This window comes from Salmo salar, chromosome ssa12 (genome assembly GCF_905237065.1).
Source record: "Salmo salar chromosome ssa12, Ssal_v3.1, whole genome shotgun sequence".
NCBI classification, from domain to species: Eukaryota; Metazoa; Chordata; class Actinopteri; order Salmoniformes; family Salmonidae; genus Salmo; species Salmo salar.
The window spans coordinates 14,884,054-15,025,434 of record NC_059453.1 but is presented as its reverse complement, the minus strand read 5'-3'; the positions used below and the strand labels follow the sequence as shown (position 1 = coordinate 15,025,434).

The following is a 141,381-nucleotide window of genomic DNA, read 5'->3' as shown; positions in this document are numbered from 1 at the left end:
AGAGACCACAAGACTATATAAAGAGAGACACCACTACATAAAGAGCGACAACACTACATAAGGAGAGACACCACTACATAAAGAGAGACACCACAACACTACATAAAGAGAGACAACACTACATAAAGAGAGACACCACTACATAAAGAGAGACAACACTACATAAAGAGAGACAACACTACATAAAGAGAGACAACACTACATAAAGAGCGACAACACTACATAAGGAGAGACACCACTACATAAAGAGAGACACCAAAACACTACATAAAGAGAGACAACACTACATAAAGAGAGACAACACTACATAAAGAGAGACACCACTACATAAAGAGAGACACCACTACATAAAGAGAGACAACACAACACTACATAAAGAGAGACACCACTACATAAAGAGAAACACCACAACACTACATAAAGAGAGACAACACTACATAAAGAGAGACACCACTACATAAAGAGAGACACCACAACACTACATAAAGAGAGACACCACTACATAAAGAGAGACACCACTACATAAAGACAGACACCACTACATAAAGAGAGACACCACACCACTACATAAAGAGACACCACTACATAAAGAGACACCACTACATAAAGAGAGACAACACTACAGTACATATAGAGAGACACCACTACATAAAGAGAGAGACCACAACACTATATAAAGAGAGACCACAACACTACATAAAGAGAGACAACACTACATAAAGAGCGACAACACTACATAAGGAGAGACACCACTACATAAAGAGAGACACCACAACACTACATAAAGAGAGACAACACAACACTACATAAAGAGAGACACCACTACATAAAGAGAGACACCACTACATAAAGAGAGACACCACTACATAAAGAGAAACACCACTACATAAAGAGAGACACCCCTACATAAAGAGAGACACCGCTACATAAAGAGAGACACCGCTACATAAAGAGACACCACTACAAAAATAGAGACACCACTACACAAAGAGAGACACCACTACATAAAGAGAGAGAACACAACACTACATAAAGAGAGACACCACTACATAAAGAGAGAGAACACAACACTACATAAAGAGAGACACCACTACATAAAGAGAGACACCACTACATAAAGAGAGACACCACTATATAAAGAGAGACACCACTACATAAAGAGAGACACCACACCACTACATAAAGAGAGACACCACTACATAAAGAGAGACACCACACCACTACATAAAGAGAGACACCACTACATAAAGAGAGACACCACAACACTACATAAAGAGAGACACCACACCACTACATAAAGAAAAACAACACTACATAAAGAGAGACACCACTACATAAAGAGAGACAACACTACATAAAGAGAGACACCACAATACTACATAAAGAGAGACACCACTACATAAAGAGAGACACCACTACATAGAGAGAGACAACACTACATAAAGAGAGACACCACAACACTACATAAAGAGAGACAACACTACATAAGGAGAGACACCACTACATAGAGACACCACAACACTACATAAAGAGAGACAACACTACATAAAGAGAGACACCACTACATAAAGAGAGACAACACTACATAAAGAGAGACACCACTACATAAAGAGAGACACCACTACATAAAGAGAGACAACACAACACTACATAAAGAGAGACACCACTACATAAAGAGAAACACCACAACACTACATAAAGAGAGACAACACTACATAAAGAGAGACACCACTACATAAAGAGAGACACCACAACACTACATAAAGAGAGACACCACTACATAAAGAGAGACACCACACCACTACATAAAGAAAGACAACACTACATAAAGAGAGACACCACTACATAAAGAGAGACACCACAACACTACATAAAGAGAGACACCACTACATAAAGAGAGACACCACTACATAAAGAGAGACACCACAACACTACATAAAGAGACACCACTACATAAAGAGAGACAACACTACAGTACATATAGAGAGACACCACTACATAAAGAGAGAGACCACAACACTATATAAAGAGAGACCACAACACTACATAAAGAGAGACAACACTACATAAAGAGCGACAACACTACATAAGGAGAGACACCACTACATAAAGAGAGACAACACAACACTACATAAAGAGAGACAACACTACATAAAGAGAGACACCACAACACTACATAAAGAGAGACAACACTACATAAAGATAGAAACCACTACATAGAGACACCAGTACATAAAGAGACACCACTACATAAAGAGAGACACCCCACCACTACATAAAGAGAGACACCACTACATAAAGAGAGACACCACTACATAGAGAGAGACAACACTACATAAAGAGAGACACCACAACACTACATAAAGAGAGACAACACTACATAAAGAGAGACACCACAACACTACATAAAGAGAGACAACACTACATAAAGATAGAAACCACTACATAGAGACACCAGTACATAAAGAGAGACACCACTACATAAAGAGAGACACCCCACCACTACATAAAGAGAGACACCACTACATAAAGAGAGACACCACTACATAAAGAGAGACACCACTACATAAAGAGACACCACTACATAAAGAGAGACAACACTACATAAAGAGAGACACCACACCACTACATAAAGAGAGACACCACTACATAGAGACACCACTACATAAAGAGACACCACTACATAAAGAGAGACACCACTACATAAAGAGAGACACCACTACATAAAGAGACACCACTACATAAAGAGAGACAACACTACATAAAGAGAGACACCACTACATAAAGAGAGACACCACTACATAAAGAGAGACAACACTACATAAAGAGAGACACCACACCACTACATAAAGAGAGACACCACTACATAAAGAGAGACACCACTACATAAAGAGACACCACTACATAAAGAGAGACACCACTACATAAAGAGACACCACTACATAAAGAGAGACAACACTACATAAAGAGAGACAACACTACATAAAGAGAGACACCACTACATAAAGAGAGACACCACTACATAAAAGAGAGACACCACTACATAAAGAGAGACACCACTACATAAAGAGAGACACCACTACATAAAGAGAGACACCACTACATAAAGAGAGACACCACTACATAAAGAGACACCACTACATAAAGAGAGACACCACTACATAAAGAGAGAGACCACTACATAAAGAGAGACGTAAGACAACATATGCAGTACAGTAGTAGGCCAGGCCTATACTGTCTGTGTCCCAAATGGAACCCTATATTACCTATGTATAAGGAATAAGGTTCTATTTGGGACACAGTCTTTACTGTGAGCAGTGTTTGACTTGGGCAGGAGCTTACTGGAGCTGAAGACCGGCACCTCAGGCTTTTATACTGCTTGTCACGTCCTGACCAGTAAAGGGGTTATTTGTTATTGTAGTTTGGTCAGGACATGGCAGGGGGTGTTTGTTTTATGTGGTTCGGGGTTTGTTGGGCTATGGTATTATGTAAGAGGGGTGTTTGTTTAGAGTGTTCCGGGGTTTTTGGTCTATGCTCTAGGTTAGTGTTTTTCTATGTTCAGTCTAGTTTTCTACTTCTATGTTTAGGGTTTGTTGATTGACCTTCAATTGGAGGCAGCTGTTCCTCGTTGCCTCTGATTGAAGGTCCTATGTACAGGGGTGTTTTTGTAATGGGATTTGTGGGTAGTTGTTTCCTGTTTTGTGTCTGTGCACCTGACAGGACTGTTTTAGTGGTGTTCGTTGTTTTGTATAAGTGATTTGTTTGTTTTTCCTTCTTTTGATTTAATAAAGAAGATGAGTATACACGTTCCCGCTGCACCTTGGTCCAATCCTTACGACGCCCGTTACACTGCTTGAGTTCATGCACCTCTCTTACCTATAATAGCCTATATACAAATATATTAGCTGAGAAATATAGTGGAGTTCCTGCATCTACTAAACTAACATGGACTTTAAGAAAAAGTCATACCAAGGATAATTTTGCTACTTGATTTAGAATTTTAAGACCCCTTGTAGTATCAAAATAATATATATATATATTTTTTTTTATGAAACATACAAACGCATTGAATAACAGATTCACTACATGGAACAACAGATAGTCCTACCCAAAAAGTCCTAAGGAAGTTTGTTATGAAGTATCAGTCCTATATCTGAGAGATATATGGCCAAACCAGTCAGACGCTACAGACAATTCTGTGAGAAGACCAATTTTGGGGATGTCTCATATTCTGACCAACACCGCTCAATCTCTGCCACTTTTCACAGCAGATGTGGAAGTGCGTCACTGGCAGATGCAGTGGATTGCATCCAATGCAAAAAAAACTGACAGATTTTGATGGGGTCTTAAACAGACCATTGTTTTTCAACAGTAAACAGCCTGAGTGAACTATCTTCATCTATCCACCATCTTTGTCTATAGACCTACATCCCATCGCAGTCAGAGTTCAGAGTTCAGATGTAGTTGCTTCACATTCCAATTCATCAATAATGGTGATCATTGATCAGTCATTGATCTGTTCAGTGAGATGAGTCAGCTCAGGAGGTTACCTATCTATCTTCATATAGCCTGGTGGTCCCAGGAGGTTACCTATCTATCTTCATATAGCCTGGTGGTCCCAGGAGGTTACCTATCTATCTTCATATAGCCTGGTGGTCCCAGGAGGTTACCTATCTATCTTCATATAGCCTGGTGGTCCCAGGAGGTTACCTATCTATCTTCATATAGCCTGGTGGTCCCAGGAGGTTACCTATCTATCTTCATATAGCCTGGTGGTCCCAGGAGGTTACCTATCTATCTTCATATAGCCTGGTGGTCCCAGGAGGTTACCTATCTATCTTCATATAGCCTGGTGGTCTCAGGAGGTTACCTATCTATCTTCATATAGCCTGGTGGTCCCAGGAGGTTACCTATCTATCTTCATATAGCCTGGTGGTCCCAGGAGGTTACCTATCTATCTTCATATAGCCTGGTGGTCCCAGGAGGTTACCTATCTATCTTCATATAGCCTGGTGGTCCCAGGAGGTTACCTATCTATCTTCATATAGCCTGGTGGTCCCAGGAGGTTACCTATCTATCTTCATATAGCCTGGTGGTCCCAGGAGGTTACCTATCTATCTTCATATAGCCTGGTGGTCTCAGGAGGTTACCTATCTATCTTCATATAGCCTGGTGGTCCCAGGAGGTTACCTATCTATCTTCATATAGCCTGGTGGTCCCAGGAGGTTACCTATCTATCTTCATATAGCCTGGTGGTCCCAGGAGGTTACCTATCTATCTTCATATAGCCTGGTGGTCCCAGGAGGTTACCTATCTATCTTCATATAGCCTGGTGGTCCCAGGAGTTTACCTATCTATCTTCATATAGCCTGGTGGTCCCAGGAGGTTACCTATCTATCTTCATATAGCCTGGTGGTCCCAGGAGGTTACCTATCTATCTTCATATAGCCTGGTGGTCCCAGGAGGTTACCTATCTATCTTCATATAGCCTGGTGGTCCCAGGAGGTTACCTATCTATCTTCATATAGCCTGGTGGTCTCAGGAGGTTACCTATCTATCTTCATATAGCCTGGTGGTCCCAGGAGGTTACCTAGCTATCTTCATATAGCCTGGTGGTCCCAGGAGGTTACCTAGCTATCTTCATATAGCCTGGTGGTCCCAGGAGGTTACCTATCTATCTTCATATAGCCTGGTGGTCCCAGGAGGTTACCTATCTATCTTCATATAGCCTGGTGGTCTCAGTAGGTTACCTATCTATCTTCATATAGCCTGGTGGTCCCAGGAGGTTACCTATCTATCTTCATATAGCCTGGTGGTCTCAGGAGGTTACCTATCTATCTTCATATAGCCTGGTGGTCCCAGGAGGTTACCTATCTATCTTCATATAGCCTGGTGGTCCCAGGAGGTTACCTATCTATCTTCATATAGCCTGGTGGTCTCAGGAGGTTACCTATCTATCTTCATATAGCCTGGTGGTCCCAGGAGGTTACCTATCTATCTTCATATAGCCTGGTGGTCCCAGGAGGTTACCTATCTATCTTCATATAGCCTGGTGGTCCCAGGAGGTTACCTATCTATCTTCATATAGCCTGGTGGTCCCAGGAGGTTACCTATCTATCTTCATATAGCCTGGTGGTCCCAGGAGGTTACCTATCTATCTTCATATAGCCTGGTGGTCCCAGGAGGTTACCTATCTATCTTCATATAGCCTGGTGGTCTCAGGAGGTTACCTATCTATCTTCATATAGCCTGGTGGTCCCAGGAGGTTACCTATCTATCTTCATATAGCCTGGTGGTCTCAGGAGGTTACCTATCTATCTTCATATAGCCTGGTGGTCCCAGGAGGTTACCTATCTATCTTCATATAGCCTGGTGGTCCCAGGAGGTTACCTATCTATCTTCATATAGCCTGGTGGTCCCAGGAGGTTACCTATCTATCTTCATATAGCCTGGTGGTCCCAGGAGGTTACCTATCTATCTTCATATAGCCTGGTGGTCCCAGGAGTTTACCTATCTATCTTCATATAGCCTGGTGGTCCCAGGAGGTTACCTATCTATCTTCATATAGCCTGGTGGTCCCAGGAGGTTACCTATCTATCTTCATATAGCCTGGTGGTCCCAGGAGGTTACCTATCTATCTTCATATAGCCTGGTGGTCCCAGGAGGTTACCTATCTATCTTCATATAGCCTGGTGGTCCCAGGAGGTTACCTATCTATCTTCATATAGCCTGGTGGTCCCAGGAGGTTACCTATCTATCTTCATATAGCCTGGTGGTCCCAGGAGGTTACCTATCTATCTTCATATAGCCTGGTGGTCCCAGGAGGTTACCTATCTATCTTCATATAGCCTGGTGGTCTCAGGAGGTTACCTATCTATCTTCATATAGCCTGGTGGTCCCAGGAGGTTACCTATCTATCTTCATATAGCCTGGTGGTCCCAGGAGGTTACCTATCTATCTTCATATAGCCTGGTGGTCCCAGGAGGTTACCTATCTATCTTCATATAGCCTGGTGGTCCCAGGAGGTTACCTATCTATCTTCATATAGCCTGGTGGTCCCAGGAGGTTACCTATCTATCTTCATATAGCCTGGTGGTCCCAGGAGGTTACCTATCTATCTTCATATAGCCTGGTGGTCCCAGGAGGTTACCTATCTATCTTCATATAGCCTGGTGGTCCCAGGAGGTTACCTATCTATCTTCATATAGCCTGGTGGTCCCAGGAGGTTACCTATCTATCTTCATATAGCCTGGTGGTCCCAGGAGGTTACCTATCTATCTTCATATAGCCTGGTGGTCTCAGGAGGTTACCTATCTATCTTCATATAGCCTGGTGGTCCCAGGAGGTTACCTATCTATCTTCATATAGCCTGGTGGTCCCAGGAGGTTACCTATCTATCTTCATATAGCCTGGTGGTCTCAGGAGGTTACCTATCTATCTTCATATAGCCTGGTGGTCCCAGGAGGTTACCTATCTATCTTCATATAGCCTGGTGGTCTCAGGAGGTTACCTATCTATCTTCATATAGCCTGGTGGTCCCAGGAGGTTACCTATCTATCGTCATATAGCCTGGTGGTCCCAGGAGGTTACCTATCTATCGTCATATAGCCTGGTGGTCTCAGGAGGTTACCTATCTATCTTCATATAGCCTGGTGGTCCCAGGAGGTTACCTATCTATCTTCATATAGCCTGGTGGTCCCAGGAGGTTACCTATCTATCTTCATATAGCCTGGTGGTCCCAGGAGGTTACCTATCTATCTTCATATAGCCTGGTGGTCCCAGGAGGTTACCTATCTATCTTCATATAGCCTGGTGGTCCCAGGAGGTTACCTATCTATCTTCATATAGCCTGGTGGTCCCAGGAGGTTACCTATCTATCTTCATATAGCCTGGTGGTCCCAGGAGGTTACCTATCTATCTTCATATAGCCTGGTGGTCCCAGGAGGTTACCTATCTATCTTCATATAGCCTGGTGGTCCCAGGAGGTTACCTATCTATCTTCATATAGCCTGGTGGTCCCAGGAGGTTACCTATCTATCTTCATATAGCCTGGTGGTCCCAGGAGGTTACCTATCTATCTTCATATAGCCTGGTGGTCCCAGGAGGTTACCTATCTATCTTCATATAGCCTGGTGGTCCCAGGAGGTTACCTATCTATCGTCATATAGCCTGGTGGTCTCAGGAGGTTACCTATCTATCTTCATATAGCCTGGTGGTCTCAGGAGGTTACCTATCTATCTTCATATAGCCTGGTGGTCCCAGGAGGTTACCTATCTATCTTCATATAGCCTGGTGGTCTCAGGAGGTTACCTATCTATCTTCATATAGCCTGGTGGTCCCAGGAGGTTACCTATCTATCTTCATATAGCCTGGTGGTCCCAGGAGGTTACCTATCTATCTTCATATAGCCTGGTGGTCCCAGGAGGTTACCTATATATCTTCATATAGCCTGGTGGTCTCAGGAGGTTACCTATCTATCTTCATATAGCCTGGTGGTCCCAGGAGGTTACCTATCTATCTTCATATAGCCTGGTGGTCCCAGGAGGTTACCTATCTATCTTCATATAGCCTGGTGGTCCCAGGAGGTTACCTATCTATCTTCATATAGCCTGGTGGTCCCAGGAGGTTACCGATCTATCTTCATATAGCCTGGTGGTCCCAGGAGGTTACCTATCTATCTTCATATAGCCTGGTGGTCCCAGGAGGTTACCTATCTATCTTCATATAGCCTGGTGGTCCCAGGAGGTTACCGATCTATCTTCATATAGCCTGGTGGTCCCAGGAGGTTACCTATCTATCTTCATATAGCCTGGTGGTCCCAGGAGGTTACCTATCTATCTTCATATAGCCTGGTGGTCCCAGGAGGTTACCTATCTATCTTCATATAGCCTGGTGGTCCCAGGAGGTTACCTATCTATCTTCATATAGCCTGGTGGTCCCAGGAGGTTACCTATCTATCTTCATATAGCCTGGTGGTCCCAGGAGGTTACCTATCTATCTTCATATAGCCTGGTGGTCCCAGGAGGTTACCTATCTATCTTCATATAGCCTGGTGGTCCCAGGAGGTTACCTATCTATCTTCATATAGCCTGGTGGTCCCAGGAGGTTACCTATCTATCTTCATATAGCCTGGTGGTCTAAAAAAGAATAAAAAGTAACACAATAACATAACAATAACGGTACCGAGTCAGTACGCAGGGGTACAATAACATAACAATAACGGTACCGAGTCAGTACGCAGGGGTACAATAACATAACAATAACGGTACCGAGTCAGTACGCAGGGGTACAATAACATAACAATAACGGTACCGAGTCAGTATGCAGGGGTACAATAACATAACAATAACGGTACCGAGTCAGTACGCAGGGGTACAATAACATAACAATAACGGTACCGAGTCAGTACGCAGGGGTACAATAACATAACAATAACGGTACCGAGTCAGTACGCAGGGGTACAATAACATAACAATAACGGTACCGAGTCAGTACGCAGGGGTACAGATCATGATCTTCAGTTTAAATTGTCATTAGTTTAACCAGCTGTGTTTGCTAGGGATGGGGGAATAGTGTGACACCACTCAGCCCCAGAGGACTGGAGTTGCCCACCCCTGGTCTATACTGTGGAATTCATCACCCTGTTCTTGTCTGAGCCTAATACTGTCAAATACACATCCAATCTACCCACAGCACAGACTACTGTCTGACCTGTAGAGGAGTCTAATAGAGTAGAATAGAACAGAGTAGGATAGAACAGAGTAGGATAGAACACAGTAGGATAGAACAGAGTAGGATAGAACAGAGTAGGATAGAACAGAGTAGAATAGAACAGAGTAGGATAGAACAGAGTAGGATAGAACAGAGTAGGATAGAACAGAGTAGGATAGAACACAGTAGGATAGAACAGAGTAGAATAGAACAGAGTAGGATAGAACAGAGTAGGATAGAACAGAGTAGGATAGAACAGAGTAGGATAAAACACAGTAGGATAGAACACAGTAGGATAGAACAGAGTAGGATAGAACAGAGTAGGATAGAACAGAGTAGAATAGAACAGAGTAGGATAGAACAGAGTAGGATAGAACAGAGTAGGATAGAACAGAGTAGGATAGAACACAGTAGGATAGAACAGAGTAGGATAGAACACAGTAGGATAGAACAGAGTAGGATAGAACAGAGTAGGATAGAACAGAGTAGGATAGAACAGAGTAGGATAGAACACAGTAGGATAGAACAGAGTAGGATAGAACACAGTAGGATAGAACAGAGTAGGATAGAACAGAGTAGGATAGAACACAGTAGGATAGAACAGAGTAGAATAGAACAGAGTAGAATAGAACACAGTAGGATAGAACATGGAAGATGTGAAAAAAGTATGGGTGATGCAGATACACGGGGGAATCCTCATCAGTGACATCACACACACACACACACACACGCAACTAGTGGCTGGTGATGGCTAGGGGGAACCCCACCGTGTGAGTTTAGGCTATAGCCAAACGTTTCACGTAAAAAACGTAAGTCGTGATCATCATCAAGGTATACCGAATGACAGCCGAGTTGCTGCCCGGGCTCGTTGGCTGCTTACCCGGTCCACGGCGCGGCGGGAGAGCCCACGTTTCGCCAACCCCACCCGGAGCTCGTGGATATCGATGACTCCATCACTGTTCAAGTCCAGTTCGTCGAACAGTTCCACCCATTGCTTCTCCCTCTCCGGGTCGACATCCTTCTGGCAGCGGGCCTGGGTCCTCCAGCCCCGGGGGATCCGAGCCCCCGGCTGACCCATGCGTGGTGACGATTGTCTGCGTCGGTTAGATCCCGGTGGAATAGCCTATAGAGTCATCGACGTCCGGATGTCCAAATCAGGATAGATGTTTTGTTGTTGTAATATTCAGGCTACTCAGTCAGTCAGTAAATCTCTCGGGAGAAGGACAGAAACAGATGTGCAGATTAAAAACAATCAAACGGTGGACCTCACGACGCGCTCCCATTCGCGGTCATGCTATACATCATCTCAGTTTTAACATCCGTTTTTATTCCGTAATTGGTTGTAAATAGTTGTTCATTTATCCGTCAAGAAACCAGGAAGCGACGGTAACCTAACATAGTAGTAAAGACAGAAAGCCCTTCCTTCTTTCGGTGCTTTAGAACGGAGCGCGGCAAACTGCCACAACCGAAACCTTAATCCAGTGTCAAATTCATCTCGGTAACGGATATGCCCGAGACGTTCAAAGATTAGGCCTGTACATGTCGTCCTCTTGTTTTTTTGGGACGCACAGCACACCAACCCCGGGGGTTTGTAATGCACCGTTCTGACGTTATGATCCGTCCGAATGTGACAGCAAATGCGCACTTTGCAGCGTTGCAAATAGTTGGTCTGTGTCGGGTCGCAGTCATGCGAAGAAGATATAATCTAGACCAAAACTGCTAATGTATCCTTGCTTCACGTCAGAAACCGTCGCCGTCGCGTCAACTGAGAAAGTGAAGCGTCGAAGGAATGTGTTGTCTTGAGTCTGCGCCGTAGCCTAGCCCTCTGTAGACTACCAGGGACAAGCATTTAGTTCAGTCCCCACACACAAACACCCAAGGTGAATTGAAAAACACTGTTGAAACGGTCTCGTAGTCAATGGTGGGACTCGCTCTCATAATACAATCCTGAAATCTCGTAGTAAGAGTTCTTGAGTCTATGACAGCTGATTGACATTGTACATTTTCTATACCACATGTTGTAGAAGTATATGATGTTTTATTTCAGTACATTATGAATCACTCTGTGTTGGACTGATGCCAGGAATGGCCCTTGATAAACCATGTTTGCAACAATAACAAGGTCCTGTGTTGCAGTAACACTCACAGATATGGGCGCACACACACACTCAGATAAAGTCTGAGTGGCCTTCTCAAACAAATGTCCACACACACACCCAACCATCTGGCTTATCAACTAGTCACACCTGTTACAACTACTCACACCTGTTACAACTACTCACACCTGTTACAACTACTCACACCTGTTACAACTACTCACACCTGTTACAACTAGTCACACCTGTTACAACTACTCACACCTGTTACAACTACTCACACCTGTTACAACTACTCACACCTGTTACAACTACTCACACCTGTTACAACTAGTCACACTTGTTACAACTAGTCACACCTGTTACAACTACTCACACCTGTTACAACTAATCACACCTGTTACAACTACTCAGTCCTGTTACAACTAGTCACACCTGTTACAACTACTCACACCTGTTACAACTAATCACACCTGTTACAACTAGTCACACCTGTTACAACTAGTCACACCTGTTACAACTAATCACACCTGTTACAACTAATCACACCTGTTACAACTAATCACACCTGTTACAACTACTCATACCTGTTACAACTACTCACACCTGTTACAACTAGTCACACCTGTTACAACTAGTCACACCTGTTACAACTAGTCACACCTGTTACAACTAATCAACCTGTTACAACTAGTCACACCTGTTACAACTAGTCACACCTGTTACAACTAATCACACCTGTTACAACTAATCAACCTGTTACAACTAGTCACACCTCTTACAACTAGTCACACCTGTTACAACTAATCACACCTGTTACAACTAGTCACACCTGTTACAACTAATCACACCTGTTACAACTAATCACACCTGTTACAACTAGTCACACCTGTTACAACTAGTCACACCTGTTACAACTACTCACACCTGATACAACTAGTCACACCTGTTACAACTACTCACACCTGTTACAACTACTCACACCTGTTACAACTAGTCACACATGGCACTCTCTCTCTCTCTCTCTCTCTTTTTCTGTCTCTTTCTTTCTCTCTCTTGTTTTCACACACATATGTTATGTTCTATCCTCATGGGGACCTAAAATATATTTCCATTCAAAATCCAATTTTCCTCTCCTAACCCCTAACCCCTTACCCTAATTCTAACCCCTAACCCAAAACCCTAAACCTAACTCCTAACCACTAACCACTTACCCTAATTCTAACCCTAACCCAAAACCCTAAACCTAACTCCTAACCCCTTACCCTAATTCTAACCCCTAACCCAAAACCCTAAACCTAACTCCTAACCCCTTACCCTAATTCTAACCCGTAACCCAAACCTAACCCTACCCCACCAACCCCTTGCCCTAATTCTAATTCGCACGCACACACACACACACACACACACACACACACTTTCCATAGTTGGAGTGGTGAGGCCAGTGTATCACCTGTTCATCTGTCATCACCCCTCTCTCTGGTGAATGGACTTTTCCCATCACACTGATTGGTTGGCTGAGGAGTGAGAACACACATGCTGACAGACTGGCCATTCGATCTCTGACACACACACACACTGTCTCCTGATTACCTCATTGTGTGTGCTGGCCCGTCTTTCTTTTCCCGGTGCTAACGGTTCCGGTACATTAACGGCCAGGTGTTGTCGGAGCACACATACAGCTCCTCTCTTACATTACCCTCCATCTCTCCCCCATCCCTCCATCTCTCCCCCATCCCTCCATCTCTCCCCCATCCCTCCATCTCTCCCCCATCCCTCCATCTCTCCCCCATCCCTCTATCTCTCCCCCATCCCTCTATCACTCCCCCATCCCTCCATCTCTCCCCATCCCTCCATCTCTACCCCATCCCTCCCCCATCCCTCTATCTCTCCCCCATCCCTCTATCACTCCCCCATCCCTCCATCTCTCCCCCATCCCTCCATCTCTCCCCATCGCTCCATCTCTCCCCCATCCCTCCATCTCTCTCCATCTCTCCCCCATCCCTCCATCTCTCCCCCATCCCTCCATCTCTCCCCCATCCCTCTATCTCTCCCCCATCCCTCCATCTCTCCCCCATCCCTCCATCTCTCCCCATCCCTCCATCTCTCCCCCATCCCTCTATCTCTCCCCCATCCCTCTATCTCTCCCCCATCCCTCCATCTGTCCTCCATCCCTCCATCTCTCCCCCATCCCTCCCCCATCCCTCTATCTCTCCCCCATCCCTCCATCTCTCCCCCATCCCTCTATCTCTCCCCCATCCCTCTATCTCTCCCCATCCCTCCATCTCTCCCCCATCCCTCCCCCATCCCTCCATTTCTCCCCCATCCCTCTATCTCTCCCCATCCCTCCATCTCTCCCCCATCCCTCCATCTCTCCCCATCCATCCATCCATCTCTCCCCCATCCATCCATCTCTCCCCCATCCATCCATCCTCCTCCCTCATTCTGTTCTCTGATGTGTGGTAGATTAACATGTGTGATAAGCAGGTATATTAAAGGGACTGATACACTGTAGGGAGTTAGTTTGTGCACAGACACAGAACAGGAAGGAGCACACAACAGGACAGGAAGGAGCACACAACAGGACAGGAAGGAGCACACAACAGGACAGGAAGGAGCACACAACAGGACAGGAAGGAGCACACAACAGGACAGGAAGGAGCACACAACAGGACAGGAAGGAGCACACAACAGGACAGGAAGGAGCACACAACAGGACAGGAAGAGCACACAACAGGACAGGAAGGAGCACACAACAGGACAGGAAGGAGCACACAACAGGACAGGAAGGAGCACACAACAGGACAGGAAGGAGCACACAACAGGACAGGAAGAGCACACATCAGAATACAACAGCTGGTTTCACATTTTTTGTTTGTTTCATTCATTTTCTTCCCACGTTCTAAAATGTGTAAAGGACTGTCCTCCCTTCCCTCGTCATGCTTGGAGAAGTGAGTATGGAAGTATGTAGTACTGTATGTAGTGTGTAGTATGAAATGTGTACCACAGGAGGTTGGTGGCACCTTAGTTGGGGAGGACAGGGCTCGTGGTAATGGCTGAAGTGGAACTAGTGGAATGGTATCAAATGTATGAAATGAAATGTACTGTAAGTCACTCTGGATAAGAGCGTCTGCTAAAATGTGTAGTATGTATTGTCTAGTGTGTGAGGATGCGTCATAGTTTCTAAAGAGAGACCGGTGTGTTTTGTCGAAGCAGAAGGTTTTTAAATGTTTTATTTAACTAGGCAAGTCAGTTAAGAACAAATTCTTATTTTCAATGACAGCCTAGGAACAGTGGGTTAACTGCCTGTTCAGGGGCAGAACGACAGATTGTCGAATCAGAAGGTTGATGTGATTGTCGAAGCAGAAGGTTGATGTGATTGTCGAAGCAGAAGGTTGATGTGATTGTCGAAGCAGAAGGTTGATGTGATTGTCGAAGCAGAAGGTTGATGTGATTGTCGAAGCAGAAGGTTGATGTGATTGTCGAAGCAGAAGGTTGATGTGATTGTCGAAGCAGAAGGTTGATGTGATTGTCGAAGCAGAAGGTTGATGTGATTGTTGAAGCAGAAGGTTGATGTGATTGTCGAAGCAGAAGGTTGATGTGATTGTCGAAGCAGAAGGTTGATGTGATTGTTGAAGCAGAAGGTTGATGTAATTGTCAAATCAGAAGGTTGATGTGATTAGACCTCTAGATATAGAGCACAAACTAAATGTGTGTGTGTGTGTGTGTGTTCCAGAGCAAAGGGGATGCGGGTGAAGTTGAGTCACCTGGCTGACAAACAGGAGTGGACACATCACAAACACAGGTAACCTGCCTGCCTGCCTGCCTGCCTGCCTGTCTGTCTGTCTGTCTGTCTGTCTGTCTGTCTGTCTGTCTGTCTGTCTGTCTGTCTGTCTGTCTGTCTGTCTGTCTGTCTGTCTGTCTGTCTGTCTGCCTGCCTGTCTGTCTGTCTGTCTGTCTGTCTACCTATCCACCATTCTACACCAGTGAGCTACTGCAGTCTTGAGTCACGTCAGGAACTGTAGGTTGTTTAACTGAGAAAAGTGATACTTTTCATCAGAGCTTCTCCCTAATCTCTATCTTTCTCTCCATAACCTCATGACTCTTCTAAAAGGGTCCATGAGGACAGGACTCTTCAGGATCTGGAGTCTCTACTCAACAGCAAGAGTAAGATCTAGTCCATCTCTCCTTCTCTTCTCTATCCTCTCTCTCTCTAATTACACTGATACGTTTCCGTGGCAATGTATAGTTTGACTTGTTGAAATGCCCCCCCTCCTCCTCCTCCCAGTTGGCCAGAAAGCTTTCCTCTGGTTCCTGCAGTCTGAGTTCAGTGAGGAGAACCTGCAGTTCTGGTTGGCCTGTGAGGAGTACAGGGTTACCCCCCCATGGCAGCAGGGGGCCAAGGCCCAGTCTATGTACTGCCAGTACATCAACCCTGGTTCACCACAGGAGGTAGGTGGAGTGTTGTGTAGATGCTGTCTAAATGTTGTATATACATTTTGCAGACATTGTATAGATGTTGTTGGAAGGTTGTATAGACATTGCTTGAATGTTGTAGAAGTAAGTAAGCCTTGTCTGATCCAGAACAGTCCAGAGGGGCAAGAGCCCCCAATTTCTCATATTTCTGTAGCTTAAGGAAGCTTGATGTAAAGTACACCCCCTGGACAGGATGCTAGTAAACGTTGTACAGGCGTTGTCTGAACATTGTGTGTGTTGTTGCCACGTGAACCTGGATGCTGAGACAAGGGAGGCTCTACTGAGAGTGATGGAGGAGCCTGCAGGCGACACATTCCACGAGGCCCAACATCACGTCTACCACCTGATGGCCAAAGACTCTTATCCTCGCTTCCTGCGCTCCCCACACTGCCTGGAGGCCCTTAGGGTTCCTTAGATGTTCCACAGCACCACCTGCTGCCCCGGTGGACCACACAACATAATAACAAGCTGTGTTTTATAACTACATTAGAATTTATATCATTTATATTTATACTCAAGTCTTAGTTGACACTCATATGTGAGTTGTAAGATGTTTGTGTTTATCATAAATATGGTATAACTATGGTATATGTCCCTGTAGTTCTTAATCAAGTGTTTTGACAGGAAATTAGATCATGATTATTCTAGTCAAATCGGTCACATACACATATTTAGCAGGTGTTATTGGTCCATACACATATTTAGCAGGTGTTATTGGTCCATACACATATTTAGCAGATGTTATTGGTCCATACACATATTTAGCAGATGTTATTGGTCACATACACATATTTAGCAGATGTTATTGGTCCATACACATATTTAGCAGATGATATTGGTCCAAACACATATTTAGCAGGTGTTATTGGTCCATACACATATTTAGCAGGTGTTATTGGTCCATACACATATTTAGCAGATGTTATTGGTCCATACACATATTTAGCAGATGATATTGGTCCAAACACATATTTAGCAGGTGTTATTGGTCCATACACATATTTAACAGATGTTATTGGTCACATTCACATATTTAGCAGATGTTATTGGTCCATACACATATTTAGCAGATGTTATTGGTCACATACACATATTTAGCAGATGTTATCGCATACACATGGTTAGCAGATGTTATTGTGGGTGTAGGGAAAGACTTGTGTTCCTAGCTCTAACAGTGCGGTAGTATCTAACGTTTCACTGAGCAACTAGTCTTACTAGATGCTCTTATGTAGAGGGAGTTATAACTGTGTTACTATTAGCAACGTGTATGTGCAGAGTTCATTGGATCGCATGCTGAAGTAGAGTGAAATGTAGCCGTTAACAGGAAACCTGTTTACTTTATGTTCTGGTGAGGTTAGGGCTGTACATTTCCACTAACTTTCCAGAAATCCTACTGGGAAGATTCCCTGTCATTTGAATGGAGCTCCTCTGATCTTTCCGGTCTTCTCTCTACTGTTCTCTATCTGTCCAATAAAACCAGCAAAAACACAGCTGAAAAAGCAAGGCGTTACCTGAGCAGCATGTGCTTGACTGAGGTAAATACACACCTGGTGGAATTTCACACCGAGAGCAAAGCATCATGGGAGTGTAAACATAGTGTGGGAGGAGAAAGAGAGACCTGCACTAAACAGCAGCTCTGAGGTAAAGAGGAAAGTGTATGCACACAAAACACCTGACACAGCCATACACAGGTCTGGATAGGCCTACACACACCCATACAAGACAAAAGAACTCTGTTGCATTACATAACGTCCACAGCTTTTTATTCACGCCCTTTGCATTGGAATACAGTATATGGGAGAAACGTGTGTCTCAGTTCTGAAGACAGTGCAACACATGACAAGAATCACCCCCCAAAAAATACTCGATGGCCCCTTCAACATACATGACAGAGATCACAAATGTAGACCGTTGACTATCTAGGGTGCATCTCAATATTCTTCTGTGGCATCCTCACGCTCCTCGTCTCCTTTCCTTGAACCCTCGAGGCGATAGCAAGCAGCCAAGTCTACCAGTAAACTCACCAAAACTGACTACTATAGCACCATCTATTGGCGACTTGGATATTACACTCCTCAGCCGTCAATAGAGGTATATGACTTCATGTCAGTCCATTCAGCCTAGCAGCAGTGCCAAACACATTGTATATACGTTCCAAATGCCACCCTACTCACTATACAGTGCACTACTTTAGACAGAGCCCTATGGGCCCCTGTTCAAAAAGTATAACACTACATAGGGAATAGGGCGCCATTTGGGAGACATAATGAACTTCTATCTAGCACAGCGAAACCAGTCAGAGCAGACAGAATAACAGAGTGTTTATTTGGAGGTGCTGGGTGCAGGGTGGTTGGGATGGTTGTTTCCTTTAGAAGGGGTTGGTTTCACCTCCGCTCCCTTCACAACACTCAGCCTCTTGTGGAGTTTAGTACTGGCTCGGTGAGTCACCTCTTCCTCTATCTTGTTCCTGATCGCCACCTCCAGGCCCTGGGGGGGAACAGCAGGGGACATGGGATTAGGGTACAGACACACAGATTCATTCATATATGACGTACATCATTGCCTAAAGAAAAGCATTCCTCACCTCGGGACATTTCAACGGGGGACTATCCAGGAAAATAAAGAAAAATAAGCACGCCACGTCTAAATAAATACATCTGCATTGATGCTCGTTTTTGTCCGTCAAAGTACAACGCACATCTACTTTTTCGGATGAGTCGCACGCGCAATAAGATGGACAATTTCTGGGTTCTGTCAGGGTCCAGGTTCTCTGAGAGGATTCCCTCTGCAGACAGTGCTGACTGTAGTGCATGTTGCCTCAGATGGTATGTCCCACAGAGACAGACAGACCGGAGTGGATTCTCCTCAGATGGTATGTCCCACAGAGACAGACAGACCGTAGTGGATTCTCCGCAGATGGTATGTCCCACAGAGACAGACAGACCGTAGTGGATTCTCCTCAGATGGTATGTCCCACAGAGACAGACAGACCGTAGTGGATTCTCCTCAGATGGTATGTCCCACAGAGACAGACAGACCGGAGTGGATTCTCCTCAGATGGTATGTCCCACAGAGACAGACAGACCGTAGTGGATTCTCCTCAGATGGTATGTCCCACAGAGACAGACAGACCGGAGTGGATTCTCCTCAGATGGTATGTCCCACAGAGACAGACAGACCGTAGTGGATTCTCCTCAGATGTTATGTCCCACAGAGACAGACAGACCGGAGTGGATTCTCCTCAGATGGTATGTCCCACAGAGACAGACAGACCGGAGTGGATTCTCCTCAGATGGTATGTCCCACAGAGTCAGACCATAGCGGATTCTCTAACCTTCCCCAAAGTGTTCCCATCATGGAGTTGACTTTGGTAGAGCTCGTTGGGAGAGGTTCCGGGTGTGGGTAAAAAAAATAAAAGCATAGAGTTGGTGTAGGCGGTGGTTGGAGGGCGTTTCCACCGTCCCCCCCGAGGAGAGAAGGGTGCAGATTCAGAATTGGGATGTAGCCAGCTGGAAGAAGTAGAAGTGCCCATAAACCCAGGAGAGGGCTGAGACGAGAACACCATGCGGAAACGGTGACCACCTCCATTTCACCCTTTTACATTTTATGAGCTTTACACGCCAAACACACAAAAACCATATGGAAAATCTTCATTATCAAAAGGCATCTTAAATGACTGAAGTCCATTCATAACCAGTATGGGACTGGATCTTGGAAGTACGGTGAAATGAGCGGTCACTTCCCCATTGTATACAAGTGGTAGCCCCCAGCCTGAACAGATAGAGTTTAAACCCTCTCATTATTCTGTAACGGACAGTATGGGCTGTCCTATCGCTGCTGTCTTACCTTCTTCAACTGCTGTTGCTGTACCACTTTAACCTTCTTTGGTGCAATCGTCCTCCCTGTGAAACAAGTGAGGGTGAGATTTGGGGCCAACAATAAAACCTCGGTGTAGATATTTATTAACCCCTTTACAAAAACACACTGTGGTTAAAGGGGCCAACAATAACAAAGCCAACACCCCGCCTCTGTTTTGGTAAAATGGTTGAGGGATGGTTCTGATGGGTTGAACTATGCTCATCATGAGCCATTTATAAAAGTTATATTCTCCAAGAATCGATGGCTATAACCTTACTTTAAAAGTCAAACAATGTATGTAGCAATTGCAGATTGTACCCTTCTGCCAAACAGATTCGTAACAAGTACTGTAGAAGTTAAGTAAAGTTTCCATTTGGAACAGCCCATAAGGGAATCAAGGAGGTTAGCTAGTTGGCAAGGGAATAGAAGGCTGTGTAATCTTTGTGTGACTGATAATGCTATTACAAATCTCCCTATAAATAGCTCTAAGCTGCCCTACAGCTCTCCTTCACAAGTTGGCAGCAGGGCAAGTAAGTAGGCCTAAACATTGTGACAACTTTCGAATGTGTCTTGTTATGCACGTGCAATGGTATGCGATGCAATTCAAATAATTGTGTTATGATGCGTTACATTTGAGGGGGCGCCCTTGATAGTCTAGGTCCCACGCTGTTTTTCAATAGAAACTGTCTCCTCACTGAACCGTGTTTGAGCCAGCATGTCCGCTGCCACACGTCGCAAATACTTTTTGAGTATATATACGAAGTCCAGGCGAAATCGCTAGAATACAAGACATCAACCATATCACTCTGTACGTACCTCCTTTTCTGGGCCCTTTCTTTTTTTGAGGTTTCTTGGCTCCACCGGGCTGCGCTTTGAACTTCTGTTTACCTTGCGCCATCTTGCCTCGAAGCCGTTTTCACCGTCTTGTTCCAGACCGGATGCAGATGGGCGTTACAACATGGCATTCTGGGATACTGGAGGACTGAGGTGTGGAAAATACGAAAATGAAGTCTCTGGAAGATATTTTGAACTGAATCAATAAAATGTTTGAATTGTGACAATTTAGATGAATGACTTATTTAACATGTACCTTGACATGAAATGAATGTATACATTCGATAGGCTATCATTGTATGTACTAAGAAAAGTCCCACGACCTAAAATATACAGCACAGACAGCTGTGATGTTTTTGTTCACTCTTTATTGTACTGTCGTGAAAGAGAAATCTCTTCTTAATTCAGGTATGCAGTTTACAGCATTATATTCATATACATATAAAAAAACATCAATTTTTGAACTATTTCCACATGATACAAAACTAAACCCCAGTTATGAATATAAACAATAACATAACTACACGTAGAAAGAGGCCTTCTAATCGACTACACCCCCACCCACACTAATATCACCAGCCATGCTTCCTATTGGCTTATTCAAACACCCTGTCATCAGGACATTCTCCCGTTGGTTGAAATCTCAGAGGGAGGAGAAGTGACGATAGCGTTGTATTTGGCACTTAATTTGGCATCTTCCTCTCCCAAGACAAGACTCATTAGGCCATGTCCCGAAGTATCCACCCTTGCATACTACTTAGTATGAAGCAATTCTGCCCGTGCATACTAGTTAGTATGTTAGTGTGGTTATTGGGGACAGAGAATAAGAGGGAGGACAGATGGTTTCCTACAAGTACACTGGAGATTTACTGCATCTTAAGATACCCTCAGTAAAGAGAGTAGGAGATATTTTACACTATTCAATATGGTGCCCTCTGTCTAGATCTAGTATGTGTTCAAATGTAACCTTATTCCCTATATCGTGCACTACTTTTGACCAGAACCCTATAGGGCCCAGGTTAAAAGTAGTGCACTATAAAAGAAATAGGGTGCCATTTGGGACGCATCCCTGAGCCTGCTAAATAAACATATAACCTTTGGGTGACTAACTGGCAGCTAATTCCGATTAAACATAGTCTATCCTGACATTTTATCAGTGTGTGTGTGTGATAGTGCGCGTGGTCGAGGAGGCCTCTCAGTGTAGTCTAATTAACAACAGTTTTATCACTAAGAATCACGATAATAACAAAACAACTGATCACAGCCAAACAAGAGTAGCCTGGGTACCAGTCTGTCCGTGCCATCATTCCACTCTTTGTTATGCCAAACAATGCCCCGGAGTACAAGGGGTGAAATGTTAACACAGAACAGCATCTGGTTTCCAGTCAACAACAAAAAAAAGTCTTCATGATAAGAGACAAACGGATTCTCGTACCCTTTTAAAAAAGTTTTCAACGTAACAATCTACGGACGGCGACAAAGTTGCTACATTGTTCTCGACCGTTAAAACTCTCCCCTCTGATTTCTTCCAGTTCAGTTTCTCAAAATAAAAGACAAAGAAAGGAACCCAAAAACACAACAGTGGTGTTTGATCCTAGACCCTTGTGTGATTTGACAGCCATCAGCATCGTTGTGAGAGGAAGGGAGAGAGAGGGGTCAGTTTGACAGGGAGAGGTTGAGGATGGAGGGGTCCCTGCTCTACTGCGATTCTAGAATGTGGAACAGTTATGACACTACAGATTCTAGAATTCAAAATAATGTATTCTTTTTTGACAGGAAAGTTCTAGATAAGAATGCCTGGTATGGACCAGAAACAGTCCAAGGGACGAGGAGGAGGTGTGTTTAGAGATCAGAGGTTTCTGAATGAGGGATGATGGAGTAGTATAGTGGATGGGGGTGTTTCACCTTTGACCTTTCAGACTTGCCTGACAACTCAAACTTCTGTACATTTTCCCCTGCTCTATGTTGGCTACATACTTCAGTCAGACTGCCATCGTTGAAGTCGTTTGGATCATCTCTAACCAATCAGAGTATCAAAGCCAATGATGAATTTTCAAAATGCAGCTTGTCTGGCTCAGGCCCAACCTATCGGTTTGTGGGACCAATCGGGGGGGGTATTCAGATCCAGTCTCATTGCGGAGAAGAAACTAATGTCCGTGGGCGTGGCCTAGCGTTTCATTAGAGTAAGGCGTTTGGGTAGCCAGGCCACTTTCAGACCTCCTCTTACATTTTGAGGGGGGGGGGGGGTTGAAGGGCTACGTTCCTCCCTGTTAGCCTGCTGTCCTGGGACCAGTCCCAAATAACAACCTATTACTCCCTCTATTGTGCACTACTTACGACCAAAGCTCTGGTCAAAAGCAGTGCTCCATATAGGTAATAGGATGCTATTCGGGAAGCACGCCTGTCCTGTCCTGTCCTGTCCTGTCGTGTGTGTGTGTGTGTAAGCGGTGGTGCTGGTGGTGTAAGGCATTAAGCAGTGCAGGCCCCTGTGACATTCAGTACATCATAGAAATACAATCTTTAGAACAAACATCACCATTCCGCATTCCGTTCAATTGTTGTTTAAAGCCGAGACTTCCATCTCGGCCAAGAGACGAGGGGAAAAAGGTTTTATTTTGCTTGCTTTGTTGTCCAGGCCTAATAACATGGAGATTGGTGTTGAGTGTATATATAGTGTTTCTGTGTATTCCGTGTAGTTCGATATGGTACACAGTAGGACGGTGGTTTTTAAACCTCTCCTCAGGGACCCAGGCCCACAGCTAGCTCACCTGATTCACCTTGTCAACTAATTATCAAGCCCTCCACCAGGTGAATCAGGCGACCTAGTTCAGGGCTACAACAGAATTGTGAAAGGTCTGAGGAGAGGTTTGCTAACCCTGTCAGTAGGGGACGATACGGTCCAGATTGGAACAGCGAGGTACAGACATTGTGTGAGGTATAGGGAGGTAGCCACAAGTTATACGCATAGGCTGACTAAAGAGGTTTCTATTGATAATGTAATATCAATTTGATTTGTTTTGGTTTGAATAGTTCTAATTTCAGTTGCTTTGGTAATGGTTGTGTCTCAAATGACCCCCTATTCCCTATATAGTGTACTACTTTTGGCACAGAGCCCTATTCCTTATATAGTGCTCTACTTATGGCTAGAGCCGATGGGCTATAGTCAAATAGTGCACTATATAGGGAATAAGGTGCTATTTGAGACTCACCCAATGTATTTTCAGCAATCAAGTGTCATCATGGGCTATCAATTTTCTTAAACTCACAATTCTATAAAAAAATATTTTCCAGAGAAAACTACATGTTAATATATCATATTTTGATTGGGTTTAACTGTTCCATTTTTCCTTCCAAACGTTGTTTGGAGAACTCTGTAGGTGTGTTCCCTGCTTGTATGGTCCTACTTATTGACATCTCACCTTCAGCACCACAAAGTGCTCAAACAACTTCCAATAGACAAATGTGTTCACTAGTATGAACCCTGGGAGGGAAAACACACAGGCCAATGTTCTCTTCCTGGTTGAACACGTTTTGTTTTTGAAACAGAGGTCAGAATTTTTGTCACGCTACTCATTAACCAATCATTGTTACTGGTCTGATTTAAGGGCAGAGTCAAGCTGAGCGTTGACTGTGACTGCGGAAGCGAATTTTGTAGGAGGGAGAGAGAGAAAGAGAGGAGGGAAGAGAGAGAAGGAGCACAAGAGCTTCACACAGCGACAGGGATGTAGATCACTGGACAAGAGATGAACACAGGAGAGACCAGAGAGAGGAGAAACCAGAGAGAGGAGAGACCAGAGAGAGAGGGAGGGACAGGAGATAAACACAGGAGAGACCAGAGAGAGGAGAGACCAGAGAGAGGAGAGAGAGGGGAGGGACAGGAGATAAACACAGGAGAGACCAGAGAGAGAGAGAGAGAGGGAGGGACAGGAGATAAACACAGGAGAGACCAGAGAGAGGAGAGACCAGAGAGAGGAGAGAGAGGGAGGGACAGGAGATAAACACAGGAGAGACCAGAGAGAGGAGAGAGAGGGAGGGACAGGAGATGAACACAGGAGAGACCAGAGAGAGGAGAGACCAGAGAGAGGAGAGAGAGAGGGAGGGACAGGAGATAAACACAGGAGAGACCAGAGAGAGAGAGAGAGAGACGAGAGAGAGGAGAGAGAGGGAGGGACGGGAGATGAACACAGGAGAGACCAGAGAGAGGAGAGACCAGAGAGAGGAGAGAGAGAGGGAGGGACAGGAGATGAACACAGGAGAGACCAGAGAGAGGAGCAGAGAGAGGAGAGAGGAGGGACAGGAGATAAATAAAAGACCAGAGAGAGGAGAGACCAGAGAGAAGAGAGAGGAGAGACCAGAGAGAGGAGAGAGAGGGAGGGACAGGAGATAAACACAGGAGAGACCAGAGAGAGGAGAGAGAGGGAGGGACAGGAGATAAACACAGGAGAGACCAGAGAGAGGAGAGAGGACAAAAAACACAGGAGAGACCAGAGAGAGGAGAGAGAGGGAGGGACAGGAGATGAACACAGGAGAGACCAGAGAGAGGAGAGAGAGGGAGGGACAGGAGATAAACACAGGAGAGACCAGAGAGAGGAGAGAGAGGGAGGGACAGGAGATAAACACAGGAGAGACCAGAGAGAGGAGAGCAGAGAGAGGAGAGAGAGGGAGGGACAGGAGATGAACACAGGAGAGACCAGAGAGAGGAGAGACCAGAGAGAGGAGAGACCAGAGAGAGGAGAGAGAGGGAGGGACAGGAGTGGGAGGGGGTGGATGTGTGTGTCTGAGTTCCTGCATAATGTGTGTGTGAGACTGTAAAACGTGTGAGTTTGTATAACACTGACTCTGTGTGTGTGAATGTAACAAACTGGACTTCCACCTGATCTGTGTGTGTGAGGACGTATAAGTCATATGAGAGAGTGAGAGCAGGAATATTAAGGTGCAGTAGCGCACGGCGGCCAGCGGGTGGTGATAGTGCCGTCTACAGGGCAGTGAGACGGCCGGTGAGTGCTGCCTGCAGCTCCGAGGGCAGAAACACCCCCAGCTCTGTGATGATGCCCCCAGTTATCAGCTGGTGGGGGGTCACGTCAAACGCCGGGTTCCACACATCAATACCTGGAGAGGGAGAGAGGGGGAGAGAGATTTGAGAGAGGGGGACAGTAGAGAGCGACAGAGGAAGAGGGGGGAGAAAGAAGGGAAGGTGAATAAGGGAGGGAAGAGGAGGGGAGGGAGGGAGGAGGAGGAACACCCCAGGGAACAGCGTCTCCATTACAGGAGTGGATAATATAATTACTGTGATGTCACAGAGCCCCTCTTCTAGTTCTTTAATTAGAGACACGTGTCACAAGTCAATCAGCTCTGGAACATTCTCCAGAGAATACACTGTACTGTTCCCTCTGTCTGTCTGTCTGTCTACCAGGGACTATACTGTTATATCTCTACCACTACACTGTTCCGTCCGTCCGTCCGTCTGTCTACCAGGGACTATACTGTTATATCTCTACCACTACACTGTTCCGTCCGTCCGTCTGTCTACCAGGGACTATACTGTTCTACCACTCTCCCCAGCTCTATCACTATCTTTCTATCAGTCTGTCTGTTTCTCCCTCTGCCATTTTCTCCCACTCTCTGTCCATCACCATCTAGCTTCTTCACACCTCATTAACTCACGGTCTGTCATCACACACCCCCCCCCAACTCCACCCCTACACACCCCCAACTCCACCCCTACACACACACCCCAACTCCACCCCTACACACACACACACCCCAACTCCACCCCTACACACACACTCCCCCCCCAACTCCACCCCTACACACACCCACCCCCCAACTCCACCCCTACACCCACCCCCCAACTCCACCCCTACACACACACTCCCCCCCAACTCCACCCCTACACACACCCACCCCCAACTCCACCCCTACACACACCCACCCACCCCCCAACTCCACCCCTACACACACACACACACACACACACACCCCCCAACTCCACCCCTACACACACACACCCACCCCCCAACTCCACCCCTACACACACACCCACCCCCCAACTCCACCCCTACACACACACACCCCCCAACTCCACCCCACACACACACACCCACCCCCAACTCCACCCCCACACACACACACCCCCCACTCGTACCCGGGGCAGCTATGGGAACTCCGTTGATGCTGGTGAGTTCCTCGGCGGGGCGCTCCTCGATGACAATGTGCCGGCCGCTCTCCAGACTCAGGTCACATGACGTGCTGGGTGCCGCCACGTAGAACGGGATCCCATGGTGCTTTGCGGCGATGGCCAGCTGGTACGTGCCGATTTTGTTGGCCGTGTCGCCGTTAGCAACCACCCTGTCCGCCCCTACGACAACAGCTGAGACAGGGAGAGAGAGAGAGAGGGGGAGAGAGAGAGAGAGAGAGAGAGAGGGGGAGAGAGAGAGAGAGAGAGAGAGAGAGAGAGAGAGAGAGGGAGAGAGAGAGAGAGAGAGAGAGAGGGGAGAGAGAGAGAGAGAGAGAGAGAGGGGAGAGAGAGAGAGAGAGAGAGGGGGAGAGAGGGGGGAGAGAGAGAGAGGGGGAGAGAGGGAGAGGGGGAGAGAGGGGGAGAGAGAGAGTGGGGGAGAGAGGGGGGAGAGAGAGAGTGGGGGGAGAGAGAGGGGAGAGAGAGAGTGGGGGAGAGAGAGAGAGAGGGGGAGAGAGGGGGGGAGAGAGAGAGAGAGAGAGGGGGAGAGAGAGAGAGAGAGAGAGGGGGAGAGAGGGGGGGAGAGAGAGAGAGGGGGAGAGAGGGGGGAGAGAGAGAGTGGGGGAGAGAGAGATAAAATTACAGTATAGTGATAAGAGATGGATAGAACATCAAACCAGACCAGTTATTGGAGGAGGAAGAAGAGAGAGGAAAGACAGGAAGAGAAGGAAACAAAAGACAGACAGGCAGGCAGACAGGCAGTCAGACACAGTCAGGCAGACAGTCAGGCAGACAGACAGTCAGACAGACAGTTAGACAGACAGTCAGACAGATAGGCAGTCAGTCAGACAGGCAGTCAGACAAGCAGTCAGACAGACAGACAGTCAGGCAGACAGACAGTCAGGCAGTCAGACTGGGTATACCTGTGATGCTCTTCTCTCTCATGGTGAGTGCAGCCATGCTGTCTGTGATGAGAGTAGCAGGGAACCCTTCAGCCACGGCCTCATAGGCTGTCAGTCTGGCCCCTTGGTTATAGGGTCTGGTCTCTGTACAATACATCCGCTTCAGTCTGCCTAGAGCATGGAGGGAACGTACCACACCTGGAGATACACACACTGGTTATAGACTAGTACTAGAGCACAGAGACACACTGGTTATAGACTAGTACTAGAGCACAGAGACACACTGGTTATAGACTAGTACTAGAGCACACACTGGTTATAGACTAGTACTAGAGCACAGAGACACACTGGTTATAGACTAGTACTAGAGCACAGAGACACACTGGTTATAGACTAGTACTAGAGCACACACTGGTTATAGACTAGTACTAGAGCACAGAGACACACTGGTTATAGACTAGTACTAGAGCACACACTGGTTATAGACTAGTACTAGAGCACACACTGGTTATAGACTAGTACTAGAGCACACACTGGTTATAGACTAGTACTAGAGCACACACTGGTTATAGACTAGTACTAGAGCACACACTGGTTATAGACTAGTACTAGAGCACACACTGGTTATAGACTAGTACTAGAGCACAGAGACACACTGGTTATAGACTAGTACTAGAGCACACACTGGTTATAGACTAGTACTAGAGCACACACTGGTTATAGACTAGTACTAGAGCACACACTGGTTATAGACTAGTACTAGAGCACACACTGGTTATAGACTAGTACTAGAGCACAGAACACACTGGTTATAGACTAGTACTAGAGCACAACACACTGGTTATAGACTAGTACTAGAGCACACACTGGTTATAGACTAGTACTAGAGCACACACTGGTTATAGACTAGTACTAGAGCACACACTGGTTATAGACTAGTACTAGAGCACACACTGGTTATAGACTAGTACTAGAGCACACACTGGTTATAGACTAGTACTAGAGCACACACTGGTTATAGACTAGTACTAGAGCACACACTGGTTATAGACTAGTACTAGAGCACACACTGGTTATAGACTAGTACTAGAGCACACACTGGTTATAGACTAGTACTAGAGCACACACTGGTTATAGACTAGTACTAGAGCACACACTGGTTATAGACTAGTACTAGAGCACACACTGGTTATAGACTAGTACTAGAGCACACACTGGTTATAGACTAGTACTAGAGCACACACTGGTTATAGACTAGTACTAGAGCACACACTGGTTATAGACTAGTACTAGAGCACACACTGGTTATAGACTAGTACTAGAGCATGGAGACTCTCTGTCTGTCTGTCTTACCCAGTGCAGTGCCGTATCCTGCCGTGGCCAGTGACCCTGTGTTGCAGTGAGTTAAGATAGTGACAGAGTCTCGGGGAACACCAGACAGGATGTGTTGAGCTCCGTAGTTACCAATCTTCTTGTTGTCATTGACATCACGCTCCAGCATCTCCTCGATCCAGCCAATCACACTGCAGGATGGGCGGGGATTAGAGGAGAGGGAGTGTGTCTGTCAAAGCAGTTTTCACTATCATCTTCCCTTTAACTTCTGATCTACTCTTTAGTTTAGTCCACTTTCATGTTCTCTCTCTCTCTCTGGTCTCCCTCCCTCCCTCTCTGGTCTCCCTCCCTCCCTCCCTCTCTGGTCTCCCTCCCTCCCTCCCTCTCTGGTCTCCCTCCCTCCCTCCCTCTCTGGTCTCCCTCCCTCCCTCTCTGGTCTCCCTCCCTCCCTCTCTGGTCTCCCTCCCTCCCTCTCTCTCTCTCTCTCTCTCTCTGGTCTCCCTCTCCATCTGGTCTCTCTCCCCATCTGGTCTCTCCCTACACCCATCCCCCTCTCTCTGCCTACACCCATCCCTCCCTCTCTCTCTCCCTACACCCATCCATCCATCCATACACCCATCCCTCTCTGCCCTAACCCATCCCTCTCTCTCCCTCTCCCTACACCCCTCCCTCTCTCTCCCTACACCCATCCCTCTCTCTCCCTCTCCATACACCCATCCCTCTCTCTCCCTCTCCCTACACCCATCCCTCCCTCTCTCCCTACACCCATCCCTCCCTCTCTCTCTCCCTACACCCATCCATCCATACACCCATCCCTCTCTGCCCTAACCCATCCCTCTCTCTCCCTCTCCATACACCCATCCCTCTCTCTCCCTCTCCCTACACCCATCCCTCCCTCTCTCCCTCCCTACACCCATCCTGCCCTCTCCCCCCTACACCCATCCCTCTCCCCCTACACCCATCCCTCCCGCTCTCTCTCTCTCCCTACACCCATCCCTCTCTCTCTCTCCCTACACCCATCCCTCTCTCTCTCCCTACACCCATCCCTCCCTCTCTCCCTCCCTACACCCATCCCTCTCTCCCTCCCTACACCCATCCCTCCCTCTCTCTCTCCCTCCCTACACCCATCCCTCCCTCTCTACACCCATCCCTCCCTCTACACCCATCCCTCCCTCTCTCTCTACATCCCTCCCTCTCCCCCTACACCCATCCCTCTCTCTCTCTCCCTACACCCATCCCTCTCCCCCTACACCCATCCCTCTCTCTCTCTCCCTACACCCATCCCTCTCTCTCTCCCTACACCCATCCCTCTCTCTCTCTCCCTACACCCATCCCTCTCTCCCCCTACACCCATCCCTCTCTCTCTCCCTACACCCATCCCTCTCTCTCTCTCCCTACACCCATCCCTCTCTCTCCCCCTACACCCATCCCTCTCTCTCCCCTACACCCATCCCTCCCTCTCCCCCTACACCCATCCCTCCCTACACCCATGCCTCCCTCTCTCTCCCTCCCTCCCTACATCCATCCATCCCTCTCTCCCTCTCCCCCTACACCCATCCCTCCCTCTCCCCTCCCTACACCCATGCCTCCCTCTCTCTCCCTCCCTCCCTACATCCATCCATCCCTCTCTCTCTCTCTCCCTACATCCATCCATCCCTCTCTCTACATCCATCCATCCCTCCCGCTCTCTCCCTCCCTCCCTACATCCATCCCTCCCTCTCTCTCCCTCTCTCCCTACACCCATCCCTCCCTCTTCCCCTACACCCATCCCTCTCTCCCTACACCCATCCCTCCCTCTCTACATCCATCCATCCCTCCCGCTCTCTCCCTCCCTCCCTACATCCATCCCTCCCTCTCTCTCCCTCTCTCCCTACACCCATCCCTCCCTCTTCCCCTACACCCATCCCTCCCTCTCTACACCCATCCCTCCCTCTCTACACCCATCCCTCCCTCTCTCTCCCTCCTCCCTACATCCCTCCCTCTCTCTCTCTCTCCCTACATCCATCCATCCCTCTCTCTACATCCATCCATCCCTCCCGCTCTCTCCCTCCCTCCCTACATCCATCCCTCCCTCTCTCCCTCCCTCCCTACATCCATCCCTCTCTCTCTCTCTACATCCATCACTCCCTCTCTCTATTCATCCCCCTCTCCCTCTATTCATCCATCTCTCTCTCCCTCTATTCATCCCTCTCTCCCTCTATTCATCCATCTCTCTCTCCCTCTATTCATCCCTCTCTCCATCTCTCTATTCATCCCTCTCTCCATACCTCTCTGTGAGTTGTTCTGGGTTTTTCTCCATGCTCTCGTTCTCGGCAAACTCCATCAGTTCCCGGGCGGCCCGGCCCATATTGACGGCCGTGGGTCTTGCCGAAGTCAGGTGACACAGAGACTCCCGGATGAAGGTCACGGGGTCGTTGCCCCCGGCACCTGCGCGCAGCTCCACTGCCAGGCTCAGACAGCCTACGATGGCGATGGCAGGAGCCCCCCGCACCTGGAGGGATGGAGAAGGAATGGAGGGATGGAGAAGGAATGGAGAGATGGAGAAGGAATGGAGAGGGAGAAGGAATGGAGAGGGAGAAGGAATGGAGGGATGGAGAAGGAATAGAGGGATGGAGAAGGAATGGAGGGATGGAGAAGGAATGGAGGGATGGAGAAGGAATGGAGGGATGGAGAAGGAATGGAGGGAGGGAGAAGGAATAGAGGGAGGGAGAAGGAATGGAGGGATGGAGAAGGAATGGAGGGATGGAGAAGGAATGGAGGGATGGAGAAGGAATGGAGGGATGGAGAAGGAATGGAGGGATGGAGAAGGAATAGAGGGAGGGAGAAGGAATGGAGGGATGGAGAACGAATGGAGGGATGGAGAAGGAATGGAGGGATGGAGAAGGAATGGAGGGGGAGAAGGAATGGAGGGATGGAGAAGGAATAGAGGGATGGAGAAGGAATAGAGGGATGGAGAAGGAATGGAGGGGGAGAAGGAATGGAGGGGGAGAAGGAATGGAAGGATGGAGAAGGAATGGAGGGGGAGAAGGAATGGAAGGATGGAGAAGGAATGGAGGGGGAGAAGGAATGGAAGGATGGAGAAGGAATGGAAGGATGGAGAAGGAATGGAGGGGGAGAAGGAATGGAAGGATGGAGAAGGAATGGAAGGATGGAGAAGGAATGGAAGGATGGAGAAGGAATGGAGGGGAGAAGGAATGGAGGGGGAGAAGGAATGGAAGGATGGAGAAGGAATGGAAGGATGGAGAAGGAATGGAAGGATGGAGAAGGAATGGAGGGGGAGAAGGAATGGAGAGGGAATGGAGGGGGAAAGGAATGGAGGGATGGAGAAGGAATGGAAGGATGGAGAAGGAATAGAGGGATGGAGAAGGAATGGAAGGATGGAGAAGGAATGGAGGGGGAGAAGGAATGGAAGGATGGAGAAGGAATGGAAGGATGGAGAAGGAATGGAGGGATGGAGAAGGAATGGAAGGATGGAGAAGGAATGGAAGGATGGAGAAGGAATGGAGGGGGAGAAGGAATGGAAGGATGGAGAAGGAATGGAAGGATGGAGAAGGAATGGAGGGGGAGAAGGAATGGAAGGATGGAGAAGGAATGGAAGGATGGAGAAGGAATGGAAGGATGGAGAAGGAATGGAAGGATGGAGAAGGAATGGAGGGGGAGAAGGAATGGAAGGATGGAGAAGGAATGGAGGGATGGAGAAGGAATGGAAGGATGGAGAAGGAATGGAGGGGGAGAAGGAATGGAGGGGGAGAAGGAATGGAAGGATGGAGAAGGAATGGAAGGGGGAGAAGGAATGGAAGGATGGAGAAGGAATGGAGGGGGAGAAGGAATGGAAGGATGGAGAAGGAATGGAAGGATGGAGAAGGAATGGAGGGGGAGAAGGAATGGAGGGATGGAGAAGGAATGGAAGGATGGAGAAGGAATGGAGGGATGGAGAAGGAATGGAAGGATGGAGAAGGAATGGAAGGATGGAGAAGGAATGGAAGGATGGAGAAGGAATGGAAGGATGGAGAAGGAATGGAGGGGAGAAGGAATGGAGGGGGAGAAGGAATGGAAGGATGGAGAAGGAATGGAAGGATGGAGAAGGAATGGAGGGGGAACCAGACATCATGTTGGAATTGAGCCTTTGAACATTTCTTGTAATCCTCCAGGTAAACCAGAGGGGGAGGACCTGTGTGTCTATCAAACTCTCTCATTGGTCTTTATCATACACCTGTCTCCTCCCATCTCTCCTGGCCTGCTGGAACCCCCACACTCCTCTAGAACTCTCCTGTCCAGAAGACCTTGTCTTGCAGTTAGCTGGATGACTGAAACTATGCAGTACGAGGCAATACCAGACAGGACCATATGCAGGCAATACCAGACAGGACCGTATGCAGGCAATACCAGACAGGACCGTATGCAGGCAATACCAGACAGGACCGTATTCAGGCAATACCAGACAGGACCGTATGCAGGCAATACCAGACAGGACCGTATGCAGGCAACACCAGACAGGACCGTATGCAGGCAATACCAGACAGGACCGTATGCAGGCAATCCCTGACAGGACCGTATGCAGGCAATCCCTGACAGGACCGTATGCAGGCAATCCCTGACAGGACCGTATGCAGGCAATACCAGACAGGACCATATGCAGACAATCCCTGACATGATGTACACACACGCCCAGCCCTCTAACCACTAGCTACCTGCCTGCCGACACAAAGCAGGGGATAGTCAGGACACACAGACAGCAGGACAGTGAGTGGTGGTGTATGACGTCACCAGTGTGTGAGATCAGCGGCAGATCGGTATCATCCATCCCCAGGGACACTACTATTACTATCACCATGACGACATCCTACTGTTTAAGAGGCATTTCATCACAGGTCTGAAGCTCAGATGTATTGCATCTCAGTGTGTGTGTGTGTGTGTGTGTGTGAGTGAGAGAGAGAGAGACAAAGAGGGAGATGAAGAGAGGGTGTCTGTATCAATGGAAACAGGTTTATAATGAAGAATAAAAAGAAAAGAGAAGCAGTCTGTGTGACGATCAACAACCGCTCTGATAAAAGCCGTCGCCAAATACTAATAAATTGTCAACAAGCCGCAGAACACCGACTGCAGGCGCGAACAAAACCCCGGGAATCGGTCATTAATAATGCATAGACAATCTTTACCGTGACAGCAAGAGAAAGGGAGCGAGGGTGGTGGGCGTTTTCATGGTTGGGTGCGGATACCTGGCACGGTGGTTTTGTCGGTGGCACGGGTTAACGTTAAACGGTAAATAAATAATTGGATCCATTGTCGCTTAGGATCACGTTAAATTGACAAACCGGGCCGGTGGCTGGTAAAAACGAACGAGTGACACACTGTGTATGTGATCCAACCCCGACCTTCCACACCAGGGCCGCTATTCCATGCAATACGGCGCTGCGGACGGTAGTAATCGGTGGAAATAGCAGGGACGGTCAAAACACACACAGGCCCTGGACTTCAACAAAGAGCCAATCACAGGCCACAAGCCCGTCGCACAACACCGTCCAGATATGCGCTGTGACAGAATCGGGAGCAGGGTGCCCAGATCACACTAAATATACACCCTGTTTGACACAAAGACACCCGCAGCCAGCATAGCTACACACACTCTGGTGGAAACACTGCTAGCTAGAAACACACACGGGGAGGTGATACGTAGTGAGGGTGGAATAGGAAAGGAAACGAAAGAGGAAGAAGACAGAGTGAGTGATATTTCTTGCCTTCATGGACTTGATCGCTTCATAGCCGTCCTGCACTGTGCGGACCTCGTCGAACACAGTTTCCTGCGGTAGGAGCAGCTGGTTAAGAATCTGCAGAGATCCGGCCCGGTAACGGATCGCCTCGAGCGTCATGACCCGCGAACGAGATGGATCGGATGGCACAACACACACACGCTCCCGGTTGCCGTTTCGAATCGTCGTGGGTTGGTAGAGGATAAAAGTGCTGGAAAATGAATATTAACTGTCTGGGGAAAAAAGACAGGGGGAGCTCAGAAAACCTCTGTCTGACACACATACGGAACCACGTGCTTACCCCGGCAGGAAACCGACCCTGCCTTTCCCAGCTCTGTCCACGCCCACCTCTCGCGCTCTTTTTCGGCGGTGACAGGCCTTCACTCTTCTCCCCCTCCTCTCTCTTCTCCCCCTCCGTGTTGTTTGTAGAAATGTAGCGTTCAGATCAATTGTATTAGCATAACTGGAGGAGTTGAGCCGGTGCTCTTTCTTACCCTTCAACAATGGAGCAGACTGCAGCCTCATCTCATCTCGGGGTTTATGGAGAACGAAGGAACAAATACTGAAGCCATTGTCTATAGTCCTCTCTCTGCAGCTATAGAGCTACACAGATTATGCTGTACAGACGAGACTAGCGCTATAGTGTCTGAGCTATATACAACATCATAAACCTCTCTGTATAGATTGTACTATAGTCATCTCTGCAGCTATAGACTGTACTATAGTCCTCACTGTATAGATTGTACTATAGTCCTCTCTGTATAGACTTTACTATAGTCATCTCTGCAGCTATAGACTGTACTATAGTCCTCTCTGTATAGACTGTACTATAGTCCTCACTGTATAGACTGTACTATAGTCCTCTCTGTATAGACTGTACTATAGTCCTCACTGTATAGATTGTACTATAGTCCACTCTGTATAGACTTTACTATAGTCATCTCTGCAGCTATAGACTGTACTATAGTCCTCTCTGTATAGACTGTACTATAGTCCTCACTGTATAGACTGTACTATAGTCCTCTCTGTATAGACTGTACTATAGTCCTCACTGTATAGATTGTACTATAGTCCTCTGTATAGACTTAACTATAGTCCTCTCTGTATAGACTGTACTATAGACCTCTCTGCAGCTATAGACTGTACTATAGTCCTCTCTGTATAGACTGTACTATAGTCCTCACTCTATAGATTGTACTATAGTCCTCTCTGTATAGACTTTATTATAGTCATCTCTGCAGCTATAGACTGTACTATAGTCCACTCTGTATAGACTGTACTATAGTCCTCACTGTATAGACTGTACTATAGTCCTCTCTGTATAGACTGTACTATAATCCTCTCTGTATAGACTGCACTATAGTCCTCTCTGTATAGACTGTACTATAGTCTTCTCTGTATAGACTGTACTATAGTCCTCTCTGTATAGACTGTACTATAGTCCTCTCTGTATAGACTGTACTATAGTCCTCACTGTATAGATTGTACTATAGTCCTCTCTGTATAGACTGTACTATAGACCTCTCTGCAGCTATAGACTGTACTATAGTCCTCTCTGTATAGACTGTACTATAGTCCTCTCTGTATAGACTGTACTATAGTCCTCTCTGTATAGACTGTACTATAGACCTCTCTGCAGCTATAGACTGTACTATAGTCCTCTCTGTATAGACTGTACTATAGTCCTCACTGTATAGATTGTACTATAGTCCTCTCTGTATAGACTGTACTATAGACCTCTCTGCAGCTATAGACTGTACTATAGTCCTCTCTGTATAGAGTGTACTATAATCCTCTCTATATAGACTGTACTATAGTCTTCACTGTATAGACTGTACTATAGTCCTCTGTATATATTCCTCTCTGTGTAGACTGTACTATAGTCCTCACTGTATTGACTGTACTATAGCCCTCTCTGTATAGACTGTTCTATAGACCTCCCTGTATAGACTGTACTATAGTCCTCTTTGTAAAGACTGTACTATAATCCTCTCTATATAGACTGTACTATAGTCCTCACTGTATAGACTGTACTATAGTCCTCTGTATATAGTCCTCTCTGTATAGACTGTACTATAATCCTCTCTGTATAGACCGTACTAGTGTCCTCTCTGTATAGACTGTACTATAATCCTCTCTGTATAGACTGTACTATAGTCCTCTCTGTATAGACTGTACTATAGTCCTCTCTGTATAGACTGTACCATACTCCTGTTTAGATAGTCATCACTATATAGACTGTGCTATAGTCCTCTCTGTATAGACTGTACTATAGTCCTCTCTGTATAGACTGTACTATAGTCCTCTCTGTATAGACTGCACTATAGTCCTCTCTGTATAGACTGTACTATAATCCTCTCTGTATAGACTGTACTATAGTCCTCACTGTATAGACTGTACTATAGTCCTCTCTGTATAGACTGTACTATAGACCTCTCTGCAGCTATAGACTGTACTATAGTCCTCTCTGTATAGACTGTACTATAGTCCTCTCTGTATAGACTGTACTATAGTCCTCTCTGTATAGACTGTACTATAGACCTCTCTGCAGCTATAGACTGTACTATAGTCCTCTCTGTATAGACTGTACTATAGTCCTCACTGTATAGATTGTACTATAGTCCTCTCTGTATAGACTGTACTATAGACCTCTCTGCAGCTATAGACTGTACTATAGTCCTCTCTGTATAGAGTGTACTATAATCCTCTCTATATAGACTGTACTATAGTCTTCACTGTATAGACTGTACTATAGTCCTCTGTATATATTCCTCTCTGTGTAGACTGTACTATAGTCCTCACTGTATTGACTGTACTATAGCCCTCTCTGTATAGACTGTTCTATAGACCTCCCTGTATAGACTGTACTATAGTCCTCTTTGTAAAGACTGTACTATAATCCTCTCTATATAGACTGTACTATAGTCCTCACTGTATAGACTGTACTATAGTCCTCTGTATATAGTCCTCTCTGTATAGACTGTACTATAATCCTCTCTGTATAGACCGTACTAGTGTCCTCTCTGTATAGACTGTACTATAATCCTCTCTGTATAGACTGTACTATAGTCCTCTCTGTATAGACTGTACTATAGTCCTCTCTGTATAGACTGTACCATACTCCTGTTTAGATAGTCATCACTATATAGACTGTGCTATAGTCCTCTCTGTATAGACTGTACTATAGTCCTCTCTGTATAGACTGTACTATAGTCCTCTCTGTATAGACTGCACTATAGTCCTCTCTGTATAGACTGTACTATAATCCTCTCTGTATAGACTGTACTATAGTCCTCACTGTATAGACTGTACTATAGTCCTCTGTATATAGTCCTCTCTGTATAGACTGTACTATAGTCCTCTTTGTAAAGACTGTACTATAATCCTCTCTGTATAGACTGTGCTATAGTCCTCTCTGTATAGACTGTAATATAGTCCTCTCTGTATAGACTGTACTATAGTCCTCTCTGTATAGACTGTATTATAGTCCTCTCTGTATAGACTGCACTATAGTCCTCTCTGTATAGACTGTACTATAATCCCCTCTGTATAGACTGCACTATAGTCCTCTCTGTATAGACTCCACTATAGTCCTCTCTGTATAGACTGCACTATAGTCCTCTCTGTATAGACTGCACTATAGTCCTCTCTGTATAGACTGTACTATAGTCCTCTCTGTATAGACTGTACTATAGTCCTCTCTGTATAGACTGTACTATAGTCCTCTCTGTATAGACTGCACTATAGTCCTCTCTGTATAGACTGCACTATAGTCCTCTCTGTATAGACTGCACTATAGTCCTCTCTGTATAGACTGTACTATAATCCTCTCTGTATAGACTGTACTATAGTCCTCTCTGTATAGACTGTACTATAGTCCTCTCTGTATAGACTGTACTATAGTCCTCCCTGGAGCGCTATACTGATTTATAGACTTTAGTCTATAGAATGTACTATAGAGACTTGACTAGCTGTATACTGAGCTATATACTATAGTCAGTCTAGAGAGATGATGTAGACAATACTGGTGTCTGGAGATGTCATCTGGAACCACCACTGGTATTTCAACTCACTCACTCACTCACTCACTCACTCACTCACTCACTCACTCACTCACCAAACACAATATACAGGTTTAATTCATTCTGATATTTTAATCCAACCATGATTCCCCTCCCAAGACATTTGACAACATCATTATAATGCCAGTTAATAGTTCATTATCCATCACCTTTGGACACACACACACTTTCTTCATTTAAAAATAGAGCCATAGTCAATGCTGTATATATAATATATTAACAGGTCTATACTGACTGATTGCCAACAATGGGTACATTTTTAACATAAAAAACTGGGTCTATAGAGGGGTAGAGGAGGAGACCTTAGTGTGTCTGGGTTTATAGAGGGGTAGAGGAGGAGATCTCAGGGTGTCTGGGTCTATAGAGGGGTAGAGGAGGAGATCTCAGGGTGTCTGGGTCTATAGAGGGGTAGAGGAGGAGACCTTAGTGTGTCTGGGTTTATAGAGGGGTAGAGGAGGAGACCTTAGTGTGTCTGGGTTTATAGAGGGGTAGAGGAGGAGACCTTAGTGTGTCTGGGTCTATAGAGGGGTAGAGGAGGAGACCTTAGTGTGTCTGGGTTTATAGAGGGGTAGAGGAGGAGACCTTAGTGTGTCTGGGTTTATAGAGGGGTAGAGGAGGAGACCTTAGTGTGTCTGGGTTTATAGAGGGGTAGAGGAGGAGACCTTAGTGTGTCTGGGTTTATAGAGGGGTAGAGGAGGAGAGGAGGAGACCTTAGTGTGTCTGGGTTTATAGAGGGGTAGAGGAGGAGAGGGGGTTTATAGAGGGGTAGAGGAGGAGACCTTAGTGTGTCTGGGTTTATAGAGGGGTAGAGGAGGAGACCTTAGTGTGTCTGGGTCTATAGAGGGGTAGAGGAGGAGACCTTAGTGTGTCTGGGTCTATAGAGGGGTAGAGGAGGAGACCTTTCTCTACCCAAAATCTGAGAAAAGGGGCTGACCTCAACACTATAGGCAGCTGTGGTCCCCGGCCCGCCATGACCTAACCACACTCACTAAACAAACAGTCTCTCTCTGTCTGTCTGTCTGTCTGTCTAAGTCAGTAAGAAGTATATTGCGCATTTCCTGCCCATCACATTCGGAATGAGGAACAGGAAGTGCACTGAAGCCTCTTCTTCTCATTCTTAGAGGATCACTGTAGGATTTGGGGCCGACATCAGGCCAGTTTGGACACGGATTAAGTCACATACTGTATCTGCCGCTGGGGACTGACTGGGGGGATTACACACCAAACTAACTGCACATGAGCGCATCCCAAATGGAACACTATAGTGCACTAGATAGGGAACAGGGTGTCCATTTGGGACACATCCCATGACTTTCTGCCATCCAATCTGACCCAGAAACCACACAAAGGCCTCTCTTGAAACCACAATTAACCCTCTCTGTTCTGTACCCCCTCCCAGCCCCCATCACCCTGACTGAAGTCTGTTCTGTACCCTCCCAGCCCCCATCACCCTGACTGAAGTCTGTTCTGTACCCTCCCAGCCCCCATCACCCTGACTGAAGTCTGTTCTGTACCCTCCCAGCCCCCATCACCCTGACTGAAGTCTGTTCTGTATCCTCCCAGCCCCCATCACCCTGACTGAAGTCTGTTCTGTACCCCTCCCAGCCCCCATCACCCTGACTGAAGTCTGTTCTGTACCCCCTCCCAGCCCCATCACCCTGACTGAAGTCTGTTCTGTACCCCCTCCCAGCCCCATCACCCTGACTGAAGTCTGTTCTGTACCCTCCCAGCCCCCATCACCCTGACTGAAGTCTGTTCTGTACCCCCTCCCAGCCCCCATCACCCTGACTGAAGCCTGTTCTGTACCCTCCCAGCCCCCATCACCCTGACTGAAGCCTGTTCTGTACCCCTCCCAGCCCCCATCACCCTGACTGAAGTCTGTTCTGTACCCTCCCAGCCCCCATCACCCTGACTGAAGTCTGTTCTGTACCCCTCCCAGCCCCCATCACCCTGACTGAAGTCTGTTCTCTACCCCTCCCAGCCCCCATCACCCTGACTGAAGTCTGTTCTGTACCCTCCCAGCCCCCATCACCCTGACTGAAGTCTGTTCTGTACCCTCCCAGCCCCCATCACCCTGACTGAAGTCTGTTCTGTACCCTCCCAGCCCCCATCACCCTGACTGAAGTCTGTTCTGTACCCTCCCAGCCCCCATCACCCTGACTGAAGTCTGTTCTGTACCCTCCCAGCCCCCATCACCCTGACTGAAGTCTGTTCTGTACCCTCCCAGCCCCCATCACCCTGACTGAAGTCTGTTCTGTACTAGCCCCCATCACCCTGACTGAAGTCTGTTCTGTACCCTCCCAGCCCCCATCACCCTGACTGAAGTCTGTTCTGTACCCTCCCAGCCCCCATCACCCTGACTGAAGTCTGTTCTGTACCCTCCCAGCCCCCATCACCCTGACTGAAGTCTGTTCTGTACCCTCCCAGCCCCCATCACCCTGACTGAAGTCTGTTCTGTACCCCCTCCCAGCCCCCATCACCCTGACTGAAGTCTGTTCTGTAACCTCCCAGCCCCCATCACCCTGACTGAAGTCTGTTCTGTACCCTCCCAGCCCCCATCACCCTGACTGAAGTCTGTTCTCTACCCTCCCAGCCCCCATCACCCTGAGTGAAGTCTGTTCTGTACCCTCCCAGCCCCCATCACCCTGACTGAAGTCTGTTCTGTACCCTCCCAGCCCCCATCACCCTGACTGAAGTCTGTTCTGTACCCTCCCAGCCCCCATCACCCTGACTGAAGTCTGTTCTGTACCCCCTCCCAGCCCCCATCACCCTGACTGAAGCCTGTTCTGTACCCCCTCCCAGCCCCCATCACCCTGACTGAAGTCTGTTCTGTACCCTCCCAGCCCCCATCACCCTGACTGAAGTCTGTTCTGTACCCTCCCAGCCCCCATCACCCTGACTGAAGTCTGTTCTGTACCCTCCCAGCCCCCATCACCCTGACTGAAGTCTGTTCTGTACCCTCCCAGCCCCCATCACCCTGACTGAAGCCTGTTCTGTACCCTCCCAGCCCCCATCACCCTGACTGAAGTCTGTTCTGTACCCTCCCAGCCCCCATCACCCTGACTGAAGTCTGTTCTGTACCCTCCCAGCCCCCATCACCCTGAGTGAAGTCTGTTCTGTACCCTCCCAGCCCCCATCACCCTGACTGAAGTCTGTTCTGTACCCTCCCAGCCCCCATCACCCTGACTGAAGTCTGTTCTGTACCCCTCCCAGCCCCCATCACCCTGACTGAAGTCTGTTCTGTACCCCCTCCCAGCCCCCATCACCCTGACTGAAGTCTGTTCTGTACCCCTCCCAGCCCCCATCACCCTGACTGAAGTCTGTTCTGTACCCTCCCAGCCCCCATCACCCTGACTGAAGTCTGTTCTGTACCCTCCCAGCCCCCATCACCCTGACTGAAGTCTGTTCTGTACCCTCCCAGCCCCCATCACCCTGAGTGAAGTCTGTTCTGTACCCTCCCAGCCCCCATCACCCTGAGTGAAGTCTGTTCTGTACCCTCCCAGCCCCCATCACCCTGACTGAAGTCTGTTCTGTACCCTCCCAGCCCCCATCACCCTGAGTGAAGTCTGTTCTGTACCCTCCCAGCCCCCATCACCCTGACTGAAGTCTGTTCTGTACCCTCCCAGCCCCCATCACCCTGACTGAAGTCTGTTCTGTACCCTCCCAGCCCCCATCACCCTGAGTGAAGTCTGTTCTGTACCCTCCCAGCCCCCATCACCCTGACTGAAGTCTGTTCTGTATCCTCCCAGCCCCCATCACCCTGACTGAAGCCTGTTCTGTAACCTCACAGCCCCCATCACCCTGACTGAAGTCTGTTCTGTACCCTCCCAGCCCCCATCACCCTGACTGAAGTCTGTTCTGTACCCCCATCACCCTGACTGAAGTCTGTTCTGTAACCTAACAGCCCCCATCACCCTGACTGAAGTCTGTTCTGTACCCTCCCAGCCCCCATCACCCTGACTGAAGTCTGTTCTGTACCCTCCCAGCCCCCATCACCCTGACTGAAGTCTGTTCTGTACCCTCCCAGCCCCCATCACCCTGACTGAAGTCTGTTCTCTACCCCTCCCAGCCCCCATCACCCTGACTGAAGTCTGTTCTGTAACCTCACAGCCCCCATCACCCTGAGTGAAGTCTGTTCTGTACCCTCCCAGCCCCCATCACCCTGACTGAAGCCTGTTCTCTACACTCCCAGCCCCCATCACCCTGACTGAAGTCTGTTCTGTACCCTCCCAGCCCCCATCACCCTGAGTGAAGTCTGTTCTGTACCCTCCCAGCCCCCATCACCCTGAGTGAAGTCTGTTCTGTACCCTCCCAGCCCCCATCACCCTGACTGAAGTCTGTTCTGTACCCTCCCAGCCCACATCACCCTGACTGAAGTCTGTTCTGTACCCTCCCAGCCCCCATCACCCTGACTGAAGTCTGTTCTCTACCCTCCCAGCCCCCATCACCCTGACTGAAGTCTGTTCTGTACCCTCCCAGCCCCCATCACCCTGACTGAAGTCTGTTCTGTACCCTCCCAGCCCCCATCACCCTGACTGAAGTCTGTTCTGTACCCTCCCAGCCCCCATCACCCTGACTGAAGTCTGTTCTGTACCCTCCCAGCCCCCATCACCCTGACTGAAGTCTGTTCTGTACCCCCTCCCAGCCCCATCACCCTGACTGAAGTCTGTTCTCTACCCTCCCAGCCCCCATCACCCTGACTGAAGTCTGTTCTCTACCCTCCCAGCCCCCATCACCCTGACTGAAGTCTGTTCTGTACCCTCCCAGCCCCCATCACCCTGACTGAAGCCTGTTCTCTACCCTCCCAGCCCCCATCACCCTTACTGAAGTCTCTGACAGTCCCAGGCTCATTATGTCATCAATGAAGTTTGATGATGTCATAATTGGATGTAGCCCTTTGTAGAACATTCCAACTGATGGCAGCACAACCAGATGAAGCGATCCTTTGTTAAACATTCTGGTTGCCTCTCTGCTCAGACGTCACATGCATCAACCACTGGTTGCTGCCACGTCATCAACTGTGCACCAGATTGCTTTAACATGTGATGTGGTTAGCTGATATGTAAAATACCTATCCAGGCGTTGTAAGATCTGGCGTCAGCAACGTCTGAACAGAGGAACACACCCTCTAACTGATGACATCACAATGTGGTGATGACGCAATCCTTTGAACATTCTAACTGATGAGGTCATAGTGACATGACGCAGGCCTAAACGGGCTCCCAGACTCCGTACCATAGAATTACAATGAATAGAGAACCTATATCCCAATTCAAAGATAATCCAGTGGGTTTTACAGCTATAGGTCTGTTCTACACGAATTCTAACCCTGTCCTCTTCAATTTAACCCCTGGGGTACCTCCTCTCCTCACTTCCCTGAATGATGCGTCTCCATGGTGACACCAGTGTTAGCTAATCCCTCATTATGGGATGTAGTTCCCGTTTCCGTGTAGTTCCCATATCACACGGCACCAAACGGGTCAGATTACAGTAATCCGGGAATAGTGGAGCAGACAGATTAGATTAAGCTCATTAACATCGCACGCACGCACACACAATGTGGAGACCAGGAGTTACACACACCACTCTCTGAACAGAGAGAAAGAGAGAGAGCCCTTGTAGGACTTTAAACAATATAGTGAAGGCGGCAGGGTTTTGGTAATAATTGGTAGTGTTTTTGTTTTCAAGTGCAAATAAGCCTTTCTCTGTCCTGCCCTGCATTCTGTCTTCATGTCACTATCAATCTCACAGGATTCCATTCTGCTGTGTATCTCAAATGGTGCCCTATTCCCTATATAGTCCCTATGGGCCCTGGTCTAAAGTAGTGCACTATATAGGGAATAGGGTGCCATTTGGGAGGCAGAACTGTTATTATTCAAACTGGTTCTTCTTCCTAACTGATTGAATTAATGACAATACAAAGTAAAGAACAGAGTAAAAGGGAGAGCATTAGTGGAGGAGGCAGAGAGGAACAGAGGAGTGGCATTAAGATGTTGAAGGTGATTGGTTGTGTGTGTCAGTAACATAACAGTCCTCCAGCCAACTCTCTAGTCCCTCTGTCCTCGTCTTCTCAGACCAGGCGTTTCCTCTTGAGAGATTCCAACTGACGAATGGAGAGAGAGAGAGAGAGAGAGAGGAGGAAAAAAATGAGATGGGGAGAGAGAGGAGAAGGGGAGTGAGAAGAGATGGGGAGAGAAGGAGTGGAGGAGAGAGGGAGGGAAGGAGTGGAGGTGATGGAGGAAGGAGTGGAGGTGAGGGAGGAAAGGAAAGGAGTGGAGATGAGGGAGGAAAGGAGTGGAGGTGAGGGAGGAAAGGAGTGGAGGTGACGAGGAAAGGAGAGGAGGTGACGAGGAAAGGAGTGGAGGTGACGAGGAAAGGAGTGGAGGTGAAGAAGGATAGGAGAGGAGGTGAAGGAGGAAAGGAGAGGAGGTGACGAGGAAAGGAGTGGAGGTGACGAGGGAGAAAAGGAGTGGAGGAAAGGAGTGGAAGTGCGGAAGGAAAGGAGTGGAGTGGAGGTGACGAGGAAAGGAGTGGAGGTGACGAGGAAAGGAGAGGAGGTGACGAGGAAAGGAGAGGAGGTGACGGAGGAAAGGAGTGGAGGTGAAGGAGGATAGGAGAGGAGGTGAAGGAGGAAAGGAGGTGAGGGAGGAAAGGAGAGGAGGTGAGGGAGGAAAGGAGTGGAGGTGAGGGAGGAAAGGAGTGGAGGTGAGGGAGGAAAGGAGAGGAGGTGAGGGAGGAAAGGAGTGGAGGTGAGGGAGGATAGGAGAGGAGGTGAGGGTGGAAAGGAGTGGAGGTGAGGGCGGAAAGGAGAGGAGGTGAGGGAGGAAAGGAGTGGAGGATAGGAATGGAGGTGAGGGAGGGAGGGAGTGGAGATGAGGGAGGGAAGGAGTGGAGATGGGGGAGGGAAGGAGTGGAGATGGGGGAGGGAAGGAGTGGAGATGGGGAGAGAGGAGGGCAAGAGGTAGTTGTCAGATACAATTCAAACTAAATGATATTACACATCACATAGTGCTCTTATACACGATGAATACAGCCTGTTTAAACAGTCCAGTTCTGATCTTTCGACACTAATTGGTCTTTTTTGTATTTTTATTTTGACCAGTCAGATCAGATCTTTTGCCAATAATTGGTCAAAAGATCAGAGTTGGGCTGCCTGTGTAAACTCAGACATGGAGTCATATATACACTCATATGTACAGATTATTAGGTATATCCATCTAGTACCAGGTCAGACCCCCCTTTGCCTCCAGAACAGCCTAAATTCTTTGGGGCATCGAATCGTTGCTAACGTGTGTCAGGAAAATATTCCCCACACCATTACACCACCGCCCCCAGTCTGTACCGTTGACACCAGGCAGGATGGGGCCATGGACTCATGCTGCTTACGCCAAATCCTGACGCAACAGGAATCTGGATTTGTTTTTCCACTCCTCAGTGTTGGCGACGGCCTGCCCACTGGAGCCACTTCTTCTTGTTTATAGCTGATAGGAGTGGAACCCAGTGTGGTCGTCTGCTGTAGTAGCCCATCAGTGACAAGGAGGGGCGAGCTGTGTGTTCTGAGATGCCGTTCTGCACACCACTGTTGTACTGCTCCGTTATTTGCCTGGCCGCCTGTTAGCTTGCGCCAGTCTTCCGTTTTCGACCCACAGGACTGCCGCTGACTGGATGTTTTGTGTTCGTCTCATCATTCTCAGTAAACCCTAGACACTGTAGTGTGTGAAAAGCCCAGGAGGGCGGCCGTTTCTGAGATACTGGATCCGGCGTGCCTGGCACCAACGATCATACCACTGCACCACGCTCACAGTCTCTTAGGTCACTTGTCTTGGCCATTTTAACGTTCAACGGAACAGTAACTGAATGCCTCGATGCCTGTCTGCCTGCTTTATATAGCAAGCCCTGGACACGTGACTCACTGTCTGTAGGAGCTAACCATGTCGGTGTACGAGGTGGTCTACCTAACACTGTCTGTAGGAGCTAACCATGTCGGTGTACGAGGTGGTCTACCTAACACTGTCTGTAGGAGCTAACCATGTCGGTGTACGAGGTGGTCTACCTAACACTGTCTGTAGGAGCTAACCATGTCGGTGTACGAGGTGGTCTACCTAACACTGTCTGTAGGAGCTAACCATGTCGGTGTACGAGGTGGTCTACCTAACACTGTCTGTAGGAGCTAACCATGTCGGTGTACGAGGTGGTCTACCTAACACTGTCTGTAGGAGCTAACCATGTCGGTGTACGAGGTGGTCTACCTAACACTGTCTGTAGGAGCTAACCATGTCGGTGTACGAGGTGGTCTACCTAACACTGTCTGTAGGAGCTAACCATGTCGGTGTACGAGGTGGTCTACCTAACACTGTCTGTAGGAGCTAACCATGTCGGTGTACGAGGTGGTCTACCTAACACTGTCTGTAGGAGCTAACCATGTCGGTGTACGAGGTGGTCTACCTAACACTGTCTGTAGGAGCTAACCATGTCGGTGTACGAGGTGGTCTACCTAACACTGTCTGTAGGAGCTAACCATGTCGGTGTACGAGGTGGTGTACCTAACACTGTCTGTAGGAGCTAACCATGTCGGTGTACGAGGTGGTGTACCTAACACTGTCTGTAGGAGCTAACCATGTCGGTGTACGAGGTGGTCTACCTAACACTGTCTGTAGGAGCTAACCATGTCGGTGTACGAGGTGGTCTACCTAACACTGTCTGTAGGAGCTAACCATGTCGGTGTACGAGGTGGTCTACCTAACACTGTCTGTAGGAGCTAACCATGTCGGTGTACGAGGTGGTCTACCTAACACTGTCTGTAGGAGCTAACTATGTCGGTGTACGAGGTGGTCTACCTAACACTGTCTGTATATAACAGTGTTTACCTCAGTCTCCACCATCTTCAGCCGTCCTAGAGCGTCCTTAGCAGCATCCTGAATAGGCAGAGGGACAGACACGTTACACACAAACATGCACACACACAGACAAAACATGCACACACACAGACAAAACATGCACACACACAGACAAAACATGCACACACACAGACAAAACATGCACACACACAGACAAAACATGCACACACACAGACAAAACATGCGATAACACAAACACACACACAACCCTGACCCTTTGCTCACCCTGTTGCCTTGGCTGGAAAACTTCTTCACTGACTCAGCAAGTCCCTGGGCGAAACGCTGCAAAATATTCTCATACTCTACAGAGAGACAGAGACAGAGAGACAGAGAGACAGAGAGACAGAGAGAGAGAGAGAGAGAGAGAGAGATGGATGGAGGGAGATCGAGGGAGAGGGATGGAGAGAGAGAGAGATGGAGGGAGGGAGAGAGAGAGATGGATGGAGGGAGATAGAGAGAGGGATGGGGAGAGAGAGAGAGAGATGGATGGAGGGAGAGAGGGAGAGGGACGGCGAGAGAGATGGATGGAGGGAGAGAGAGAGATGGATGGAGGGAGAGAGAGATGGATGGAGGGAGATAGAGAGAGGGATGGGGAGAGAGAGAGAGAGATGGATGGAGGGAGATAGAGAGAGGGATGGGGAGAGAGAGAGAGATGGATGGAGGGAGATAGAGAGAGGGATGGAGAGAGAGAGAGAGAGAGATGGATGGAGGGAGATCGAGGGAGAGGGATGGAGAGAGAGAGAGATGGATGGAGGGAGATAGAGAGAGGGATGAGAGAGAGATGGATGGAGGGAGATAGAGAGAGGGATGGAGAGAGAGAGAGAGATGGATGGAGGGAGATAGAGAGAGAGATGGATGGAGGGAGAGAGGGAGAGGGACGGCGAGAGAGATGGATGGAGGGAGAGAAATACACAGATGAGTGTGTTGGTGTTCATATTTCTCTGTGTATGAATATGCTTCTGTATTGTGTCACCTGACAGTAGAGTAGCTGTCCTTTCTGCCACTGCAGCCTGTGTGTGTGTGTGTGTGTGTGTGTGTGTGTTACCTGACAGTAGTGTAGGGGAGCCTCTCTCTAGCTGGGCTTTCTGCCACTGCAGCCTGTGTGTGTGTGTGTGTGTGTGTGTGTGTGTGTGTGTGTGTGTGTGTGTGTGTGTGTGTGTGTGTGTGTTACCTGACAGTAGTGTAGGGGAGCCTCTCTCTAGCTGGGCTTTCTGCCACTGCAGCCTGTGTGTGTGTGTGTGTGTGTGTGTGTGTGTGTGTGTGTGTGTGTGTGTGTGTGTGTGTGTGTGTGTGTGTGTGTGTTACCTGACAGTAGTGTAGGGGAGCCTCTCTCTAGCTGGGCTTTCTGCCACTGCAGCCTGTGTGTGACCTCCTTGTGTTGCTGTACCAGGTCAGACGGAGGATCCCGCCTACTCTTCCTGTAATCACCAATCTGACGGACACACAGGGGGATTGACATCATCTTAGACCAATCACAGCATAGATTGGCTTACCTCCAATTGTGAACAGATCCAGATGAAACGTTCCCATGGAGACGAGGAGAGGAAAATGAAAGGAAGATAGATAGAGAAGTAGGGAGAATGAAAACACACCTGTCTCTCCAGTCTCTCCTTATCGTAGTGCAGTAGACTGAAACTGTGGAGTTTATACTGGGGAGGAGAGTGGCTGGACTGGTTAGACTGCTTGTTCCTCCCATTGTCACTCTTTGGTTTGGAGCGAGGAGAGGGGGCCTGGGGCGAGAGAGAGACTTCAGTTAGACTGGTACTAATATAACATGTTAACTCTGACAGACACTTCAGTTAGACTGGTATTAATATAACATGTTAACTCTGACAGAGACTTCAGTTAGACTGGTATTAATATAACATGTTAACTCTGACAGAGACTTCAGTTAGACTGGTATTAATATAACATGTTAACTCTGACAGAGACTTCAGTTAGACTGGTACTAATATAACATGTTAACTCTGTCAGAGACTTCAGTTAGACTGGTACTAATATAACATGTTAACTCTGACAGAGACTTCAGTTAGACTGGTATTAATATAACATGTTAACTCTGACAGAGACTTCAGTTAGACTGGTATTAATATAACATGTTAACTCTGACAGAGACTTCAGTTAGACTGGTATTAATATAACATGTTAACTCTGACAGAGACTTCAGTTAGACTGGTATTAATATAACATGTTAACTCTGACAGAGACTTCAGTTAGACTGGTATTAATATAACATGTTAACTCTGACAGAGACTTCAGTTAGACTGGTATTAATATCACATGTTAACTCTGACAGAGACTATACCCCTACTAGTCCTATACACTCCAAAAGGTAGGTCTCTCTCTCCTTACCTGTCGTTCTCTCTCTCTGTCGGGGCTGGTGATTGGTACAGGGTCTAGGACCAGCCATTTCTCTGTGGTGATCTGAAGCTGTGCTCCTCCCAGCGGCTCCCGAATCTTTACCCTCACCTCCAGCTTACCCCCCGTAGCCTTACGACCATCCAACACCTAGCACAACAACACAGTTAGACAGAGAGACAGAGACACAGGGGGGGAGAAAGAGAGAGAGACAGGCAGGCAGGCAGACAGAGAGATATATGAGCATGTCTAAGTGAAAACATGTGCGTATCTGTGTACAGTATCTCTCTGTGTGTGTGTGTGTGTGTGTGTGTGTGTGTGTGTGTGTATATATGTGTGTGTTAAAATTGTGTGTTTACCTCTATAATCTGTCTGATGTCACATTGGTTCTCCAGTGAGTCCAGCTTCAGCTGAGCGTTCCCCAACACTCTGTCCCCCTTGAACAGACCCCTACACACACACACACACACACACACACACACACAGAAACATTAAAATCCCCAAAGGTCTATTGATGCACCGGTGCGTCAAACTAAGTGACATAATAATAAAACCCCATCATAATCTGTCAGAGAGATCTATTTTCTATTTAATTGGATGCGTCTCAATCCACCAATGGCAGCCTTTCGAATCTGTGGTGGGAGGTGGCCGAGCTACAGCGGTGTTTGTCGGCAGGGGCGGCAGGTAGCCTAGTGGTTAGAGCGTTGGACTAGTAACCGAAGGTCGCAAGATCAAATCCCCAAGCTGACAAGGTACAAATGTGTCGTTCTGCCCCTGAACAGGCAGTTAACCCACTTCCTAAGCCGTCATTGAAAATAAGAATTTGTTCAACTGACTTGCCTAGTTAAATAAAGGTCAAATAAATAAATAAAATTGTCAGACCATAAGACATCCCGAAAAATCAGTCTTCTCACAAAAAAAACGTCTGTAGCATCCAAACGGTTTGGCCTACAAACTAATATGACCCCTCTAGGGAATGATGAGACTAATGAACGCGACTGCTCTTCGACCCCCAGTGTCACACAACTCATCTGAATGTAACCCGTACCGGAAGTATGGAGGTAGTTTAGGGCCTACCAAGAAAAACAGAAAATATGTGTAAAAATAATAATAATAATAAATATATATATATATATTTAGTCATTTACAACATTAACAATGTCTACACTGTATTTCTGATGTTATTTTATTGGACAAAACATATCCTTTTCTTTCAAAAATATTCACACATACATACACACACACACACACACACTACCGTTCAAAAGTTTGGGGTCATTTAGACATTTCCTTGTTTTTGAAAGAAAAGCACATTTTCTGTCCATTAAAATAACATCAAATTGATCAGAAATACAGTGTAGACATTGTTAATGTTATAAATGACTATTGTAGCTGGAAACGGCTGATTTTTTATGGAATATCTACATAGGCGTACAGAGACCCATTATCAGCAACCATCACTCCTGTGTTCCAATGGCACGTTGTGTTAGCCAATCCAAGTTCATCATTTTAAAAGGCTAATTGATCATTAGAAAACCCTTTTGCATCATGTTAGCACAGCTGAAAACTATTGTTCTGATTAAAGAGGCATTAAACCTGGCCTTCTTTAGACTAGTTGAGTATCTGGAGAATCAGCATTTGTGGGTTCAATTACAGGCTCAAAATGGCCAGAAACAAAGACCTTTCTTTTGAAACTCGTCAGTCTATTCTTGTTCTGAGAAATGAAGGCTATTCAATGCGACAAATTGCCAAGAAACTGAAGATCTCGTACAACGCTGTGTACTACTCCCTTCACAGAACAGCGCAAACTGGCTCTAACCAGAATAGAAAGAGGAGTGGGAGGCCCCGGTGCACAACTGAGCAAGAGGACAAGTACATTAGACTGTCTAGTTTGATAAACAGACGCCTCACAAGTCCCCAACTGGCAGCTTCATTAAATAGTACCCACAAAACACCAGTCTCAATATCAACAGTGTAGAGGTGATTCCGGAATAGTGGCCTTCTAGGCAGAGTTGCAAGGAAAAGGTATTTCTCAGACTGGCCAATAAAAATAAAATATTAAGATGGGCAAAAGAACACAGACACTGGACAGAGGAGTGGCCAGCACAGTCACCGGATCTCAACCCTATTGAGCTGTTGTGGGAGCAGCTTGACTGTATGATACGTAAGAAGTGCCCATCAAGCCAATCCAACTTGTGGGAGGTGCTTCAGGAAGCATGGGGTGAAATCGCTTCAGATTACCTCAACAAATTGACAACAAACTAGAATGCCAAAGGGCTGCAAGGCTGTAATTGCTGCAAATGGAGGATTCTTTGATGAAAGCAAAGTTTGAAGGACACAATTATTATTGTTTATGGCCAGTGACTGTTGGAATGTAGGAGACAGATACAGGGACAGACAGACAGAAGGGACCAGGTGGGATCCATAACCTCCTCACCAACAGGTATGGGACAGATACAGGGACAGACAGAAGGGACCAGGTGGGATCCATAACCCCTTCACCAACAGGTATGGGACAGATTCAGACAGACAGACAGACAGACAGACAGACAGATTCAGACAGCCAGACGAGACCAGGTGGGATCATAACCTCCTCACCAACAGGTATGAGACAGACAGACAGACAGACAGACAGACAGACAGACAGACAGGACCAGGTGGGATCATAACCTCCTCACCAACAGGTATGTGTGTTCCAGTGTCTGTAGTGTTAAACCACTAGACCAGACTCACCCACATGATGTTTCTGTGTTAATATTCTATGTTACAACAATCTGCATGTATTAACCAGGCCTGGTGTGTTTCTGTGTTAATATTCTATGTTACAACAATCTGCATGTATTAACCAGGTCTGGTGTGTTTCTGTGTTAATATTCTATGTTACTTCAATCTGTATGTATTAACCAGGTCTGGTGTATTTCTGTGTTAATATTCTATGTTACAACAATCTGCATGTATTAACCAGGTCTGGTGTGTTTCTGTGTTAATATTCTATGTTACTTCAATCTGTATGTATTAACCAGGTCTGGTGTATTTCTGTGTTAATATTCTATGTTACAACAATCTGTATGTATTAACCAGGTCTGGTGTATTTCTGTGTTAATATTCTATGTTACAACAATCTGCATGTATTAACCAGGTCTGGTGTATTTCTGTGTTAATATTCTATGTTACAACAATCTGCATGTATTAACCAGGTCTGGTGTGTTTCTGTGTTAATATTCTATGTTACTACAATCTGTATGTATTAACCAGGTCTGGTGTATTTCTGTGTTAATATTCTGTTACTACAATCTGCATGTATTAACCAGGTCTGGTGTATTTCTGTGTTAATATTCTATGTTACAACAATCTGCATGTATTAACCAGGTCTGGTGTATTTCTGTGTTAATATTCTATGTTACTACAATCTGTATGTATTAACCAAGTCTGGTGTATTTCTGTGTTAATATTCTGTTACTACAATCTGCATGTATTAACCAGGTCTGGTGTATTTCTGTGTTCATATTCTATGTTACTACAATCTGCATGTATTAACCAGGTCTGGTGTATTTCTGTGTTCATATTCTACGTTACTACAATCTGCATGTATTAACCAGGTCTGGTGTATTTCTGTGTTCATATTCTACGTTACTACAATCTGCATGTATTAACCAGGTCTGGTGTATTTCTGTGTTCATATTCTATGTTACTACAATCTGTATGTATTAACCAAGTCTGGTGTATTTCTGTGTTAATATTCTGTTACTACAATCTGCATGTATTAACCAGGTCTGGTGTATTTCTGTGTTCATATTCTATGTTACTACAATCTGCATGTATTAACCAGGTCTGGTGTATTTCTGTGTTCATATTCTACGTTACTACAATCTGCATGTATTAACCAGGTCTGGTGTATTTCTGTGTTCATATTCTACGTTACTACAATCTGCATGTATTAACCAGGTCTGGTGTATTTCTGTGTTCATATTCTATGTTACTACAATCTGTATGTATTAACCAGGTCTGGTGTATTTCTGTGTTAATATTCTATGTTACTACAATCTGCATGTATTAACCAGGTCTGGTGTATTTCTGTGTTAATATTCTATGTTACTACAATCTGTATGTATTAACCAGGTCTGGTGTATTTCTGTGTTCATATTCTATGTTACTACAATCTGCATGTATTAACCAGGTCTGGTGTGTTTCTGTGTTAATATTCTATGTTACTTCAATCTGTATGTATTAACCAGGTCTGGTGTATTTCTGTGTTAATATTCTATGTTACAACAATCTGCATGTATTAACCAGGTCTGGTGTATTTCTGTGTTAATATTCTATGTTACTACAATCTGCATGTATTAACCAGGTCTGGTGTATTTCTGTGTTCATATTCTATGTTACTACAATCTGTATGTATTAACCAGGTCTGGTGTATTTCTGTGTTAATATTCTATGTTACTACAATCTGCATGTATTAACCAGGTCTGGTGTATTTCTGTGTTAATATTCTATGTTACTACAATCTGCATGTATTAACCAGGTCTGGTGTATTTCTGTGTTCATATTCTATGTTACTACAATCTGCATGTATTAACCAGGTCTGGTGTATTTCTGTGTTCATATTCTATGTTACTACAATCTGTATGTATTAACCAGGTCTGGTGTATTTCTGTGTTAATATTCTATGTTACTACAATCTGCATGTATTAACCAGGTCTGGTGTATTTCTGTGTTAATATTCTATGTTACAAAAATCTGCATGTATTAACCAGGTCTGGTGTATTTCTGTGTTAATATTCTATGTTACTACAATGTGCATGTATTAACCAGGTCTGGTGTATTTCTGTGTTAATATTCTATGTTACTACAATCTGCATGTATTAACCAGGTCTGGTGTATTTCTGTGTTCATATTCTATGTTACTACAATCTGCATGTATTAACCAGGTCTGGTGTATTTCTGTGTTCATATTCTATGTTACAACAATCTGCATGTATTAACCAAGTCTGGTGTATTTCTGTGGATCTCACCCCTTGTGGATGACGTCAAACTTGATGCCTTTGGCCTGGATGACCCTCTTGAAGCCTCTGTGTTGACGGTTGATGTTCAGGTTAAACTGCTCTTTAAACTCTGGACTGTTGCTGTTCTTCACTGTACTGGTCTTATCCCTCTGGGCCTCCTCCTGCACACACACACACAAAGACAGAGAGAGAATATTTGAGTGGATCTAAGTGGAAATGAGTGCATGTGTGTGTGTATGTATATGTGCATGCCTGTGTGTGTGTGTGTATGCCTGTGTGTGTGTGTGTGTGTGTGTGTATGCCTGTGTGTGTGTGTGTGTATGCCTGTGTGTGTGTATGCCTGTGTATGCCTGTGTCTGTGCCTGTGTGTGTGTGAGAGAGTGAGTCTTACCGCACTAGGAAAAGGAAACTCAAAGCGCACACTGGTGTCCAGATCACTGGCAGAGACTCCTGAGAAGAGAGAGGGATGAGAAGAGAGGGGTGAGAATCAAATCAAAGTATATTTATTTATTTGTCACGTGCGCCGAATACAACAGGTGTAGACCTTAGTGAAATGCTTACTTACAGGCTCTGTAAGCGAGAGAGAGGTCAGGAGAGAGAGGTCAGGAGAGAGAGGGGTCAGGAAAGAGAGGGGTCAGGAAAGAGAGGGGTCAGGAGAGAGAGGGGTCAGGAGAGAGAGGGGTCAGGAGAGAGAGGGGTCAGGAGAGAGAGGTCAGGAGAGAGGGGTCAGGAGAGAGAGGGGTCAGGAGAGAGGGGTCAGGAGAGAGAGGGGTCAGGAGAGAGAGGGGTCAGGAGAAAGGAATGAGAAGAGAGGGGTCAGGAGAGAGGGGTCAGAAGAGAGGGGTCAGAAGAGAGGGGTCAGAGGAGAGGGGTCAGGAGAGAGGGGTCAGAGGAGAGGGGTCAGGAGAGAGGAATGAGAAGAGAGCGGTCAGGAGAGAGGGGTCAGAAGAGAGGGGTCAGAAGAGAGGGGTCAGGAGAGAGGAATGAGAAGAGAGTGGTCAGGAGAGAGGGGTCACGAGAGAGGGGTCACGAGAGAGGGGTCAGGAGAAAGGAATGAGGAGAGAGGGGTCAGGAGAAAGGAATGAGGAGAGAGGGGTCAGGAGAGAGGGGTCAGGAGAAAGGAATGAGGAGAGAGGGGTTAGGAGAGAGGGGTCAGAAGAGAGGGGTCAGAAGAAAGGAATGAGGAGAGAGGGGTCAGGAGAGAGGGGTCAGGAGAAAGGAATGAGAAGAGGGGTCAGGAGAGAGGGGTCAGGAGAAAGGAATGAGAAGAGGGGTCAGGAGGGAGGGGTCAGAATAGAGGGGTCAGGAGAGAGGGGTCAGGAGTGAGGGGTCAGGAGAGAGGGGTCAGGAGAGAGGCATATAAAGTTGAAAACAACACACCTGAGGGAGCAGGCAGATTGATGCCCTTCACGATGTACAGCGTCATCTCATTGGCTGTCAGGTCAGGATACATTCTACAACAGACAGAGAAGACTGATTACTTTCCTCCTGCTTTGTATATATGTGTGTATGTAAGAGATGTATTTTTATATGAAATGTTAATTGTATGGCATTGTGGTATTAATATGGTAGTAACAGTATAGTACTTGACAGTGTTGAAGGTCCTCAGTGTGGTATTAATATGGTAGTAACAGTATAGTACTTGACAGTGTTGAAGGTCCTCAGTGTGGTATTAATATGGTAGTAACAGTATAGTACTTGACAGTGTTGAAGGTCCTCAGTGTGGTATTAATATGGTAGTAACAGTATAGTACTTGACAGTGTTGAAGGTCCTCAGTGTGGTATTAATATGGTAGTAACAGTATAGTACTTGACAGTGTTGAAGGTCCTCAGTGTGGTATTAATATGGTAGTAACAGTATAGTACTTGACAGTGTTGAAGGTCCTCAGTGTGGTATTAATATGGTAGTAACAGTATAGTACTTGACAGTGTTGAAGGTCTTCAGTGTGGTATTAATATTGTAGTAACAGTATAGTACTTGACAGTGTTGAAGGTCCTCAGTGTGGTATTAATATGGTAGTAACAGTATAGTACTTGACAGTGTTGAAGGTCCTCAGTGTGGTATTAATATGGTAGTAACAGTATAGTACTTGACAGTGTTGAAGGTCTTCAGTGTGGTATTAATACGGTAGTAACAGTATAGTACTTGACAGTGTTGAAGGTCCTCTCCTCAGTGTGGTATTTGGGGACAGGTTGGCCCTTGGCATGGGCCATCTTCAGCACCTCAATGTTCTGCATACACTCCTCTGCCAGCTTCTCAAACCTGACAACAGCAACACACACACACACACACACACATTATACACACACACACACATTACACACACACGCCAAATGGGGGTAGATGTTGTCATTGGCGGGGTTGAATGTCTGTTTGACCAGCCACGTTGGCAGTTGGTCACACAGAGAATTTGGGAACTATTTTTTTTATCCAAAACCCACATGTAGAAGTTGGTGGAATTTACAAGGCTGCTGACATGTGACTTTGTCCTCGTGTTTCTTGGCCAGTTACATCGTTATGTTCACACGCTAGGTTGTTTTTCAATGTTGGTTTGAGTTTGCAGCAACTGTCCGCTGCTAGGAAGACGTCGCAGTCTGACAAGCAAGTGCCCCGGTAACCATGGTAATGGCCCGTCCCTTAAAGGGCCAGCTGACCATTTTTGTCTCGCCTAATGATTGTGCTTGATTGAGCATGGATCACTCCAAAAAACGTATTCATCAGCTTTCTTGTCACTTTCTTATCATTAAAACACTCAAATAGTTTAAATTGTTGTCCTAGATTTATTTGTGTTCTTCTACATTTCTACTTAGAAGCAGATCATGTACTCCTTGTAAAACACATCAGTGTAGAGCCCTGAACTACAATATTAAATAAGTCGTATGACTCAGCATTTTGTGGCAGGGCAGGTTCATTTGTAGAACGGTTTATCTGTTTTTACTATAGTATCTAAATTATTTATTTTAGCATACATTGGTTAAAAGACGCAGGTTACAAAAATGGAATTAAGCAATATACCGCATTACTTTTTACTAGTGATTAATTTCTTGTTTTAGAAACATTACAAAACATGCTCATCCGTTACTATCTTTGGGGTGTAATTATGGCACAAAAAATATTATGGCTGAGAAAAAAACTCTGAGTGGCTGGTGGAATAAAAAGTTACATTTCCCACCCTGATTCACACGGTACACACACACTGTGAAGATTCCATTTCCTTAAATTCAATGCATCTTCACTTATATTTGTTAAATGTGTTTACTTGTTAAATGTGTGTTACAGTAGTTGGGACCAAATTGTATCTTACTATTCAAACATTGCCATACAGTGAGGGAAAAAAAGTATTTGATCCCCTGCTGATTTTGTACGTTTGCACACTGACAAAGAAATGATCAGTCTATAATTTTAATAGTAGGTTTATTTGAACAGTGAGACACAGAATAACAAAAGAATCCAGAAAAACGCATGTCAAAAATGTTATAAAATGATTTACATTTTAATGAGGGAAATAAGTATTTGACCCCTCTGCAAAACATGACTTAGTACCTGGTGGCAAAACCCTTGTTGGCAATCACAGAGGTCAGAAATTTCTTGTAGTTGGCCACCAGGTTTGCACACATCTCAGGAGGGATTTTGTCCCACTCCTCTTTGCAGATCTTCTCCAAGTCATTAAGGTTTCGAGGCTGACGTTTGGCAACTCGAACCTTCAGCTCCCTCCACAGATTTTCTATGGGATTAAGGTCTGGAGACTGGCTAGGCCACTCCAGGACCTTAATGTGCTTCTTCTTGAGCCACTCCTTTGTTGCCTTGGCCGTGTGTTTTGGGTCATTGTCATGCTGGAATACCCATCCACGACCCATTTCCAATGCCCTGGCTGAGGGAAGGAGGTTCTCACCCAAGATTTGACGGTACATGGCCCCGTCAAATGATGTGGTGAAGTTGTTCTGTCCCCTTAGCAGAAAAACACCCTTAAAGCATAATGTTTCCACCTCCATGTTTGACGGTGGGGATGGTGCTCTTGGGGTCATAGGCAGCATTCCTCCTCCTCCAAACACGGCGAGTTGAGTTGATGCCAAAGAACTCAATTTTGGTCTCATCTGACCACAACACTTTCACCAGTTGTCCTCTGAATCATTCAGATGTTCATTGGCAAAGTTCAGAAGGGCATGTATATGTGCTTTCTTGAGCAGGGGGACCTTGCGGGTGCTGCAGGATTTCAGTCCTTCACGGCGTAGTGTGTTACCAATTGTTTTCATTGAGATCATTGACAAGATCCTCTCGTGTAGTTCTGGGCTGATTCCTCACCATTCTCATGATCATTGCAACTCCACGAGGTGAGATCTTGCATGGAGCCCCAGGCCGAGGGAGATTGACAGTTATTTTGTGCTTCTTCCATTTGCGAATAATCGCACCAACTGTTGTCACCTTCTCACCAAGCTGCTTGGCGATGGTCTTGTAGCTCATTCCAGCCTTGTGTAGGTCTACAATGTTGTTCCTGACATCCTTGGAGAGCTCTTTGGTCTTGGCCATGGTGGAGAGTTTGGAATCTGATTGATTGGTTGCTTCTGTGGACAGGTGTCTTTTATACAGGTAACAAGCTGAGATTAGGAGCACTCCCTTTAAGAGTATGCTCCTTATCTCAGCTCGTTACCTGTATAAAAGACACCTGGGAGCCAGAAATCTTTCTGATTGAGAGGGGGTCAAATACTTATTTCCCTCATTAAAATGCAAATCAATGTATAACATTTTTGACATGCGTTTTTCTGGATTTTTTTGTTGTTATTCTGTCTCTCACTGTTCAAATAACCTACCATTAAAATTATAGACTGATCATTTCTTTGTCAGTGGGCAAACGTACAAAATCAGCAGGGGATTTTTCCCACACTGTAGGTGTATGAGTATCATCAACTTCACACTCAACAGTTTCAAGTGTTTGTCGTGTCAATTTGAGTGTGTTCAGGTGTGTTGGCCATGCCTCCTAATTGACCACACCTACTAATTGACCACGCCTCCTAATTGGCCACACACCCGAAACGGCCACGCCTACGAAACGGCCACACCTGATCCTAATTATTGTGTCTCTCTTTAAAAGTATTTCTGAACAGTGTGGGAGGAGCGAGGTAGACCTCCTATACATACAGTGTGGGAGGAGCGAGGTAGACCTCCTATACATACTGTGTGGGAGGAACTAGGTAGACCTCCTATTCATACTGTGTGGGAGGAACGAGGTAGACCTCCTATACATACTGTGTGGGAGGAGGAGGTAGACCTCCTATACATACTGTGTGGGAGGAACGAGGTAGACCTCCTATACATACTGTGTGGGAGGAGCGAGGTAGACCTCCTATACATACAGTGTGGGAGGAGAGAGGTAGACCTCCTATACATACAGTGTGGGAGGAACGAGGTAGACCTCCTATACATACAGTGTGGGAGGAACGAGGTAGACCTCCTATACATACTGTGTGGGAGGAACGAGGTAGACCTCCTATTCATACTGTGTGGGAGGAACGAGGTAGACCTCCTATTCATACTGTGTGGGAGGAACGAGGTAGACCTCCTATTCATACTGTGTGGGAGGAACGAGGTAGACCTCCTATTCATACTGTGTGGGAGGAACGAGGTAGACCTCCTATTCATACTGTGTGGGAGGAACGAGGTAGACCTCCTATTCATACTGTGTGGGAGGAACAAGGTAGACCTCCTATTCATACTGTGTGGGAGGAACGAGGTAGACCTCCTATTCATACTGTGTGGGAGGAACGAGGTAGACCTCCTATTCATACTGTGTGGGAGGAACGAGGTAGACCTCCTATACATACTGTGTGGGAGGAACGAGGTAGACCTCCTATTCATACTGTGTGGGAGGAACGAGGTAGACCTCCTATACATACTGTGTGGGAGGAACGAGGTAGACCTCCTATTCATACTGTGTGGGAGGAACGAGGTAGACCTCCTATACATACTGTGTGGGAGGAACGAGGTAGACCTCCTATACATACTGTGTGGGAGGAACGAGGTAGACCTCCTATACATACTGTGTGGGAGGAACGAGGTAGACCTCCTATTCATACTGTGTGGGAGTAACGAGGTAGACCTCCTATTCATACTGTGTGGGAGGAACGAGGTAGACCTCCTATACATACTGTGTGGGAGGAACGAGGTAGACCTCCTATTCATACTGTGTGGGAGCAACGAGGTAGACCTCCTATACATACTGTGTGGGAGTAACGAGGTAGACCTCCTATTCATACTGTGTGGGAGGAACGAGGTAGACCTCCTATTCATACTGTGTGGGAGGAACGAGGTAGACCTCCTATACATACTGTGTGGGAGGAACGAGGTAGACCTCCTATACATACTGTGTGGGAGGAACGAGGTAGACCTCCTATACATACTGTGTGGGAGGAACGAGGTAGACCTCCTATACATACTGTGTGGGAGGAACGAGGTAGACCTCCTATACATACTGTGTGGGAGGAACGAGGTAGACCTCCTATACATACTGTGTGGGAGTAACGAGGTAGACCTCCTATTCATACTGTGTGGGAGGAACGAGGTAGACCTCCTATACATACTGTGTGGGAGGAACGAGGTAGACCTCCTATACATACTGTGTGGGAGGAACGAGGTAGACCTCCTATACATACTGTGTGGGAGGAACGAGGTAGACCTCCTATACATACTGTGTGGGAGGAACGAGGTAGACCTCCTATACATACTGTGTGGGAGGCACGAGGTAGACCTCCTATTCATACTGTGTGGGAGGAACGAGGTAGACCTCCTATACATACTGTGTGGGAGGAACGAGGTAGACCTCCTATTCATACTGTGTGGGAGGAACGAGGTAGACCTCCTATTCATACTGTGTGGGAGGAACGAGGTAGACCTCCTATTCATACTGTGTGGGAGGAACGAGGTAGACCTCCTATACATACTGTGTGGGAGGAACGAGGTAGACCTCCTATTCATACTGTGTGGGAGGAACGAGGTAGACCTCCTATTCATACTGTGTGGGAGCAACGAGGTAGACCTCCTATTCATACTGTGTGGTGTGCAGGTCCTGGTTGTTTTAAGGACCTTTCAACACGGTCTGTTTTTGAACCTCTTTTTAAACACATCTGTTTCATAATAAATATGTACTGAACTGACTTTTATCAGTCCGGTAATTCTTTGAACCTCTTGATGTGCTCGGTGTACTAACGTACGCTCGTGCACGCTCACGCTCACACTCAATTGTTGCCACTAACCTGGAGGTCTCGGCCACGCTTCCCATGTGAGTGAACTGCTGGGAGTAACCCAGACATTTCTGTAGAGAGAAACAGATCATGTGTTATTAATGTACTATCAAATGTTCTGAGTTTATTATAACGTGTTGTACTGACACATACACATACAAACATATATACACACACACATACACAGTACCAGTCAAAAGTTTGGACACACCTACTCATTCCAGGTTTTTTCTTTATTTTTACCATTTAGAATAATAGTGAAGACATCAAAACTATGAAATACAACATATTGAATCATGCAGTAACCAAAAAAGTGTTAAACAAATCAAAATATATTTTATATATGATGACAGCTTGGAATGAGTAGCTGTCCAAACTTTTGACTGGTACTGTACATGTATGTATGTATGTATGTATGTATGTATGTATGTATGTATGTATGTATGTATGTATGTATGTATGTATGTATGCATAAGGGTTCAATGAGGCATTTATTGTTGGTGAGGTGCTATATAAATATATTGTTTTAAATATATGCTGTTTAATAAGTTGTCATAAGAGTTGTAATAACCTGGTGCTGCTGTCGGAGGAGCTCCATGAGGCTGCTGTATTGCTCTGAGGAGCGAGGAGAGGAACGAGTCCGAGCCAGAGAGTAGTCCTCCTCACTGACTGGAGCACTGGGGACCTGTGGCAGGAAACGAAAAGGGGATACCTAGTCAGTTGTACAACGGAACGCTTTCAACCAAAAATGTGTCTTCCGTATTTAACCCCTCTGAGTCAGAGAGGAGATGGGGAGATGAGAGGGGAGAGGAGACAGGGGAGAGAGAGACGGATGGATAAATCAATGAGAGAGACAGGAAGAGAGGATGAGGAAGAGAGAGAGAGAGGAGGAGAGATGGAGGAAGATGAATGTGTGTGTGTGGCGGGGGGGGTAAGTGTGTGTGAAATGGTTAATATCAAGGGATGAATTTAACGCATAACAAATATGTAGACACACCGACACACACACCGACACACACACACCGACACAAAAAGAGAGTGAGAAAGAGAGAGGTGTGTAGTAGAGGAGAAGAAAATGAAGTGGAAATAGAGAGGTAAAGAGAGAGGTGTGAAAAGTCAACAGCAGGAGATTATATATAGATCTCACACACACACACACACACACACACACACACACACACACACACACACACACACACACACACACACACACACACACACACACACACACACACACACACACACACACAGGTGTCTTGGTCTCCCCCTGTCCTCTCCATCTGTTCCTGGCTCCTCTCCTGCAGTCTCAATGTTCCTCCTTTCCCTCCCTCCCTCCCTCCTTCCTTAACCTTGAAACACACAGTCCTCCTCGTGTTGCAAAATGAAAAACCTTCCCCAAAATTCTGGTTGAAGATTTCCTGCTTTATTATTTCCTGCAGATTCTTGGACTTCTGGAAAAGCTGTGAATTTGTGAAAAGTAACCCTCCACCAGCCCAAACACACACCTTGGTGATGTCTACAGGTAACCCTCCACCAGCCCAAACACACACCTTGGTGATGTCTACAGGTAACCCTCCACCAGCCCAAACACACACCTTGGTGATGTCTACAGGTAACCCTCCACCAGCCCAAACACACACCTTGGTGATGTCTACAGGTAACCCTCCACCAGCCCAAACACACACCTTGGTGATGTCTACAGGTAACCCTCCACCAGCCCAAACACACACCTTGGTGATGTCTACAGGTAACCCTCCACCAGCCCAAACACACACCTTGGTGATGTCTACAGGTAACCCTCCACCAGCCCAAACACACACCTTGGTGATGTCTACAGGTAACCCTCCACCAGCCCAAACACACACCTTGGTGATGTCTACAGGTAACCCTCCACCAGCCCAAACACACACCTTGGTGATGTCTACAGGTAACCCTCCACCAGCCCAAACACACACCTTGGTGATGTCTACAGGTAACCCTCCACCAGCCCAAACACACACCTTGGTGATGTCTACAGGTAACCCTCCACCAGCCCAAACACACACCTTGGTGATGTCTACAGGTAACCCTCCACCAGCCCAAACACACACCTTGGTGATGTCTACAGGTAACCCTCCACCAGCCCAAACACACACCTTGGTGATGTCTACAGGTAACCCTCCACCAGCCCAAACACACACCTTGGTGATGTCTACAGGTAACCCTCCACCAGCCCAAACACACACCTTGGTGATGTCTACAGGTAACCCTCCACCAGCCCAAACACACACCTTGGTGATGTCTACAGGTAACCCTCCACCAGCCCAAACACACACCTTGGTGATGTCTACAGGTAACCCTCCACCAGCCCAAACACACACCGTGGTGATGTCTACAGGTAACCCTCCACCAGCCCAAACACACACCTTGGTGATGTCTACAGGTAACCCTCCACCAGCCCAAACACACACCTTGGTGATGTCTACAGGTAACCCTCCACCAGCCCAAACACACACCTTGGTGATGTCTACAGGTAACCCTCCACCAGCCCAAACACACACCTTGGTGATGTCTACAGGTAACCCTCCACCAGCCCAAACACACACCTTGGTGATGTCTACAGGTAACCCTCCACCAGCCCAAACACACACCTTGGTGATGTCTACAGGTAACCCTCCACCAGCCCAAACACACACCTTGGTGATGTCTACAGGTAACCCTCCACCAGCCCAAACACACACCTTGGTGATGTCTACAGGTAACCCTCCACCAGCCCAAACACACACCTTGGTGATGTCTACAGGTAACCCTCCACCAGCCCAAACACACACCTTGGTGATGTCTACAGGTAACCCTCCACCAGCCCAAACACACACCTTGGTGATGTCTACAGGTAACCCTCCACCAGCCCAAACACACACCTTGGTGATGTCTACAGGTAACCCTCCATCAGCCCAAACACACACCTTGGTGATGTCTACAGGTAACCCTCCACCAGCCCAAACACACACCTTGGTGATGTCTACAGGTAACCCTCCACCAGCCCAAACACACACCTTGGTGATGTCTACAGGCAGACCTCCCTTGGTGGCGCTGATCATCTGGTCCAGTCCTTTAGCGTGTCGGAGATGGACCGCCGCTCCCTGCATGTCCTTCATCTGTTTGGAACGCAGCGCCGCCCGGACGAACGCCTGCCGTCGCAGCAACAGGAAGTCCAACTGCTGCTGGGCTGCACCACAGGAAGGGACGTCACAGGGGGGAGGGAGGGAGGGAGTCAGGATGGGGATGTATGTGTGAGTGTGGGGGAGGGGGAGAGGGAAATGTGTGTGTGTGTGTGTGTGTGTGTGTGTGTGTGTGTGTGTGTGTGTGTGTGTGTGTGTGTAGGGAGACATCAGAGTGGCTAATGAAGAGGTGTCAATGGGAGAATGAATTTGTTCATGTCAAGGGATGAATTTAACACGTCTATGAATATGTGCATACACACGTACCGACACACTGACATACAAACTGACACCAACATACACACACCTTTAAGCCCCAGTCTGGAGCCCTGTGTTGTGTTGCCTCCAGAACCTGGTGTGGGAGGGGTTGGGGATTTGCCTTTCTGGACTGGAGCTCCCACTGCAGGCTGGGGGGGTTAAGTGAACAGAAGTTAAATATTGTAAACATGACCATAGTATCCATATTTCCCCACTTTCCAGAACAATCTTGAGCGTCAAGAAATGTCATGACATTACGTGTGTCAGGGTCATAGGTCATGGTGGTTACCTTGGCCAATGTCCCTGTTCCGTCCTCGTCCTCTGCGTCTGCGTCCTGATTGGCTAGTTTCATGGCCGTCTCCAGGACGCCCATGAAGTTCTGCTGGCTGCTCTCTGAGCCCTGCAGCGGAGGACAGCCTGGGCCACAACAACACAGTACATAGTAAACACAAAGAACAAAAACACGCTACGGCGTACACGCTAAAAACACGCTACGGCGTACACGCTAAAAACACGCTACGGCGTACACGCTAAAAACACGCTACGGCGTACACGCTAAAAGCACGCTACGGGGTACACGCTAACAAGACCCTACGGCGTACATGCTAAAAACACGCTACGGCGTACACGCTAAAAACACGCTACGGCGTACACGCTAAAAACACGCTACGGCGTACACGCTAAAAACACGCTACGGCGTACACGCTAAAAGCACGCTACGGGGTACACGCTAACAAGACCCTACGGCGTACATGCTAAAAACATGCTACGGGGTACACGCTAAAAACACGCTACGGCGTACACGCTAAAAACACTCTACGGCGTACATGCTAAAAACACGCTACAGAATACACGCTAAAAACATGCTACGGCATACATGCTACGACGTACACGCTAAGAACACGCTACGGCGTACACGCAAAACCACGCTACGGGGTACATGCAAAAAACATGCTACGGAGTACATGCAAAAAACATGCTAAGGCGTACACGCTAAAAACACGCTAATAAAACATGATGCTAGCAAGGGCCAGCCTGAGAGTAACAAAGTATATAAATTAAAAACTCTCATACAATGAATCCATCATATAAACAAACACGGTACAGACTGAACACACACTGCACTCAAACACCTATTATAGAGGTCATGTGTGGCTCAGTGGGTAGAGCACGGCACCTGCAACGCCTGGGTTGGATTCCCACGGGGAATAAGAGCATCTGCTTAATGACAGAAATGTACATGATAAAAGCTGCAGCTAAATGCAGGTTACCTGGTGGTACAGGAAGATCAGCCAGGTTGACTGGTCGTCCAGCCTTATGAGACTTGATGGCATCCTGGTATTGCTGTTACACACACACACACACACACACACACACACACACACACACACACACACACTAGTACGATATATCCGAGCAGGTATACATTACAGTGTGTGTGTGAGACGTTTCTGCTGTCAAAAGCATGGAACTTTTGGAGTTCTTTCTCATTCTTTGATGTGTGTGTGTGTGTGTGTGTGTGTGTGTGTGTGTGTGCGTGAACCACCAGTCATTTCTTTGATGTACCTTGACGATGCGCTGGTGCATGCGTGCCTTGCGGTCGTCTCCTTTGCTCCTGGCCCCCTCTGCTGCAGCTTTGTATCTGTCCATCCTCTGTTGTAACGCTTCCCCTACACTGCCTGGGGCTGGGAGGGCTGTCACACACACACACACACACACACACGTCTCCACTGAGCGACCTGGCACAAAATGGCTGCCGTGCATCAACCCGATGGGTGCTACACATTGGTGATGGAGGAGGTGATTTCCCCTTTGGAAAGGCCCTTTATACATCCAATCCATCATTATTATTATTAATATTATTAATATGACGTGTGTTACCGGAGTCGGCCACCGGGGGAGCTGCAGGGGGAGCAGCAGGGGAGGGTCTGGAGGAAGACTGGGGAGGAGGAGGAGCTGAACGCTCTACCACTGCATCTCCTGAGGAGAGAGAGAGAGAGAGGGATGAGAAGAGGAGTTAGGCCGTATGGGGGGGTTGAGATCAGATGTTTAGGGGTCAGGGTGGAATGTACAAAGCGTCTCAGAGTAGGAGTCCTGATCTAGGATCAGGTTCCCCATGTCATCTTTTTCATTGTGATCTAAAAAGGGAAAACTGATCCCAGATCAGCAGCACTCTCTTAGAGACTGAGACACTATGAATACAGACCCTGGTCTTCTAGTCTCTAGCAGGTCTTTAGGGATGAGACCCTGGTCTTCTAGTCTCTAGCAGGTCTTTAGGGATGAGACCCTGGTCTTCTAGTCTCTAGCAGGTCTTTAGGGATGAGACCCTGGTCTTCTAGTCTCTAGCAGGTCTTTAGGGATGAGACCCTGGTCTTCTAGTCTCTAGCAGGTCTTTAGGGATGAGACCCTGGTCTTCTAGTCTGTAGTAGGTCTTTAGGGATGAGACCCTGGTCTTCTAGTCTCTAGCAGGTCTTTAGGGATGAGACCCTGGTCTTCTAGTCTCTAGCAGGTCTTTAGGGATGAGACCCTGGTCTTCTAGTCTCTAGCAGGTCTTTAGGGATGAGACCCTGGTCTTCTAGTCTCTAGCAGGTCTTTAGGGATGAGACCCTGGTCTTCTAGTCTCTAGCAGGTCTTTAGGGATGAGACCCTGGTCTTCTAGTCTCTAGCAGGTCTTTAGGGATGAGACCCTGGTCTTCTAGTCTCTAGCAGGTCTTTAGGGATGAGACCCTGGTCTTCTAGTCTCTAGCAGGTCTTTAGGGATGAGACCCTGGTCTTCTAGTCTCTAGCAGGTCTTTAGGGATGAGACCCTGGTCTTCTAGTCTCTAGTAGGTCTTTAGGGATGAGACCCTGGTCTTCTAGTCTCTAGCAGGTCTTTAGGGATGAGACCCTGGTCTTCTAGTCTCTAGTAGGTCTTTAGGGATGAGACCCTGGTCTTCTAGTCTCTAGCAGGTCTTTAGGGATGGGACCCTGGTCTTCTAGTCTCTAGTAGGTCTTTAGGGATGAGACCCTGGTCTTCTAGTCTCTAGCAGGTCTTTAGGGATGAGACCCTGGTCTTCTAGTCTCTAGCATGTCTTTAGGGATGAGACCCTGGTCTTCTAGTCTCTAGCAGGTCTTTAGGGATGAGACCCTGGTCTTCTAGTCTCTAGCAGGTCTTTAGGGATGAGACCCTGGTCTTCTAGTCTCTAGCAGGTCTTTAGGGATGAGACCCTGGTCTTCTAGTCTCTAGCAGGTCTTTAGGGATGAGACCCTGGTCTTCTAGTCTCTAGCAGGTCTTTAGGGATGAGACCCTGGTCTTCTAGTCTCTAGCAGGTCTTTAGGGATGAGACCCTGGTCTTCTAGTCTCTAGCAGGTCTTTAGGGATGAGACCCTGGTCTTCTAGTCTCTAGCAGGTCTTTAGGGATGAGACCCTGGTCTTCTAGTCTCTAGCAGGTCTTTAGGGATGAGACCCTGGTCTTCTAGCCTCTAGCAGGTCTTTAGGGATGAGACCCTGGTCTTCTAGTCTCTAGCAGGTCTTTAGGGATGAGTTCCAAATGGAACCCTATAGGCCCTGGTCAAAAGTAGTGCACTATATAGGGAGTCGGGTAACATTGAGACTCATATCTCCCTCACTAGCTTTAAGCACCAGCTGTCATCTGTAATCTGTAAATAGCCCATCCAACTACCTCATCACTATTTGTTACTTATTTTATTTATTTTACTCCTTTGCACACCAGTATCGCTACTCATCTTCTGCACATCTATCCCCAGTGTTTAATTTGACATACTGTAATAATTTCGACACTATGGCCTATTTATTGCCTCACCCCTCTTATCCTACCTCATTTGCACACACTGTATATAGACTTTCTCTATTGTATTATTGACTGTATGTTTTGTTTATTCCATGTGTAACTCAGTGTTGTTGTTTGTGTCGCACTGCTTTGCTTTATCTTGGCCAGGTCGCAGTTGTAAATCAGAACTTGTTCTCAACTGGCCTACCTGGTTAAATAAAGGTGAAATAAAAAAATAAAATTGATTTAGGACTCAGGTGTAGTAAGCCAAGCGCACCTGGAGGGGGAGGTAGAGAGCTGAGGTCCACTGGTTCTCCTCTGTCCAACGCCTCTACTACTGGGTCTAGTTTCTGTACAAGGAGAGGAGAGGAGGTGAAGAGGGAGAGGAGAAGGGAGGAGGGTGGGTAAATAAAGGGGGAGGAGGTGAAGGGGTGGTGGAGAGGGAGAGGAGGTGAAGAGGGAGAGGTGGTGAAGAGGGAGAGGTGGTGAAGGGGTGTCGTCAGGTGGGTGTGTTCCTGTACATTGCCGACATGCCAGATCTCACAATGGCTGGATAGGTCACAGGAGGTTGGTGGCACCTTAATTGGGGAGGATGGGCTCGTGGTAATGGCTGGAGCTGAACTAGTGGAATGGTATCAAATACATCAGACACATGGTTTATAGGTGTTCCATGCCATTCCATGAGATCCGTTCCGGTCATTATTATGAGCCGTCCTCCCCTCACCAGCCTCCACTGGGATAGGTGTTGAACATATCAGCTAACCACATCATGTGATACAGCAACTTGATGTCAGAATGAGCAGTTGATGACGTGGCACGCAGCTATTGGTTGATGCAATGCAACAGCCGGCATCTAGTCATTCATTCCTAAAGACAATAATGGACTTTTTACTCCATACATTTTCCCTGACTCCTAAAAGTACTTGTTACACTTTGAATGCTTAGCAGGACAGGAAAATGGTCCAATTCACACACTTATCAAGAGAACATCTCATCCCTACAGCCTCTGATCTGGCGGACTCACTAAACACACATGCTTTGTTCTCTGATCTGGCGGACTCCACTAAACACACATGCTTTGTTCTCTGATCTGGCGGACTCACTAAAACACACATGCTTTGTTCTCTGATCTGGCGGACTCACTAAACACACATGCTTTGTTCTCTGATCTGGCGGACTCACTAAACACACATGCTTTGTTCTCTGATCTGGCGGACTCACTAAACACACATGCTTTGTTCTCTGATCTGGCGGACTCACTAAACACACATGCTTTGTTCTCTGATCTGGCGGACTCACTAAACACACATGCTTTGTTCTCTGATCTGGCGGACTCACTAAACACACATGCTTTGTTCTCTGATCTGGCGGACTCACTAAACACACATGCTTTGTTCTCTGATCTGGCGGACTCACTAAACACACATGCTTTGTTCTCTGATCTGGCGGACTCACTAAACACACATGCTTTGTTCTCTGATCTGGCGGACTCACTAAACACACATGCTTTGTTCTCTGATCTGGCGGACTCACTAAACACACATGCATCTTTTGTAAATTATGTCAGAGTGTGCCCCTGGCCATCTGTACATTTAAAAAATATGACTAAATATAAGGAATTTTAAATGATTTATATGTTTACTTTTGATAGTACTCAAGTAGTATTTTGCCGAGTGACTTGAGTTATTTTCAATGAAGGTATCTTTACTTTTACTCAAGTATGACATTTGGGTACTTTTTCCACAACTGCCATTACTGTACATCAATTCCACCTGGAAAGGTGTGCATGTCGCTTCTCATTTAACTTCTGGAAGTTTTGCCATACAGGACTTCACTGCTGTCTCGTCTTTCTCTGCCATTTTTGACACTGTTAACGATGTGGAGAGTAGACTTCAAAATAATTGATTCCTCGACTCCTTGCGTGGCGACTCCCGGTGTCAACTTCCATTTCTGAGTGTCACGATTCGATTTCGCTAGGAATCAACTGCTAAGATTCAGTATTTTTAGACAGGAGGAGAATGATTAGTTGCCGTACACAAACACTCAAATCTTTCATAGCGAGCTAGCAAGGGATGGAGAGAGAGAGGGACGGGGCACAGTATAGGCAGGTCAGCCACCAGGCTGACAGAACCGTGCACTAGGTCTATCTATCAGTATAGGCAGGTCAGCCACCAGGCAGACAGAACCGTGCACTAGGCCTATCTATCAGTATAGGCAGGTCAGCCACCAGGCAGACAGTCAGAACCGTGCACTAGGCCCATCTATCAGTATAGGCAGGTCAGCCACCAGGCAGGCAGTCAGAACCGTGCACTAGGCCTATCTATCAGTATAGGCAGGTCAGCCACCAGGCAGGCAGTCAGAACCGTGCACTAGGTCTATCAGTATAGGCAGGTCAGCCACCAGGCAGACAGTCAGAACCGTGCACTAGGCCTATCTATCAGTATAGGCAGGTCAGCCACCAGGCAGGCAGTCAGAACCGTGCACTAGGCCTATCTATCAGTATAGGCAGGTCAGCCACCAGGCAGACAGTCAGAACCGTGCACTAGGCCTATCTATCAGTATAGGCAGGTCAGCCACCAGGCAGACAGTCAGAACCGTGCACTAGGCCCATCTATCAGTATAGGCAGGTCAGCCACCAGGCAGGCAGTCAGAACCGTGCACTAGGCCTATCTATCAGTATAGGCAGGTCAGCCACCAGGCAGACAGTCAGAACCGTGCACTAGGCCTATCTATCAGTATAGGCAGGTCAGCCACCAGGCAGGCAGTCAGAACCGTGCACTAGGCCTATCTATCAGTATAGGCAGGTCAGCCACCAGGCAGGCAGTCAGAACCGTGCACTAGGTCTATCAGTATAGGCAGGTCAGCCACCAGGCAGGCAGTCAGAACCGTGCACTAGGCCTATCTATCAGTATAGGCAGGTCAGCCACCAGGCAGGCAGTCAGAACCGTGCACTAGGCCTATCTATCAGTATAGGCAGGTCAGCCACCAGACAGACAGTCAGAACCGTGCACTAGGTCTATCAGTATAGCCAGGTCAGCCACCAGTCAGGCAGTCAGAACCGTGCACTAGGTCTATCTATCGGCAATCAAAAGCTGTATCTCGCAACTTCTTGGATTGCAATGTCTCACAACTTCAGTAATGCAAGGCTCTAGACTAGGATATTGACATGAGCAAGATGCAACACTTGGCTCTCACACAGTATCTGCGCATGTGCACTGGTTCGCTTCACAGCGTGGTAGACAGGGCACCAAAATAGCGGAGAAGTTGAACCTCGCACTTCAACGGCCTTAGTTGTTGCGGAAATTGACCCACTATACCGTTTACTCTCTGCATCTACTTCATATCGCTGAGCAACCTTTAAAATGACACTACTTTCCCCAAGCCTTTATAGCCTATCGTCTTGTTAGGATATAAATAATATATATTTTGAGATAACTGCACTTAGACTTTAATTATGTGCGAAAAATGTTTAGCAATTTTTCTTAACGTTAAGGATCCCAATTTGAAGCGACCTCCATGGAGGTCCTTTAACCCCTAGTGGAGGTCCTTTAACCCCTAGTGGAGGTCCATGGAGGTCCTTTAACCCCTAGTGGAGGTCCTTTAACCCCTAGTGGAGGTCCTTTAACCCCTAGTGGAGGTCCTTTAACCCCTAGTGGAGGTCCTTTAACCCCTAGTGGAGGTCCTTTAACCCCTAGTGGAGGTCCATGGAGGTCCTTTAACCCCTAGTGGAGGTCCTTTAACCCCTAGTGGAGGTCCTTTAACCCCTAGTGGAGGTCCTTTAACCCCTTGTGGAGATCCATTAACCCCTAGTGGAGGTCCATGGAGGTCCTTTAACCCCTAGTGGAGGTCCTTTAACCCCTAGTGGAGGTCCTTTAACCCCTAGTGGAGGTCCTTTAACCCCTAGTGGAGGTCCTTTAACCCCTAGTGGAGGTCCATGGAGGTCCTTTAACCCCTAGTGGAGGTCCTTTAACCCCTAGTGGAGGTCCATGGAGGTCCTTTAACCCCTAGTGGAGGTCCTTTACCCCCTAGTGGAGGTCCTTTAACCCCTAGTGGAGGTCCTTTAACCCCTAGTGGAGGTCCATGGAGGTCCTTTAACCCCTAGTGGAGGTCCTTTAACCCCTAGTGGAGGTCCTTTAACCCCTAGTGGAGGTCCATGGAGGTCCTTTAACCCCTAGTGGAGGTCCTTTAACCCCTAGTGGAGGTCCTTTAACCCCTAGTGGAGGTCCTTTAACCCCTAGTGGAGGTCCATGGAGGTCCTTTACCCCCTACGGGAGGTCCTTTAACCCCTAGTGGAGGTCCATGGAGGTCCTTTAACCCCTAGTGGAGGTCCTTTAACCCCTAGTGGAGGTCCTTTAACCCCTAGTGGAGGTCCATGGAGGTCCTTTAACCCCTAGTGGAGGTCCTTTAAATAACCCCTAGTGGAGGTCCTTTAACCCCTAGTGGAGGTCCTTTAACCCCTAGTGGAGGTCCTTTAACTCCTAGTGGAGGTCCATGGAGGTCCTTTAACCCCTAGTGGAGGTCCTTTAACCCCTAGTGAAGGTCCTTTAACCCCTAGTGAAGGTCCTTTAACCCCTAGTGGAGGTCCTTTAACCCCTAGTGGAGGTCCATGGAGGTCCTTTAACCCCTAGTGGAGGTCCTTTAACCCCTAGTGGAGGTCCTTTAACCCCTAGTGGAGGTCCTTTAACCCATAGTGGAGGTCCATGGAGGTCCTTTAACCCCTAGTGGAGGTCCTTTAACCCCTAGCGGAGGTCCTTTAACCCCTAGCGGAGGTCCTTTAACCCCTAGTGGAGAACCATGGAGGTCCTTTAACCCCTAGTGGAGGTCCATGGAGGTCCTTTAACCTGTTAAGGCTAGGTGGCAGTATTGACACGGCCGGATAAAAAAACGTACCCGATTTAATCTGGTTACTACTCCTGCCCAGTAACTAGAATATGCATATAATTATTGGCTTTGGATAGAAAACACCCTAAAGTTTCTAAAACTGTTTGAATGGTGTCTGTGAGTATAACAGAACTCATGTGGCAGGCCAAAACCTGAGAAGATTCCATGCAGGAAGTGGCCTGTCTGACAAGTTGTTGTTCATCTTGGCTCTTTTTATTGAAGACTGAGGATCTTTGCTATAACGTGACACTTCCTACGGCTCCCATAGGCTCTCAGAGCCCGGGAAAAAGCGGAATGATATCGAGGCAGCCTCTGGCTGAAACACATTATCGCGTTTGGCAAGTGGCCGATCAGAGTACTATGGGCTTAGGCGCGTGCCCGAGTCGACCCCATGCTTTATTTTCTTTCGTCTGTTTACCTAAACGCAGATTCCCGGTCGGAATATTATCGCTTTTTTACGAGAAAAATGGCATAAAAATTGATTTTAAACAGCGGTTGACATGCTTCGAAGTACTGTAATGGAATATTTAGGATTTTTTTGTGACGAAATGCGCCATGCTCGTCACCCTTATTTACCCTTTCGGATAGTGTCTTGAACGCACGAACAAAACGCCGCTATTTAGATATAACAATGGATTATTTGGGACCAAACCAACATTTGTTATTGAAGTAGAAGTCCTGGGAGTGCATTCTGACGAAGAACAGCAAAGGTAATAACATTTTTCTTATAGTAAATCTGACTTTGGTGAGTGCTAAACTTGCTGGGTGTCTAAATAGCTAGACCTGTGATGCCGGGCTATCTACTGAGAATATTGCAAAATGTGCTTTCACCGAAAAGCTATTTTAAAATCGGACATATCGAGTGCATAGAGGAGTTCTGTATCTATAATTCTTAAAATAATTGTTATGTTTTTTGTGAACGTTTATCGTGAGTAATTTAGTAAATTCACCGGCAGTGTTCGGTGGGAATGCTAGTCACATGCTAGTCACATGCTAATGTAAAAAGCTGTTTTTTGATATAAATATGAACTTGATTGAACAAAACATGCATGTATTGTATAACATAATGTCCTAGGGTTGTCATCTGATGAAGATCATCAAAGGTTAGTGCTGCATTTAGCTGTGGTTTGGGTTTATGTGACATTATATGCTAGCTTGAAAAATGGGTGTCTGATTATTTCTGGCCTTTTTGAAATCGGACAGTGTGGTTAGATTAACGAGAGTCTTGTCTTTAAAATGGTGTAAAATAGTCATATGTCTGAAAAATTGAAGTTTTTGCATTTTTGAGGTATTTGAATAACGCGCCACGGGATTACACTGGCTGTTGAGTAGGTGGGACGCAAGCGTCCCACCTAGCCCATAGAGGTTAAGCCCTAGTGTGTGGGGTACCTTGGCGATGTGGTAGTGTTGTCTGGCCAGCTCTGACTCTCCTCCCTGCTTGGCGTGGAGGGCTGCCAGCTTATACTCCCTCTGTCTGTTTAGAACACACTGCTTCAACTCTACAGAGAGAGAGGGGAGGAGGGAGAGAGAGAGAGAATGATATAACAACCAGAATGTTCCAGTGCTTAGGGGACGGCGGTGACATTTACAGGTTGGTGTCTCTTCAAGCTGGCATCTGTCTTCAAAAATGTGTGTGATCTACCTGAGTGCCGTGCGTCTGGTTGAATAGGGGTGAGTGGGGAGATAGCAGGCGTATCCGGGGTAACAGCAGTGTGTTTCTGAGGGGGGACCAGGAGGCGGGGCTTAGGAGGCGGAGCAACAGGCGGAGCCTCCCTCAGAGGCTTCTGATTGGTGAACGGGGAGGGCGTCAGCACTGGGGTTGGCGGCCCCCGCTCTTTGATTGGTTCAGGCTGCTGCACGGGGGCTGGGGCAGGCTTTCCACCTGTAGCGACAGGAGGCGGGATTTCCTCTTCGTTGATGGGTTTTCCTTTCTTGGCTGACGTCATCATGGACTGCAACGTCTAGGGGGAGACGACAAGCAAACAAACATACAATTCAGCTGACTGGAAAAGTAGACCTTCACATGTCCAATCACAGGTTTACATATGGCTAGATGAATCTGGGATAATTCATGTTCCTGGAGCCGTATGTATCAAGCGTCTCATGGGATTGCTGATCTAGGATCAGGTCCATCCTGTCCAGTAATCTTGTTCGTTATAATCTTAAGGGAAAAACTGGTCATAGATCAGTACTGCTACTCGGAGACACATCATCATATACAACCAGCCCATAGTCTCTGGCTCACCTTCAATCCGCGGTCGTATCTGCGAGCCTTGCTGGTCTCCCCCTCTGCATTAGCATTGGAGATGGCTGTCTGGTACATGTCAATGCGTTCAGCCAGGCAGGCCTCCAGCCCGGTTGTACCACTAGGAGTGCTGGGGGTGGAGCGGGGGGTGGAGTTAGAGCTGGGAGGTTTCTGAACCTCTTCAACATCATCATCGTCCTCCAAAACCTCATTCAGCTCAGCCTGGGGATGGATAAAGACACATAAACACACACACATAAACACACACAATTTAGGAAAAGTGTTGCCATTGGGAATGAAACAACAACAGATAGGAGGAAGATAAAGGACAAGAGAAGTGTGAAGAGGAGTGTAAACATGGTGGATACCAGGAGATCATCATCATCCTCCAGATCATCATCCCCAACATCATCATAATCAAGGTCCTTCATACACAGAGCCGCCATACGCTCGATGTCAGCCATGGGAACTGGAGCTGTGGAGAGAGGCAGGCACACACACACACACACACACACACACACACACACACACACACACACACACACACACACACACACACACACACACACACACACACACACACACACACACACACCGGTTCTAGTGGTAGGGTCTGTGGAAGTTATTTCATACAAGATTGGGAGAAGATAATGGGTGAGGATGATGATTAGGATGATCCTCACCTTTTCCTCTCTTGCCCTGGGACCCGCCCCCGCCCATCAGAGCCAGTAGCTCCGCCTCCAGCTCTTTTTCATTTCCTCCTCCATCCATCCCTCCATCCGGAGACAGATCCAGGAGCAGCCCCATCTTAGAGAGACAAAGAGAGGGAGAAAGAAAGAGAATTGAAAACACAAATGACTAGTGTTATCAATGACAACTTGACTTACAGTTATCAATGATAATTCATTATCAAATCAATGATCAAAATGACGTTACCTGTTTGGCTCGCGCTGCCCCCTGTCCCCTGGGCGGGGGGTTCCGACTGTGACTCATGGAGAGAACCTTGTCAACTGACCTGTGTCACAACTACAACAACACAGTAGAACCAAAGAGACATATTGTAACATCTGGCAAATAGTTCCAGTAGTTAGCTATATTCAGCTTTTATCGTACACGTATTGACAGACAAAAATGGACAGCTAGCTACAGGACTTTGTTAAATTTACACTGCATTTAGCTAGTTGGATATATTTCATTGATATCATGGCTGGTAATAACACATTCGTTGACGGCTCACGTTTTGTGTGAGTCTCTGACAACGCTTAGCAACAAATTAGTACAGTGACGTTAGCAGTTAGCTAGCTATCAACAGCAAATTCATAGCATCACCCATGGCAAAAATGTTGTTTATCCTTATTCGATGATGAGCAGCTCTGACTTGCAGTAGTTAGCTTGTTAACTAGCTAAAGTTAGCTTGCTAGAAGCTGTCATGTCATTTGTAAACATTGCCACTAAAAGCTTTGTTTTACCTTGTCATACGTTATCCACGGACCATATGTTGAGCGCTTTCTTAGTTCATACGACGACTGATCATTTCGAAAGCATATGAGAGAACGCTAGTCACGTATAAATTACTGTTAGTTAGAGAGCTATTTAAACACGAAAAGGTGTATACATTGGCTACTTCCTACTTCCTGCATTGGGTAACCATTGGCAACGCGACTACCTTGCTTTACGGCGTTTGAAGGACACGCCCAGAAATCGCTGAAAAATATTCAAACAAGTGTCTAGCTGTGAGGTCAGGTCGAAGATTTGTGTAAAAATCTCATATTCGTCACTGAACATTAGATGTGTTTTAATCTTAGCAAGCCAGTTGTGCTTGGTATGCACTGTAGCTATATGTTTCAGTGAGAGTGCCAAAAGTTTGATAGCTAGCTAGCAAGAGAGACCACTCACAATCCTTGATCTGCACTGCCAGGTAGGCTAGCTAGCTACAGTTGTGACCAGACCAAGAGCTTGAGGAGAAACTAAAATCTACCATCAAAATTCAAAAGTATTAGCTAGATAGATGTTATTGGCTAGTTGTCTTTGTTTTGAATGAGATGTTTTGCCAGTGTCATGATATCTGATATAATTGGCAAATCATTGGAGCTAACTTAGCCAACTGACACTTTGTCTCTGTTTTGGTTTTGCATGGCATTTGAAGAGCTATTTTGGGAGGATGACCAAAAAACGAAAGCAAACCACAAGTAAGGCTGAAATAGCCCCCATTAAATTCACATCAACTGTATATTGGGGCTTAAATGATCTCCAATGCTTTCATTGGTCGAAATCATTCATTCCTAAAGTGAATACCTGGACATAACTTTCATCCAACATAGTTGAATTTATTAGAGATTTTTATTTAACCAGGTAAGTCGACTGAGAACACATTCTCAGTTTCAGGGAAATAGTTACAGGGATGAATGAGCCAATTGGAAGCTAGGGATGGTTAGGTGACCATGATGGTATGAGGGCCAGATGGGGAATTTACCTCAGACACCTTTGTTAACACCTCTACTCTTACAATAAGTGCCATGGGATCTTTTAGTGACCACAGAGAGTCAGGACACCCATTTAACATCCCATCCAAAAGACAGCACCCTACACAGGGCAATGTCCCTAATCACTGCCCAATATTTTTTTAGACAAGAGGAAAGAGTGCCTCCTACTGGCCCTCCAACAGCATCTGGTCTCCCATCCAGGACCAAACCTGCTTAGCTTCAGAAGTAAGCTAGCAGTGGGATGCTAGCAAGATATTGAAAAACAAAGTTGAAGGTTGCCAGTCCACCTGTTTGCTAATGTATGTGTGAAAGAAAGGACATTTCCTTAGCATAACGTTGACATTTTCTCTCCAGGTTTCACACCTCCCCAGCCTAGCTCACTCAGATCAAGGAAGAGAAAGTGCTGGGATGAGTCAGAGGAGATCGCCCCCTCTGGAGAGGCAGTGGAAGCACAGCCCTCACACCTAGAACAGGTAGGCAACAGAAGTTCCATTTGCTGGTTGAGCGTTTGTCAGTTACAATTCAAATGTTGCTGTGTTCTAACTGATTCCTCCTCCTCTGCTTGTGCAGCAGGACACTGAGGGAAGAGTGTTAAACACCACCTCTCCTCCTAAAGATCCCCACCACCCTCTGACGGCCTGTACTACTCATCCATCTCAGCAGGCTAACAAAGCGGGAGATACCACTGCACCCAAGCAAGAGGGTGATCCAGTGGAGGAAAGTCCTGTTGTGACTGGCTTCGAGGGAGAACAGGCCATTGGAGGGGCTATGGAGCGGGCGGGCACAGAGGAGGCAGTTCCAACCAATCAGGATGGTGGAGATAGTCCACAGGAAGACCATAGTGTGGAGTCCTCCGTTAAAGAGGACGAGGATAGAGAAGAAGAAGACATCAAGACACAGAGTTTCCTCAGCTTCCCCCCACACCCACTGACTGCAGCACAGCCCCAGCCCACCCTGCCTCCTTCCAAGGAGGTCAACGTTGGGGACGGGGACAGTCAAACCGACAATGAAGAGGAGCAGTGTGGAGAGAAGAACCCGAAGCCCAAAATGGAGGAGCTCGACAGTGAACCGCAGGAGGCTATAGATGACAGAGGTGTTTGTCTGGGTGGTGGGAGGGAGGGGCCTCCAGTGGAGGAGGACAGGTCTGTGGAAGCACCAGTGAAGAAGAGGAGAAGGAGAATGGGGATGTGTGGTCTGGGAGAGAGGGAGAGGAGGAGAGGAAGAGAGGAGGAGCGGCAGAAGGAAAGAAAGAGTGTGACGGAAGGAGGGAGGGAGGGAGAAGAGATGGTTCTGGCGAGGAAAGCGGAGGAGGAGAAAGTGGAGAAAGAGAGAGAGGAGGACATCGAGCAGAGTGGTGATAGTGGTGGTGGTGATGCCAACCTGGTGGCTGTAGAGGGAACTGCAGCAACATCATCCTCTGATCCGTCCCTCCTTTCATCGATCCCTCCATCCGTTCCTCTGGGGAGTACCACTGAGCAGACGAAGAAAGAGAAAGAAGAGGAGGAGAAGTTAGATGAGGAGCAGCTTCAGTCAGTGGGAGAGGCAAGCCATGCAGGCCCCAGCGAAGTGGCTTATTCTGGGCCAGAGCAGGTCACAGGAGAGGGTCTCCGGACCGGCCTGGAGGTGGACGCACTGGGCAGTGAGCAGCCTGTGGTGTTGGGGGAAGAAGAGCTAGACACAGAGGGGGTTGTGGAGAAGAACCAGGAGGGGGCTGTGGGTCTAATGAGCCAGAGGAGAGCCCCCCTAGGGCCCCTACACCATCCTCCACCACCACCCCTTCCTCTATCCCTCTGGAGGCTGGGACAGAGAGGGAGCACCACGGAGAGGTTCAGAGCTCACCTACCCAGAGAGAGAAGGGGGCTGAAGATGGGGCAGGGGCTGGGACTGTGGCCAACCCCCGGGCACTCAGTCTGGCCCCGGTTGACAGAGTAGAGTCCACCATGCCTCCCCCCACAAAGCCAAGTCCTGGAAGGGTGGGGAACAACCATGCTGCAGTGACACCTGGTGGCTCGGAGGAGAACAACCAGGCTGCAGTGACACCTGGTGGCTCGGAGGAGAACAACCAGGCTGCAGTGACACCTGGTGGCTCGGAGGAGAACAACCAGGCTGCAGTGACACCTGGTGGCTCGGAGGAGAACAACCAGGCTGCAGTGACACCTGGTGGCTCGGAGGAGAACAACCAGGCTGCAGTGACACCTGGTGGCTCGGAGGAGAACAACCAGGCTGCAATGACACCTGGTGGCTCGGAGGAGAACAACCAGGCTGCAGTGACACCTGGTGGCTCGGAGGAGAACAACCAGGCTGCAGTGACACCTGGTGGCTCGGAGGAGAACAACCAGGCTGCAATGACACCTGGTGGCTCGGAGGAGAACAACCAGGCTGCATTGACACCTGGTGGCTCGGAGGAGAACAACCATGTGAGTGTTTTTGTTGACGTCTTTGTTTGTTACTTTGTTTGTTTGTTTGTTTGAGTCCTGATTGTTTGTGTATTTTAGTCCACCACCCCAGACCTGACCAGAGCCGATGATGATGCTACTGTCATTGACCCGTTTGGAGCGCTGGCTCTGAACTATGTGTCTGACTCTCAACTCAACACCATCACTCTGACGTGAGAGAGGGGGGAGGAAGGAGGGGGGGGTATAGGAGGTAGATGCAGGCATGAGGGGAGGAGAGAAGTGCTGTTATGCAGATGAGGGGGCAGGTAGATAAGGAAATGAGAAAGGAAGAGTGAGAAAGAGAGGGACGAGAAGGAGGGATGATAAAGGAAGAGTGGGAGAGAGATGAGAGTAGATGAGCGATATCTCTATCTCTCCTCCATCTTTACCTCTGGGTCTGGAGACAGAGATGAGAGTAGATGAGGGATATCTCCATCTCCTCCATCTTTACCTCTGGGTCTGGAGACAGAGATGAGAGTAGATGAGGGATATCTCCATCTCCTCCATCTTTACCTCTGGGTCTGGAGACAGAGATGAGAGTAGATGAGGGATATCTCCATCTCCTCCATCTTTACCTCTGGGTCTGGAGACAGAGATGAGAGTAGATGAAGGGATATCTCCATCTCTCCTCCATTTTTACCTCTGGGTCTGGAGACAGAGATGAGAGTAGATGAAGGGATATCTCCATCTCTCCTCCATCTTTACCTCTGGGTCTGGAGACAGAGATGAGAGTAGATGAGGGATATCTCCATCTCCTCCATCTTTACCTCTGGGTCTGGAGACAGAGATGAGAGTAGATGAAGGGATATCTCTATCTCTCCTCCATCTTTACCTCTGGGTCTGGAGACAGACAGTAGTTGTGTTTTCTCACCGTTCTAAACTAACATCAGAGAAGTGACCCTGCCGGGTCACTGCTTCTACATCATCTGCTGGAGGCCTCTCAAATGGCACACTATTCCCTACATAGTGCACTACTTTAGACCAGGGCCCATAGTCAAAATTAGTGCACTATAAAGGGAAAAGGGTGCCATTTGGGACATATAGTGAGCTCCAAAAGTATTATTATTTCTGTCTCTGTACTCTAGCACTTTGGGAGGTTGACATTTTTGGGGGGGTTATGATATTTGTGCGTCTGTACATTTCTTGATGTAGTCATTGCGTGCTATGAATATGGGACCAAATACTTCACTTTTTACTACTTTAGTACAGGCACTGCATTACCAAAAGTATGTGGACACTTGCTCGTCAAACATCTCATTCCACATTCATGGACATTAATATGGAGTTGGTCCCCCCTTTGCTGCTATAACAGCCTCCTCTCTTCTGGGAAGGATTTCCACTAGATGTTGGAACATTGCTACAGGGATTTGCTTCCATTCAGCAACAAGGGCATTAGTGAGGTTGGGCACTGATGTTGGGCGATTAGGCCTGGCTCGCAGTCGGCGTTCCAATTCATCCCAAAGGTGTTCGATGGGGTTGAGGTCAGGGCTCTGTGCAGGCTAGTCAAGTTCTTCCACACCGATCTCGGCAAACCATTTCTGTAGCCGAATCCACTAATCTGAAGGGGTGTCCAGATACTTTTGTATATGTAGTGTATATAAGTGAATTTGGCCCAATACTTTTGTTCCCCTAAAATGGGGGGACTGTGTAGAAAAAGTGCTGTAATTTATAAACAGTTCACCTGATATGTATGAAAATACCCTAAAATTAAAGCTGACCGTCTGCACTTTAACCTCATAGTCATTGTATCATATCAAATCCCAAAGTGCTGGAGTACAGAGCCAAAAATTGTCACTGTCAGCAGATGAAAGAGATGTAATGATAAACCAATCAGATAGCTAGAAAAAAAGTGTTTGCCAAAGGTGAACAGTTGTGAACGATTGTCTTGAGCACAATTCATTGTTTCTATCAATAACAGGGGCTCCCAAACTTTTCTGTTCCGGGGAGCAAATCAGTCAAAAGCTTTTGAGGACCATCTTTCACAGAGTCGCATTTTTTTTAACATAAACTATCTTGGCTGTCAAATGTAGTACATTTTAGCAGTGAACGTAATAAATGAAAGGCCTATTATAAACTATTAGCATTGTGAAAAGTCATGTAACATGGCTTATAACACCATTAGTAACCTCAACTGTTATTATTTTTGGAAGATTGTTTTTTTTTTATCCCCCCAAACATTGGGGACCACCTGCAGTACCCACGATAACCACTGATCTAGATATTTCATCTTGTTTCAGTAACATTACTGGTCAGTTACAGTTGAAGTGGGAAGTTTACATACACTTAGATTGGAGTCATTAAAACTTGTTTTTCAACCACTCCACAAATTTCTTGTTAACAAATGATAGTTTTGGCATGTCGGTTAGGACATCTACTTTGTACATGACACAAGTCATTTTTCCAACAATTGTTTACAGACAGATTATTTAACTTATAATTCACTGTATCACAATTCCAGTGGGTCAGAAGTTTACATACACTAAGTTGACTGTGCCTTTAAACAGCTTGGAAAATTCCAGAAAATGATGTCATGGCTTTAGAAGCTTCTGATAGGCTAATTGACATCATTTGAGTCAATTGGAGGTGTACCTCTGGATGTATTTCAAGGCCTACCCTCAAACTCAGTGCCTCTTTGCTTGACATCATGGGAAAATCAAAGGAAATCAGCCAAGACCTCAGAAAGAAAATTGTAGACCTCCACAAGCCTGGTTCATCCAGGCTTGCAATTTCCAAACGCCTGAAGGTACCACGTTCATCTGTACAAACAATAGTACGCAAGTATAAACACCATGGGACCACGCAGCCGTCATACCGCTCAGGAAGGAGACGCGTTCTGTCTCCTAGAGATGAATGTACTTTGGTGAGAAAAGTGCAAATCAATCCCAGAACAACAGCAAAGGACCTTGTGAAGATGCTGGAGGAAACAGGCACAAAAGTATCTATATCCACAGTAAAACGAGTCCTATATCGACATAACCTGAAAGGCCGCTCAGCAAGGAAGAAGCCACGGCTCCAAAACCACCATAAAAAAAGCCAGACTACGGTTTGCCACTGTACATGGGGACAAAGATCGTACTTTTTGGAGAAATGCCCTCTGGTCTGATTAAACAAAAATGGAACTGTTTGGCCATAATGACCATCATTATGTTTGGAGGAAAAATGGGGAGGCTTGCAAGCCAAAGAACACCATCCCAACCGTGAAGCATGGGGGTGGCAGCGTCATGTTGTGGGGGTGCTTTGCTGCAGGAGGGACTGGTGCATTTCACAAAATAGATGGCTTCATGAGGAAGGGAAATTATCTGGATATATTGAAGCAACATCTCAAGACATCAGTCAGGAAGTTAAAGCTTGGTCACAAATGGGTCTTCCAAATGGACAATGACCCCAAGCATACTTCCAAAGTTGTGGCAAAATGGATTAAGGACAACAAAGTCAAGGTATTGGCGTGGCCGTCAAAGAGCCCTGACCTCAATCCCATAGAAAATTTGTGGGCAGAACTGAAAAAGTGTGTGCGAGCAAGGAGGCCTACAAACCTGACTCAGTTACACCAGCTCTGTCAGGAGGAATGGGCCAAAATTCACCCAATTTATTGTGGGAAGCTTGTGGAAGGCTACCCGAAACGTTTGACCAAAGTTAAACAATTTAAAGGCAATGCTACCAAATACTAATTGAATGTATGTAAACTTCTGACCCACTGGGAATGTGATGAAAGAAATTAAAGCTGAAATAAATCATTCTCTCTACTATTATTCTGACATTTCACATTCTTAAAATAAAGTGGTGATCCTAACTAACCTAAGACAGGGAATTTTTACTAGGATTAAATGTCAGGAATTGTGAAAAACAGAGTTTACATGTATTTGGCTAAGGTGTACTGTATATAAACTTCCGACTTCAACTGTACATTTATCCATCTTCCTAGAACCAGTACACTATTTCAGAAGTTTGTATTCGCTTGTTGTAAAGCCTACGATGAACCATTATTCCCCATATAGCGCACATGTGGCCCTGGTCAAATGTAGTGCATTATATAGGGAATGGTGCCATTCTCCGTCTCTCTCTTCCCCTTAACTAGTGAGAAAGACGAAGAGGAGAAAGAGGAAGGGCATGAAGACGCTACAGAACTGGTCTGTGGCCTAATCAGAGAACTCTCCTACCTAAAGTGAGTCTTCCTCTCTTTTCCCTCCTCTCCCTCTGTCCTTCTACTTCTTCACCACTTTCTCCTAGTGATGACCTTTGACCTAATGAACTTTAGAAGTCAGTCTGATCCGCCCCACAGATCTCTGATCTCCGATTGGCTAGATGGCTGTCTGCTCAGATGGACACATAGATTAGGATCTCTCCTCAGTTAACACAGGAGAGGAGGAGAACAGGGGATGAGGTTCTAGACACTGCTGTTAGCTGTACCACGTGTTCCTCTCCCTCCTTCTTCATTGCTGTTAGCTGTACCACGTGTTCCTCTCCCTCCTCCTTCACTACTGTTAGCTGTACCACGTGTTCCTCTCCCTCCTTCACTGCTGTTAGCTGTACCACATGTTCCTCTCCCTCCTTCACTACTGTTAGCTGTACCACGTGTCCCTCTCCCTCCTTCTTCACTACTGTTAGCTGTACCACGTGTTCCTCTCCCTCCTCCTTCACTGCTGTTAGCTGTACCACGTGTGCCTCTCCCTCCTCCTTCACTACTGTTAGCTGTACCACGTGTGCCTCTCCCTCCTTCACTGCTGTTAGCTGTACCACGTGATCCTCTCCCTCCTCCTTCACTGCTGTTAGCGGTACCATGTGTCCCTCTCCCTCCTTCTTCACTACTGTTAGATGTACCACGTGTTACTCTCCCTCCTCCTTCAGTACTGTTAGCTGTACCACGTGTTCCTCTCCCTCCTCCTTCACTACTGTTAGCTGTACGACGTGTTCCTCTCTTTCCTTCACTGCTGTTAGCTGTACCATGTGTTCCTCTCCCTCCTCCTTCACTACTGTTAGCTGTACCACGTGTCCCCCTCCCTCCTCCTTCACTGCTGTTAGCGGTACCATGTGTCCCTCTCCCTCCTTCTTCACTACTGTTAGATGTACCACGTGTTCCTCTCCCTCCTCCTTCAGTACTGTTAGCTGTACCACGTGTTCCTCTCCCTCCTCCTTCACTACTGTTAGCTGTACCACGTGTTCCTCTCCCTCCTTCACTGCTGTTAGCTGTACCATGTGTCCTCTCCCTCCTTCTTCACTACTGTTAGCTGTACCACGTGTCCCTCTCCCTCCTCCTTCACTACTGTTAGCTGTACCACGTGTTCCTCCCACTCCTCCTTCACTACTGTTAGCTGTACCACGTGTTCCTCTCCCTCCTTCTTCATTGCTGTTAGCTGTACCACGTGTTCCTCTCCCTCCTCCTTCACTACTGTTAGCTGTACCACGTGTCCCTCTCCCTCCTCCTTCACTGCTGTTAGGTGTACCACATGTTCCTCTCCCTCCTTCAGTACTGTTAGGTGTACCACGTGATCCTCTCCCTCCTTCTTCACTACTGTTAGCTGTACCACGTGTTCCTCTCCCTCCTTCACTACTGTTAGCTGTACCACGTGTGCCTCTCCCTCCTTGTTCACTACTGTTAGCTGTACCATGTGTTCCTCTCCCTCCTCCTTCACTGCTGTTAGCTGTACCACGTGTTCCTCTCCCTCCTCCTTCACTACTGTTAGCTGTACCATGTGTGCCTCTCCCTCCTTCACTGCTGTTAGCTGTACCACGTCTACCTCTCCCTCCTTCTTCACTGCTGTTAGCTGTACCACGTGTCCCTCTCCCTCCTCCTTCACTGCTGTTAGCGGTACCATGTGTCCCTCTCCCTCCTTCTTCACTACTGTTAGATGTACCACGTGTTCCTCTCCCTCCTCCTTCAGTACTGTTAGCTGTACCACGTGTGCCTCTCCCTCCTCCTTCACTACTGTTAGCTGTACGACGTGTTCCTCTCCCTCCTTCACTGCTGTTAGCTGTACCATGTGTTCCTCTCCCTCCTTCTTCACTACTGTTAGCTGTACCACGTGTCTCTCTCCCTCATTCTTCACTACTGTTAGCTGTACCACGTGTTCCTCTCCCTCCTCCTTCACTGCTGTTAGCGGTACCATGTGTCCCTCTCCCTCCTTCTTCACTACTGTTAGATGTACCACGTGTTCCTCTCCCTCCTCCTTCAGTACTGTTAGCTGTACCACGTGTCCCTCTCCCTCCTCCTTCACTACTGTTAGCTGTACGACGTGTTCCTCTCCCTCCTTCACTGCTGTTAGCTGTACCATGTGTTCCTCTCCCTCCTTCTTCACTACTGTTAGCTGTACCACGTGTCCCTCTCCCTCCTTCTTCACTACTGTTAGCTGTACCACGTTTTCCTCTCCCTCCTCCTTCACTACTGTTAGCTGTACCACGTGTTCCTCTCCCTCCTTCACTACTGTTAGCTGTACCACGTGTTCCTCTCCCTCCTTCACTGCTGTTAGCTGTACCATGTGTTCCTCTCCCTCCTTCTTCACTACTGTTAGCTGTACAACGTGTTCCTCTCCCTCCTTCTTCACTACTGTTAGCTGTACGACGTGTTCCTCTCTTTCCTTCACTGCTGTTAGCTGTACCATGTGTTCCTCTCCCTCCTCCTTCACTACTGTTAGCTGTACCACGTGTCCCTCTCCCTCCTCCTTCACTGCTGTTAGCGGTACCATGTGTCCCTCTCCCTCCTTCTTCACTACTGTTAGATGTACCACGTGTTCCTCTCCCTCCTCCTTCAGTACTGTTAGCTGTACCACGTGTTCCTCTCCCTCCTCCTTCACTACTGTTAGCTGTACCACGGTTTTCCTACACGTGTTCCTCTCCCTACTTCACTGCTGTTAGCTGTACCACGTGTTCCTCTCCCTCCTCCTTCACTGCTGTTAGCTGTACCACGTGTCCCTCTCCCTCCTCCTTCACTACTGTTAGCTGTACCACGTGTTCCTCCCACTCCTCCTTCACTACTGTTAGCTGTACCACGTGTTCCTCTCCCTCCTTCTTCATTGCTGTTAGCTGTACCACGTGTGCCTCTCCCTCCTCCTTCACTACTGTTAGCTGTACCACGTGTCCCTCTCCCTCCTTCACTGCTGTTAGGTGTACCACATGTTCCTCTCCCTCCTTCACTACTGTTAGCTGTACCACGTGTGCCTCTCCCTCCTTCTTCACTACTGTTAGCTGTACCACGTGTCCCTCTCCCTCCTTCACTACTGTTAGCTGTACCACGTGTGCCTCTCCCTCCTTCTTCACTACTGTTAGCTGTACCATGTGTTCCTCTCCCTCCTCCTTCACTGCTGTTAGCTGTACCACGTGTTCCTCTCCCTCCTCCTTCACTACTGTTAGCTGTACCATGTGTGCCTCTCCCTCCTTCACTGCTGTTAGCTGTACCACGTCTACCTCTCCCTCCTTCTTCACTGCTGTTAGCTGTACCACGTGTCCCTCTCCCTCCTCCTTCACTGCTGTTAGCGGTACCATGTGTCCCTCTCCCTCCTTCTTCACTACTGTTAGATGTACCACGTGTTCCTCTCCCTCCTCCTTCAGTACTGTTAGCTGTACCACGTGTGCCTCTCCCTCCTCCTTCACTACTGTTAGCTGTACGACGTGTTCCTCTCCCTCCTTCTTCACTACTGTTAGCTGTACCATGTGTTCCTCTCCCTCCTTCTTCACTACTGTTAGCTGTACCACGTGTGCCTCTCCCTCCTCCTTCACTGCTATTAGCTGTACCACGTGTTCCTCTCCCTCCTTCTTCACTACTGTTAGCTGTACCACGTGTTCCTCTCCCTCCTCCTTCAGTACTGTTAGCTGTACCACGTGATCCTCTCCCTCCTTTACTGCTGTTTGCTGTACCACGTGTGCCTCTCCCTCCTTCTTCACTGCTGTTAGCTGTACCATGTGTTCCTCTCCCTCCTCCTTCACTGCTGTTAGCGGTACCATGTGTACCTCTCCCTCCTTCTTCACTACTGTTAGCTGTACCACGTGTTCCTCTCCCTCCTTCACTGCTGTTAGCTGTACCACATGTGCCTCTCCCTCCTCCTTCACTGCTGTTAGCTGTACCACGTGTTGCTCTCCCTCCTTCTTCACTACTGTTAGCTGTACCACGTGTTCCTCTCCCTCCTCCTTCAGTACTGTTAGCTGTACCACGTGACCCTCTCCCTCCTTTACTGCTGTTAGCTGTACCACGTGGTCCTCTCCCTCCTTCTTCACTGCTGTTAGCTGTACCATGTGTTCCTCTCCCTCCTCCTTCACTGCTGTTAGCGGTACCATGTGTTCCTCTCCCTCCTTCTTCACTACTGTTAGCTGTACCAAGTGTTCCTCTCCCTCCTTCACTGCTGTTAGCTGTACCACGTGTGCCTCTCCCTCCTCCTTCACTGCTGTTAGCTGTACCACGTGTTCCTCTCCCTCCTTCACTGCTGTTTGCTGTACCACGTGTACCTCTCCCTCCTTCACTGCTGTTAGCTGTACCACGTGTTCCTCTCCCTCCTTCACTGCTGTTAGCTGTACCACGTGTGCCTCTCCCTCCTTCTTCACTGCTGTTAGCTGTACCACGTGTTCCTCTCCCTCCTCCTTCACTGCTGTTAGCGGTACCATGTGTCCCTCTCCCTCCTTCTTCACTACTGTTAGCTGTACCACGTGTGCCTCTCCCTCCTCCTTCACTGCTGTTAGCTGTACCACGTGTTCCTCTCCCTCCTTCTTCACTACTGTTAGCTGTACCACGTGTTCCTCTCCCTCCTCCTTCAGTACTGTTAGGTGTACCACGTGATCCTCTCCCTCCTTTACTGCTGTTTGCTGTACCACGTGTGCCTCTCCCTCCTTCTTCACTGCTGTTAGCTGTACCATGTGTTCCTCTCCCTCCTCCTTCACTGCTGTTAGCGGTACCATGTGTACCTCTCCCTCCTTCTTCACTACTGTTAGCTGTACCACGTGTTCCTCTCCCTCCTTCACTGCTGTTAGCTGTACCACGTGTTCCTCTCCCTCCTCCTTCACTGCTGTTAGCTGTACCACGTGTTCCTCTCCCTCCTTCTTCACTACTGTTAGCTGTACCACGTGTTCCTCTCCCTCCTCCTTCAGTACTGTTAGCTGTACCACGTGACCCTCTCCCTCCTTTACTGCTGTTTGCTGTACCACGTATGCTTCTCCCTCCTCCTTCACTGCTGTTAGCTGTACCACGTGATCCTCTCCCTCCTTCACTGCTGTTTGCTGTACCACGTGTTCCTCTCCCTCCTTCACTGCTGTTAGCTGTACCATGTGTTCCTCTCCCTCCTTCTTCACTGCTGTTAGCTGTACCATGTGTTCCTCTCCCTCCTCCTTCACTGCTGTTAGCGGTACCATGTGTTCCTCTCCCTCCTTCTTCACTACTGTTAGCTGTACCACGTGTTCCTCTCCCTCCTTCACTGCTGTTAGCTGTACCACGTGTGCCTCTCCCTCCTCCTTCACTGCTGTTAGCTGTACCACGTGTTCCTCTCCCTCCTTCACTGCTGTTTGCTGTACCACGTGTTCCTCTCCCTCCTTCACTGCTGTTAGCTGTACCACGTGTTCCTCTCCCTCCTCCTTCACTGCTGTTAGCTGTACCACGTGTGCCTCTCCCTCCTTCTTCACTGCTGTTAGCTGTACCACGTGTTCCTCTCCCTCCTTCTTCACTGCTGTTAGCGGTACCATGTGTCCCTCTCCCTCCTTCTTCACTACTGTTAGCTGTACCACATGTTCCTCTCCCTTCTTCTTCACTACTGTTAGCTGTACCACGTGTTCCTCTCCCTCATTCTTCACTACTGTTAGCTGTACCACGTGTCCCTCTCCCTCCTCCTTCACTACTGTTAGCTGTACCACGTGTTTCTCCCTCCTCCTTCACTACTGTTAGCTGTACCACGTGTTCCTCTCCCTCCTTCTTCACTACTGTTAGCTGTACCACGTGTACCTCTCCCTCCTTAACTACTGTTAGCTGTACCATGTGTGCCTCTCCCTCCTTCACTGCTGTTAGCTGTACCACATGTTCCTCTCCCTCCTTCTTCACTGCTGTTAGCTGTACCACGTGTGCCTCTCCCACCTCCTTCAGTACTGTTAGCTGTACCACGTGTTCCTCTCCCTCCTCCTTCACTGCTGTTAGCTGTACCACGTTTTCTCTCCCTCCTTCTTCACTACTGTTAGCTGTACTACTTGTGCCTCTCCCTCCTTCACTGCTGTTAGCTGTACCACGTGTTCCTCTCCCTCCTTCACTGCTGTTAGCTGTACCATGTGTTCCTCTCCCTCCTTCTTCACTACTGTTAGCTGTACCACGTGTTCCTCTCCTTCCTCCTTCACTACTGTTAGCTGTACCACGTGTTCCTCTCCCTCCTTCTTCACTGCTGTTAGCTGTACCACGTGTTCCTCTCCCTCCTCCTTCACTACTGTTAGCTGTACCACGTGTTTGTCTCCCTCCTCCTTCACTACTGTTAGCTGTACCACGTGTTCCTCTCCTTCCTCCTTCACTACTGTTAGCTGTACCACGTGTTCCTCTCCCTCCTTCACTGCTGTTAGCTGTACCACATGTACCTCTCCCTCCTTCACTACTGTTAGCTGTACCACGTGTCCCTCTCCCTCCTTCTTCACTACTGTTAGCTGTACCACGTATTCCTCTCCCTCCTTCACTACTGTTAGCTGTACCACGTGTGCCTCCCCCTCCTTCTTCACTACTGTTAGCTGTACCACGTGTTCCTCTCCCTCCTCCTTCACTACTGTTAGCTGTACCACGTGTTCCTCTCCCTCCTCCTTCACTGCTGTTAGCTGTACCATGTGTACCTCTCCCTCCTTCTTCACTACTGTTAGCTGTACCACGTGTACCTCTCCCTCCTTCTTCACTACTGTTAGCTGTACCACGTGTTCCTCTCCCTCCTCCTTCACTGCTGTTAGCTGTACCACATGTTCCTCTCCCTCCTTCTTCACTACTGTTAGCTGTACCACGTGTTCCTCTCCCTACTTCACTGCTGTTAGCTGTACCACGTGTTCCTCTCCCTCCTCCTTCACTGCTGTTAGCTGTACCACGTTGCCCTCTCCCTCCTTCACTGCTGTTTGCTGTACCACGTGTGCCTCTCCCTCCTTCACTGCTGTTAGCTGTACCACGTGTTCCTCTCCCTCCTTCACTGCTGTTAGCTGTACCATGTGTGCCTCTCCCTCCTTCACTGCTGTTAGCTGTACCACATGTTCCTCTCCCTCCTTCTTCACTGCTGTTAGCTGTACCACGTGTTCCTCTCCCACCTCCTTCAGTACTGTTAGCTGTACCACGTGTTCCTCTCCCTCCTCCTTCACTGCTGTTAGCTGTACCACGTTTTCCTCTCCCTCCTTCTTCACTACTGTTAGCTGTACTACTTGTGCCTCTCCCTCCTTCACTGCTGTTAGCTGTACCACGTGTTCCTCTCCCTCCTTCACTGCTGTTAGCTGTACCATGTGTTCCTCTCCCTCCTTCTTCACTACTGTTAGCTGTACCACGTGTTCCTCTCCTTCCTCCTTCACTACTGTTAGCTGTACCACGTGTTCCTCTCCCTCCTTCTTCACTGCTGTTAGCTGTACCACGTGTTCCTCTCCCTCCTCCTTCACTACTGTTAGCTGTACCACGTGTTTGTCTCCCTCCTCCTTCACTACTGTTAGCTGTACCACGTGTTCCTCTCCCTCCTCCTTCACTACTGTTAGCTGTACCACGTGTTCCTCTCCCTCCTTCACTGCTGTTAGCTGTACCACATGTACCTCTCCCTCCTTCACTACTGTTAGCTGTACCACGTGTCCCTCTCCCTCCTTCTTCACTACTGTTAGCTGTACCACGTATTCCTCTCCCTCCTTCACTACTGTTAGCTGTACCACGTGTGCCTCCCCCTCCTTCTTCACTACTGTTAGCTGTACCACGTGTTCCTCTCCCTCCTCCTTCACTACTGTTAGCTGTACCACGTGTCCCTCTCCCTCCTCCTTCACTGCTGTTAGCTGTACCATGTGTACCTCTCCCTCCTTCTTCACTACTGTTAGCTGTACCACGTGTACCTCTCCCTCCTTCTTCACTACTGTTAGCTGTACCACGTGTTCCTCTCCCTCCTCCTTCACTGCTGTTAGCTGTACCACATGTTCCTCTCCCTCCTTCTTCACTACTGTTAGCTGTACCACGTGTTCCTCTCCCTACTTCACTGCTGTTAGCTGTACCACGTGTTCCTCTCCCTCCTCCTTCACTGCTGTTAGCTGTACCACGTTGCCCTCTCCCTCCTTCACTGCTGTTTGCTGTACCACGTGTGCCTCTCCCTCCTTCACTGCTGTTAGCTGTACCACGTGTTCCTCTCCCTCCTTCACTGCTGTTAGCTGTACCACGTGTTCCTCTCCCTCCTTCACTGCTGTTAGCTGTACCACGTGTGCCTCTCCCTCCTTCTTCACTGCTGTTAGCTGTACCACGTGTTCCTCTCCCTCCTCCTTCACTGCTGTTAGCGGTACCATGTGTCCCTCTCCCTCCTCCTTCACTACTGTTAGATGTACCACGTGTTCCTCTCCCTTCTCCTTCAGTACTGTTAGCTGTACCACGTCTACCTCTCCCTCCTCCTTCACTACTGTTAGCTGTACCACGTGTTCCTCTCCCTCCTTCACTGCTGTTAGCTGTACCACATGTTCCTCTCCCTCCTTCTTCACTACTGTTAGCTGTACCACGTGTACCTCTCCCTTCTTCTTCACTACTGTTAGCTGTACCACGTGTTCCTCTCCCTCCTTCACTACTGTTAGCTGTACCACGTGTTCCTCTCCCTCCTCCTTCACTACTGTTAGCTGTACCACGTGTTTGTCTCCCTCCTCCTTCAATACTGTTAGCTGTACCACGTGTACCTCTCCCTCCTTCTTCACTACTGTTAGCTGTACCACGTGTCCCTCTCCCTTCTTCTTCACTGCTGTTAGCTGTACCACGTGTGCCTCTCCCTCCTTCACTGCTGTTAGCTGTACCACGTGTTCCTCTCCCTCCTTCACTGCTGTTAGCTGTACCACATGTACCTCTCCCTCCTTCTTCACTACTGTTAGCTGTACCACGTGTCCCTCTCCCTCCTTCTTCACTACTGTTAGCTGTACCACGTGTTCCTCTCCCTCCTCCTTCACTACTGTTAGCTGTACCACGTGTTCCTCTCCCTCCTTCACTACTGTTAGCTGTACCACGTGTTCCTCTCCCTCCTTCTTCACTGCTGTTAGCTGTACCACGTGTCCTCTCCCTCCTTCTTCACTGCTGTTAGCTGTACCACGTGTCCTCTCCCTCCTTCTTCACTACTGTTAGCTGTACCACGTGTGCCTCTCCCTCCTCCTTCACTACTGTTAGCTGTACCACGTGTTCCTCTCCCTCCTCCTTCACTACTGTTAGCTGTACCATGTGTACCTCTCCCTCCTTCACTACTGTTAGCTGTACCATGTGTACCTCTCCCTCCTTCACTACTGTTAGCTGTACCACGTGTCCTCTCCCTCCTTCTTCACTGCTGTTAGCTGTACCACGTGTCCTCTCCCTCCTTCTTCACTACTGTTAGCTGTACCACGTGTGCCTCTCCCTCCTCCTTCACTACTGTTAGCTGTACCACGTGTTCCTCTCCCTCCTCCTTCACTACTGTTAGCTGTACCATGTGTACCTCTCCCTCCTTCACTACTGTTAGCTGTACCATGTGTTCCTCTCCCTCCTTCACTACTGTTAGCTGTACCACGTGTGCCTCTCCCTCCTTCTTCACTACTGTTAGCTGTACCATGTGTACCTCTCCCTCCTTCACTACTGTTAGCTGTACCATGTGTCCTCTCCATCCTCCTTCACTACTGTTAGCTGTACCATGTGTTCCTCTCCCTCCTTCACTACTGTTAGCTGTACCATGTGTCCTCTCCATCCTCCTTCACTACTGTTAGCTGTACCATGTGTGCCTCTCCCTCCTCCTTCACTACTGTTAGCTGTACCATGTGTTCCTCTCCCTCCTTCACTACTGTTAGCTGTACCATGTGTTCCTCTCCCTTCTCTTTAAGTTCTCACCTCAGTCCGTAGAGCAGCCAGCTCTCTCAGACGTCCGTACATCTCCACCTCCGGGTCTTGTTGGGGGAGTGTTGTTGTGCTGGTCTGTTTTGTGGGTTTGTTCTGTCTGGATTGTGTGGACTAGCTCTCTGAGCTCCACCATGTCTCTCTTCAGCTCTGTGAATTCATCCCTCTCAATGATGGAGGAGCAGTGCAGTTGTGGGACCTGGGTGTGTTCAGTGCTGGGGGGGGGGGACTATCCTCGTCTGCAGGACAGTTTGAAGAGGTGTGTTCAGACTGACTCAGGATGGGGGAGTCGTCACGAAGAGAGATCTTGCTATGCTCTCTCTTTGATCTCAATTCAATTTCAATTCAATTCAAAGGGCATTATTGGCATAGGAAACACATGTTTACATTGCCTAAAGCAATCTCACACCTCTCTCAAGATCAAACCAACTACATTTGCATGACAGTGGTGATCAGATGTTTTGTAAGTAGTAGTAAAAACAGACAAATAGCAAGTGAAAATAATATCGCTCTCTCCCAATGCATCTCTTCCTCCCTCCATCTCTATCTCTCCCTCCTTCATCCCTTTCTCTTTCAGTCGGGTAGTGATGGCTACCCATCGGGAGCTAGAGTCTCTTCGCCGTGGCAACAAGACAGCGAGGCCTCCCCCACGCCGCGTCTTCCCCCCACGACGCTCTGAGATCTAGAGTGCCTTCCAAATAGCACCCTATTCCCTATATAGTGCCCTACTTTTGACCTGGGCCCATAGATACTATAGGGAATAAGCCTCTGGTCAACAGTAGTACACTATATAGGGAACAAGGTGCCAATTGGGACCTACAGCGAACCATCATCCCAACGCCCCCAAAGGCTCATGGGTAACAGTCTTCACATAGCGGAGGCTCACTTGAAAGTTGATTTGTATTTATGTTTTGACTTGAAAACTCAAGATCAGTTTGAGAACAATGATCCAAAGTATCAACCCAGATTAGAACTGAATGTTTGTCAAGTTATATGGACACAACATTATAATCATAATGCTGGTCTATAATACCATTTAAGGGTTCTTTTCTTCTCCTCTGTCTTTCCTAATGCTGAGGACATCAGTTAGGAACAGTATGTAGTTACTGTGTTTTGTAGAATGTGTTATTGAATAAATCATTACTAAGGTGAATCTTTGGTTATTGTACATCTCCTCATGTCAGTCGTGGCTCTATGAAACATGTTGCTTTTATAACTAACCAGTCTGAAAAGATTTGCAACATAAAGATCACCTTTACCACTAAGATTTAAAGTCCACCTGTAGACAATGCCCTATATAGTGTACTACTTTAGACCACAGCCCTATATAGTGCACTACTTTAGACCACAGCCCTATATAGTGCACTACTTTAGACCACAGCCCTATATAGTGCACTACTTTAGACCACAGCCCTATATAGTGTACTACTTTAGACCACAGACCTATATAGTGTACTACTTTAGACCACAGCCCTATATAGTGCACTACTTTAGACCACAGCCCTATATAGTGCACTACTTTAGACCACAGCCCTATATAGTGCACTACTTTAGACCATAGCCCTATATAGTGTACTACTTTAGACCACAGCCCTATATAGTGCACTACTTTAGACCACAGCCCTATATAGTGCACTACTTTAGACCACAGCCCTATATAGTGCACTACTTTAGACCACAGCCCTATATAGTGTACTACTTTAGACCACAGGCCTATATAGTGCACTACTTTAGACCACAGCCCTATATAGTGCACTACTTTAGACCACAGCCCTATATAGTGCACTACTTTAGACCACAGCCCTATATAGTGCACTACTTTAGACCACAGCCCTATATAGTGCACTACTTTAGACCACAGCCCTATATAGTGCACTACTTTAGACCACAGCCCTATATAGTGCACTACTTTAGACCACAGCCCTATATAGTGCACTACTTTAGACCACAGCCCTATATAGTGCACTACTTTAGACCACAGCCCTATATAGTGCACTACTTTAGACCACAGACCTATATAATGCACTACTTTATACCACAGCCCTATATAGTGCACTACTTTAGACCACAGCCCTATATAGTGCACTACTTTATACCACAGCCCTATATAGTGCACTACCTTAGACCACAGACCTATATAGTGTACTACTTTTTACCACAGCCCTATATAGTGCACTACTTTAGACCACAGCCCTATATAGTGTACTACTTTTTACCACAGCCCTATATAGTGCACTACTTTAGACCACAGCCCTATATAGTGTACTACTTTTTACCACAGCCCTATATAGTGCACTACTTTAGACCACAGGCCTATATAGTGCACTACTTTAGACCACAGGCCTATATAGTGCACTACTTTAGACCACAGACCTATATAGTGTACTACTTTTTACCACAGCCCTATATAGTGCACTACTTTAGACCACAGCCCTATATAGTGTACTACTTTTTACCACAGCCCTATATAGTGCACTACTTTAGACCACAGCCCTATATAGTGTACTACTTTAGACCACAGCTCTATATAGTGTACTACTTTAGACCACAGACCTATATAGTGTACTACTTTAGACCACAGCCCTATATAGTGCACTACTTTAGACCACAGACCTATATAGTGTACTACTTTTTACCACAGCCCTATATAGTGCACTACTTTAGACCACAGCCCTATATAGTGTACTACTTTTTACCACAGCCCTATATAGTGCACTACTTTAGACCACAGCCCTATATAGTGTACTACTTTAGACCACAGCTCTATATAGTGTACTACTTTAGACCACAGACCTATATAGTGTACTACTTTTTACCACAGCCCTATATAGTACACTACTTTAGACCACAGGCCTATATAGTGCAAGACATTCCTTCTCTTCTCTGCACTACTTTTGACCACAACCCTATATAGTGCACTACTTTAGAACACAGGCCTATATAGTGCACTACTTTAGACCACAGCCCTATAAAGTACACTACTTTTGACCACAGTCCTATGGCCCCTGATCAAAAGTAGGGCACTATTTAGGAAATACAATGCCATTTGGGACACAAACATGATGTGCAGACAGGGACACCCGCTTTGAGGTTAACGCAGTGCCACCAACGCGGCCGCTACCAAGGACTGTGTGCTCTCCTTCTCCGTGACCGACTTGAGTAAGACATTTAAGCATGTTAACCCTCGCAAGGTTGCCGGGCCAGACGGCATCTCAAGCCGTGTCCTCAGAGCATGCGCAGACCAGCTGGCTGATGTGTTTACGGACATATTCAATCTCTCCCTATCCCAGTCTGCTGTCCCCACTTGTTTCAAGTTGTCCACCATTGTTCCTGTACCCAAGAAAGCAAAGGTAACTGAACTATATGACTATCGCCCCATAGCACTCACTTCTGTCATCATGAACTGCTTTGAGAGACTAGTCAAGGATCATATCACCTCTACCTTACCTGACACCCTAGAACCACTTCAATTTGCTTACCACCCCAATAGGTCCACAGACGATGCACTCGCCATCTCACTGCACACTGCCTTATCCCATCTGGACAAGAGGAATACCTATGTAAGAATGCTGTTCATTGACTATAGCTCAACATTCAACACCATAGTACCCTCTAAGCTCATCGTTAAGCTCGGGGCCCTGGGTCTGAACCCCGCCCTGTGCAACTGGGTCCTGGACTTCCTGACGGGCCACCCCCAGTTGTGGAAGGTAGGAAACAACACCTCCACTTCGCTGATCCTCGTCACAGGGTTCCCACAAGGGTGCGTCCTCAGCTCCCTCCTGTACTCCCTGTTCACCCATGACTGCGTGGCCATGCACGCCTCCAACTCAATCATCAAGTTTGCGGACACAACAGTAGTAGGCCTGATTACCAACAATGACAAGACGGCCTACAGGGTTGAGGTGAGGGCCCTGGAAGTGTGGTGCCAGGAAAATAACCTCTCACTCAATGTCAACAAAACAAAGGAGATGATCATGGACTTCAGGAAACAGCAGAGGGAGCACCCCCCTATCCACATCGACGGGACAGCAGTGGAGAAGGTGGAAAGCTTCAAGTTCCTCGGCGTACACATCACTGACAATCTGAAATGGTCCACCCACACAGACAGTGTGGTGAAGAAGGCGCAACAGCGCCTCTTTAACCTCAGGAGGCTGAATAAATGTGGCTTCGCCCCTAAAACCCTCACAAACTTTTACAGATGCACAATTGAGAGCATCCTGTCGGGCTGTATCACCACCGGATTAGGCAAGTGCACTTTCCGCAACCGCAGGGCTCTCCAGAGGGGGGTACAGTCTGCCCAACACATCACCAGGGGCAAACTACCTGCCCTCCATGACACCTACAGCACCCGATGTCACAGGAAGGACAAAAATATCATCAAGGACAACAACCACTCGAGCCACTGCCTGTTCGCCCTGCTATCATCCAGAAGGCGAGGTCAGTACAGGTGCATCAAAGCTGGAACCGAGAGACTGAAAAACAGCTTCTATCTCAAGGCCATCAGACTGTTAAACAGCCATCACTAGGCGGCTTCCACTCGGTTACACAACCCTGCACTTTAGTGGCTGCTGCACCAGACTTAGAATCACTGGCCACTTTAATGTTTAAATAATGCTTACATACTGCTTTACTCATATCATATGTACTGTATTCTATTCTACTGTATTTTTTGTCAATGTCACTCCCGACATTGTTCGATCTAATGTGTACATATTTCTTAATTACATTATTTTACTTAGATTTGTGTGTATTGTTGTGAATAGTTAGATACTACTGCACTGTTGGAGCCAGGAACACAAGCATTTCTCTACACCCACAATAACATCTGATAAATATGTGTATGTGACCAATAAAATGTGATTTATTTGATTTGATATGCCGAACAACGCAGAAAGTAACCTCCCCTGCAGCAGATTGTGTTGACGAGCTGGAAGGCGCTCTGCATTACATTGGGTTGAAAGTTGCCTATGTACAGTACTGATCTTGGGTCAGTTTTCCATTATTTTCTGGTCGGCTTGGGGAGAGAAAGCTGATCCTAGATAAGTCATTACACTGCTGTTCAAAAGTTTGGGGTCATTTAGAAATGTCCTTGTTTTTGAAAGAAAAGGCCAAAAAATGGTCCATTAAAATAACATCAAATTGATCAGAAATACAGTGTAGACATTGTTAATTATAGAGCATTGGTTAAAGGAGGACATTCATACCTCAAATTTTGAATTACAGTGTGAAACGAAGAAAATGTTGTTGCAAATCTATTGGTTTAAGAATTGTTCCGACTTGAAAAGAACTTGAACACAATTATGTCGGAGTTACGACTTCCCATTTTCCAGTGTCCCAGGAGAATATGAAGCCAGCATAATACAGCATTCAAGTGCTAGTCGTTACTAGGAAACGGACATTTCTGACTCGCTGACATGATTGACACCGTAAAAATCATCATAAAACGGCCTTGGAAGAGCCATAAGTGTAAACCAACATAATTTATTATTCTACATTAACCTGTTTAACTGGTACTAAATGCATTATGAAGAAAACTGTGTGATTTAGGCTCCACGAAATATGAAATGCGTTATGAAGAATATCGTGTACTGTTGCCTTCACGAAAAAAAAAGGCCTTTCTGACTACAAGTGCACCAGTATCCCAAAGTATTAAGCGAAATCAATCATAGAAAACAGCATTGGAATTAATAAAAATGGTTTTCCCACGAATTAAGTCGCACATAAATTTGTCTTTTCTCACAAATTCTGTTCAGAAAGTCTGCTCAGAAACATCGAAAACAGTATATATAGCAATACAAACACCATTTATAAATAGGGATTAAATAAATACAACGTTAAGGTATATTCATAACGTTCAATAATGAAGAAAAAATTGGCTATCGTGTTTAAATTCTTGTCTTTTCTCACGAATTAAACCACAAAAAAACGCACGAAATCTGCTGAAATACATTATGTACATGCACGAATGGAATGGGAGAATTGTGTTGTCAAATTGGCCTGAACCGGTTTTGAGTGACCATTTACAATTTATTTACATTAAATGTATAGAATAATAGCAAACCACTCAAGTCAATTGGACACACATCAATTCATGGGAGACTGCCAGGGTTGGGTCACTAACCTCGATTTACAGAAAAGTGATGATTAACGGCCCATCTCAGGGTCCTAGACTCATATGGTGATTGGGAGCTAGACAACAATGGTTTGATGACTGTCTATCTGTGGAGCATTCTAGAAGGACTGGACTGATCCAGAAAGCGGGTTGTGTGTCTTGTACTGCCCTACTTAGTTTGTTAATTTGGGAGTTTAAAAAGATGGCCTATTGACAAGATTGAAACGTGTCTGTTTCCTTACATCAGTGTTTCCCAACTCCAGTCCCCCAACAGTACATATTGTTGTTGTAGCCCCGGACAAACTCACCTGATTCAACTCAATGAGGGCTTGATGATTAGTTGACAAATATAATCAGGTGTACTAAGTATTTTAAAAAACGCAATGGAAACGACAAAGGAAAAACACAACTGAAACAGAAAGTATTATAAAACATACAATGGAAACTAGATAAACAGCCATCCTACTGAAATGACCAGTCCAGGCGAGTACCAGGGGCGGCGAACTGGAGCCTCTCTGCCAGCACATTCATGAGTAAAAGTAGATACCTTAATAGAAAATGACTCAAGTATAAGTGAAAGTCACCCAGTAAAATACTACTTGAGTAAAAGTCTAAAAGTTAATGGTTTAAAATATACTTCAGTATCTAAAGTAAATGTAATTGCTAAAATATACTACGGTATGAAAAGTAAAAAAGTAAAGCAAACCAGATGGCACCTTTTTGTTGTTCTTTATTAATTCACAGATAACCAGGGACACACTCCAACACTCAGACATCATTTACAAACGAAGCATGTGTTTAGTGAGTCGGCCAGATCAGATGCAGTAGGGATGTTCTCTTGATAAGTGTGTGAATTAAACTATTGTCGTGTCCTGGTAAGCATTCAAAATGTAAACAATAGTTTTGGGTATCAGGGAAAATGTACGGAGTAAAAAGTACATCATTTTCTTTAGGAATGTAGTGAAGTAAAACTCTTCATTTAATTAGGCTTGTCAATCAGGAAAGTACAGATCCTCCAAAAACTATTTAAGTAGTACTTTCAAGTATTTCAACAAAGTACTTTACACCACTGGACATGACATAGACAGAGCTGTAGGTGGTTTCGACCAGGGGACAATGGTGCTTGGTGGCGATTTGGGCCCCGGTGACCCCGCAGAGAGGGCAGACATACAGCCGCAGGTACAAGCACATCATGTCCCCATCCTGGTCCTTGAGGTTGTGGGAGGAATACACAGACTCAGACTCCCCGTTGTATTTGCAGAAGCTGCAGAACTTTCGCTCAGGTGATGGCACCTCCTCCGGCGTGTTTCTCCCACTCTGGCCCCGGGTGCCCGCGGGGGATCTGGACGCTGCTGTAGGGGGCTCGGGACCCTCGGTGCTGTTCGGCCATAAAGGAGCGTCTTCATGCAAGAGGACGATTTCGGAATCCAGGGGTTCCATTTCGTGCCATAGTGGTGGTGTCGCCACAGGTGTTATCGGTGACAGCAAGGCTCGCGGCGGGAACTCTTCAAATTCCACCATGGTCGAGCATATCCCGGAGTCATGACCCTCAACGGTTAACGGTTCTGGGGTGAACTTGCCTAACTGCATCTCCCGCACTAGGTCAGCTAGCTTCATGTAGTCCCGCCACGGTTGGAAACTCTTGTTTTCGGACTCCATGTAAGGCGGTAGGTCTTGGAGTTGACAAATCATAGCGTTCATACGATCACTTGTATTTTTTATATCCCAACAGACTAGTGTTTGATAACGATCAGAATGTACCAGAATAAAGAACGCTGGGTCTAAACTGACAACTCAACTGAAGGCAAATTTGACAACATTCACGTTTTAACCTGTCAGTGTTTTGTTAAACAGCCAATCAGATGGCGTTGTGCGGAGTCCGTGGCTCGTGACAACAGCCAATCAAATGGTTTCAAACTGACAACTGCTAAATTGGCAATTTTAGAAGATCAACTATTTGGGATAAAATTTTACACCTCAACAATATTAAAAACTTCAAATATAACTGTTTAATCTATTCTAGGATCTAAATGGATAGGACTTAGATTATAATTCTTAGTTATATGAAGCTGTTTGATAATAGCCAATTGTAATAAGAAAATATCAGTAAAATAACTGTTAAAATTCAAAACTGCTTTTTTTCTTTTTTTAATATTTATTTATTTCACCTTTATTTAACCAGGTAGGCCAGTTGAGAACAAGTTCTCATTTACAACTGCGACCTGGACAAGATAAACACAATAGAAAAAAAAGTCTATATACAGTGAACTTCCTTGTTGTTCACTATGCTTCGACGTCCTTGCTGTTCACTACTACCAAAACGATTTTATAACACAATGGAAATGACAAAGGAACAACAACTGAAACAGACAATATTATAAAACATACAATGGAAACGACATAAACAGGCATCCTACTGAAATGACCAGTCCAGGCAGGGACGGGACGGGGACGGGAGTTGGGGTAATCGGGGTTTGGAGAGAGCGATGTGGGACGGAGGGGAATACCGGGATTAGAGGAATGGGGAGATGGAGGAATTTAGTTACAGTCAAATAAATACACAAGCAACAATCTATACAAAAGTCTTTCTGTAATCATATAAGATCAATGATTACCTCAATCACCAATAATGGTTTTCCCTTTGGGGGGGATCAATAAAGTTAGGTTGAAATCCATCGAATTGAAGAAAGATGAAAAGTATCAACCCAGATTTGAACTGAAAGTGTGTGAAGTTATATGGACACAACGTTATAATAATAATGCAGTTCTATAAATCACATTTTATTGTGTCACATACACATATTTATCAGATGTTATTGCGGGTGTAGTGAAATGCTTGTGTTCCTGGCTCCAACAGTGCAGTAGTATCTAACTATTCACAGCAATACACACAAATCTAAAATTAAAATAATGGAATGAAGAAATATATAAATATTAGGACGAGCAATGTCAGAGTGGCATTGACTTAAATACAGTAGAATATAATTTAGTATATACATATGAGATGAGTAAAGCAATATGTAAACATTATTAAAGTGATTATTTTTCCATTATTAAAGTGGCCAGTGATTCCATGTCTGTGTATACAGTTGAAGTCTGAAGTTTACATACACCTTAGCCAAATACATTTAAACTCAGTTTTTCACAATTCCTGACATTTAATCCTAGTAAAAAATCCCTGTTTTAGGTCAGTTAGGATCACCACTTTATTTTAAGAATGTGAAATGTCAGATTAATAGTAGCGAGAATGATTTATGTCAGCTTTTATTTCTTTCATCACATTCCCAGCGGGTCAGATGTTTACATACACTAAATTAGTATTTGGTAGCATTGCCTTTAAATTGTTTAACTTGGGTCAAACGTTTCGGGTAGCCTTCCACAAGCTTGGTGAATTTTGGCGAGTGAATTTTGGCCCATTCCTCATAACAGAGCTGGTGTAACTGAGTCAGGTTTGTAGGCCTCCTTGCTCGCACACGCCTTTTCAGTTCTGCCCACAAATTTTCTATGGGATTGAGGTCAGGGCTCTTTGACGGCCACGCCAATACCTTGACTTTGTTGTCCTTAAGCCATTTTGCCACAACTTTGGAAGTATGCTTGGGGTCAATGTCCATTTGGAAGACCCGTTTGCGACGAAGCTTTAACTTCCTGACTGATGTCTTGAGATGTTGCTTCAATATATCCAGATAATTTCCCTTCCTCGTGATGCCATCTATTTTGTGAAATGCACCAGTCCTCCTGCAGCAAAGCACCCCCATAACATGATGCTGCCACCCCCATGCTTCACGGTTGGGATGGTGTTTTTCGGCTTGCAAGCCTCCCCCTTTTCCCTCCAAACATAACAATGGCCATTATGGCCAAACAGTTCTATTTTTGTTTCATCAGACCAGAGGACATTTCTCCAAAAAGTACGATCTTTGTCCTCATGTGCAGTTGCAAACCGTAGTCTGGCATTTTTGTGGCGGTTTTGGAGCAGTGGCTTCTTCCTTGCTGAGCGGTCTTTCAGGTTATGTCGATATACAGTGGGGGGGAAAAGTATTTGATCGCCTGCTGATTTTGTACGTTTGCCCACTTACAAAGAAATGATCAGTCTATAATTTTAATGGTGGGTTTATTTGAACAGTGAGAGACAGAATAACAACAAAACAATCCAGAAAAACGCATGTCAAAAATGTTATAAAATGATGAGCATTTTAGGAGGACATTCATACTATGGAAGAGTGGAGTGGTAGACTGAAAGAACTGTATTTAATGGAAAAGATCACCCATAACATAAAACTGCAGACAGATGTAGACTATGTGAAAAAGATCGGAACCGCTCCTTGTAAATAATATTCTGTAGACAGGACTCAGTCTCAAAGCAACCAAACATATGATAATTGTATATATATAATTATATTATATATTATTATATATTTATTGTTTAATTATAATTACTTTAGTTTCTTATTTCTAAAGTCATCTTGTTTATTGTATAGCCTACTTGTTGGCACGTTCACGTTGGCACGTTCACGTGCCATCGGAGTTATCGGAAATTCCTAGTTCCGACTGGGAAGATTCACTTGAATGACCCTCAAAATTGGGATAACAAGTGGGAAACGGAGAAAATGTTGTTGCCAATCTATTGGCTTAAGAATTATGTCGGAGTTACGGCTTCCCATTTTCCAGTGTCCCAGGAGAATATGAAGCCAGCATAATACAGCATTCAAGCGCTAGTCGTTACTAGGAAACGGACATTTCTGACTCGCTGACATGATTGACACCGTAAAAATCATCATAAAACGGCCTTGGAAGAGCCATAAGTGTAAACCAACATAATTTATTATTCTACATTAACCTGTTTAACTGGTACTAAATTCATTATGAAGAAAACTGTGTGATTTAGGCTCCACGAAATATGAATGCGTTATGAAGAATATCGTGTACTGTTGCCTTCACGAAAAAAAAGGCCTTTCTGACTACAAGTGCACCAGTATCCCAAAGTATTAAGCGAAATCAATCATAGAAAACAGCATTGGAATTAATAAAAATGGTTTTCCCACGAATTAAGTCGCACATAAATTTGTGTCTTTTCTCACAAATTCTGTTCAGAAAGTCTGCTCAGAAACATCGAAAACAGTATATATAGCAATACAAACACCATTTATGAAACGGGATTAAATAAATACAACATTATGGTATATTCATAAAGTTCAATAATGAAGAAAAAATTGGCTATCGTGTTTAAATTCTTGTCTTTTCTCACGAATTAAGCTACAAAAAACGCACGACATCTGCTGAAATACATTAGGTACATGCACGAATGGAATGGGAGAATTGTGTTGTCAAATTGGCCTGAACCGGTTTTGAGTGTCCATTTACAATTTATTTACATTAAATGTATAGAATAATAGCAAACCACTCAAGTCAATTGGACACACATCAATTCATGGGAGACTGCCAGGGTTGGGTCACTAACCTCGATTTACAGAAAAGTGATGATTAACGGCCCATCTCAGGGTCCTAGACTCATATGGTGATTGGGGCCTAGACAACAATGGTTTGATGACTGTCTATCTGTGGAGCATTCTAGAAGGACTGGGCTGATCCAGAAAGCTGGTTGTGTGTCTTGTACTGCCCTACTTAGTTTGTTAATTTGGGAGTTTAAAAAGATGGCCTATTGACAAGATTGAAACGTGTCTGTTTCCTTACATCAGTGTTTCCCAACTCCAGTCCCCCAACAGTACATATTGTTGTTGTAGCCCCGGACAAACTCACCTGATTCAACTCAATGAGGGCTTGATGTTTAGTTGACAAATAGAATCAGGTGTACTAAGTATTTTATAAAACACAATGGAAACGACAAAGGAAAAACACAACTGAAACAGAAAGTATTATAAAACATACAATGGAAACTAGATAAACAGCCATCCTACTGAAATGACCAGTCCAGGCGAGTACCAGGGGCGGCGAACTGGAGCCTCTCTGCCAGCACATTCATGAGTAAAAGTAGATACCTTAATAGAAAATGACTCAAGTATAAGTGAAAGTCACCCAGTAAAATACTACTTGAGTAAAAGTCTAAAAGTTAATGGTTTAAAATATACTGCAGTATCTAAAGTAAATGTAATTGCTAAAATATACTACGGTATGAAAAGTAAAAAAGTAAAGCAAACCAGATGGCACCTTTTTGTTGTTCTTTATTAATTCACAGATAACCAGGGACACACTCCAACACTCAGACATCATTTACAAACGAAGCATGTGTTTAGTGAGTCGGCCAGATCAGATGCAGTAGGGATGTTCTCTTGATAAGTGTGTGAATTAAACTATTGTCGTGTCCTGGTAAGCATTCAAAATGTAAACAATAGTTTTGGGTATCAGGGAAAATGTACGGAGTAAAAAGTACATCATTTTCTTTAGGAATGTAGTGAAGTAAAAGTCTTCATTTAATAAGGCATGTCAATTAAGAACAACTTCGTTTTTACAATGACGGCCAAACCCGGGCCAATTGTGCGCCGCCCTATGGGACTCCCAATCACGGCCGGTTCTGATACAGCCTGGATTCGAACCACGGTGTCTGTAGTGACACCTCAAGCACTGAGATGCAGTGCCTTAGACCGCTGCGCCACTCGGAAGCCCAAGGAAAGTACAGATCCTCCAAAAACTACTTAAGTAGTACTTTCAAGTATTTCACCAAAGTACTTTACACCACTGGACATGACATAGACAGAGCTGTAGGTGGTTTCGACCAGGGGACAATGGTGCTTGGTGGCGGCTTGGGCCCCGGTGACCCCGCAGAGAGGGCAGACATACAGCCGCAGGTACAGGCACATCATGTCCCCATCCTGGTCCTTGAGGTTGTGGGAGGAATACACAGACTCAGACTCCCCGTTGTATTTGCAGAAGCTGCAGAACTTTCGCTCAGGTGATGGCACCTCCTCCGGCGTGTTTCTCCCACTCTGGCCCCGGGTGCCCGCGGGGGATCTGGACGCTGCTGTAGGGGGCTCGGGACCCTCGGTGCTGCTCGGCCATAAAGGAGCGTCTTCATGCAAGAGGACGATTTCGGAATCCAGGGGTTCCATTTCGTGCCATAGTGGTGGTGTCGCCACAGGTGTTATCGGTGACAGCAAGGCTCGCGGCGGGAACTCTTCAAATTCCACCATGGTCGAGCATATCCCGGAGTCATGATCCTCAACGGTTAACGGTTCTGGGGTGAACTTGCCTAACTGCATCTCCCGCACTAGGTCAGCTAGCTTCATGTAGTCCCGCCACGGTTGGAAACTCTTGTATTCGGACTCCATGTAAGGTGGTAGTTGGAGTTGACAAATCATAGCGTTCATACTATCACTTGTATTTTTTATATCCCAACAGACTAGTGTCTGATAACGATCAGAATGTACCAGAATAAAGAACGCTGGGTCTAAACTGACAACTCAACTGAAGGCAAATTTGACAACGTTCACGTTTTAACCTGTCAGTGTTTTGTTAAACAGCCAATCAGATGGCGTTGTGCGGAGTCCGTGGCTCGTGACAACAGCCAATCAAATGGTTTCACACTGACAACTGCTAAATTGGCAATTTTAGAAGATCAACTATTTGGGATAAAATTTTACACCTCAACAATATTAAAAACTTCAAATATAACTGTTTAATCTATTCTAGGATCTAAATGGATAGGACTTAGATTATAATTCTTAGTTATATGAAGCTGTTTGATAATAGCCAATTGTAATAAGAAAATATCAGTAAAATAACTGTTAAAATTCAAAACTGCTTTTTTTCTTTTTTTAATATTTATTTATTTCACCTTTATTTAACCAGGTAGGCCAGTTGAGAACAAGTTCTCATTTACAACTGCGACCTGGACAAGATAAACACAATAGAAAAAAAGTCTATATACAGTGAACTTCCTTGTTGTTCACTATGCTTCGACGTCCTTGCTGTTCACTACTACCAAAACGATTTTATAACACAATGGAAGTGACAAAGGAACAACAACTGAAACAGACAATATTATAAAACATACAATGGAAACGACATAAACAGGCATCCTACTGAAATGACCAGTCCAGGCAGGGACGGGACGGGGACGGGAGTTGGGGTAATCGGGGTTTGGAGAGAGCGATGTGGGACGGAGGGGAATACCGGGATTAGAGGAATGGGGAGAGGGAGGAATTTAGTTACAGTCAAATAAATACACAAGCAACAATCTATACAAAAGTCCTTCTGATTACCTCAATCACCAATAATGATTTTCCCTTTGGGGGGGGGATCAATAAAGTTAGGTTGAAATCCATCGAATTGAAGAAAGATGAAAAGTATCAACCCAGATTTGAACTGAAAGTGTGTGAAGTTATATGGACACAACGTTATAATAATAATGCAGTTCTATAAATCACATTTTATTGTGTCACATACACATATTTATCAGATGTTATTGCGGGTGTAGTGAAATGCTTGTGTTCCTGGCTCCAACAGTGCAGTAGTATCTAACTATTCACAGCAATACACACAAATCTAAAATTAAAATAATGGAATGAAGAAATATATAAATATTAGGACGAGCAATGTCAGAGTGGCATTGACTTAAATACAGTAGAATATAATTTAGTATATACATATGAGATGAGTAAAGCAATATGTAAACATTATTAAAGTGATTATTTTTCCATTATTAAAGTGGCCAGTGATTCCATGTCTGTGTATACAGTTGAAGTCTGAAGTTTACATACACCTTAGCCAAATACATTTAAACTCAGTTTTTCACAATTCCTGACATTTAATCCTAGTAAAAAATCCCTGTTTTAGGTCAGTTAGGATCACCACTTTATTTTAAGAATGTGAAATGTCAGATTAATAGTAGCGAGAATGATTTATGTCAGCTTTTATTTCTTTCATCACATTCCCAGTGGGTCAGAAGTTTACATACACTCAATTAGTATTTGGTAGCATTGCCTTTAAATTGTTTAACTTGGGTCAAACGTTTCGGGTAGCCTTCCACAAGCTTGGTGAATTTTGGCGAGTGAATTTTGGCCCATTCCTCATAACAGAGCTGGTGTAACTGAGTCAGGTTTGTAGGCCTCCTTGCTCGCACACGCCTTTTCAGTTCTGCCCACAAATTTTCAATGGGATTGAGGTCAGGGCTTTGTGATGGCCACTCCACTACCTTGACTTTGTTGTCCTTAAGCCATTTTGCCACAACTTTGGAAGTATGCTTGGGGTCAATGTCCATTTGGAAGACCCGTTTGCGACGAAGCTTTAACTTCCTGACTGATGTCTTGAGATGTTGCTTCAATATATCCAGATAATTTCCCTTCCTCGTGATGCCATCTATTTTGTGAAATGCACCAGTCCTCCTGCAGCAAAGCACCCCCATAACATGATGCTGCCACCCCCATGCTTCACGGTTGGGATGGTGTTTTTCGGCTTGCAAGCCTCCCCCTTTTCCCTCCAAACATAACAATGGCCATTATGGCCAAACAGTTCTATTTTTGTTTCATCAGACCAGAGGACATTTCTCCAAAAAGTACGATCTTTGTCCTCATGTGCAGTTGCAAACCGTAGTCTGGCTTTTTTTATGGAGGTTTTGGAGCAGTGGCTTCTTCCTTGCTGAGATGTCTTTCAGGTTATGTCGATATACAGTGGTGGAAAAAAGTATTTGATCCCCTGCTGATTTTGTACGTTTGCCCACTTACAAAGAAATGATCAGTCTATAATTTTAATGGTGGGTTTATTTGAACAGTGAGAGACAGAATAACAACAAAAAAATCCAGAAAAACACATGTCAAAAATGTTATAAAATTATTAGCATTTTAATGAGGGAAATAAGTATTTGACCCCTCTGCAAAACATGACTTAGTACTTGGTGGCAAAACCCTTGTTGGCAATCACAGAGGTCAGACGTTTCTTGTAGTTGGCCACCAGGTTTGCACACATCTCAGGAGGGATTTTGTCCCACACCTCTTTGCAGATCTTCTCCAAGTCATTAAGGTTTCGAGGCTTACGTTTGGCAACTCGAACCTTCAGCTCCCTTCACAGATTTTCTATGGGATTAAGGTCTGGAGACTGGCTAGGCCACTCCAGGACCTTAATGTGCTTCTTCTTGAGCCACTCCTTTGTTGCCTTGCCCGTGTGTTTTGGGTCATTGTCATGCTGGAATAACCATCCACGACCCATTTTCAATGAGCCTGGCTGAGGGAGGGATGTTCTCACCCAAGATTTGACGGTACATGGCCCCGTCCATCGTCCCTTTGATGCAGTGACGTTGTCCTGTCCCCTTAGCAGAAAAACACCCCCAAAGCATAATGTTTCCACCTCCATGTTTGACGGTGGAGATGGTGTTCTTGGGGTGATAGGCAGCATTCCTACTCCTCCAAACACGGCGAGTTGAGTTGATGCCAAAGAGCTCCATTTTGGTCTCATCTGACCACAACACTTTCACCAGCTGTCATCTGAATCATTCAGATGTTAATTTTCAAACTTCAGACGGGCATGTATATGTATTCTTGAGCAGGGGGACCTTGCGGCAGCTGCAGGATTTCAGTCCTTCACGGCGTAGTGTGTTACCAATTGTTTTCTTGGGGACTATGGTCCCAGCTGCCTTGAGATCATTGACAAGATCCTCCCGTGTAGTTCAGGGATTGATTCCTCACCGTTCTCATGATCATTGCAACCCCACGAGGTGAGATCTTGCATGGAGCCCCAGGCCGAGGGATATTGACAGTTCTTTTGTGTTTCTTCCATTTGCGAATAATCGCACCAAATGTTGTCACCTTCTCACCAAGCTGCTTGGCGATGGTCTTGTAGCCCATTCCAGCCTTGTGTTTGTCTACAATCTTGTCCCTGACATCCTTGGAGAGCTCTTTGGTCTTGGACATGGTGGAGAGTTTTGAATCTGATTGATTGATTGATTGCTTCTGTGGACAGATGTCTTTTTTACAGGTAACAAGCTGCGGTTAGGAGGTCGTTACCTGTATAAAAGACACCTGGGAGCCAGAAATCTTTCTGATTGAGAGGGGGTCAAATACTTATTTCCCTCATTAAAATGCTAATCAATTTATAACATTTTAGACATGCGTTTTTCTGGATTTGTTTTGTTGTTATTCTGTCTCTCACTGTTCAAATAAACCTACCATTAAAATTATAGACTGATCCTTTCTTTATCAGTGGGCAAACGTACAAAATCAGTAGGGTATCAAATACTTTTTTCCCCCACTGTAGGACTCGTTTTACTGTGGATATAGATACTTTTGTACCTGTTTCCTCCAGCATTTTCACAAGGTCCTTTACTGTTGTTCTGGGATTGATTTGCACTTTTCACACCAAAGTACGTTGATCTCTAGGAGACAGAACGCGTCTCTTTCCACAGACGATGCACTCGCCATCTCACTGCACACTGCCTTATCCCATCAGGACAAGAGGAATAACTATGTAAGAATGCTTTTCATTGACTATAGCTCAGCATTCAACACCATAGTACCCTCTAAGCTCATCGTTAAGCTCGGGGCCCTGGGTCTGAACCCCGCCCTGTGCAACTGGGTCCTGGACTTCCTGACGGGCCGCCCCCAGTTGTGGAAGGTAGGAAACAACACCTCCACTTCGCTGATCCTCGTCACAGGGTTCCCACAAGGGTGCGTCCTCAGCTCCCTCCTGTACTCCCTGTTCACCCATGACTGCGTGGCCATGCACGCCTCCAACTCAATCATCAAGTTTGCGGACACAACAGTAGTAGGCCTGATTACCAACAATGACAAGACGGCCTACAGGGTTGTGGTGAGGGCCCTGGAAGTGTGGTGCCAGGAAAATAACTTCTCACTCAATATCAACAAAACAAAGGAGCTGATCGTGATTTCAGGAAACAGCAGAGGGAGCACGCCCCTATCCACATCGACGGGACAGCAGTGGAGAAGGTGGAAAGCTTCAAGTTCCTCGGCGTACACATCACTGACAATCTGAAATGGTCCACCCACACAGACAGTGTGGTGAAGAAGGCGCAACAGCGCCTCCTTAACCTCAGGAGGCTGAATAAATGTAGCTTCGCTCCTAAAACCCTCACAAACTTTTACAGATGCACAATTGAGAGCATCCTGTCGGGCTGTATCACCACCTGATTAGGCAAGTGCACTTTCCGCAACCGCAGGGCTCTCCAGAGGGGGGTACGGTCTGCCCAACACATCACCAGGGGCAAACTACCTGCCCTCCATGACACCTACAGCACCTGATGTCACAGGAAGGACAAAAATATCATCAAGGACAACAACCACTCGAGCCACTGCCTGTTCGCCCTGCTATCATCCAGAAGGCGAGGTCAGTACAGGTGCATCAAAGCTGGAACCGAGAGACTGAAAAACAGCTTCTATCTCAAGGCCATCAGACTGTTAAACAGCCATCACTAGCAGGCTCCCACCCGGTTACACAACCCTGCACTTTAGTGGCTGCTGCACCAGACTTGGAATCACTGGCCACTTTAATGTTTAAATAATGCTTACATACTGCTTTACTCATATCATATGTACTGTATTCTATTCTACTGTATTTTTTGTCAATGTCACTCCCGACATTGTTCGATCTAATGTGTACATATTTCTTAATTACATTATTTTACTTAGATTTGTGTGTATTGTTGTGAATAGTTAGATACTACTGCACTGTTGGAGCCAGGAACACAAGCATTTCTCTACACCCACAATAACATCTGATAAATATGTGTATGTGACCAATAAAATGTGATTTATTTGATTTGATATGCCGAACAACGCAGAAAGTAACCTCCCCTGCAGCAGATTGTGTTGACGAGCTGGAAGGCGCTCTGCATTACATTGGGTTGAAAGTTGCCTATGTACAGTACTGATCTTGGGTCAGTTTTTCATTATTTTCTGGTCGGCTTGGGGAGAGAAAGTTGATCCTAGATAAGTCATTACACTGCTGTTCAAAAGTTTGGGGTCATTTAGAAATGTCCTTGTTTTTGAAAGAAAAGGCCAAAAAATGGTCCATTAAAATAACATCAAATTGATCAGAAATACAGTGTAGACATTGTTAATTATAGAGCATTGGTTAAAGGAGGACATTCATACCTCAAATTTTGAATTACAGTGTGAAACGAAGAAAATGTTGTTGCAAATCTATTGGTTTAAGAATTGTTCCGACTTGAAAAGAACTTGAACACAATTATGTCGGAGTTACGGCTTCCCATTTTCCAGTGTCCCAGGAGAATATGAAGCCAGCATAATACAGCATTCAAGTGCTAGTCGTTACTAGGAAACGGACATTTCTGACTCGCTGACATGATTGACACCGTAAAAATCATCATAAAACGGCCTTGGAAGAGCCATAAGTGTAAACCAACATAATTTATTATTCTACATTAACCTGTTTAACTGGTACTAAATGCATTATGAAGAAAACTGTGTGATTTAGGCTACGAAATATGAAATGCGTTATGAAGAATATCGTGTACTGTTGCCTTCACGAAAAAAAAGGCCTTTCTGACTACAAGTGCACCAGTATCCCAAAGTATTAAGCGAAATCAATCATAGAAAACAGCATTGGAATTAATAAAAATGGTTTTCCCACGAATTAAGTCGCACATAAATTTGTGTCTTTTCGCACAAATTCTGTTCAGAAAGTCTGCTCAGAAACTTCGAAAACAGTATATATAGCAATACAAACACCATTTATAAAACGGGATTAAATAAATACAACATTAAGGTATATTCATAACGTTCAATAATGAAGAAAAAATTGGCTATCGTGTTTAAATTCTTGTCTTTTCTCACGAATGAAACCACAAAAAAACGCACGAAATCTGCTGAAATACATTATGTACATGCACGAATGGAATGGGAGAATTGTGTTGTCAAATTGGCCTGAACCGGTTTTGAGTGACCATTTACAATTTATTTACATTAAATGTATAGAATAATAGCAAACCACTCAAGTCAATTGGACACACATCAATTCATTGGAGACTGCCAGGGTTGGGTCACTAACCTCGATTTACAGAAAAGTGATGATTAACGGCCCATCTCAGGGTCCTAGACTCATATGGTGATTGGGGCCTAGACAACAATGGTTTGATGACTGTCTATCTGTGGAGCATTCTAGAAGAACTGGGCTGATCCAGAAAGCTGGTTGTGTGTCTTGTACTGCCCTACGTAGTTTGTTAATTTGGGAGTTTAAAAAGATGGCCTATTGACAAGATTGAAACGTGTCTGTTTCCTTACATCAGTGTTTCCCAACTCCAGTCCCCCAACAGTACATATTGTTGTTGTAGCCCCGGACAAACTCACCTGATTCAACTCAATGAGGGCTTGATGTTTAGTTGACAAATAGAATCAGGTGTACTAAGTATTTTATAAAACACAATGGAAACGACAAAGGAAAAACACAACTGAAACAGAAAGTATTATAAAACATACAATGGAAACTAGATAAACAGCCATCCTACTGAAATGACCAGTCCAGGCGAGTACCAGGGGCGGCGAACTGGAGCCTCTCTGCCAGCACATTCATGAGTAAAAGTAGATACCTTAATAGAAAATGACTCAAGTATAAGTGAAAGTCACCCAGTAAAATACTACTTGAGTAAAAGTCTAAAAGTTAATGGTTTAAAATATACTTCAGTATCTAAAGTAAATGTAATTGCTAAAATATACTACGGTATGAAAAGTAAAAAAGTAAAGCAAACCAGATGGCACCTTTTTGTTGTTCTTTATTAATTCACAGATAACCAGGGACACTCTCCAACACTCAGACATCATTTACAAACGAAGCATGTGTTTAGTGAGTCGGCCAGATCAGATGCAGTAGGGATGTTCTCTTGATAAGTGTGTGAATTAAACTATTGTCGTGTCCTGGTAAGCATTCAAAATGTAAACAATAGTTTTGGGTATCAGGGAAAATGTACGGAGTAAAAAGTACATCATTTTCTTTAGGAATGTAGTGAAGTAAAAGTCTTCATTTAATTAGGCATGTCAATTAAGAACAGCTTCGTTTTTACAATGACAGCCAAACCCGGACAACCGCTGGGCCAATTGTGCGCCGCCCTATGGGACTCCCAATCACGGCCGGTTCTGATACAGCCTGGATTCGAACCACGGTGTCTGTAGTGACACCTCAAGCACTGAGATGCAGTGCCTTAGACCGCTGCGCCACTCGGAAGCCCAAGGAAAGTACAGATCCTCCAAAAACTACTTAAGTAGTACTTTCAAGTATTTCACCAAAGTACTTTACACCACTGGACATGACATAGACAGAGCTGTAGGTGGTTTCGACCAGGGGACAATGGTGCTTGGTGGCGATTTGGGCCCCGGTGACCCCGCAGAGAGGGCAGACATACAGCCTCAGGTACAGGCACATCATGTCCCCATCCTGGTCCTTGAGGTTGTGGGAGGAATACACAGACTCAGACTCCCCGTTGTATTTGCAGAAGCTGCAGAACTTTCGCTCAGGTGATGGCACCTCCTCCGGCGTGTTTCTCCCACTCTGGCCCCGGGTGCCCGCGGGGGATCTGGACGCTGCTGTAGGGGGCTCGGGACCCTCGGTGCTGCTCGGCCATAAAGGAGCGTCTTCATGCAAGAGGACGATTTCGGAATCCAGGGGTTCCATTTCGTGCCATAGTGGTGGTGTCGCCACAGGTGTTATCGGTGACAGCAAGGCTCGCGGCGGGAACTCTTCAAATTCCACCATGGTCGAGCATATCCCGGAGTCATGACCCTCAACGGTTAACGGTTCTGGGGTGAACTTGCCTAACTGCATCTCCCGCACTAGGTCAGCTAGCTTCATGTAGTCCCGCCACGGTTGGAAACTCTTGTTTTCGGACTCCATGTAAGGCGGTAGGTCTTGGAGTTGACAAATCATAGCGTTCATACGATCACTTGTATTTTTATATCCCAACAGACTAGTGTTTGATAACGATCAGAATGTACCAGAATAAAGAACGCTGGGTCTAAACTGACAACTCAACTGAAGGCAAATTTGACAACATTCACGTTTTAACCTGTCAGTGTTTTGTTAAACAGCCAATCAGATGGCGTTGTGCGGAGTCCGTGGCTCGTGACAACAGCCAATCAAATGGTTTCAAACTGACAACTGCTAAATTGGCAATTTTAGAAGATCAACTATTTGGGATAAAATTTTACACCTCAACAATATTAAAAACTTCAAATATAACTGTTTAATCTACTCTAGGATCTAAATGGATAGGACTTAGATTATAATTCTTAGTTATATGAAGCTGTTTGATAATAGCCAATTGTAATAAGAAAATATCAGTAAAATAACTGTTAAAATTCAAAACTGCTTTTTTTCTTTTTTAATATTTATTTATTTCACCTTTATTTAACCAGGTAGGCCAGTTGAGAACAAGTTCTCATTTACAACTGCGACCTGGACAAGATAAACACAATAGAAAAAAGTCTATATACAGTGAACTTCCTTGTTGTTCACTATGCTTCGACGTCCTTGCTGTTCACTACTACCAAAACGATTTTATAACACAATGGAAGTGACAAAGGAACAACAACTGAAACAGACAATATTATAAAACATACAATGGAAACGACATAAACAGGCATCCTACTGAAATGACCAGTCCAGGCAGGGACGGGACGGGGACGGGAGTTGGGGTAATCGGGGTTTGGAGAGAGCGATGTGGGACGGAGGGGAATACCGGGATTAGAGGAATGGGGAGAGGGAGGAATTTAGTTACAGTCAAATAAATACACAAGCAACAATCTATACAAAAGTCCTTCTGTTATCATATAAGATCAATGATTACCTCAATCACCAATAATGGTTTTCCCTTTGGGGGGGGATCAATAAAGTTAGGTTGAAATCCATCGAATTGAAGAAAGATGAAAAGTATCAACCCAGATTTGAACTGAAAGTGTGTGAAGTTATATGGACACAACGTTATAATAATAATGCAGTTCTATAAATCACATTTTATTGTGTCACATACACATATTTATCAGATGTTATTGCGGGTGTAGTGAAATGCTTGTGTTCCTGGCTCCAACAGTGCAGTAGTATCTAACTATTCACAGCAATACACACAAATCTAAAATTAAAATAATGGAATGAAGAAATATATAAATATTAGGACGAGCAATGTCAGAGTGGCATTGACTTAAATACAGTAGAATATAATATAGTTTTACTTTTTTTATTTATTTAGCTAGGCAAGTCAGTTAAGAACAAATTCTTATTTTCAATGACGGCCTAGGAACAGTGGGGTTAACTGCCTTGTTCAGGGGCAGAACGACACATTTGTACCTTGTCAGATCAAGAGATTCGATCTTGCAGCCGTTCGGTTATTAGTCCAACGCTCTAACCAGCACGCTACGCTGTATGGTATATACATATTAGATGAGTAAAGCAGCATATAAACATTAAAGTGGCCAGTGATTCCATGTCTGTGTGTATAGTGCAGCAGCCTCTAACTAGCAGGGTTGAATTGGCATAAAAAGCTAGCACCTGGTTTAAGGGTATCAGTACCGAGTCAATGTGCGGGGGTACAGGTTAGTCAAGGTAATTTGTACATTTAGGTTGGGGTAAAGTGTCTGTGCATTGATAATAAACAGCGAGTAGCAGAAGTGTAAAAACAAAGTGTGAATGTAAATAGTCCGGGTGGCCACAGCAGTCTTATGACTCGAGGGTCGAAGCTGTTAAGGAACCTATTGGACCTAGACTTGGCTCTCTGGTATAGCTTGCCGTGCACTGGCAGAGAGAACAGTCTATGATTTGGATGACTGGAGTCGTCAACCATTTGTTGGGCCTTCCTCTCCAATATAAGTAGCATACACGTTGGAAAGTCAAAAAAATAAAATAAACCACACTTCTAGATCTATTAAAATGCAAGTATAACACAAAAATAATAGCTAGCACGCTAAATTACAATTACACAAAAGTAGCTCTGCACACCACGTCATAAAACAGCAGTTGTCTTGTTGTCAATAGTGATGTTCTTATAATAGTGATATTAGGCCTGTAGACTTGCAGATGTACATTTAGATTTGAGCATAGTTTTAAAATAATAGTCAGGAAAACAAGCCTCAAAACAAGACAACACTTCCGTTTTTTCCTCCCCAAAATAGCAGGGAAAAACGTGGATAAACGTCTAATTCTGCAGTGAGAGTTTGTTGATAATGGCGGTTTATTAGTCGACACAGTAAGAGGTTGAGGTTTTACAAAATCTCACAGCAACATGTAAAGACGCAGTTAGTTTGGTCACAGACAGAGACATTTACACTTTAAAGTAAAAACAGAAAACTCAAACCCAAAATGTGTTGTAAAGAACAAGTGCACGGGCACGCAAATAATCAAAAACCACACGTCATAAATACATAGAAATAAGTGAAAAAAGTTGAAAACACACGAGAAAAAGTAAAGGAAATACATAATACAAATCACACGATAAACAGGCTATTTATTACAGTCTACAAACTAGTCAGCCTGTTCCAAACGACTTCTAAGCTAAATATCCACACCTAAATCCTTATACAATTGTCCGCATACAGTGTGTTAGAGACGCTAAAGAAAGTCGCCAACACAACAGCCTGAACAGTCTCCTCAGTGCTTCTCTAGCTCTGGTCCCACCCATCTCGCAACAACGAGTTGCCTCTGTTAGTAAGTCTAGAGGGGAGCGCAGTAACGGCCTGGACCAGAGCTAGCGCTTCTATCACTTGACATAGACAGAGTTGTAGGTGGTTTCCACCCGGGGACAGAAGCGCTTGGTGTGGGCTTGGGCCCCGGTGGCCCCACAGAGAGAACAGTCTATGATTTGGATGACTGAAGTCTTCGACCATTTTTTGGCCTTCCTCTCCAATCTAAGTAGCATACACGTTGGAAAGTCAAAAAAACACAACAAGAAACCACACTTCAAGATCTATTAAAATACAAGTATAACACTAAAATAATAGCTAGCACTCTAAATTACAATTACACAAAAGTAGCTCTGCACACCACGTCATAAACTAGCAGTTGTCTTGTTGTCAATAGTGATGTTCTTATAATAGTGATATTAGGCCTGTAGACTTGCAGATGTACAGTTAGATTAGGGCATGTCGTTTTAAAGTCAGGAAAACAAGTCTCAAAAGAAGACAACACTTCCGTTTTTCCTCCCAAAATAGCAGGGAGAAACGTGGATAAACGTCTAATTCTGCAGTGAGAGTTTGTTGATAAGGGCGGTTCAGTAGGCGACACAGTAAGAGGTTGAGGTTTTACAAAATCTCACAGCAACATGTAAAGAAGCAGTTAGTTTGGTCACAGACAGAGACATTTACACTTTAAAGTAAAAACAGAAAACTGAAACCCAAAATGTGTTGTAAAGAACACGTGCACGGGCACGCAAATAATCAAAAACCACACGTCATAAATACATAGAAATAAGTGAAAAAAGTTGAAAACACACGAGAAAAAGTAAAGGAAATACATAATACAAATCACACGACTAACAGGCTATTTATTACACAGTCTACAAACTAGTCAGTCTATTGCAAACTGCGTCTAAGCTAAATATCCACACCTAAATCCTCGTACAATTGTCCGCTTACAGTGTGTTAGAGACGCTAAAGAAAGTCGCCAACACAACAGCCTGAACAGTCTCCTCAGTGCTTCTCTAGCTCTGGTCCCACCCATCTCGCAACAACGAGTTGCCTCTGTTAGTAAGTCTAGAGGGGAGCGCAGTAACGGCCTGGACCAGAGCTAGCGCTTCTATCACTTGACATAGACAGAGTTGTAGGTGGTTTCCACCCGGGGACAGAAGCGCTTGGTGTGGGCTTGAGCCCCGGTGGCCCCGCAGAGAGGACAGACATACTGCCGCAGGTACGGGCACACCACGCCCCCATCCTGGTCCTTTAGACTGTGGGACCCAAACACAGACTCTGACTCCCCGTTGTGTTTACAGAAGCTGCAGAACTGACGCTCGGGTGATGGCACCTCCTCCGGCGTCTTGGAGCGGGTCGCCTTCTTTCTCTCCCTCTGGCCCCGGGTGCCCGCGGAGGGTCTGGACGCTGCTGTAGGGGGCTCGGGACCCTCGCTGCTGCTCGGCCATAAAGGAGCGTCTTCATGCAAGAGGACGATTTCGGAATCCAGGGGTTCCATTTCGTGCCATAGTGGTGGTGTCGCCACAGGTGTTATCGGTGACAGCAAGGCTCGCGACGGGAACTGTTCAAGTTCCACCATGGTCGAGCATATCCCGGAGTGATGACCGTCAACGGTTGACGGTTCTGATGTGAAGTTCCCTAACTTCATCTCCCGCACTGCGTCCGCTAGCTTCATGTAGTCACGCCACAGTTGGAAACCCTTGTTTTCGGACTCCATTTTCGGTAGGTGTTGGAGTTGAGAACTAAACGATACCATTGTTCAATGAATTGAGAACTAAACTGAAGGCAAGTTGGACAACACGCACGTTTTGACCTGTCCGTGTTTTGGAAAGCAGCCAATCAGATGGCGTTGTGTGGAGGCCGTGGCAAGTGACAACAGCCAATCAAATGGTTTCAAACGGACAACAGCTAAATTGGTCATTTTAGAAATAAACTATTTGGAATACAATTTAACACCTCAACAATATTAAAACATTTCAAAGATAATTGTTTAATCTATTCTAGGATCTAAATTGATAGGACTTAGATTCTAATTATTCGTTATAGGAAGCTGTTTGATAATAGCCTATTGTAATAACAAAATATCACTCAACGGGTCGCCTTGTTTCTCTGTTAAAATTCAAAACTGCGTCGACTAAATTGCTGTTCACTACTACCACCATTAAGTTATTGTAACATTTCTCCTGGCTCATCGAATCAATTCAGTAATCATTAGTATTGGTACTGCGGAGTTGGAGGGATGGCTGGAGGAAAGGGGTGTGGAGGAGAGGTTGGCGGGATGGAGAGTTGGTGCGGCTGGTTTCCGGGTAAGGGAGCAGTGTGTCAAGAAGCAGTGCGGCTTGGCAGTGTCATGTTTCGAAGGACGCATGGCTCTCGAACCTCGCCTCTCCCGAGTCCGTACTGGAGTGGCAGCGATGGGGTAAGACTGTAACTACCAATTCACGAAATTGGGGAGGAAAAGGGGTAAACAGTAAAACAAAATAAAGAATGGCATTACTGAAGAGCTCAGTAACCTCAATTATTATTTTTGGAAGATAGTTGTTTTTTATCCCTCCCAAATTGCGGACCACCTGAAGTACCCACGATAACCACTGATCTAGATATTTCATCTTGTTTCAGTAACATTACTGGTCAGATACATTTATCTATCTTCCTAGAACCAGTACACTATTTCAGAAGTTTGTATTCGCTTGTTGTAAAGCCTACGATGAACCATTATTCCCCATATAGCGCACATGTGGCCCTGGTCAAATGTAGTGCATTATATAGGGAATGGTGCCATTCTCCGTCTCTCTCTTCCCCTTAACTAGTGAGAAAGACGAAGAGGAGAAAGAGGAAGGGCATGAAGACGCTACAGAACTGGTCTGTGGCCTAATCAGAGAACTCTCCTACCTAAAGTGAGTCTTCCTCTCTTTTCCCTCCTCTCCCTCTGTCCTTCTACTTCTTCACCACTTTCTCCTAGTGATGACCTTTGACCTAATGAACTTTAGAAGTCAGCCTGATCCGCCCCACAGATCTCTGAGCTCTGATTGGCTAGATGGCTGTCTGCTCAGATGGACACATAGATTAGGATCTCTCCTCAGTTAACACAGGAGAGGAGAAGTTGTAAACTCTCCAAGCCCTCCTCCGTCTCTTCTCTTTCTCAATTCAAGGTTTCAAGTTAAATAAAAAAATGAACAGTAAACATTACACAACGTTTCAAAAGAATAAATACATTTCAAATGTCATTATGTATATACACAGTGTTGTAATGATGTGCAAATAGTTCAACTACAAAAGGGAAAATAAATTGGGGAAAAACACGAACCATCATCCCAACGCCCCCAAAGGCTCATGGGTAACAGTCTTCACATAGCGGAGGCTCACTTGAAAGTTGATTTGTATTTATGTTTTGACTTGAAAACTCAAGATCAGTTTGAGAACAATGATCCAAAGTATCAACCCAGATTAGAACTGAATGTTTGTCAAGTTATATGGACACAACATTATAATCATAATGCTGGTCTATAATACCATTTAAGGGTTCTTTTCTTCTCCTCTGTCTTTCCTAATGCTGAGGACATCAGTTAGGAACAGTATGTAGTTACTGTGTTTTGTAGAATGTGTTATTGAATAAATCATTACTAAGGTGAATCTTTGGTTATTGTACATCTCCTCATGTCAGTCGTGGCTCTATGAAACATGTTGCTTTTATAACTAACCAGTCTGAAAAGATTTGCAACATAAAGATCACCTTTACCACTAAGATCTAAAGTCCACCTGTAGACAATGCCCTATATAGTGTACTACTTTAGACCACAGCCCTATATAGTGCACTACTTTAGACCACAGCCCTATATAGTGCACTACTTTAGACCACAGCCCTATATAGTGCACTACTTTAGACCACAGCCCTATATAGTGCACTACTTTAGACCACAGCCCTATATAGTGCACTACTTTAGACCACAGCCCTATATAGTGCACTACTTTAGACCATAGCCCTATATAGTGCACTACTTTATACCACAGCCCTATATAGTGCACTACTTTAGACCACAGCCCTATATAGTGTACTACTTTAGACCACAGCCCTATATAGTGTACTACTTTAGACCACAGCCCTATATAGTGTACTACTTTTTACCACAGCCCTATATAGTGCACTACTTTAGACCACAGCCCTATATAGTGTACTACTTTTTACCACAGCCCTATATAGTGCACTACTTTAGACCACAGCCCTATATAGTGTACTACTTTTTACCACAGCCCTATATAGTGTACTACTTTTTACCACAGCCCTATATAGTGTACTACTTTTTACCACAGCCCTATATAGTGTACTACTTTAGACCACAGCACTATATAGTGCACTACTTTAGACCACAGCCCTATATAGTGTACTACTTTAGACCACAGCCCTATATAGTGCACTACTTTTGACCACAGCCCTATATAGTGCACTACTTTTCACCACAGCCCTATATAGTACACTACTTTTCACCACAGCCCTAAGGCCCCTGATCAAAAGTAGGGCACTATTTAGGAAATAGAATGCCATTTGGGATACACCCATGGTGTGCAGACAGGGCCACTTTTTTAGGGACACCTCGCTGATAATTAAGACACACAGGAGTAGCCAATGCAGATATTATTGTTATTATTATAGAAGACATGCATAATAATAAACAAACATTCTATTTAAACATAAGGTTCTTTAAAGTGAAATTAGATTTAACATTAAAGTCCTGTACAGCCAATGTAAGGGGCATCGAGGTTGAAAAGTAAAATTTAAAATAAAAAAACAACACTTCTAGATCTATTAAAGTAATTAAAATACAAGTATAACAGTTTAAAATAGTAGCTAGCACGGTAAATGAGAAATACAAAGTAGCTCTGCACATCACGTCATAAACTAGCAGTTGTCTTGTTGTCAATAGTGATGTTCTTATAATAGTGATATTAGGCCTGTAGACTTGCAGATGTACAGTTAGATTAGGGCATGTCGTTTTAAAGTCAGGAAAACAAGTCTCAAAACAAGACAACACTTCCGTTTTTCCTCCCAAAATAGCAGGGAGAAACGTGGATAAACGTCTAATTCTGCAGTGAGAGTTTGTTGATAAGGGCGGTTCAGTAGGCGACACAGTAAGAGGTTGAGGTTTTACAAAATCTCACAGCAACATGTAAAGAAGCAGTTAGTTTGGTCACAGACAGAGACATTTACACTTTAAAGTAAAAACTGAAACCCAAAATGTGTTGTAAAGAACACGTGCACGGGCACGCAAATAATCAAAAACCACACGTCATAAATACATAGAAATAAGCTACAATAGTTGAAAACACACGAGAAAAAGTAAAGGAAATAAATAATACAAATCACACGACTAACGGGCTATTTATTACACAGTCTACAAACTAGTCAGTCTATTCCAAACTGCGTCTAAGCTAAATATCTACTCGTAAATCCTCTTACAATTGTCCGCAGAGACGCTAAAGGAAGTCGCCAACACAACAGCCTGAACAGTCTCCTCAGTGCTTCTCTAGCTCTGGTCCCACCCATCTCGCAACAACGAGTTGCCTCTGTTAGTAAGTCTAGAGGGGAGCGCAGTAACGGCCTGGACCAGAGCTAGCGCTTCTATCACTTGACGTAGACAGAGTTGGTGTTTTCCACCCGGGGACAGAAGCGCTTGGTGTGGGCTTGGGCCTTGGTGGCCCCGCAGAGAGGACAGATATACTGCCGCAGGTACGGGCACACCACATCCCCATCCTGGTCCTTTAGAGTGTGGGACCCAAACACAGACTCTGACTCCCCGTTGTGTTTACAGAAGCTGCAGAACTGACGCTCGGGTGATGGCACCTCCTCCGGCGTCTTGGAGCGGGTCGCTTTCTCTCTCTCCCTCTGGCCCCGGGTGCCCGCGGGGGATCTGGACGCTGCTGTAGGGGGCTCGGGACCCTCGGTGCTGCTCGGCCATAAAGGAGCGTCTTCATGCAAGAGGACGATTTCGGAATCCAGGGGTTCCATTTCGTGCCATAGTGGTGGTGTCGCCACAGGTGTTATCGGTGACAGCAAGGCTCGCGGCGGGAACTCTTCAAATTCCACCATGGTCGAGCATATCCCGGAGTCATGACCCTCAACGGTTAACGGTTCTGGGGTGAACTTGCCTAACTGCATCTCCCGCACTAGGTCAGCTAGCTTCATGTAGTCCCGCCACGGTTGGAAACTCTTGTATTCGGACTCCATGTAAGGCGGTAGGTCTTGGAGTTGACAAATCATAGCGTTCATACGATCACGTGTATTTTTTATATCCCAACAGACTAGTGTCTGATAACGATCAGAATGTACCAGAATAAAGAACGTGGTGTCTAAACTTCTGAACAATGCGATGGGTTCAATTAATTGAGAACTCAACTGAAGGCATGTTTGACAACATGCATCTTTGGGCTTGTCCATGTTTTGGAAAGCAGCCATTCAGATGGTGTGGTGCGCCAGCAGTGCGGAGTCCGTGACACGCGACAACAGCCAATCAAATGGTTTCAAACGGCTAAATTGGTCATTTTAGAAGAACAACTATTTTGGATACAGTTATACGCAACAATATTAAAACACTTCAAATATAACTGTTGAATCTATTCTAGGGTCTAAATTGATAGGACATCTAAATCTTAGTTACAGGAAGCTGTTTGATAATATCCCATTTTAAGAACAAAATGTCACTGAGCAGGTCGCCTTCTTTCTCTGTTAAAATTCAAAACGGCTCCGACTAACTTGCTGTTCACTACTACCACCACCATTAAGTTAATGTAACATTTCTCCTGGCTCATCGAATCATTCCAGTAATCATGAGTAGAGAAGGAACGTGTCAAACAATTCATCTTTATTAATCACATTGAAAAACGATTTCATTAAAACACAAGAGAAACAAAGGAACAACTGAAACAGAAAGTATTATAAAACATACAATGGAAACTAGATAAACAGCCATCCTACTGAAATGACCAGTCCAGGCGAGTACCAGGGGCGGCGAACTGGAGCCTCTCTGCCCCCACATCCCAGCACTCTGACTGAGCATCACTCTCACTGGACCTGCGGAGTTGGAGGGATGGGAGGGGGCGGGGTAATGGCGGAATTTAGATAGACGTCAGTGACGTCTATCACACACACACCAATCTACAACAAAAACCCATCTGTTGTCATATAGTATCTGTGATTACCTCAATCCCTAATAATGATTAATAAAATATGTATAAAATCAATCTTATTGAAGAAAGAGGACAAATACTGGATGGATGAAACAGTTAGTAACTAGGTCCACATCTTAAATGACACCCCATTCCATATATAGTGGCCTACTTCTGACCAGGCCCTGGTCAATAACAGAGCACCAAATAGGGAATAGGGGGCCATTTGGAACAGAGCCAGGACATGTCTGGGCCTGACCTGCAGCTGTAGGGCAGTTGGAGGGCAGAGTAGAGCTCTGGGGTGCTGGGGGTGTGAACTTTGACCCTGCCATGAACCTGCAGAGACCCCGATGACCCTAACCAGGGCATGATCCCAGACTCGGCAGAGGAGGGCGTGGCCTGGCGGCAGCCGGACAGGATCACGTGATCAGAATCTGAGAGATCTGCGAGCGTACACACACACACACAAATCCCCTGAAGTGACTAAAAGACGATGCTATAGACAAACCTGTTAGTAAAGCAATAACTATAGCTGAAACCAAACTAGTAAAGCTTTTGCAAATATCTAGCAGTATGTAGTGGTCATTGTTGATTATAAACGGGGTAGTTGGAGCCTAAATACTGATTGGCTGAAAGCCATGGTATATCAGACCGTATACCATGGGTATAACAAAAAAAAAGTACAATTTACTGTTGTAATTACATTGGTAACCAGTTTATAATAGCAATAAGGCACCTCAGGGGTTTGTGCTATATGGGCCAAAATTTTAAATTTAACTAGGCAAGTCAGATAAGAACAAATTCTTATTTACAATGACGGACTACCCCAGGCAAACTCGGACGACGCTGGGCCAATTGTGCGCCGTCCTATGGGACTCCCAATCACGGCTGGTTGTGACACAGCCTGGAATCAAACCAGGGTGTCTGTAGTGACGCATCAAGCACTGAGATGTAGTGCCTTAGACCGCTGCGCCACTCGGGAATCCCCAATATACACTACATGACAAAAGTATGTGGACACCCCTTCAAATTAGTGGCTTCTGCTTTTTCAGACATATCCGTTGCTGACAGGTGTATAAAAATCGAGCACACAGCCACGCAATCTTCATAGACAAACATTCTCAGTAGAATGGCCTAACTGACTTTCAACATGGCACAGTCATAGGATGCCACCTTCCCAACAAGTCAGTTCATCAAATTTCTGCCCTGGTCAACTCTAAGTGCTGTTATTGTGAAGTGGAAACATCTAGGAGCAACAACGGCTCAGCCGCAAAGTGGTAGGCCACGCAAGCTCACAGAACGGGACCACCGAGTGCTGAGGCACGTAGCGAGTAAAAATCATCTGTCCTCGGTTGCAACACTCACTACTGAGTTCCAAACTGCGCTCTAGAAGCAACATCAGCACAAGAACTGTTCGTCGGGAGCTTCATGAAATGGGTTTCCATGGCCGAGCAGCCGCACATAAGCTTAGGATCACCATATACAATGCCAAGTGTCGGCTGGAGTGGTGTAAAGCTCACTGTCATTAGACTCTGGAGCAGTGGAAACGCGTTCTCTAGAGTGATGAATCACAGTTCACCATCTGGCAGTCCGATGGACGAATCTGGGTTTGGTGGATGCCAGGAGAACGCTACCAGCCCCAATGCATAGGGCCAACTGTAAAGTTTAGTGGTGGAGGAATAATGTTCTGGGGCTGTTTTTCATGGTTCGGGCTCGGCACCTTAGTTCCAGTGAAGGGAAATATTAACGCTACAGCATACAATGACATTCTAGACAATTCTGTGCTTCCAACTTTGTGGCAACAGTTTGGGGAAGGCCCGTTCCTGTTTCAGCATGACAATTTCCCTGTGCACAAAGCAAGGTCCATACAGAAATGGTTTGCCGAGATCGGTGTGGAAGAACTTGACTGTCCTGCACAGAGCCCTGACCTCAACCCCATCGAACACCTTTGGGAACAATTGTAACGCCGACTGCGAGCCAGGCCTAATCGCCCAACAACAGAGTCCGATCTCGCTAATGCTCGTGGGTGAATGGAAGCAAGTCCCCACAGCAATGTTCCAACATCTAGTGGAAAGCCTTCCCAGAAGAGTGGATGCTGGTATGGCAGCAAAGGGGGGACCAACTCCATATTAATCACCATTATTTTGGAAGGAGATGTTCGACCAACAGGTGTCCACATACTTTTGGTCATGTATGTATATACAGTAGATGTATAGAACAAGATTTTTGCTGACTCACTGAGGACGGTGCTCTCTCTCCTGTTGTGACGCTGCAACGTCTTCCCCAACGGAGAGTCAAACAGATACTGCCGCTTCACCACACAGGCCCTCTGCTGCTCAAACTCACGCCTCTACACACACGCAGGCAGACACTTTGCAGTATTTATTGTATGTATTACAAGCATTTCGCTTCACTCACAATAACATCCAACATCTGCTAACCATGTGTATGTGACCAATAAAATTTTGAATTGATTTGAGACACACTGTAAGTACATAATAAAATAACCACAGTCAAACACTTCACTAAGAGGGGTTGGGTTATATGCAGAAGACACATTTCAGGTGACTGCATTCAGTTGTACAACTGACTTGGTATCCCCGTTTCCCTAACCACCCATCCCTCTAATCTTTCAATCCAAGGAGACCGTTTTACTCCCTCCCCCTTCCCGTCTCTCCCGCCCCTCACCTCGTGGCCCAATCGGATGGCGGCATCGGTGAAGGCCCGTCTCTCCCTATGGAAGCTCCGCTTCTGGTGTTCTAGCTCCGCCCAGCTGCCCTGAAGCCGCTCCCACTCTTCCAGGAAGTAGCAGTCTGTCAGAGCGGCTGGGACCGGAATGATCACACTGTCCTGGGGAGGGGGAGATGATGAGGGAAGGTAGGTGGAGATGGAGGAGAGGAGAGAGAGGCGTGGGGAGATAGGGCATGGAGAGAGGGCATGGAGAGAGGTAGATGACATGGAAAAGGGGGATGACATGGAGAACCAGAGAGAAAGATGACTAAGTAACTTTGAAATTTCAAAGCTTGCATTAACTGCCAAATTAGTGACTAGACTAGCTCAGCGGATTAACATTCCTCTGTTTCATGGGTTTGAACCCAGCTGGTCACATACCTGTGTGTTTCTATGAACCCCAGTGTGTGTCGGTTTCTTTTGTAACAAGCAGTAACATTGTAGCTTGTCATTTTCTTTAGTAACTAGCCGTAACATTTTAGCGCGTGTCGGTTTCTTTAGTAACGAGCCGTAACATTGTAGCGCATGTCGGTTTCTTTAGTAACGAGCCGTAACATTGTAGCGTGTGTCGGTTTCTTTAGTAACGAGCCGTAGCATTGTAGCGTGTGTTGGTTTCTTTAGTAACGAGCCGTAGCATTGTAGCGTGTGTCGGTTTCTTTAGTAACTAGCCGTAGCGTGTCGGTTTCTTTAGTAACGAGCCGTAACATTGTACCGTGTATCATTTTCTTTAGTAACTAGCCGTAGCATTGTAGCTTGTCGGTTTCTTTAGTAACGAGCCGTAACATTGTAGCTTGTGTCATTTTCTTTAGTAACTAGCCGTAACATTGTAGCGCATGTCGGTTTCTTTAGTAACTAGCTGTAACATTGTAGTGCGTGTCGGTTTCTTTAGTAACTAGCCGTAACATTGTTGCTTGTCGGTTTCTTTAGTAACGAGCCGTAGCATTGTAGCGTGTGTCGGTTTCTTTAGTAACTAGCCGTAACATTGTAGCGCGTGTCGGTTTCTTTAGTAACTAGCCGTAACATTGTAGCTTGTCGGTTTCTTTAGTAACGATCCGTAGCATTGTAGCGTGTGTCGGTTTCTTTAGTAACTAGCCGTAGCGTGTCGGTTTCTTTAGTAACTAGCCGTAACATTGTAGCGCGTGTCGGTTTCTTTAGTAACGAGCCGTAACATTGTAGCTTGTCGGTTTCTTTAGTAATGAGCCGTAACATTGTAGCGTGTGTCGGTTTCTTTAGTAACGAGCCGTAGCATTGTAGCGTGTGTTGGTTTCTTTAGTAACTAGCCGTAGCGTGTCGGTTTCTTTAGTAACTAGCCGTAACATTGTAGCGCGTGTCGGTTTCTTTAGTAACGAGCCGTAACATTGTAGCTTGTCGGTTTCTTTAGTAACGAGCCGTAACATTGTAGCGCGTGTCGGTTTCTTTAGTAACTAGCCGTAACATTGTAGCGTGTGTCGGTTTCTTTAGTAACGAGCCGTAGCATTGTAGCGTGTGTTGGTTTCTTTAGTAACTAGCCGTAGCGTGTCGGTTTCTTTAGTAACGAGCCGTAACATTGTACCGTGTGTCATTTTCTTTAGTAACTAGCCGTAACATTGTAGCATGTCAGTGTTTTTTGTAACATTGTAGCGGTTGTAGTCCACCTGTAGTAGATGCTGCTGCAGTTTGACCAGCTGTTGACTCTGATCCAACTCTGTCTCTAGCTGGGCCAAGAGCTTATCCTGGTCAGTCCCCACAGCCACGTGACCTATACACACGCACAAAAAACACTGAATATTTCTTTAGTCATAAACAAATTCATGTTTATCTCCTACAAGTCGCTATGTGCGTCTGAAATGGCCCTATGTTCATAAGTGGTGCACTACATAGGGAATACGGTGCCATTTCGTGCTTCATCCCCTCTCACCCTGACTCAGGAGGTCCCCTAGTCTCCTCTGCACACTCTTCCATCCCTGGACCACACCCCCTGTCACATGGTCGCCCAGGGACTCCTCTGACTGGACCAGCATCTTGGCGTTGTCTCCATCCTCTTCCTGGTCACCCACAGTGTCCAATAGGGTCTGTGGGAAAAGTGACAAAGTAGTAGCTTTCGGCCAATCAGCTCAATCCTCTCACCATACCCAGGCTTGGGTTCAGTTGCCAAATGTTGCTGAATATTGCAGATAGAAATGCCATGAATAGAGCCGACATGATTCCTTATTCTATGTATCGAGAGGCATGTTAGTTCTACGTGACATGTTTATAGCTGAACGTTCCAAAATGTCTCCTGCTGACCGTGCCCAAGTTGCAGTTCCCATCTGTAGCCCCTTCCTCCCGCCCCAAGACCCTGCCCCATCTGTAGCCCCAAGACCCTGCCCCATCTGTAGCCCCTTCCTCCCGCCCCAAGACCCTGCCCCATCTGTAGCCCCTTCCTCCCGCCCCAAGACCCTGCCCCATCTGTAGCCCCTTCCTCCCGCCCCATCTGAAGGGACTTGATAGGAGGGATATTAAGTTGTTGCTGTACTGCTTCCACACATCTAGTCCTCTCAGATCTGGGCACTATGAAGGGTTGTATGGGCTACATGTATGGGCTATTGACTACTTTTACTCCACTACATTCCTAAGAAAATAATGGATGCCTTACTTCTTACATTTTCCCTGATACCCAAAAGTACTTGTTACATTTTCAATGCTCAGTAGTAGAGAACATTTTTCAAATTCACTCACTTATCAAGAGAATATCTCTGGTCATCCCTACTGACTCTGATCTGGAGGACTCACTAAACACACATGCTTTGTTTGTAAATTATGTTTGAATGATATACTGTGACCCTGGCTATGCATAAATTTAAAAAACTAATGATTTATACTTTGAGTTTTCGTACTTAAGTATATTTAAAACCAAATACTTTCACTCAAGTAGTATTTTACTGGGTGACTTACCTTTTTTTTTTTTTAAGAAATGACTCAAGTATCTTTACTTTTACTCAAGTAGGAAAATTGGGTACATTTTCCACCACTGAGTGTTCCCCAATCCTGGTCCTGGGAACCAAGATGTGTTAGTGCTGAGGCAAAAATAAAGTGCACCCCTTTGGTGGAGACCTCTCCCCAGGACCAGAAAACACACCAGGAGGGGTTTCCCCTAGGTACAGATCTAGGACCAGGAAACACACCCGGAGGGGTTTCCCCTAGGCACAGATCTAGGACCAGGAAACACACCCGGAGGGGTTTCCCCTAGGTACAGATCTAGGACCAGGAAACACACCAGGAGGGGTTTCCCCTAGGTACAGATCTAGGACCAGGAAACACACCCGGAGGGGTTTCCCCTAGGTACAGATCTAGGACCAGGAAACACACCCGGAGGGGTTTCCCCTAGGTACAGATCTAGGACCAGGAAACACACCCGGAGGGGTTTCCCCTAGGTACAGATCTAGGACCAGGAAACACACCCGGAGGGGTTTCCCCTAGGTACAGATCTAGGACCAGGAAACACACCCGGAGGGGTTTCCCCTAGGTACAGATCTAGGACCAGGAAACACACCCGGAGGGGTTTCCCCTAGGTACAGATCTAGGACCAGGAAACACACCCGGAGGGGTTTCCCCTAGGTACAGATCTAGGACCAGGAAACACACCCGGAGGGGTTTCCCCTAGGTACAGATCTAGGACCAGGAAACACACCCGGAGGGGTTTCCCCTAGGTACAGATCTAGGACCAGGAAACACACCCGGAGGGGTTTCCCCTAGGTACAGATCTAGGACCAGGAAACACACCCGGAGGGGTTTCCCCTAGGTACAGATCTAGGACCAGGAAACACACCCGGAGGGGTTTCCCCTAGGTACAGATCTAGGACCAGCATCCCCTCCCCCAATCATAACCTTAATCATTAGTGGAGGAAATGCATAACAGTGTCTAGGGCCACCTTCACCCTGCTCTGAGCTATAGGAGCCTTCTAACCCGGTCCATGTCTGCTCTGAGCTATAGGAGCCCTCTAACCCGGTCCATGTCTGCTCTGAGCTATAGGAGCCCTCTAACCCGCTCCATGTCTGCTCTGAGCTATAGGAGCCTTCTAACCCGGTCCCTGTCTGCTCTGAGCTATAGGAGCCTTCTAACCCGGTCCCTGTCTGCTCTGAGCTATAGGAGCCCTCTAACCCGGTCCATGTCTGCTCTGAGCTATAGGAGCCCTCTAACCCGGTCCATGTCTGCTCTGAGCTATAGGAGCCTTCTAACCCGGTCCCTGTCTGCTCTGAGCTATAGGAGCCCTCTAACCCGGTCCATGTCTGCTCTGAGCTATAGGAGCCTTCTAACCCGGTCCCTGTCTGCTCTGAGCTATAGGAGCCTTCTAACCCGGTCCCTGTCTGCTCTGAGCTATAGGAGCCTTCTAACCCGGTCCCTGTCTGCTCTGAGCTATAGGAGCCTTCTAACCCGGTCCGTGTCTGCTCTGAGCTATAGGAGCCCTCTAACCCGGTCCATGTCTGCTCTGAGCTATAGGAGCCTTCTAACCCGGTCCCTGTCTGCTCTGAGCTATAGGAGCCTTCTAACCCGGTCCCTGTCTGCTCTGAGCTATAGGAGCCTTCTAACCCGGTCCATGTCTGCTCTGAGCTATAGGAGCCTTCTAACCCGGTCCCTGTCTGCTCTGAGCTATAGGAGCCCTCTAACCCGGTCCATGTCTGCTCTGAGCTATAGGAGCCTTCTAACCCGGTCCGTGTCTGCTCTGAGCTATAGGAGCCTTCTAACCCGGTCCCTGTCTGCTCTGAGCTATAGGAGCCTTCTAACCCGGTCCGTGTCTGCTCTGAGCTATAGGAGCCTTCTAACCCGGTCCGTGTCTGCTCTGAGCTATAGGAGCCTTCTAACCCGGTCCGTGTCTGCTCTGAGCTATAGGAGCCTTCTAACCCGGTCCCTGTCTGCTCTGAGCTATAGGAGCCCTCTAACCCGGTCCGTGTCTGCTCTGAGCTATAGGAGCCTTCTAACCCGGTCCGTGTCTGCTCTGAGCTATAGGAGCCCTCTAACCCGGTCCCTGTCTGCTCTGAGCTATAGGAGCCTTCTAACCCGGTCCATGTCTGCTCTGAGCTATAGGAGCCTTCTAACCCGGTCCCTGTCTGCTCTGAGCTATAGGAGCCCTCTAACCCGGTCCCTGTCTGCTCTGAGCTATAGGAGCCTTCTAACCCGGTCCGTGTCTGCTCTGAGCTATAGGAGCCTTCTAACCCGGTCCCTGTCTGCTCTGAGCTATAGGAGCCTTCTAACCCGGTCCCTGTCTGCTCTGAGCTATAGGAGCCCTCTAACCCGGTCCCTGTCTGCTCTGAGCTATAGGAGCCCTCTAACCCGGTCCCTGTCTGCTCTGAGCTATAGGAGCCTTCTAACCCGGTCCGTGTCTGCTCTGAGCTATAGGAGCCTTCTAACCCGTTCCATGTCTGCTCTGAGCGCGTGCAGTAGCGTGGTGAGTTTGTGTCGGAGCTTCATGGCCTCCCTTAACTCCGCCTCTCGCCGCTCCAGCATCACACGTAGCGCTGCCTCCTCCTTCCTGGTGTGTGAAGGTTAAATCAGGTGCATTAGTGCTGGGCTGGAACAAAAGCCTGTGTCTCAATTTCCTGGATCAGAATAGGTGACCTCTGGTGTCCCAACTTGAGTCTACAGCCCCAGTAGTCAACAGTAGTGCACTATAAAGGGAATAGGGTGCCATTTTGGACTCAGCCTCTTACCTTCTGTTGGTACTGGCTGGTCTGTCCCTCTTCACCTGACCTCTGGGCAACGGGTTCAACAGCTCCATGGCTACAAAGAGCGGGAGAGAGACAGGGATGCAGTTAAGCCCCGCCTTCTTCAACATATTCATCAAAGATGTGGCGAGGGCACTAGAACAGTCTGCAGCACCCGGCCTCACCCTACTAGAATCCAAAGTCAAACGTCAACTGTTTCCTGATGACCTGGTGCATTTTTCACCAACCAAGGAGGGCCTACAGCAGCACCATGATCTTCTGCACAGATTCTGCCAGACCTGGGTCCTGACAGTAAATCCCAGTAAGACAAAAATAATGGCATTCCAAAAGATCCAGTTGCCAGGCCCACAAATACAAATTCCATTTAGACACCGTTGCCCTAGAGCACACAAAACTATACATACCCTTGGCCTAAACATCAGCGCCACAGGTAACTACCACTAAGCTATGAACGATCTGAGAGACAAGGCAAGGGCCTTCAATGCCATCAAAAGGAACTCAATGCAACATACCAATTAGGATCTGTCTAAAAATAGTTGAATCAGTTATAGAACCCATTGCCCTTTATGGTTGTGAGGTCTGGGGTCCGCTCACCAACCAAGAATTCACAAAATGGGACAAACACAAAATTGAGATTCTGCATGATTCATTGGATAAGTCAAACTTTGCACATATACTGCTGCCATCTAGTGGCCAAAATCTAAATTGCACCTGGGCTGGAATAATACATTATGGCCTTCCTCTTGCATTTCAAAGATGGTACAAAAATAACTTTACCAGATCCTTTCAGATGGTATCAGGCATATGTGTATCCTTGCTTCAGTTCCTGAGCTACAGGCAGTTAGATTTGGGTCATTTTAGGCAAACATTTTAAAAAGGGGCAGATCCTTAAAGCCAATAAGAGAAAGTAAAATATATTACTGCAATTTATTTATAAGGACTGAATGCTAAGGTTACCTTGGTTGCTAGCAACTTCAATTAGCACTGAGGTGTGAAGTGTCAAAGCCCATGAGTCCAACAATGGCAGGAGAGTTTCACAGCCTCCCCCACCCAAATGCAGAGGCCTTTGAAGCCCTCTCCCTCTCTGCAGAGGTCATTACAATAGGTAGGTACAAGGAGAGTGATAGAATGGTGTGGGTGTGAGACTGGGAGAAATTTAGAGAGAAAGATGGGAGTGGTATAGAATATGAGCGAGCACATTAAGTGCGAGAGATGGTTAGACAGAGATCCTTACAGGCGCCTCTCTCTCTGTGTCTCTCTGCAAGTTGGGTTAGTCTCTCCTTCAGTCTGGCGCTGTGCTGCTCTCTACGCCTCAACTCTGACCCCTGCTGATTACACCGAGACTGCAGGCTGGAACCCTTCAGTGTGTGTGTGCAAGAGGGAAAAGGTTATTCATCAACATGGTTGATATTTTCCATCAAACTCATGATACACACCTTCTCTCGCTCGCGTCTCAGTGAATCCTGTAGTCTGGCAACGTGCTGATTTCTCTCAACCAGTTGCTCCTGTGAACAAAATACTTTCTTCTTTATCAACCCATATTTTACCAGGTAAGTTAACGGAGATCACGTTCTCATTTACAGCAATGACCTGGGGAACGGAGGGAGGGGATGAAGGAGCCATTTCTAAGCTGGGGATGATTAGGGGGCCATGATGGTATGAGGGCCAGATTGGGTATTTAGCCAGGACACCAGGGTTAACACTCTACTCTTATGATAAGGCCCATGGGATCTTCTTGCCTTGTCTCTCAGATCGTTCACAGCTTTGTGGAAGTTACCTGTAGGGCTGACGTTTAGGCAGAGGTACATACGTCCCATCCGAAAGACAGCACAGGGCAATGTCCTCAATCACTGCCCTGGGGCATTGGGATATTTTTTACACCAGAGGAAAGAGTGGGTCCTATTGGTTCTCCAACACCACTTCAGCAGCATCTGGTCTCCCATCCAGGGACCAACCAGGACCAACCCTGCTTAGCTTCAGAAGCAAGCCAGCAGTGGGATGCAGGGTGCTATGGAAGCCAGCAGTGGGATGCAGGGTGCTATGGAAGCCAGCAGTGGGATGCAGGGTGCTATGGAAGCCAGCAGTGGGATGCAGGGTGCTATGGAAGCCAGCAGTGGGATGCAGGGTGCTATGGAAGCCAGCAGTGGGATGCAGGGTGCTATGGAAGCCAGCAGTGGGATGCAGGGTGCTATGGAAGCCAGCAGTGGGATGCTGCTGGCATAAGTTGTTAACCCAGAAAACACACTATTCTATCACTCACATTCTCACCTGACTGACTGACTCTCAAACCCACAATGTTTATTTGTTAAGTACACACCACACGCACAAGCTTACCCCAAGGGAGGGCCCAGTCTCTCTGTGCTCGTCCCTGCCGGACCACCAGGAGGCATGGAGAGACAGGTTACTGAGAGGAGGGCTTGGCTCCCCATGGAGGAGGTATGTGTCCTGGAGGTCTGGGGACAGAGAGAGAGGAGAGGGAGGGGATTGGAGGGTGGTATGAGTGGAGAGAGGGAGGGGATTGGATGGTGGTATTAGTGGAGAGAGGGAGGGGCAAAGGAGGTAAGAGATTATTTTTTATTAAACTAGGCAAGTCAGTTAAGAACAAACAATTATTTACAATGACGGCCTACACCTGCCAAACCTAGACGATGTTGGGCCAATTGAGCACCGCCCTATGGGACTCCCAATCACAGCCGGTGAGATGAGGGAAGAGGTATATACAGTGCTTGACTTGGACTGAAATAGGTTCCGGTACTCATTTTAGGTGACAGTACTGTTTATATTTAGGTGCAGGAGCTCCACAATACTTGTGAGCTAATATTTTATAAGAGGAACAGGAGCTCAAGCAGTAGAACATTTGAGGTGCCGGTACTCAGTTCCCGTGAGCTCCTGCCCAAGTCAAGTACTGGGTAGATAGATGCAGAAGTGAGAGAAGGGGGCCACGTTCAGTAGATTTTCCTCCCACGTCAAGGTGTGTGTTAATATAAAACTTTACCTGAGCACTCCTGTCGTCTTCTCTGGGGCTGGGATCCTGCTGCCTGTCCCTGCCCACATCTAGAAGCCATCTGTGTTAACGTTTACTATCACGGACAGTAAATAGCTTAACAGGTATTCAGGTGTGTGTACTGTAGGTGTTGTGTTGGCCGTTCTAGCTGAGCAGAGAGGTCTGCTACTTCATTGGCAGCCATCTTTAATTGCCACCTGGAAAGTGCAACCAGGTGCTAGCATTTCAGCTAATCAATAACCTCCTTGATTGACATGCTCACAGCATTCTTTTTTCATACTGTTTGGTCGTGTTCCTCCGCTCAGTTATTGGTATTGCTGACGCATAACAGACCTTACAATGCCTGGATAGGTATTTTACCTACACTATATATACAAAAGTATGTGGACACCAAAATTAGTGGATTTGGCTATTTCAGCCACACCTGTTGCTGACAGGCGTATAAAATTGAGCACACAGCCATGCAATCTCCATAGAGAAACATTGGCAGTAGAATGGCTTTACTGAAGAGCTCAGTGACTTTCAACGTGGCACCGTCATAGAATGCCTCCTTTCCAACAAGTCAGTAAGTCAAATTTCTGCCCTGCTAGAGCTGACCTTGTCAACTGTAAGTGTTGTTGTTGTTATTGTGAAGTGGAAACGTCTAGGAGCAACAACGGCTCAGCCGTGAAGTGGTAGGACCACACAAGCTCACAGAACGAGACCCCTGAGTGTTGAAGTGCGTCAAAATGGTCTGTCCTCGGTTGCAACGCTAAGTAACGAGTTCCAAGCTGCCCCTGGAAGCAACGGCAGCACAATAACTGTTCGACGGGAGCTTCTTGAAATGGGTTCCCACTGCCAAGTACACAATGCCAAGCGTCGGCTGGAGTGGTGTAAAGTTCTCTGCCATTGGACTCTGGAGCAGTGGAAACACTTTCTCTGGAGTTATAAATCATACTGCATCATCTGGAAGTCCGACGGGCAAATCTGGGTTTGCCGGATGCCAGGGGAACGCTACCTGCCTGAATGCATAGTGACAACTCTAAAGTTTGGTGAAGGAATAATGGTCTGGGGCTGTTTTTCATGGTTCGAGCTAGGCCCCTTAGTTGCAGTGAAGGGAATTCTTAACGCTACAGAATACAATGTGTATCAGCTAACCACGTTATAGCAATCTGGTACCTGACAGCACAGTAGATGACATAGCACGCAACCATTGGTTGATGCGTTCAACATCTGAGCAGAGGAACACGACCTATGTGTGTAAAAGGATTGGAGAAATGTAAGCCATTTTGATTACTGACAATCCATTTAAAATGGCTTGGAATAAAATGATGTAGGCCTATAATAGTGTGTAATGTAAATGTTGATTATCTATATCAAGGGTGTCAAACTCAAATCCTGGAGGGCAGTAAAGTACAAGGGAGGAGTGAAAAGCAGCAGACACTCGGCCCTCCAGGAATTGAGTTAGGCACCCCTGCTTTATATTCTAGGGCAAACGTATTCAACTCTTACCCTACCAGGAGCCTTCTGGTTTTCTGTTCTACCTAATAATGAATTGCGCCCACATGGTGTCCCAGGGCTAACACAGTCCCTGATTAGAGGGGAACCACCCACATGGTGTCCCAGGGCTAACTCAGTCCCTGATTAGAGGGGAACCACCCACATGGTGTCCCAGGGCTAACTCAGTCCCTGATTAGAGGGGAACCACCCACATGGTGTCCCAGGGCTAACTCAGTCCCTGATTAGAGGGGAACCACCCACATGGTGTCCCAGGGCTAACTCAGTCCCTGATTAGAGGGGAACCACCCACATGGTGTCCCAGGGCTAACTCAGTCCCTGATTAGAGGGGAACCACCCACATGGTGTCCCAGGGCTAACTCAGTCCCTGATTAGAGGGGAACCACCCACATGGTGTCCCAGGGCTAACTCAGTCCCTGATTAGAGGGGAACCACCCACATGGTGTCCCAGGGCTAACTCAGTCCCTGATTAGAGGGGAACCACCCACATGGTGTCCCAGGGCTAACTCAGTCCCTGATTAGAGGGGAACCACCCACATGGTGTCCCAGGGCTAACTCAGTCCCTGATTAGAGGGGAACCACCCACATGGTGTCCCAGGGCTAACTCAGTCCCTGATTAGAGGGGAACCACCC

At 46.3% G+C, this 141,381-nt stretch overlaps 13 protein-coding genes across 17 annotated transcripts in view; 3 read left to right on the top strand and 10 right to left on the bottom strand.

Annotated features, from left to right (window-relative positions):
- The window catches only part of LOC106594414 (calcium-binding mitochondrial carrier protein SCaMC-3), a 34,335-nt gene extending 22,721 nt beyond the window's left edge, over positions 1-11,614 (bottom strand). For 2 of the 3 annotated variants that reach the window (XM_045690805.1, XM_045690807.1), the window contains exon 1: positions 10,592-11,614. In XM_045690805.1, coding sequence (XP_045546761.1) covers positions 10,592-10,789 — 198 coding nt within the window. In that variant the 5' untranslated portion in view covers positions 10,790-11,614. The remainder of the gene's footprint in view (positions 1-10,591) is intronic. The other variant, XM_045690806.1, reaches the window with a different exon arrangement.
- Positions 11,615-14,572: 2,958 nt separating this feature from the next.
- LOC106564251 (regulator of G-protein signaling 5-like) lies at positions 14,573-16,885 on the top strand. Its single transcript, XM_014130297.2, has 4 exons — positions 14,573-14,758; positions 15,544-15,612; positions 15,922-15,974; positions 16,096-16,885. The coding sequence occupies exons 1-4, from the start codon at positions 14,715-14,717 to the stop codon at positions 16,440-16,442; spliced, it is 513 nt and encodes a 170-aa protein (XP_013985772.1). The 5' UTR covers positions 14,573-14,714; the 3' UTR covers positions 16,443-16,885.
- Positions 16,886-18,029: 1,144 nt separating this feature from the next.
- On the bottom strand, positions 18,030-21,231 carry LOC106564249 (UPF0390 protein zgc136864). The gene is made up of 3 exons (XM_014130294.2): positions 20,958-21,231; positions 20,130-20,185; positions 18,030-18,770 (listed from the first exon to the last, which is right to left on the bottom strand). Exons 1-3 carry the CDS (start codon positions 21,037-21,039, stop codon positions 18,606-18,608), a joined length of 303 nt encoding a protein of 100 aa, XP_013985769.1. The 5' UTR covers positions 21,040-21,231; the 3' UTR covers positions 18,030-18,605.
- A 4,453-nt stretch (positions 21,232-25,684) lies between these two features.
- On the bottom strand, positions 25,685-35,449 carry mri1 (methylthioribose-1-phosphate isomerase 1). Its single transcript, XM_045690804.1, has 6 exons — positions 35,123-35,449; positions 31,652-31,875; positions 29,406-29,575; positions 28,074-28,250; positions 27,121-27,345; positions 25,685-26,084 (listed from the first exon to the last, which is right to left on the bottom strand). The coding sequence occupies exons 1-6, from the start codon at positions 35,252-35,254 to the stop codon at positions 25,951-25,953; spliced, it is 1,062 nt and encodes a 353-aa protein (XP_045546760.1). The 5' UTR covers positions 35,255-35,449; the 3' UTR covers positions 25,685-25,950.
- An 8,627-nt stretch (positions 35,450-44,076) lies between these two features.
- On the bottom strand, positions 44,077-78,738 carry cc2d1a (coiled-coil and C2 domain containing 1A). Of its 2 annotated transcripts, XM_045690802.1 has the most exons (28): positions 78,537-78,738; positions 78,004-78,093; positions 77,751-77,874; positions 77,436-77,542; positions 77,068-77,289; positions 76,465-76,783; positions 76,212-76,321; positions 70,219-70,291; positions 68,053-68,151; positions 67,738-67,865; positions 67,443-67,515; positions 66,461-66,588; positions 66,221-66,320; positions 65,749-65,921; positions 63,285-63,398; positions 62,726-62,784; positions 57,624-57,740; positions 56,858-56,931; positions 55,869-55,927; positions 55,487-55,638; positions 50,831-50,921; positions 50,466-50,621; positions 49,706-49,843; positions 49,472-49,545; positions 49,159-49,337; positions 48,339-48,415; positions 48,084-48,131; positions 44,077-45,319 (listed from the first exon to the last, which is right to left on the bottom strand). In XM_045690802.1, exons 2-28 carry the CDS (start codon positions 78,058-78,060, stop codon positions 45,287-45,289), a joined length of 3,084 nt encoding a protein of 1,027 aa, XP_045546758.1. In that variant the 5' UTR covers positions 78,061-78,093; positions 78,537-78,738; the 3' UTR covers positions 44,077-45,286. The 2 variants fall into 2 exon arrangements, with proteins under 2 accessions (XP_045546758.1, XP_045546759.1); XM_045690803.1 differs by lacking the exon at positions 49,159-49,337 and having other exon boundaries at positions 49,419-49,545.
- Positions 78,739-78,753: 15 nt separating this feature from the next.
- Positions 78,754-81,482, top strand: LOC123725424 (cyclic nucleotide-gated cation channel beta-1). Of its 2 annotated transcripts, none has more exons than XM_045690799.1 (4): positions 78,754-78,985; positions 79,214-79,256; positions 79,905-80,023; positions 80,121-81,482. In XM_045690799.1, the coding sequence occupies exons 2-4, from the start codon at positions 79,229-79,231 to the stop codon at positions 81,480-81,482; spliced, it is 1,509 nt and encodes a 502-aa protein (XP_045546755.1). In that variant the 5' UTR covers positions 78,754-78,985; positions 79,214-79,228. The 2 variants fall into 2 exon arrangements, with proteins under 2 accessions (XP_045546755.1, XP_045546756.1); XM_045690800.1 differs by having other exon boundaries at positions 78,760-78,985; positions 80,124-81,482.
- Positions 81,307-97,131, top strand: LOC106564285 (leucine-rich repeat extensin-like protein 5). Its single transcript, XM_045690801.1, has 4 exons — positions 81,307-81,967; positions 82,046-82,158; positions 86,061-86,147; positions 96,556-97,131. Exons 1-4 carry the CDS (start codon positions 81,491-81,493, stop codon positions 96,662-96,664), a joined length of 786 nt encoding a protein of 261 aa, XP_045546757.1. The 5' UTR covers positions 81,307-81,490; the 3' UTR covers positions 96,665-97,131.
- A 5,968-nt stretch (positions 97,132-103,099) lies between these two features.
- On the bottom strand, positions 103,100-103,871 carry LOC123725423 (nanos homolog 3-like). Its single transcript, XM_045690798.1, has one exon. The coding sequence runs from the start codon at positions 103,789-103,791 to the stop codon at positions 103,117-103,119; it is 675 nt and encodes a 224-aa protein (XP_045546754.1). The 5' UTR covers positions 103,792-103,871; the 3' UTR covers positions 103,100-103,116.
- Positions 103,872-107,998: 4,127 nt separating this feature from the next.
- Positions 107,999-109,489, bottom strand: LOC106596766 (nanos homolog 1-like). The gene is made up of 2 exons (XM_014188030.2): positions 108,764-109,489; positions 107,999-108,051 (listed from the first exon to the last, which is right to left on the bottom strand). Exons 1-2 carry the CDS (start codon positions 109,407-109,409, stop codon positions 107,999-108,001), a joined length of 699 nt encoding a protein of 232 aa, XP_014043505.2. The 5' UTR covers positions 109,410-109,489.
- Positions 109,490-116,511: 7,022 nt separating this feature from the next.
- Positions 116,512-117,936, bottom strand: LOC106564274 (nanos homolog 1-like). Its single transcript, XM_045692055.1, has 2 exons — positions 117,288-117,936; positions 116,512-116,564 (listed from the first exon to the last, which is right to left on the bottom strand). Exons 1-2 carry the CDS (start codon positions 117,934-117,936, stop codon positions 116,512-116,514), a joined length of 702 nt encoding a protein of 233 aa, XP_045548011.1.
- Positions 117,937-120,223: 2,287 nt separating this feature from the next.
- Positions 120,224-123,150, bottom strand: LOC106564253 (nanos homolog 3-like). Its single transcript, XM_014130299.2, has one exon. The coding sequence runs from the start codon at positions 122,428-122,430 to the stop codon at positions 121,786-121,788; it is 645 nt and encodes a 214-aa protein (XP_013985774.2). The 5' UTR covers positions 122,431-123,150; the 3' UTR covers positions 120,224-121,785.
- Positions 123,151-126,121: 2,971 nt separating this feature from the next.
- On the bottom strand, positions 126,122-126,939 carry LOC106564276 (nanos homolog 3-like). The gene has a single exon (XM_014130320.2). The coding sequence runs from the start codon at positions 126,937-126,939 to the stop codon at positions 126,295-126,297; it is 645 nt and encodes a 214-aa protein (XP_013985795.2). The 3' UTR covers positions 126,122-126,294.
- A 701-nt stretch (positions 126,940-127,640) lies between these two features.
- On the bottom strand, positions 127,641-139,463 carry si:ch211-286b5.4 (afadin- and alpha-actinin-binding protein B). Its single transcript, XM_045692054.1, has 12 exons — positions 139,243-139,463; positions 138,582-138,700; positions 137,684-137,752; positions 137,482-137,605; positions 136,233-136,302; positions 135,934-136,054; positions 132,463-132,616; positions 132,200-132,303; positions 130,524-130,685; positions 130,074-130,185; positions 128,095-128,278; positions 127,641-127,740 (listed from the first exon to the last, which is right to left on the bottom strand). Exons 1-12 carry the CDS (start codon positions 139,310-139,312, stop codon positions 127,641-127,643), a joined length of 1,389 nt encoding a protein of 462 aa, XP_045548010.1. The 5' UTR covers positions 139,313-139,463.
- Positions 139,464-141,381: the final 1,918 nt, after the last annotated feature.

Bases quoted from the DNA above. Each gene is read 5' to 3' on its own strand.
- LOC106564251 (XM_014130297.2), top strand. From the start codon at position 14,715: ATGTGTAAAGGACTGTCCTCCCTTCCCTCGTCATGCTTGGAGAA. The intron at 14,759-15,543 runs GTGAGTATGGAA...TGTGTGTTCCAG, and splicing joins CCCTCGTCATGCTTGGAGAA to AGCAAAGGGGATGCGGGTGA. The intron at 15,613-15,921 runs GTAACCTGCCTG...CTCTTCTAAAAG, and splicing joins TGGACACATCACAAACACAG to GGTCCATGAGGACAGGACTC.
- LOC106564249 (XM_014130294.2), bottom strand. From the start codon at position 21,039: ATGGCGCAAGGTAAACAGAAGTTCAAAGCGCAGCCCGGTGGAGCCAAG. The intron at 20,186-20,957 runs GTACGTACAGAG...CTTGTTTCACAG, and splicing joins GAAAGGGCCCAGAAAAGGAG to GGAGGACGATTGCACCAAAG. The intron at 18,771-20,129 runs GTAAGACAGCAG...GTTCCCCCCCAG, and splicing joins AGCAACAGCAGTTGAAGAAG to GGCCTGGAGGTGGCGATCAG.
- mri1 (XM_045690804.1), bottom strand. From the start codon at position 35,254: ATGACGCTCGAGGCGATCCGTTACCGGGCCGGATCTCTGCAGATTCTT. The intron at 31,876-35,122 runs GCAAGAAATATC...CCATCCCTCCAG, and splicing joins AAGCGATCAAGTCCATGAAG to GTGCGGGGGGCTCCTGCCAT. The intron at 28,251-29,405 runs GTAAGACAGACA...GTGTATCTCCAG, and splicing joins AGGATACGGCACTGCACTGG to GTGTGGTACGTTCCCTCCAT.
- cc2d1a (XM_045690802.1), bottom strand. From the start codon at position 78,060: ATGAGTCACAGTCGGAACCCCCCGCCCAGGGGACAGGGGGCAGCGCGA. The intron at 77,543-77,750 runs GTGAGGATCATC...CTCTCTCCACAG, and splicing joins CCAGGGCAAGAGAGGAAAAG to CTCCAGTTCCCATGGCTGAC. The intron at 49,546-49,705 runs GTGTGTTTTCAT...TGTGTCCGTCAG, and splicing joins AGGAGAGACTGGAGAGACAG to ATTGGTGATTACAGGAAGAG.
- LOC123725424 (XM_045690799.1), top strand. From the start codon at position 79,229: ATGACCAAAAAACGAAAGCAAACCACAA. The intron at 79,257-79,904 runs GTAAGGCTGAAA...TTTTCTCTCCAG, and splicing joins AAAACGAAAGCAAACCACAA to GTTTCACACCTCCCCAGCCT. The intron at 80,024-80,120 runs GTAGGCAACAGA...CTGCTTGTGCAG, and splicing joins AGCCCTCACACCTAGAACAG to CAGGACACTGAGGGAAGAGT.
- LOC106564285 (XM_045690801.1), top strand. From the start codon at position 81,491: ATGCCTCCCCCCACAAAGCCAAGTCCTGGAAGGGTGGGGAACAACCAT. The intron at 81,968-82,045 runs GTGAGTGTTTTT...TGTGTATTTTAG, and splicing joins GCTCGGAGGAGAACAACCAT to TCCACCACCCCAGACCTGAC. The intron at 86,148-96,555 runs GTGAGTCTTCCT...TTTCTCTTTCAG, and splicing joins AGAGAACTCTCCTACCTAAA to TCGGGTAGTGATGGCTACCC.
- LOC123725423 (XM_045690798.1), bottom strand. From the start codon at position 103,791: ATGAACGCTATGATTTGTCAACTCCAAGACCTACCGCCTTACATGGAG.
- LOC106596766 (XM_014188030.2), bottom strand. From the start codon at position 109,409: ATGAACGCTATGATTTGTCAACTCCAACTACCACCTTACATGGAGTCC. The intron at 108,052-108,763 runs GTGAAATACTTG...ATGTGCTGGCAG, and splicing joins CAGTGGTGTAAAGTACTTTG to AGAGGCTCCAGTTCGCCGCC.
- LOC106564274 (XM_045692055.1), bottom strand. From the start codon at position 117,936: ATGAACGCTATGATTTGTCAACTCCAAGACCTACCGCCTTACATGGAG. The intron at 116,565-117,287 runs GTGAAATACTTG...ATGTGCTGGCAG, and splicing joins CAGTGGTGTAAAGTACTTTG to AGAGGCTCCAGTTCGCCGCC.
- LOC106564253 (XM_014130299.2), bottom strand. From the start codon at position 122,430: ATGGTATCGTTTAGTTCTCAACTCCAACACCTACCGAAAATGGAGTCC.
- LOC106564276 (XM_014130320.2), bottom strand. From the start codon at position 126,939: ATGAACGCTATGATTTGTCAACTCCAAGACCTACCGCCTTACATGGAG.
- si:ch211-286b5.4 (XM_045692054.1), bottom strand. From the start codon at position 139,312: ATGGCTTCTAGATGTGGGCAGGGACAGGCAGCAGGATCCCAGCCCCAG. The intron at 137,753-138,581 runs GTAAGCTTGTGC...TTTTGTTCACAG, and splicing joins AGACTGGGCCCTCCCTTGGG to GAGCAACTGGTTGAGAGAAA. The intron at 130,186-130,523 runs GTGAGGGGCGGG...GCGTGTGTGTAG, and splicing joins CCATCCGATTGGGCCACGAG to AGGCGTGAGTTTGAGCAGCA.